Genomic DNA, 144,179 nt, shown 5'->3' on the forward strand with positions numbered 1-144,179 from the left:
AATCCCAATCACAGTTTCCCCTCCCTCCACTCCCCCTGTCTCTCCCCCTCCAGAGCTCTTCTTCCCCAGATCCACTCCCTTTCCATCTCCCCTCAGAAAAGAGCAGGTCTCCCAGGGACATCAACCAAACGTGGCATAACATGTTACAATAAGATCAGGCGCGTACCATCATATCAAGGCCAGAAGAAGCAACCCAGTAGGTGGAAAACGGTCCCACAAGTAGGCAAAGGGGTCAGTGACAGTCCCCGCAACCACTGTTAGGAATCCCACAAGAACACCAAGCTACTCAGCCATAACATATATGCAGAGGGTCTAGGTCAGACTCCTATTAGGATCCCTGACCTCTGTGAGCCTATGTGAGTCCAGGTCAATTGATTCTGTGGGCCGTGTTTCCTTGGTGTCCTTATTCTTCTGTTCCTCCCATTCTTCCTCCCCGTCTTTCATAGGACTCCCCAAGCTCTGCCTAATGTTTTGCTGTGGGATTCTGCATCTGCTCCCATCAGTTGCTGGATGAAGTCTCTCTGGTCTCTTGATGATTCTAAGCTGTGGTCCTAGAAAACTTCAGATGCAGGCTGTAGGTTTTGTGGCTGTGCTGATGTCTCAGTCCCTCCACTTGAGGCATCACCTGGTTACAGATGGCTAGTTCAGGCTCCATATCCCTCATTACTAGGAGTCTTTGCTAGGGTTAGTCTTGTAGATTGCATGAAGTTTCCATTGCACTAGGTTTTCACCTCACCCCTGAGTTGCCCACCAATTCCAGTCATTTCTCCCATTGTTTTGCCCCTCCCCACTGCACTTTATCTCTCCTGCTCCCAACCCCACTCACCCCCAGCGCACCATGAAATCTATTGTATTTCCCTGTGAACACCTGTAAAATCCAACATAACTCATATATTTATTCCAAGAGGGAAGAACCAGGGTAGAGTCTGAATCTGAACAAAGTAAAAAAAAAAAAAAATCTTAGTAGTGCTAATTAAATCTATTTAGTAGTTCAATGTCCTTCAGATGAGATTTACTCAAGGCCTTTGGGGCCACAAAGCATTTGATTATCTTTATTCCTTTTACTCTATAACCCACAGCATGCATAGTTATCACCTATGGCTATTCTTTGTTATCATCACGCAGCCTTGGCATCTCCAAAATGCTGAGGGACTCCCCCAAATTTACTGGAAAATTGTGGAAACCTTATGAAGTGAAGCAGAGAAGGAAAGTATTAGATCCTTGCTAGTATATCCATAAAAGGCTTGTTGGAGTTTCAAACCCATTCCATCTCTGGCCTCCTGGCTACAAAGGTAAATGAGTTTTCCTTCAATGGTCAATCAGGTCAACATGGCAGGATTTAGAATCACTGTGCAAACCAATCTTGGAGCATTGGTGTTAGAGATTTTCTAGAGTAGGTTAGGTTGAGGAAGGAGATCCTCAAAAGAGTAGATAGCACCAATTAATTGGTCATGGTCCCTAAAGAATGAAAGGGAGGAAAAGATGTAAATAGTAGCAAACAACATTCTCAGATTCTTTGTTGTGTGGGATCCCATGTGACCAGCTGCCTCCATCTCCTAAGGACATGGCTTTTTGCAGTGATGGAATATACTTACAAACTGTGAGCCAAGGAAACTGCACATGTGTTATTTGGTAAGGTACCATTTTTTGAAGAAGTAAACAAATGACTAAGACAGCGATATATCTTCATCACTGTCTTCTTTCTTCCAATTTTTTTGTTTTTTGTTTGTTTGTTTGTTTTTTGTTTTTCAAGACCTGGTTTCTCTGTGTAGCTTTGGAGCCTGTCCTGGAACTCAATTTGTAGACCAGGCTGGCCTCGAACTCACCGAGATCTGCCTGCCTCTGCCTGCTGAGTGCTGGGATTAAAGGCGTGCACCACCACCGCCCAGTCACTGTCTTCTTTCTTGCTACAAGTCTAAAAGCAAATCCACAACTGGCCAGGGAAAATGTTTGAAAACAAACTGTTTTGATTAGGGTTCCTATTGCTCTGATTTTTAAAAAGTGACAAAAATCAGCTTGAGGAGAAAAGAGGTTTTTTTCCCCATTATTTTTATTAAGAATTTTTTTCATTCATTTTACACACCAATCAAAGATCCCCCTCTTCCCTGCCCCCTACTCAGCTTCTTCTTCCCAACCCACCCCCTACTTCCACCCAGAAGAAGGCAAGACCTCCCATAGGGAGGCACATCCAGAGACAAGTCCAGCTCTTCCTCCTGCCTCAAAGCTGCACAAGGCGTCCCATAATAGGTAGTGGGCTCCAAAAAGCCCGCTCATGCATCAGGGTTAGATTCTGATCCTACTGCCAAGGGGCCCCACAAGCAGATCAAGCTACACAACTGTCTCACCATGCAGAGGGCCTAGTCCAGTCCCATGTTGGCTCCACAGCCATTGATCCAACTTTCCTGAGTTCCCTCTAGTTTGGTTTGGTCGTCCCTGCATGTTTCCCCATCATGATGCTGATGCAGTTGCTCATGGAATCCCTCTTCTCTCTCAGCGACTGGACTCCTGGAGCTGTGCCTGGTGACTGGCTGTGGATCTCTGCATTTGCTTCCATCAGTCATAGCAGAAAAGCTCTGTGATGTCAGTTAGGGTATTCACCAATCTGATCACTGGGGCAAGTCAGTTCAGTTCAGGCACCCTCTCCACTATTGCTAGTAGTCCAGGCTGGGATCATCCTTGGGGAATTCCTGGCAACTTCCCTAGCACTGTGTTTTTCTCTATTCCCATGATGTCTCTCTCTATTATGGTATCTCTTTAATTGCTTTCCCCCTCCCTCCCTGTTCCAGCTCAATCATCCCATTCACTTACGTTCTCATCCCATATTCCCTACCCTCCATTGCCCACCCCTCACCTCCAGTTTACTCATGGAGATCTCATCTATTTACCCTTCCCAGAGCGGTCCATGCATCCCTCTTTGGGTCTTCCCTGTTAGTTAGCTTCTCTAGAGTTGAGAGTTGTTGCCTGATTATCCTTTGCTTTATATCTAGTATCCACTTATGAGTGGGTACATACCATGTTTGTCCTTCTGGGTTTGGGTTACCTCACTCAGTATGATATTTTCTAGTTCCATTCATTTGTCTGCAAATTTCATGATGTCATTGGTTTTTCTCTGCTGAGTAGTACTCCATTGTGTCTATGTACCACATTTTCTTAATCCATTCTTCAGTTGAGGTTCTGGCTATTATGAATAATGCTGCTATGAACATAGTTGAGCATGTGTCCTTGTGGTATGATTGAGCATTCCTTGGGTATATACCCAAGAGTGGTATAGCTGGTTCTTGAGAGAAAAGAGTTTAATTCATCTTACAGCTTACAGTCCATTATCTAGGGAAGCCAGGGAAAGAACTCAAGGAAGGAACCTGGATGCTGGAAATGATTCAGAGGCCATGGGAAAAAACTGCTTATTGGCTTGCTCCTTATGACTTTCACAGTCTGATTCTTTTGCACCCAGGAACATCTGCTGATATGTGGCACAACCCACAATGAGGTAGGCACTCTCATATGAATCAATCAAGAAAATCTCCATAAGTCAGGCTTTTCCACAGGCAAACCTGTCTTTATATTTTCTCAATTGAAGTTCCCTCTTTCCAACTGAATCTACCTTCTGTCAAGTTGACACAAAACTATCCAAGAAAGCCTACTAAAATAAATGCTGTATCTATAATATGATATAAATTTGAAAATAAATAAGTCCATCCAGAAAATCAGGTCATTACACAGTCTGAATAGTCATCATGTGTTTAGATTGGTTCAAAGGGAGTAATGAAAGTTCATGAGACTCAGATACATATTTTGTTACTTACATACAGTTGACAGCATTGAGATCACTTGGTGCCTATGTAGGGCCTTCACCACTGAGTAGTGTTCATGGTACAGGAAGGTGATCTGCACACTACCAGAGGAGAAAGGAAACACCAACACCACTACAAACCCCATGATTGACAATGGCGACCCACCTTCAACATATGCTGGTTCAATAATGGCAACAAAGTTGTGGTGAAAGACCCTAGCCCTTCAGGCTTACACCCCCAAGCCTCACAAAGAGAGAAACTTCAAGCACCAGGAAATGAGAAACTAAAAATCTAGTTCCCAGGGCAACCTGACTCAGCCACTACTCAATCACCCCTGTAACAATATAACAATGTAAAAAGATTTCTGTTAAGAGATGTGCTCAACTGTGACTGGGATAGTTGCAGGTGTTCAAGGAAGGACCACCGTGACGTGTGTGTAAGCTCCACTCCCGCCCTGATACCCCACTTGAGGTTTACGTAACTGTACCCCCTCTGTGATCACCCTGTGATCAGGCCATGAAATTGTATAGGAATTGTAATCTTGTGGGTTTTGTGGGTTTTTCCTTTAAAAGCCCTTATGGGGCTGCAGTAAGATGCAGCTCTTGCTCTCAGGGGCAGAGCTTGCCCTTCTGTACAGAAGCCAATAAATTCCTTGTGCTGTTGCATCAACTGGACTGGAGTCTGGGTTCTTGGAGCACCCACTTGAGACCCTAAACTTTGGGGTCCAACAGTGGTAGTAACCAACTACTATATGATTGGATTTAAGGCTCACTCCATGATATGGAACCCATTCCTGAAACTTCCCAGGGCTAAGAACTTGACATTAGATAAACCATGGATCTAGGGGGGAAAATACTTCTGTTTTACTAAAGGAATACAGTGGTAAATGACTTCTAACAACATTTTGTTATAGTTAGTACCTTACTCATCCACCATCAGAGAAGCTTCATTCTACATTAGATGGGAACAAATACAAACACCCACTATTGGCAATGGGCAGAATGTGAGACCTTGAGACACTGATTCCTAAATTGGATGTCTCCATCAAATCCCTCCCTCCAGGACTCAGAGAACTCTATGGAAGTGGAGGCAGAAAGATTGTAAGAGACAGTGGAGATAGAAGATATCAAGGTCTTGTAGGCACAGCAGGACCAATGCCAATACAAATGCCCAGAGACTGTGATGCGATGCAGAGGGCCTGTACAAGCCTAAGTCAGATGGGGTACTGGTACTGAGAGGGGGAAAAGACACATAATCCCATCCCTAACCCAGAAGCAACCACTGATTTATAACCACTCACAAGGAAAAATTAATCCTTCTCTGACACAAATTTATTGGGTGTACAAACAACACATAAGGGATGAAGTAGATGGAGTGGGACAGCAAGGAAAGAGATGCCATGATAGAGGGAGACATCATGGGGATAGGGAGAAACTGGGTGCTAGGGAAGTTCCCAGGAATCCAGAAGGATGACCCCAGCTTAGACTACTACTACCAATAGTGGAGAGGGTGCCTGAACTGGCTTATCCCTGTAATCAGATTGGTGAATACCCTGTCATCATAGAGCCTTCATCCAGTAACTGATGGAAGCAGATGCAGAGATCTATAGCCAAGCACCAGGCCAAGCTCTAGAAATCCAGTCAAAGAGAGATAAGAGGGATTCTATGAACAAGAGGCATCAAAATCATAATGGGGAAACGCATAGATACAACTGAACCAATCTTGTGAGAACTCATGAACTTTAGACCAACAGCTGTGCAGCCTCCATGGGACTGGACTAGGCCCTCCGCATAAGGGAGACAGTTGTGTAGCTTGGTCTTTTTAAGGGGCCCTTGACAGTGTAATTAGGATCTACTCCTGGTGCATGAGCTGGCTTTTTGTAGCCCATTAGCTATGGTGGGACACCTGGCATAGCCTTGAGGCGTTGGGAGGGGCTTGGACCTGCCTCAACTGAATGTACAAGGCTTTGCCAAGCCCCCATGAGAGGCCTTACCTTTTTGGAGGAGGGGATGAGGGTGGGTTGGGGGGAAAGTTGGGGAGGGGAGCTGGAGGAGGGATTAGAGTGGGATCTGTGGTTGGTATGTAAAATGAATAAAAAATTTCTTAATAAAAAAAGAAATAACAGCCTATGAAATCAAATGCCATATTATACCTTTATATGTGAGTGTTCAGATAGTGAAGAACCATCATGCTTCAAAGCTCTTTAATTTAAAAAACACGGTAGCTGGACCAGCCTGAACTGAATCTACCAGGTTGAACTCAATCCCCAGGGGAGTCTTTGCCCTGGAGAAGATGGGAATGGGGGTGGGCTGGAGGGAAGGAGGGGGAGGGAGGGGTGAAGACAAGGAAATCCGTGGCTGATATGTAAAATTAAATTAAATTATAAAATAAAATTAAAAAAACCATGGTAGCTAGGTTTCAAGGTATTTCCTCCTAGCATATGTTTTCTTCCTAATGTGATGAAGTGAGTTCCTTTCTGGTCTTAATAATATGATGTAGCACTTAGGAGCAAAGATGATGCCTAAGAGTGATGCACTGGAAGCCAAGATGGAGAGGACTTCCATAGCCACCATGACCTTCCCCTTGGTGCTGTGGTAGACAGGGAGGAAGCTGACCCAGACACTGCAGAACACCAGCATGCTGAAAGCCAGGAACTTGGCTTCATTGAATGTGTCAGGCAGATTTCTGGACAAAAAAGCCATAAGGTAACTCCCTAGAGCCAGTGTTCCCAGGTATCCCAGGATGCAGTAGAAGGCAACAGCTGAGCCTTTGTTGCAAATGATGATGATGTGTCCATGTTCTGAAAGGACATCTTTGTCAATAAATGGAGGAGAGGTTGCCAGCCAGATTCCAGAAAGAACAACTTGCAGCAGGGTGCAGATGGGAATGATGAAATTAGGGGCCCTTGCTATCAGTAGCCACCTCCTCATTCTCCCTGGAGCAGTGATCTTGAAGGCTATAAGCACAGTGAGAGTTTTGGCCAGCACAGTGGAAAGAGTCACAGTGAATAGAAGTCCAAATGTGTTCTGCTGCAGGATACAGGTGACTCTGCTAGGATGGCCAGTGTAAAGCAAGGGACAGAGAAAACAGAGGGTCAGAGTGATGAGCAGGGTGTAACTGAGATGCCGGTTATTGGCCTTGACAATGGGAGTGTCTCTGTGCTTCAGAAACACCCCAAGAACAAGAGCTGTGAGTGAGGAGAAGCCCAGGGACATGAAAGTGAGTGTCTTCCCTAAGGGGTCATCATAGGCCAGAAATGTCACACTTTTCTGTAGGCAGTAGCTCTTCTTTGTATTTGCATAGTGAGTTTCTGGACACTTCACACACTGGTCCACATCTGGCAGAAATGCAGGTGCTCATGAGTGTATACTCAGGTTTTCCCTTTTATCCTAAGCCACTTACTTCCCTGCTCCAGAGCATTGAAATGTTATCTGAACCATCTTGCTTTGTTTCAGATACAAATACAGAAGGATTTTCTAGAGAATATTCTTAAACTCAATTTGCCTTCTGCTTCATGCTGACAGAAATTAAACAGCCCCAGGGCTTTCTCTGTTGTTACTCATATGGTATCTTCACCTTAGTGACACTGTGGTATCTGTTTTATAAGCCATTAGAGCACTGATATACATCACATGAAACTAATTTCACTCTGTCATTGCCTCTTCATCAATACATCGCCATTCTTAAGAAGGCATGAGACTTCAGTGTGATAGAGAGAATGTGCTTTGAAATCCTTATCTTACAATGATGTTCTCTTATATGTATCCCAAATGTACCTATATTTGTAAAGTCCATGATGTTCTCTATGTCCTCGTACTCTGAAGGAGCCTGAGTAATGCAATGGATTTAGTTTTTATTTCCTGTCTATCTATCTATCTATCTATCTATCTATCTATCTATCTATCTATCTATCTATCTATCATGAAATGATTGGCATTTACCTGTCTCATTGGAAATTTCATTCTCTGGGCAAGGGGTACAGTCAAAGCAACAGGCAGCTCTGCCCTCCTGGTGAGTTTTCCTGAATCCGGGATCACAGCTTTCACTGCATACAGACTGAGGAATCTGAGAATAATAAAATGAATGGTCGCAAATATTCAGGATTTTTTGGATTCTATAACGGTAGTGTGTTTTAAAAATGTAACCATTAATTTGTTTTTATTGTCTCTAAATGTAAATATTTGAATTATTTCTAATAGTAAGATGAGTCATTCAAATGCCCAACTGGTCAACACTTGGCCCCAATAACACAACTTTGTTGGAAAATTGTTGAAAGATAATGGGGCAAAATATCGAGATAAAAATTTAGGTCCTTGGTAGCATGTCTTGGTGAGACTACAAACCTACTGTCTCTTGACTTCTGGATACAAAGGCATATACATTTTTCTTTCATGTAATGGTTCATCTTGTCAACTTGATAGGTCTTAGAACCACTGTGGAAACCAATCTATGAGAACTATTGTGAAAGCTTTTCTTCATTAGGTTCCTTGTGGTGAAAAATTCTCTCTAATATGGGTGGCCCTGATTTATTGGCCCTGGTCTCTGAATGAATGAAAAAAAGAAAAAGGTGAACAGTAGAGTTCAGCTGTCTCTGCACCCTGACTGCTGATACAATCTGAATAGCTACCTCTACCCCCTAAAAACATGGCTTCCTGGAGTGACTGAATATACCCTCAAACTGTGAGCCAAGAAAAACCTTCCTATATTCTTTGTCAGGAAGTATTTTTTTGCAACAGCAAAATCAACAGCTAATACATCTACACATTCAAATCATGCTCTTCTACATTGACAGGGGTCTAAAAGCAAATGATCAACTGATCACTGACTGAAACCTTCCAAGATGGGATCAAAATAAATATGTCGAGTTCGAGGCCAGCCTGGTCTACAGAGCGAGATCCAGGAAAGGCGCAAAGCTACACAGAGAAACCCTGTCTCGAAAAATCAAAAAAAAAATATGTCAAGTGACTCATGACAATGATAGAAATAATCATGAATCAGATACTATATTTATGACATTAAATAAATGAGCAGACTGGAAAATAAATAGTTCATCCAGCAAAATTAGGTATGAGGACAATTTTTTATATTGGTTTTCATTACGTGTCTATAAATGGGCCCTGTGTGAGCAGTGAAGGGTCATAGCACACAGAAATATAGTTTTTGAAATTTAAATACAGGTCAAAATACTGAAGTAAGATGAAACCCACCTCTGTTAATCCTGTGGCCCACTGTATCATGTGAGAAGATAAGGACAATTTCTGGCCCTCTGGAGCATTTGGAGAAAATGTTCCTACTTTTGCTTTTATCCCAAGACCTTTTGGGAAATTCCAAAAATTGAGAATGTCATGTTCTGCATATAATTGCCTTTTCTGATCCAGAACCACATGGTCTCCAGCATGACCGATGAGTTGTGTTTTCCTTAGGAAAGGGTGAAGCTAAAAGAGATGCATGCTTACATAATCGTTGGGGAAGTACAACAGAGGCAGAATCAGGGAACATCTCTTATTGATTTTAGTACCTGTTGTGAAAAGCACCTTTAATATAGGTACCAATCACATCAAACAAATGAAAATCAAGGATAATGGAAACATCATTATGATTCTAAAACATTCCACTCATTTTATTAGAAAACTTAGAACCAAGCACTCCTAAACTATGAGTGTACATGGAAGAAAACTGCCCCCTTCTTTGAAAATACAGTCATACTCAATTAAGTTTTGAAAATATTTAGAATTTTACTATGTAAAATGGATGATTTTAGGAGTGATAATTTACATAACATAAGCATCTTAGAAGTTTTCATATCCATTGAGACAATTCTCTGTCTCTGACTTTTCTGTTGTGTGAAATCTCTGGGATAAATGGACTTTTTATGTTGAAAATTTTATCCTAGAAATAGTGTATGACCCTTTGATATACAACTGTATATTGATTTAAAAGAAATTCCTCCTTGCATAGTCTTTCCTGCAGATTTTTTACAAAATAATCTAAAATACATATTGTGTACTTTGACTGCATTTATAAACCTTAGAGTGACTTGTTGCTGATGTTATAATATACAATAGTAGCATTACCTGCCAAGGGAAGAATTCCATCTCTTTCCTTTTTCCATGATATTGAAATTGTACTTTATTGAGCATCATTTCATGTAGACTGTGGGCCACAGCATACACTGCATTGTACACATGGTAACTCTCTTCACTCATGGCCATGTCAAATATGTTCCCTGGCAAGAATTCCAAGGAGGCATTAGGCACACAGTTATCCAAAATTTTACAATATTTCCTCCAAAATGAACAATTGAAGAATGAGTGCCACAATACATGAAGATAAGTGTCTTGTGGGTATTTGTATGGATTGGCTGTCTGAATAAAATCTGTAAAATTAATGATCTCCTCCTTATGGTGTGAAAAAATAAGGGCCCCATGCAATGAATCTAACAGTAAATAGTTATCAAATTGGGTATGATCCCAGTGTGAGTTCAGGACCCAGACTTTCCATGTGAGTAATATCTTCTTAATATTTACTATTAAGCTCAGTAGAGAATCAGTGTCCCCATAAATAATAATCACATTTGCTGATGATTCCAGGATCTGCACCTGATTTTTCCAGGATGTGGTCAGAAATGAACCCCTGTTGGCTAGGATCATTTCCACAAATGCTATGCAGACTCCATTTTTCTCCATCTCACTTCTCAAATCTGATAGAATCTGGGCACCTTTGCGATCATCTATGATGAACAGCCCAACCCAGTTCCAGTGGAAATGAAGCATCAAAGACACAATGGCAAGTGTTAGAGATGTGTCTTTGGGGGCCACCTGGTACAGGGAAGAAAATTGTTTTTCTTCATTCAGGGTTGTATCAAAAGGTCCAAAAGTAAGCTGTAGAGAAAAATAATCAGAAGAAAGAACATTTTCTTTCATGATTGTCATGAAAATCAACTCCATTCTACAGCAATGGTTTGAAGCCTGTAGGGCAATGCTGCATTGAAGGTCAAACCTGCCTTCCTATGGGTTTTCTAGAAAAGTCCATAAAATACTCAGAGGTTCAATAGTGTGCTGTCACTATTCCACATTTTCCCTTCTCTCTATTCTAAGCTAGAGAAGTATAGATGCATCACCAACTGTCTGCATCATTTCCCTACCCATTCAGAGTGATTTAAGTTTCCTTGTTTTTCCTCACAGCCACCTAAAATATCACCAAGTAGAGCTGACATCATTTCCTATCCCAGCACCCTCTCTCACCTGTGGATATTTGTAAAGATCCAGCAGTGTCCCTATGTATTCTGATATTGCCCATGATGGTCCTGTAAGTACAGCAGCTGACATGCCCTCTCTTGCACATCTGTAGTTAGGGGTGGGATAACCAGGGCCTGAAAATGTACCAATAAGATTGGCCAGAGTGTATCTTTGACCATCAAGGACATTCTGGACAACAAATCCCAGGGATATATTAGGTAAAATATAGGGATCGCTGTTGATCTCCTCAATGGCAAACATCATGGCCAAAATACATTGGTAGTTCCTCAACTTAAACCTGCAGAGACAGTAGAACAATGTTTAGGATGAAGACTCATACCACACAACACCTGGTATGTGTGTAAGTTTAGGGCAATGGGTTTACAGTTTGAAATATTCTGTTTCCAAAAGTCCATGTTTAAGTATCTTCCCAGCATTTTCTAGAATTAGAATAGGAGTATTGTTTCTTTTTCTATTATTGAAAATAGATTTTTTATACACTATATTCTAATTACAGTTTTCCCTCTACCAACCCCTCCCAGGTCTTTCCCAAAATCACACCCTTTTTTCTCTTTCATTAGAAGAAAAGCAGGCATCTAAAAAATAATAAGTTAAAATAAAAATAAACAAGCCCCTGCCCTAGGTCCCATCCCTGGGCACCAGCCATTTCGGGGAAGACCTGCCCAACCTGGCCACAGTTTCTGGCCATTCAGCAGCCCCGTGGGAAGGTTCCCCTTTTCCAAGACCCCCGGCAGACCCTGTAATCTCCATGCCCTGCCCCCATACCCATCCGCCTGAGACCCCAGCCACTTCCTGAGACTCAGAGACCAGCCCCCAGCTCCCATCCAGCCCTGAACTCCCATCTGGACCAGAAGTGAGTGTCTGGGGTCATACCCAGGGAAGCCTGCCCCTAGGTCCCATCCCTGGGCACCAGCCATTCCAGGGAAGACCCACCCAACTTGGCCCCAGGTTCTGGCCAATGGGCGGGACCCCCCCAAGGTTCCCCTTCTCCAACCCCCACCCCCGCCCTGCAGACCCTGCAATCTCCATGCCCTGCCCCCACACCCCGCCACTTCCTGAGACTCAGAGACCAGCCCCCCAGCTCCCATCCAGCCCGGAACTCCCATCTGGACCAGAGAGAGGCTTCCTGAATCTGTCAGCTCTGTCTGGACCAAGAGCACTGATAATACCAAGAACGAAACCACAAGGAGACGGGCAGACGTCAAGGCAGAAATACATACAACAAAATAAAGAGCAATACAGCATCACCAGAACCTAGCCCTCCTCCAACAGCTAGACCTGAACATCACAAAATGGAAGAAGCAGAAGAAAGCAACTTTATGAATAACAATCATGAAGATGCTAGAGGCTTATAAAGAAGAAATCAAAAATGAAATTGAGGAAAAGACAAACAAAAAATGGGAAGAATGCTATAAAAAACTAGAGGAAAAGACATATAAAGCAAAGAAAACAATAAATCCATGAAAGAAAACAATGAAAAAGCAATGAAACAGATGAGGGAAACAGTCCAAGACCTGAAAAGGGAAATAGAAAAAAATGAAGAAGACACAAACAGAGAAAATGCTGGAAATAGAAAATTTGAGTAAACGAACAGGAACTTAAGATGCAAGTATAACAAACAGAATGCAAGAGATGGAAGAGCAGATCTCTGGCGATGAAGATACGGTAGAAGAAATAGATTCACCAGTCAAAGAAAACACTAAAGCCAACAAAGTCATGACCCAAAATGTCCAAGAAATTTGGGACACCATGAAAAGACCAAACCTATAAATAACAGGGATAGAGGAAGGAGAAGAATACTAACTCACAGGCACAGAAAATATATTCAACAAGATCATAGAAGAAAACTTTCCCAACTTAAAGAAGGAAATGCCTATGAAGATACAAGAAGCCTATAGAACACCAAACAGACTAGACCCCCCAAAAAGTCCCCTTGCCACATAATAATTAAACAACTAAATGTACAGAACAAAGATAGAATATTAAGAGCATCAAAGGAAAAAGGCCAAGTGACTTATAAAGGCAAACCCATCAGAATATCACCCGATTTCTCAATGGAGACTTTGAAAGCCAGAAGGACCTGGACAGATGTAATGCAGACACTAAGAGACCATGGATGCCAGCCTAGACTAATATACACAGCTAACTTTCAATCATCATAGACAGAGTAAACAAGACATTCCAAGACAAAGCCAGATTTAAACAATACTTATCCACAAACCCAGCACTACAGAAAGCACTAGAAGGAAAATTCCAACCTAAGGAAGTCAGATACACCCTCGAAAACACAGGCAATAGATAACACCACAGCAGTAAACCCCAAAGAAGAGAGGTACACACACACTACCACCAAAAAATAACAGGAATGAACAATCACTGGTCATTAATATCCCTTAATATCAATGGACTTAATTCACCTATAGAAAGACACAGGCTAACAGAATGGATATGAAAGTAGGACCCATCTTTCTGCTGCATACAAGAAACGCACCTTAAATTCAAAGATAGACACTACCTAAGAATAAAAGGCTGGGAAAAGACTTTCCAATCAAATAGTCTTAAGAAGCAAGCAGGTGTAGCCATCCTAATATCCACCAAAATAGATTTCAAACTAAAATCAATCAAAAGAGATCAAAAAGGGCATAACATACTCATCACAGGAAAGATCCACCAAGATGAAGTTTCAATTCTGAACATTTATGCCCCAAACACAAGGGCACCCACATATGTAAAAGAAATATTATAAAGCTTAAATCCCATATAAAACCCCACACATTAATAGTGGGAGACTTTCACCACTGGACAGATCTCCCAAAACAAAACTTAACAGAGAAATAAAGGAGTTTACTGATGTTATGACTCAAATGGACTTAATCGATATCTACAGAACATTCCATCCTAACAAAAAAGAATATACCTTCTTCTCAGCACCCCATGGAGCGTTCTCTAAAACCGACCACATACTTGGCCACCAAGCAAATCTCAACAGATACAAAAAAATTGGAATAACCTCCTGCATTCTATCAGACCACCATGTTGTAAAGTTATATTTCAATAACAACAAAAACTACAAAAAGTCTAAAATCTCATGGAAACTGAATAATGCTCAACTGAATCACCAATGGGTTAAGGAAGAAATAAAGAAAGAAATTAAAGACTTCCTAGAGATCAATGAAAATGAAGACACCACATACCCAAACTTATGGGACACTATGAAAGCAGTGCTAAGAGGGAAATTCATAGCACTAAATGCCCACATACAGAAGTTGGAGAAATCTCACACTAGTGATTTATCAGCACACCTGAAACTCTAGAACAAGAAGAAGCAAAGTCTCCCAGGAAGTATAGATGCCAGGAAATTATCAAATTGAGAGCTAAAATCAATAAAATAGAAACAAAGAGAACAATACAAAAAATTAATGAAACAAAGAGTTGGTTCTTTGAGAAAATGAACAAGATAGACAAACCCTTATCCAAACTAACCAAAAGACAGAGAGAGAGAGCATCCCAATTAACAAAATCAGCAATGAAAAGGGGGACATAACAACAGACAATGAAGATATCCAGAGAATCATCAGGTCATACTTCAAAAACCTCTACTCCATAAAACTGGAAAATCTAAAAGAAATAGATAATTTTCTGGATAGGTACCATATACTTAAGTTCAATCAAGACCAGATAAACTATTTAAATAGTCCAATAACACCTAACGAAATAGAAACAGTCATTAAAAGTCTCCCAACCAAAAAAAGCCCAGGACCAGATGGTTTCAGTGCAGAATTCTACCAGATCTTCAAAGAAGAGTTAATACCAATACTCTCTAAATTGTTCCACACAATAGAAACAGAAGGAACATTACCAAACTCCTTCTATGAGGCTACAATTACCGTGATTCCTAAACCAAACAAAGATGCAACAAAGAAAGAGAACTACAGACTGATCTCCCTCAAGAACATTGATGCAAAAGTACTCAATAAAATCCTGGCAAATAGACTCCAAGAACACATCAAAACAATTATCCACCATGATCAAGTAGGCTTCATCCCAGGGATGCAAGGGTGGTTCAAAATATGAAAGTCCGTCAATGTAATACACCATATAAACAAACTCAAAGGAAAAAAAACCACATGATCATCTCACTAGATGAAGAAGAGGCATTTGACAAAATCCAAGATCCCTTCATGATAAAGGTCTTGGAGTTCTCAGGAATATAGGGAACATACCTAAACATAATAAAGGCAATTTACAGCAAGCCAACAGCCAACATCAAATTAAATGGAGAGAAAATCAAAGCAATTCCACTAAAGTCAGGAATAAGGCAAGGTTGTCTGCTCTCCCCATACGTATTCAATATAGTACTTGAAGTTCTAGCCAGAGCAATAAGACAACATAAGGAGATTAAGGGGATATAAATTGTAAAGGAAGAAGTCAAGCTTTCCCTATTTGCAAATGACATGATGGTATACATGAGTGACCCCAAAAATTCAACCAAGGAAATAATACAGCTTATAAGCACCTTTAGCAACATAGCAGATACAAGATCAACTCAAAAAAATCAGTAGCCCTCCTATATGCAATTGACAAACAGGCTGAGAAGGAAATCAGAGATACATCACCCTTTACAATAGCCACAAATGATATAAAATACCTTGGGGTAACACTAACCAAGCAAGTGAAGGACATATATGACAATAACGTTAAGTCCCTGAAAAAAAATTGAAGAAAACGTCAGAAATGGAAAGATCTCCCATGCTCATGGATAGGCAGGATTAACATAGTAAAAATGGCAATCTTACCAAAAGCAATCTACAGATTCAATGCAATCCCCATCAAAATACCAACACAATTCTTCACAGACCTGCAAAGAATAATATTCAACTTCATTTGAAAGAACAAAAAACCCAGGATAGCCAAAAGAATCCTGTACAATAAAGCAACCTCTGGAGGCATCACGATCCCTGACCTCAAGCTCTACTATAGAGCTACAGTAATAAAAACAGGTTGATACTGGCATAAAAACTGACATGTGGACCAATGGAATCAAATTGAAGACTCTGACAGTAATCCGCACACCTATGAACAATTTTTGACAAAGAAGCCAAAAGTGTACAGTGGAAAAAAGAAAGCATCTTCAACAAATGGTGCTGGCATAACTGGAAGTCAACGTGTAGAAGGCTGCAAATAGATCCATATCTGTCATCGTGCACAAAACTTAAATCCAAGTGGATCAAAGACCTCAACATAAATCCAGTTACTCTGAACCTGATAGAAGAGAAAGCAGAATGTATTCTTGAACACATTGGCATAGGAGATCACTTCCTAAATATAACACCAGTAGCACAGACACTGAGAGAAACAATCAATCAATGGAACCTCTTAAAACTGAGAAGCTTTTGTAGAGCAAAGGACATGGTCAACAAGACAAAGCGACAGCCTACAGAATGGGAAAAGGTCTTCACCAACCCCACATCTGACAGAGGGCTGATATTCAGAATATATAAAGAATTCAAGAAATTAGACCTCAAAATGCCCAACAGTCCAATTAAGAAATGGGCTATAGAACTAAACAGAAAATTCTCAACAGAGGAAGCTCAAATGGCTGAAAGACATTTAAGGAATTGCTCAACATCCCTAATCATCAGGAAAATGCAAATCAAAACGACTCTGAGATACCACCTTACAACTGTCAGAATGGCTAAGATCAAAAACACTGAAGACACCTTATGCTGGAGAGGATGTGGAGCTAGGGGAACTCTCCTCCACTGCTGGTGGGAATACAAGCTTGTACAGCCACTTTGGAAATCAATATGGTGCTTTCTTAGAAAATTGGGAATCAATCTCCCCTAAGACCCAGCTATACCACTCTTGGGCATATAACCAAGGAATGCTCAATCATACCACAAGGGCACTTGCTCAGCTATGTTCGTATCAGCATTGTTTGTAATAGCCAGAACCTGGAAACAACCTAGATGCCCTTCAACTGAAGAATGGATAAATAAAATGTGGTACATATACACAATGGGATACTACTCAGCAGAGAAAAACAATGACATCATGAGGTTTGCAGGCAAATGGATGGATCTAGAAAAAATCATCCTGAGTGAGGTAACCCAGACTCAGAAAGACAAACATGGTATATACTCACTCATAGGAGGATACTAGATATAAAACAAAGGATGACTAGACTGCTACTCTGAACTCCAGGGAGGCTACCTAGAAAACAGGACCCCAAGAAAGACACAGGGATCGACCAATGACAGAGAAATGGATGAGATCTACATGAGCAACCTGGATGTGAGTGGGGCAATGAAGGGCAAGGGTTGAGGGAAAGAGAGCTTAGGGGAGCGGAAGATCCCAGTTGGATCAAGAACAGAGAGGGAGAACAAGGAAAAAGAGACCACGATAAATGAAGACCCCATGGAAATAGGAAGAAGCAAAGTGCTAGAGAGGTACCCAGAAATCCACAAATATACCTCCATGATAGACTACTGGCAATGGTTGTGAGTAAGCCCGAACTGACCTCTGGTAATAGGATGGCCAAACACCCTAACTGTCGTGACAGAACTCTCATCCAATAACTGATGGAAGCAGATGCAGAGATCCATGGCCAGGCCCCAGGTGGAGCTCCAGGAGTCCAATTGCCAAGAAAGAGGAGGGATTGTATGAATGAGAATTGTTGAGACCAAGATTGGAAAAAGCACAGGGACAAATAGCCAAATGAATGGAAACACATGAACTATGAAACAATAACTGAGGAGCCCCCAACTCGATCAGGCCTGTGGTGGTATTGTGTTCCCCAAAATATTGTGTACCTTAATAAACTTATCTGGGGTCAGAGAACAGAAAAGCCACAAGATACTTAGGCTAGAAAATGTTAGCACACGCCTTTAATCCTAGCATTCCAGAGACAGAAATCCCTGTGGATCTCTGTGAGTTCAAGGCTGCATTGGAAACAGCCAGGCATGGTGACTCACGCCTTTAATCCCAGAAAGCAGCCTTTAATCCCAGGGAGTGGTGGTAGAAAGCAGAAAGGTACATGAGGCGTGAGGACCAGAAACTAGCAGCATTTGGCTGGTTAAGCATTTGGCTGGTTAAGCATTTGGCTGGTTAAGCATTTGGCTAGTTAAGCATTCAGGCTTCTAACAACACAGTTCAGCTGAGAGTCATTTGGATATGAGGACACAGAAGCTTCCAGTCTGAGGAAACAAGACCAGCTGAGAAGTTGGCCAGGTGAGATAGCTGTGGCTTGTTCTGTCTCTCTGATCTACCAGCATTAACCCCAATAACTGGCCTCTGGTTTGATTTTATTAATAAGAACTCTTTAAGATTCATGCTACACAGGCCCTCTGGATAAGTAGGACAGTTGATTAGCTTGAACTGTTTTGGAGGAAACCAGGCAGTGGGACCGGGACCTGTCCTCAGTGCATGAGCTGGCTGTTTTGAACCTGGGGCTTATGCAGGGACACTTGGCTTGGCCTGGGAGGAGGAGACTGGACCTGCCTGGACTGAATCTACCAGGTTGAGCTGAATCCCCAGTGAGTCTTTGTCCTGGAGGAGATGGGAATGGGGATTGGGCTGGGGGGAAGGCTGGGGGGGGGGGAAGAGAGGGGGGAGGACATGGGAATCCGTGGCTGATATGTAAATTTAAATTAAATTATAAAATAAAAAAATAAACAAGACAATATCATACCAAACAAACAGATAGAAGAATAAGCACCAAAGAAAAAAGAACACCTAGGGAGGCAGAGGCACACACACATGTGTTAATACACAGAAACCATAGAAACAAAACGTCAGAAACTCAGGCCTTCAAATTTCCTGCTTCACTGAAAAGTCTGCCTGATACTCTAGGCCTGTAGGCTGAAGATGGATGCCCCCAATGTTGCAGAAGAACTTTGGGTGACTGTCCAGGCAATAAGAGGTCTCTGTCATTTACAGAGTTTTTGGAAGTTGTTTGCAATGCACTTTTGTTTACGTAAATAATATTATATCCTTCTGGGGTCTTGGATGGAGTTGAAGACTAGATAGTTACAGTTGCAGTTTTCCTGAGTTATGATAGAAAGTAGATTATGTATAAATCTTTGGAGTCACTAAGATGGATGGATGGTGGAGTGCTTTCTCTGAATTTGCTAAATGTACATGGACTGAATATTGTAAATGTAATTCTTACTTGATAAGTTTTTGTTGTATGTAGTTATACTGAGTTAGAGTTAAAACCTTTTTTTTATTTAGAGAAAAGGGGAAATACTGTATACTATTATTTTAAGGTATTTTATTTTGTTTATGTTGCAGTTGTTTAACTCTGTGAATCTGTGTTACTTTGCCTGTATAAAACACCTCCTGATCTAATAAAGCTATAGAAAAGTCAGAAACTATAATATGCACATGAAAGACAATAAGGTTGAAAAAATTAACCTCCAAAAAACACCATTGAGCTTTTATTTTTTCCCCATCTACTACTGAGCTTGGGGCCCGCCCTTAAGAATATTTTGTAGCCCTGAGACAGAGTCTGCCAGCACCAATTGGACTAAGAGATAAGTAAGTCTTTGTCCTCATAGCAAGCCTGTAGGCTTTGAGCCTAGGGGTACACCACTGCACCCCACATCACCACCCATTGTAGCCCCAGTTTCATGCCAGCAGGCAAGTCTCTTGCAGACAGGCTGGACTACCACCATTCCCCCATCAGATCCTGTAATCTACAAGCCCCCCTAACCCTCCAAGACTGCAGCTGTTCCCTAAGACAGAGTCCACCAGCACCAATTGGACTAAGAGGTAAGTCTTTGTTCTCATAGCTCATCACCCCAACCTCTAGGCTTTGGACCCAGGGGCACAACCCTGTGCCCCCACACCACTACCATTGCAGTCCCAGTTTCAGGCCAGTTGGCAGGTCTCCTGCAGGCAGGCTGAACTACGACCATCCCCCATCAGGCTCTGATTGGCTAGTAGCCAGACAGGAAGTATAAGCAGGGCAAGAAGACTAAAAGAACTCTGTGAAGAGGAAGGGCAGAGTCAGGAGTCACCAGCCAGACACAGAGGAAGCAAGATGTCAAGGCAGAACTGAGAAAAGGTACCAAGCCATGTGGTTAAACCTAAATAAGAATTATGGGTTAATTTAAGTGTAAGAGCTAGTCAGTAATAAGCCTAAGCTAGTAGCCAAGCAGTTATAATTAGTATAAGCCTGTATTTACTTGGTGAACATGAGTTGGAGAGATTTGTTCCAACTGCCGGAGAGGACACAGGAAAACTTCCAACTACGTCTGGCCCCTGAGTAAAGCATGAACGCCCCTGCCCCTGAAGCATGATGCAAGGTGGCCTCACGCCCAAGCGACCCATGTCCCCTGGTGCTGGCTGATGACAATGGGGCTGGGCTGAGGGTAGGCAGCAGCAGCAGCAGCCTCAGAGGCTGCAAAGTGGCCACCTGGTCCCCTGCAGCCTTTTGACTGCTCTTGCTGGGAGGCCACCAAGGAGTCAGCATGAGGAGTCAGAATGGTGGCACAGCTGGGCTGACAGCAGCATCCTAGGATCTTGGGTGTCTGAACATAAGAGCTATCTTCACCTGTTGTGTGAAGTACAGCTACCTCTCTCAGGACTTGACAACTAACCCAAAATTTTTCTTTTCAGGATCCCCTAAAGATGGCTCCTCCCAACAACAGCAGGAAGCAATTTTAAGAACATGACACCCACATTCCCAAAAGGAGGGGTAGGTGGTTTTTGGACTTTCAGTGGGTTTCAGGTTTGGGATAATTGTCATGGTTTCGGATGGTTGGTTACAAGTTGTTATGGTTAATGGTCAGGAAAAGAGTCTAAACAAAAGGAGATTATATTTAAAGTTCTTGTTTGAAAAAAATAGAGGCTGTAGATAAGATTAGGATTATAAAATCTACTCTGAAAAGAAAAAAGAGAGGATATAGATATGATATTGATGAAAAGTTAGATTATTGAATCTATCTTTTGAAAGCAACAACTAGTTTTAAGTAGTTTACATTGCCTTGGATTTTTGTGTATTGTATACAAATTATGTATATTGATACAAATTTGAGATTGATATTGTTAGAAAATGCTGTACGTATATTTCTAATCTTGTTCAGGATGTTGTACCTATACAGGTCTTTTAACAATGTAATGGAAACTGCTAATCCTTGAATGTTATTATTACCAACTGTTAGGATATAAAGAAATGAAAGTTAGATGTTAGACATTACAATCAAACTTGTAGTCATACTAGATATGTTTTCAAGGTTAAGCAGAGATATATTTCAGATAGACAGGTCATCTTCAAACCCATCAGAGATCTACAGAATATGGCATTTAAAATGTTTTAATAACATAGATTTTTTTCTTTTTTTTATAACTATGAGACATGTCGGCTCCTGGCAGGACCAATCTACTTCAGAGAAGATATGGGCATTGAAGAAACTGCAAATGGAGTTAACTTTCACTGTAGCAAAATTTAGCCACTGGGCAAGGAAGTTCCCTCACATTGACTGCTAACAGTATGCTGTCCAAATTTGACAAACAAGACACAAAACAAATGACTACCGATCCTGTATGGTTGCAGCTTTGGCAACAGGTGTCATCTGAGGCCAGGACAATACAACACCATTGCTGAAGTGGCTTTGCAATCTGGAAAAGGTACAGTATCCCTTTCTTCGAAGACAGCTGAACAGGCAATGGACCGACGGCTTCTGGTGTGCCGTGGAACAGTAGCTGAAAGAGTTACTCTTGAAGGAGTAACTAGGCTGAGGGAGTCTAACCTCTCAATGGTAGACTGGTATTTAATAAAGGAGATGAAACCATCCACATGCTGAGAAGAATGGGATGTCAAGATGAAGCCACCCACAATCTGAGAAGAATGGGCAGCCAAATTCCAAAACCACCATCAATTTCCAGAATTTAAAATCCAGAATCATGACAGGACACTGGTGGATTTCAGGTTTATCTGGTACATGGAATACTGGCACCAAATGTGAGGTCCAACTGCTGGCCTTGTGTACATCCTACAAATGAGTCTATGAGATATGCTAAGCCTGTAGGCTGAAGATGATGCCCCAATGTTGCAGAGAACCCTCTGGTGACTGTCCAGGCAGCTGGCTGTTTCTGCCAACTCACATTTTTTGGAAGTCTCTTGTTTGCACTTCCTGTTTAACTAGGTAATATTATTTCCTACTTGGGTTTCTGAGGGTGTTGAAGATTAGATAGTTATAGTTATAGTTATAGTTATAGTTATAGTTATAGTTATAGTTATAGTTATAGGGAAAGGTAAATTTTTCATGATAAAAGAGGTTGAAGGACATTATCACCACTAAACCAGTTCTGCAAAGGAAACAGGAAGGAACAGTTAGATCTGAAGAAAAGGCTAAATATATCTGAGATGGCTGGGAAAAATGAACAATTCCAGAACACTCAATAACACACATCTAATAGAACAATTAAAAACAACAACAACAACAACAACAACAACAACAACAACAACTGACAGGAAGTAATACATACCATCCAATAATAACTCTTAATATTTATGAACTCATGGACAACACAAATAGATTGAATCAGAAAACAATACCCAGGATTTTTCTGTCTCCAAGAAGCACAATTCACAACCATGATAGACCTCAATTAGAGTTAAAGGATGGAAAAAGAATCCCAAGCAAATGCAAGTAAAAACTTAGCATGCATAACTCTTAAGGTGTGACAACTAAGGCATCAAACAAATCCTACTCAGAAGAAATAGTGATGCATACTTTCTACTCATTAAAGAAAAAAATCTAACAATGGGGCATTACAGTTCTAATCATGTACACATTACACATAGGAGTCCTCAAATTCCTTAATGAAACAGTATTACATTCAAAAGCACAGATCAACCCCAAAAAGGAGATGGTGAGTGATTTCAATTCCCCATTTTCAGAAACAGACAAGTAATACAGAACAAAAAACATAAATAGTCAAAGAACATCATAAGTCAACTCCATCTTTATATTGAACACCTAGTGCATTTCTAAACCTCTAGATAGCTGATGAGTTTAGAGAAATTACTGTTTGTCCACTATGCATATAGCAGCCTTCAATAACACACCCACATGAAACAATACTTTCAAAATGCCCTCAAAATATGGGCATTCTGGCCCAGAAACTTTATTTTATACAAACCAATGGGCTATGATGCTCAAAATCTTGAGAAGACAGTTTCAACACAAAACATATTTGTTTAAAAGCTTTAAAAATTCTATAGAGCTCAGATGATGTAAATAAGGACTCCTTTATGTTTCTATGCATTATGTACACATCAATGCAAAAAGTGGGAGAATGTTTCTCTATTCCACTGTGAGCACACAGATGTGGAGTTTGGCATTTTGTTTTCATGGAATCCAAGATATAAATACACTGTGGGCAACTACATAGAATTTTATATCCTCCCCCCAAATTATTAAATATAATTTTTTATTAAAAGGTATTCACAAACTGTTTTGTTTTATTTGGTCTACTTACAAAGTATTACTTGTACTTAAGAGTATCAAGAAAGATTTTTCTAAAAGAATGCTATTGTTAAATATATAAATATTTCTTTGGGTTTTCTTAAACTTTCTATATAGTCTAAGCCTGCCTTAAAAACCTGTCTGTGCCAAACAAATGTTCAGATTATGTTCAGAGGTGTGCACCACCACAATATCCAGCAACATGCTTGGTTTGGATAGCACATGGTTCATGGTTTGCCAGAAAAGTTATAATTGTTATGATTAAAGTTGAAAGGAGGACATATTAAACTTCATAATTTAATCATTGTACATTTTTACATATGATGAATTATCATCCTCTATCCCATAAATAGATATTGATGTCATGATGATAAATATATTCAAAACTTGCTTAAATTTTTATGAGCTTGTATAATATTACTGAGAACTATGGTGTAGTGGGTAGCCATTCCAGCTTTGATCTGGAAGTTCCAACCCCCATTGAGACTTCGGCAACTGTCACGCCTACAAGGTGGGGCGAAAGGAGGCGCCTGGGGACCCGAGATCTGGATCGGCGGGCTCTCGCTCTGTTGCGGGACCCTGGACTGGAGAGGTGTACCAAGCAGAGCTCCAGAGAACACCGCTGGACTGCGATACACCTTCCCCAGACTCCGCGACCTACCTATCCCTTAATTTGTAAGTTACGCCATTAAATAAATCTCCTTTTAACTACGTGGAGTGGCCTTAATAATTTCACCAATATCTGGCGCTCACGTGGGGCAAATTCCAAAGGCCTGGGTGGCTCCCACCCTCAGCCTCCTCCCCAGCTGGTGGGTACCTAAACCCGCCTGCAAAGTTCCATATAACCAGGGAACGCCTACAGGGTTCCATTCTCTAAAGAGGGAGCAGCTACTCCGGTCTCAGTTCCCTAGCTTAGCCCCGAGACCAGTGAAAGAGGCACTCCCCGGCTTCCTGAGTGCCGGCTCCGGCTCCCGCCATCTTGACTCCAGCGAGCTGCAGTCAGCCAAGATCACCAGCAGGCCCTGCTTTGGAGCTGTACCAACGCCACCTGCTGGCTGAAAAGTGCTACTACACCCCCCAAAACCACGAAAGGTAAGCAAAGGCACCTGATAATTTTACACCTTAAAATTGACTAACAAATTTTGAGTAATTCTTGTAATATGGCTGACAACATTACCTCACAAGAATTCGAAAACCTTTTTGCTTGTATGATGAATGACATCTTCCTGGAAATATACGACCTTCCTAAGGCATATCTGGCCTGTACCATTTTGGCATTCATTGTAATAATCCACACAGTGTTCAAACACTGGTTTAATAACAAGAACAAAGATGAGTCATTATTGGGACTGATACAGGCTTTAAGCGAGAGCAATGAAGGCTTACAGAAAAAGATTCTATCTCTGGAATCTGCTTTAAGGGATAGCAATGAGACCTTAGAGAGAAAGATTGTTTCTCTGGAATCTGCTGATCAGGGTTTACAAAACAGGCTTGTACCAAAAATTGATCTTATTGATAATAAATGTGAATATTTAATGGACAGAACACTAACTCTCCAGACACTATATAAGGAAGAAAGATTATCATTAATTGATAAGATAAGGTCCATGGAATCACGTGTTTCTGAGGAACATAAAAACTTCTATGATTCCATGAGGAATCTGGAGTCCCTTGCCAGAGAGGAGGCTCACTCCATAGAACAGACCCTAGGTGCTCGTTTGCAGGCCTTAGAAGAAACTCTCAGTAAACATGACAAGGGACCTAATAAGCAGAAGGGCAAGACCATAGAGGTTGTAACATCTCCAAATGGCTCTCACACAATGGCTTATCCTGTTATCATCCATGAGAAGCCAGCGGATGACACACATCCCGAGCCATATAATACATATACATTACAACCAATTTCAACAAGGGACTTTAAAAATATAAAGGAAGCAGTAGTTACATATGGGATACACTCCACGTACGTAAAACAGATGTTAAATTCGTGGTCTACCTCACATAGAATCATCCCAGATGACTGGCATCAGTTAATTTCAGCTGTTCTAGAATATAGCCAGCAGCTACAGTGGAAAAGCTGGTTGAGAGAAGAGGCAAAAATTTTAGAACAACAAGGTAAACTCAGAGGTTTCGTGATCTCCCAAGATCAAATACTTGGTGAGGGATGTTTTGCTGACAGGAATGTACAAGCCATTTATGATGAGCATACAATATCCCTATGCCGTACAGCAGCTCTAAACGCTTGGGAAAAAATTCCAGAACCTGGAAAACCAACTGAGGTATACACAAAGATATTTCAGGGACCACACGAACCCTTCACTGATTTTTTACAAAGACTGAACACAGCTATAACAAGAGCTGTATCAGATAAAGAATTAAGAAAAGTATTAACTGAGTCCTTGGCATTCGACAATGCTAATGCAGAAGGCAGAAGAATACTTACACCATTAAAGATCAGATCAGCTCCTTTGGAAGAATGGATTCAGTATACTAATGGTGTTGAGTCTTGTAACTACAGTAATGAGGCTTGGATAGGAGAGACAAATCCCAGAGGTGAAAGAAGGCCCCGTGTTACCAAATGTTTTAAATGTGGTACACCAGGTCATATAAGTAAAAACTGTACGTGGGGTACTCCTAGGAGTAATATTCCTTTTAGGAATAGCCTAAACAGGAGACCCCAACCACCTCCCGGATTATGTAGAAGGTGTGGCAAAGGCCGACATTGGACCAGTGAGTGCAGATCAAAAATAGATATACGAGGTAACCCTTTACTGGCGGGAAACGCCTCAGGGGGCCTCTTGCAGGCCCCCAAATCCAATGTAGTATGAACATTCCCAGCCACTGTGGAAGAAATTCCTCTCCAAGACAACTGAATAAACCAATGCCTAATGTAAAAACCGATACTGCAATGGATGATAAAACAGCTCTGATGGATGGATCACAGTTTACAAAGAACACTATAAAACAAATATTTTGGCAGACCTCCATAAATGATCAAAGACCAAAGCTTAGAATTCGAATTAATGGCCTGGTTATGGAGGGACTGGTAGACACAGGTGCAGATGTGACTATAATTACACCAAAATCATGGCATCCAAATTGGCCTCTTCAAGAGGTAGATGTCCAACTTTTAGGGATTGGCACCCTATCTCAGATAAAACAGAGTTCGAGATGGGTTGAATGCATAGGGCCAGAAGGACAGAGAGGAAGGCTGAAGCCATATGTAGCAAATGTAGCAGTAAATCTTTGGGGCCGAGATCTGTTACAACAGTGGAATACCCAGATTAAAATTCCTACACTTTCAGAAAAAGAATACAGACAAATGCATGTTTCTAGGAATAATATCATCATATGCTATAAAAATCAGGCACCAACCATTCAGGCTGTTCACAAACAGAGCACAACTGCTGTTGAACCCTCAGAAGTACCAACTGCCTTACCTTTAAAATGGCTAACTAATAAACCTGTCTGGGTTGGACAATGGCCTTTGACAAAAGACAAGCTACAAGCTTTAGAACAGCTGGTTCAAGAGCAGTTAAATGCTCAACACATTGAAGAATCTACCAGCCCTTGGAATTCTCCTGTATTTGTTATTAAAAAAAAGTCTGGTAATTGGAGAATGCTGACAGATCTGAGAGCTATTAAAGTAATTCAGCCAATGGGCTCCCTACAGACTGGGATGCCCTTGCCCTCTCTGCTACCTAAAGAATGGCCTATAAAAGTTATTTACTTAAAAGACTGTTTCTTTACCATACCCTTACAAGAAAATGATAGAGAAAAATTTGCCTTCACAGTACCTAATTATAACAATTCTCAGCCAGTCAAGAGATATCAATGGAAGGTCCTCCCACAGGGAATGTTAAACAGCCCTACTTTGTGCCAATACTTTGTGCAGAAACCATTGGAGATAATTTGTGTAAAGTTTCCACAATCCATAATTTATCACTATATGGATGATATCCTATTAGCTGATCCAAAGTTAGATACATTAGAAAGCATGTTTGAAGAAGTAAAAAACGTTTTGCCTTGGCCGGGCGGTGGTGGCGCACGCCTTTAATCCCAGCACTCGGGAGGCAGAGCCAGGCGGATCTCTGTGAGTTCGAGGCCAGCCTGGGCTACCAAGTGAGTCCCAGGAAAGGCGCAAAGCTACTCAGAGAAACCCTGTCTCGAAAAACCAAAAAAAAAAAAAAAAAAAAAAAAAAAGTTTTGCCTCGCTGGGGACTGCAAATTGCTCCTGAAAAAATACAAAGAGGAGATTCTATTAACTACTTAGGATATAAGATAGAGCTACAAAAAATTAGACCCCAAAAGGTACAGCTAAGGAGAGATTGGTTGAAGACTCTTAATGATTTTCAAAAGTTATTAGGAAGCATTTCCAACTTACTGTGTATCATGGGAATACCCAAAGATGGACTACAAAATTTGGCTAATACTCTAGAAGGGGACAAAGAATTAAATAGTCCAAGAGAATTATCAGCCGAAGCTGAGAAGGAATTGGCTCTAGTAGAAAAGACAATTCGAGAAGCACATGTGGATCGTGTGGATCCAGAACTTAAATGCATTCTTGTCATATTCCCCTCCAGACATTCCCCAACAGGTATTTTGATGCAGAGGGAAGATATTATATTGGAATGGATATTCCTACCACGTAAACCAAATAAGAAATTAAAGACTTATATAGAAAAGATCTCTGATTTGATTCAAAAAGGTAAACTAAGACTTCGCCAGTTGACAGGAATGGACCCAGCAGAAATTGTAGTACCTTTAACTAATGAAGAAATTTCATCACTATGGAAAGATAATGAATACTGGCAGAGAGCCTGCGGTAACTTTTTGGGAGAGATTAACAACCACTATCCCAAAAGCAAGAGAATAGAATTCATAAAGAAGACTGAATGGGTCCTTCCTCACATTGTATGACAAAAGCCAATTTCTGGAGTCCTCACATTCTATACTGATGCAAATAAATCAGGGAAAGCAGGACATAAATCAGGAGACTTAAGTAAAGTGGTATAAAGTCCATACAGCTCTGTACAAAAGGCAGAACTGTATGCCATTCTTATGGTACTGATGGACTTCACAGAACCCCTCAATATAGTCACTGACTCTCAATATGCAGAGAGAGTTGTTTTACATATTGAAACTGCTGAATTTATTCCTGATAATACAGAATTAACTTCATTATTCATACAATTGCAGGAAATCATCAGAAAAAGGGAACATCCTATATATATAACACATATCAGATCCCATACAGGTCTGCCAGGACCTCTAGCACAAGGTAATGATGAGATTGATCAGTTACTAATAGGTAATGTGCTAGAAGCTTCAGAATTTCATAAGAAATGCCATGTAAATAGCAAAGGTTTGAAGAAGGATTTCTCCATCACTTGGCAACAGGCTAAGGATATTGTGAAAAAATGTCCTACTTGTTCCATATATAACCAACTTCCATTACCTGCAGGGAGCAATCCAAAAGGTATACAAAGAAATGAAATTTGGCAGATGGATGTGTTTCATTTTGCAGAATTTGGAAGATTAAAGTATGTACATCATACCATTGACACCTATTCAGGATTTCAGTGGGCAACTCCTATGAGTTCTGAAAAGGCTGATTCTGTGATTACACACCTATTAGAAGTTATGGCCATCATGGGAATACCTGTACAAATTAAGACAGACAATGCCCCAGCATATGTCTCCAATAAAATGAGACAATTCTTTGCTTATTACAATATAAAGCATGTTACAGGTATACCACACAATCCCACAGGCCAAGCAGTCATAGAAAGATCCAATCGAACTTTAAAAGATATGCTAAATAAACAGCAACGGGTAACAATGACTCCTAGAAATAGATTGCATAGTGCTTTATTAACCTTGAATTTTCTCAATGCTGATGAGAAAGGAACAACAGCTGCAGAGAGACATTGGATGACAGACAAAACTCCTGAGCTAAACCAACCAGTTTATTTCAAGGATGTGCTGACCTCAGAATGGAAACCTGGATATGTTCTACATTGGGGAAGGGGTTTTGCCTTTGTTTCTGCAGGAGAAGAAAAGCTATGGATACCAACAAAATTAATAAAAATTTGATTCGAACAGGAAAAACCCCTTGATGAGGAGAAGTAAAAGATCATCCACCAATGTGACATCTCTACAAGTTGTAAGAAAAATTAAACAATCAAAGGTTGGGGTAGGGTTCTGTTTTTGTCTTTCCAGGATGATGGAAATACCCATCTTACAGAAGTCATAAGGCCTTGGATATCCGGATGTTTACAGCAGAAAGAAAGAATCTATTGGTACCAATCTACACACGGTAAAATCTCACTGTCTAATATCTATCTCTCTATTAATCTAGAAAAGTTGTGGTTCCAATTCAATTATAAGCCAAGCTGACTTTGGAGATGGAATTGGCTCACTCCTTCTCTAAACCCAAGCATATTGCTAAAAGGAAGTTTGAGAGATTCTTCAGTCCCATATCTGAAGAGCCCTCTGGTGTGGGACAGAAGGAAACCAATAAAAAGGGACCATTGTCTTCTAGATTCTAACTCTCTCCATGCTTACTCTTGATTTCTCAGAATCCTTTCTTACATGCTATGTCCTCTTTAAATCCAAACCTTCCATTTTGATAACAAATAAGTTTTTCTAATAGCAATCTCAGAAGTCTCCAGAAGGAAGATGGGGCCCCAACAACAACTCTACCCAATCCAGAATGATGCCATGGTAATCATCATCATACTACACTTCTTACCAGAATTTCAGACAATCTTACCCATTACTCTAAGACTTGCTGCAGAACCTACAGTTAGTCTAACTGAGATTTAACTATCTGAGCTTTCTCACAGTACCCAACAGAGATAACATCACCCCCTAAACAGCAGGAAGTAATTCTAAGAAAACGACGCCCCTTCTCCCTTAGGTTTCATAATTCTCAGGGTTATGGATGATGGTTATAGGGTTGGGGGTGGAAGGAAATATTAAACTCAGTATTCTAAAAAAAAAAATGAAAAGAAGAAATGGAATGGATAGGTATAAGGTATTATGGTAGATTATTATGTATACTAGTAAACAAATTTAGTAAAATAGCAGCCTTAAATAATTTGCACTGTAATTTGCACTGTTATGGATTCTTATATGTTGATACAAATGTAAACTATTTTTATATTCCTGTTTAAGATAATTTGTATATTGATACAAATACAGAACTATATTTGTTATAATGTACATATATTTCTACTCTTTTTTTTTTTATAATACTACCCAGCTCATTCACAACTCTTTTTTTTTAAGATTTATTTATTTATTTTGTATACAGAAGAGGGTGCCAGATCTCGTTATAGATGGTTGTGAGCCACCATGTGGGTGCTGGGAATTGAACTCAGGACCTCTGGAAGAGCAGTCGTTGCTCTTAACCTCTGAGCCATCTCTCCAACCCCTATTTCTACTCTTATTTGAAATATTTGTATATTGATACAAATGTAAATTTATATCTGTCATACTTTATGTAGGTTCTACTTCTGTTTAGGATATTTGGTATATTGATATATATTTAAGATTATTGTCATATTGCATATCACACTACATACTCCTACCTCTGTTATAACATCTTGTGTATTGTCACAATTTTGAAGTCATCGTTCTTTACCATACACTTGCTTATAGACTGTTTACCTTGTTTATGTGAAGCCTTAGTCCTTAGGTTATTTCGGTAGATAAGACTTATAGATTTATAGTCACCTATGCTGGTCATCTCTATAGTTACGTTAGTTAGGTTATCCAGATTTACAGATACATAGGTCAGATGGACAGGTAATCTTCAAACACTTCATAGACCTAGAGAATATGGCATTTAAATAACTTAGAATTCTGTTGATGTGAGACACAATTGCTCCTGGCTGCACCAATTTGATCCCGAGAGAATGTTGGGCTTCTAAGACATTTCCATTTGGAAGTTTGTCTTCTTGGCACAAAATGGCCTACTGGGCAAAGAACTGCCCTTGCCTCGATGGATGACAGTACAAATGCAATGCTATCCTTTCTGGACAAGCGGGACACAAGGAAAGCGACCACTGTACTCTGCCAAGACAGGGTAAGATGGTCTTTCAGAATTCCTGCTTCTAAAAATGGTCTGTCAGATACTTTAGGCCTGTAGCCAATTTGAATGCACCAACAATGCTGAGAAACATTAGGTGACTGTCCAGGCTGCCAGCTGTCTTGGTCTACTCTCGCAAGATTCCCGAAAGTTGCTTGCATCCATCTACCATTCCTCAGGTACCATTATATTCCTTCTCAGGTCTTTGATGGGATTGAAGACTAGCAGTTATAGTTACAACTTAGTAGATAGAACATATTAAGTATTAGATTCAGGTTCTTTAGGATAGGACACCTTTTGGAATGATCTTTGTAACATGCCATTTACCTATGCTCTATACTTCTCTGGATTATAGTATGTGTTTCTTGCTTGATATTGTTTGCATTGGTTGTAGTTCCATCTTATCTAGGTCATTATCCCTCATTATTCCTGGACTATATTTGATAACCATTCCTTTGTATATAGTCTTGTATTAGGTTAGAACTTTCTTATTTAGACAAAAAGGGGGAGATGTAGTGGGTAACCATTCCAGCTTTGATCTGGAAGTTCCAACCCCCATTGAGATTTCGGCAACTGTCACGCCTACAAGGCAGGGCGAAAGGAGGCGCCTGGGGACCCGAGATCTGGATCGGCGGGCTCTCGCTCTGTTGCGGGACCCTGGACTGGAGAGGTGTACCAAGCAGAGCTCCAGAGAACACCGCTGGACTGCGATACACCTTCCCCAGACTCCGCGACCTACCTATCCCTTAATTTGTAAGTTACGCCATTAAATAAATCTCCTTTTAACTATGTGGAGTGGCCTTAATAATTTCACCAATACTATGGCAATTCAAAGCTTACAAAAATCAGTGCAAACAATTGAGGATTAAACAGAAAGCGTATGCTATTACTGAAAAATACAGTTTTGATAATTGATAAATATTAATATTTTATGAAGTATGACAATGGTGTCAGAATTCACAGATTGGTCAGTAGGAAAAGCAGGAAAGGATCAACATCCTGTGTGGGTTGTTAAGTGTTTCCAGCCTCACATCATTTGCACTCTATAGCAAAAGAGATTCATTAAATATTCATTCTTCTGAATAAAATGGATGAAGGTAACTCAGTGTACAACTTGATATTCACCTAATCTTTTTATTTTCAGTGAAAACACAGTCATTGAAAGTCTGAATTATTATGCAAGGGAAATGCTGTAATATAATTAACATGCTTTTCCCCCTGTTATTTTAGATTAGGGATTCATGATCAAAGATGAACAACAATAAAAGAAAAACAGACAGTGAATACCATGTCATCATAGAGCCGTCATCCAGCAGTTGATCTAAGTAGATGCCAACATCCAGAGCCAAGCACCAGGCCAAGCTCCAGGAGACCATTCAAAGAGAGAGAAAAGTGGAATTCTAGGAGCAAGGTGCATCAAGATCATGATAGGGAAATCTACAGAGACAAACAAACAAAACTAGTGGGAACTCATGAACTTCAGACCAACAGCTGTGAAGCCTCCATGGTACTGGAGTAAGCCCTCTGCATAAGTGAGACAGTTGTGTAGCTTGATCTGCTTAATAGGCCCCTTGGCAATAGGATCAGGATCCATACCTGGCACATGAGCTGGCTTTTTGGAGCATACTACCTATGGTGGGACAACTTGCACAGCCTTGATTCAAAGTGAGGGGCAAGGACATGCCTCTACTGCCTACACTAGGCTCTGCTGACTCCCTATGGGAGGCCTTACCTTGTTGGAGGAGGATTTGGGGGCTAGGGAGAGAGGTGGAAGGCTGAAAGTGCGGGTGGAGGGAAGAGAGGGGGAATCTGTGGTTGGTATGCAAAATATATTAAAAATTCCTTAATAAAAAAGATAAATAGACTTTGTCCAATGAAAAGTTCTTGTTTTTTACACCTTCAGGGTGATATATTGTAAATATTTAAAATATTTAAAATATCTACAATATTTTCAAATAATCTGTAATTAGATATTTATGTCCTTCAATTTGAAAAAGACTGAAAAATGGTGAATATCCATAGTATACTAGAAAAAAATCTTAAAATCTGACTTTTCATATTCATCTAGTACATGAATTGTTTGAAGTTATTAATACAAAAATGCACACACAACCGATACAATGCAGCTTGGATGTACTAAGTCAGCTGTATTTCTGAGTTAGTGTTCAGGAAAAGCATTCCCATACACAGTGAAAGAAACTGTCTGTCATTATTGCTTTGCAGGGAAATTAACCACCATTCAGAAAAGATTCTATAGTGTGAATCAACATGTGCTTATTTAGATTAATCTGCTTCAATCAGATGGTAGACATGTTTTGTACCGATTAGACATAATTCTGTACCCATCAAATTTTTACTTACCATCTTTCAACAAGAAAGTAAAATCCAGTTAGAAAATTAGTCCACACAAAAACTAGAGAAATAGAAAATAATGCTGGCCCCACAACTCATGATCTTTTGTAGTTATTACAATGAAGATAAATATACTTATAGTGCTACCATTCGAACATGAGGAAATTTAACTGGAGAATACCAGAACAATACGCTTTTCTAATTACATACATACTTTCCCACAGCTGTGTAAAAAGATTATCAAAAGCATGAAAACAGTTGTGATCCTTGCAATGTATATATTTGCATGTGCCTCACTCTCTATGCAAAGTATAATTTGAAAATGTGTTGTCTAATCAGACATGTTGGTTTTTATAGCTTTTATAATTGCAAATATACTTTAGTTTTATTTTATACATCATAAGATATAAAATCAAATTTACACAGCATTCTCTTCACTTACATATTAGACAACCCAGCTACAGAGAACTCACATTATTACAGTCCATTTGCAGGCATGGGGTTGCTGATGTATAAGCTGAAGAGGGACTTAAGCTGATGCACAGTGTTGTCTGAGCTGCTGAGATTGGAGAACAGAGAAGAAGATAAGGAACAGGGAGGAACAGGGACACCATCTGCGGTAAAGCAGACAAATCTCCTTCCTGCATACAAGGTCAAATGTCTGATAGACCCTACAGCTTCTTAACCTAACTTGAAGTAAGCAATGATCCCTGGAGCCAGTAGACATTTATCTTTTAAAATTTTCCCTGTGTCTTCATTGTATCAAATTAAGAATTAACCTATTACAATATTACAATAACCTTCATGTAAAATGACATTCCACGCTTGAACATTTTCTCTCTCACCGCTCTCCACCGCCACATTTCAGCAGACACAATATTGCCTTATTGACAATTATTCATCTTCAGTCCTATGTTTATTTTAGGTGATTTTCCACCCATTGCCTCCAACCTAACTCTTGAATATGTATTTCCATGTTGCCTTTGTTGAGTTCAGACTTGAGAGCAAGCTGCACTTCTCATATTCAGACACTTATTGTGTAATTACCCACAGATATGAGCATGTCAGCTTGGGCAGAACATCCTTGACTTCTTCTAAACCCTAACACACATGATTGTTTATCTTTAGCAGGACCTAAGATACTCAGTTAGACTTGTCTGACATGTGTGTTAATCTTGTATCTTTGAGAATAACTAAAAGCAGTATTCCAAGGTCTAATCACATTAAGCACCACAGGGAAACAGATTCATAATAATGAAGTATACATTGCATTTTCATGGAAATAACAGGTATGCATCTAATTTATCAGATAATACAATTATTAGAAGTCAGATAAAAGAATCTGAGATAGATGAAGGCATTTCTAAAGCAGAAAGTTGGTCCCAGTGTCTAATTCTGACATGTCTGCTCCCAAATCTTGAGCAGCAAAAACAGATAACACTTGTCACTTACACACAACAAAATCGCTGATAACTAACTTCAGTGTCATTCATTTCTTCTCACAGGAGCACAGCTAGACTTCTAGAGTCCCATCAAATACTCTATCATCCTTCTATTATCTAATCCATCTACAGTAGAGCTAATATTGAAAACATCCAAATCCTGAGGAGTTAGGGGCTTAGCTGAGAATATGGGGGATATTCCCAGTGTCTACTGTAGAAAAGAAAATGAATAAACCCCAAATTTCCATTTCCCCCTTGAAAGCACAAGATGAGTCACTAAGAAGACAGCACCACAGAAGAGATCTAGGAATGGAAGAGAGAAATAATGATGTTGGAATCCATACTTCCCCCAAGACATATGAATGCCAAATTTAGATAATGAATAAATGGAAAAAAGACATACTCAACCATAAAATCTCTGTTAAATTTAATCATCCGCCAATCAATTGTTTTGTTGAGTGGATAGACAGCATATGCAGGAAAAAACCAGTAATCATCACATTTCCTTTATCAATTAATCGATAATTCATTCTGAGTAAGCACTCACTGCTTCTGTAGGAGCACAGAAGAATAGGAATCTGTAGAAAGCAAGAGATAAAAATCCAAGAGAACAGCATATCAACAAAGTAACTGGACATTCATGAGCATGATAATGTGAACTCCAAGCATCCAGCGTGAATATACGTAGCTCATATGTGAGTGCTTGTTTGTTTAGAATTTTATTGGTGACTGGAGCTATCCCTTGAATCATCCCAAGTTTTTCCTGACAAGACTCTTCACTCCCCTGTGGAATTATCCAATAATTTCTTCCCTCAGGCTTTGCATCTCAGGCCCCACATTAACAATCACAAGACAGGTGAAAAATATTTTTTAAATCTTCTCCAGCCAAAGGCAGTATTACTTCATCCAAGATCAAAGAGAACCTGTCCCAAGGCAAGAAATTCTCTTGTTGGATTTAGTCACTAATGTGAACCAAGAAACTTCTTTTGAGACAGCCATTTATGATGATACAAACATATGAAACCAGATGAATCAATACTAGATGAAAGGGAAAAGGATCAGAATAGGCCCATGGCAGGCCTGACCAAGTCACAACACCAGGCACAATGCTCTGTAGACTAGAGCCTATCAATTGTTTTGCCTTCCAGGGTTCCATGAGTCACAGAATATTCTTTCTTCTACAAAATGTATGTCTGAATGAATATATTATGTCCATGGTTGACTCTAAATACTTCTGTCTTTTTCTGATGAAAATAGTGATTCTGTTGAATTGATTTTTTATGATTAACTTTATGTCAATGAAGAAATCAAGTTTCCTGTTTGAATCTGAACTTTGACCTTCTGCAGTATTCTTTTATCCACTATGAATCACTGAATCAACATATTGTCATGATACACTTTATTCCTTGAACATTGGGTCCACTGTGGTGATGTATTGTGTCCCCCCAATAAACTGTGTCCCCCAATAAAAATTGTCAGGAGATCACAGGAAAAAGCCAGCCACTATATAGAAGTCAGGCAGTGGTAGCACATGTCTTTAATCTTATCACTTGGGAGGAAGGGATCTGTCTGGTTCTCTGTGAGTTCAAGGACACACTGGGAAACAGAGCCTGGCATGGTGATACATGCCTTTAATTTCAGGACTGACCATAGAGGTCTGGAGGTCTGTTTAGACAGACAGGAAGTAATGTATCTGGGCTGAGAGAGCAAATGAGAGAACAGAACATAAAGGCATATAGGTGTGGGTTGACAGGAAGTTGCAGAGTTGGTGAGGTGAAGTTACCTGTGGCTTCCTATTCCTCTGATCTCTCTCAGGCTTTAACCCCAATTTCTGGCTCCAAGTTTTTATTAATAAGACCGTTTAGCAATTGGTCTGCAATTGGTGCTCCAAGGATTGTGGCAAGAATTCAATAAAAAGTTGCTGTGGCCTCACAGGCCCTCTGGCTCAGGCCTGTGCTGCACTGCTCAGGCTGGAGCTGCCCACAGCTGGATCTTCATCGCACGTGGACCAGAGCAGTCTTCTTGGCTTTCTTTTCTCCCGTTGGGTGGTCAAAGTCAATACCTTTCTAAAAGAAAAAGGGAGATAGGATATAGATATGATAGGAAAAAGAGTAGATCGTTGAACCTACTTTTGAAGAGCAACAACTTGCTTGAAATATTTTACATTGCTATGGATTTTAGTTTATTGATACAAATTTAAAGTTAATTTTGTTATCCTGTGTGTATATTTCTACTCTCATTGAAGTTATTTAAGGTATTATACTTACACAACTCATTTAAATTGTAATTGATAATTAAATACAGCTTAACAATAAGTCTTCTATAATTGTCAAACTTACAGTCATGTGTTCTAGGTATACATAGATATATTTCAGATAGATATGTAATCTTCAAACACTTCAAAGACCTACAGAATATGCCATTTAAAATATTTTTAAAATTTAGACTTTCTGGACAAGGAGACATGTCTACACCTGGCAGCACCAATTTACTTCAGAGAGGAGGATGCACACTGAATACACTCTATATGGATTTTATCTTCTTCTTGGCAAAAATAGCCATTTGGGCAAGAAACTGTTCTTGTCTGGACTGCTTGATTGACTGGACATGCAGGACCCATAGGAAGGTGACCACTGATCTTTGCTTGGCAAAATTGTCCTGCAGGTTCCTGATTCCCAGAGGAAACTGCCAGATATTCTCCAGGACACAGAGAGAAGTGACTGAGAGACTCTAAGCCTGTGGGCTGAAGACAGATGTCCCAATTATACAGAAAAATTTGGATGGCTATCCAGGCTGCCAATCTGTCTCTGTCTACTCTCATGTGACTCCCAAAGTTTACTTGCATCTTTCCTTTGTTTCTCAGCTAATATTGCATCCTTCTGAGCACTTTGATTGAGTTGAAAACTAGATAGTTATAATTTCCTTAGTTATGATGAAAGCTAAGTTAGATATGAAACCAGAGACTCAAAAATATAGGATAGATAGGATATCTTCTTTTCTTGATTGAAAACTTTTATTTTCTTTAAAAATTATTAATATTAATTTTTTTATGCCGAATGCCATTTATTAAAGGAGGGAGAAATTCTTAAATATAGGCTTACAGCACAATGGGAGAACTCCGGAGAGCAAAAGTTTGCTACTGATGCTTTACAATCTTGAATCTAAGGTGTTAATACCCATTATGCAGGATACACAGACAAGGACCTTCCCTTAAGCAATCAGGACTGGGGAACCTGGCAGGGAAGTAGCATAGGTAGGATATCAAGGTCAAGGTCAGCAAGACAGGAAACATTAACCCAAAATGGGGGCCAGGGCCCTACAGGTCCCCCTTTTACTAAAAAATGAGCTTCTGATTTAGGTTGCATGGGACATCAGCAGGTCACCTTACCCATCATGGAGACGCCTGCCCAGGTCACACAGGCACTCTGTCTTAGGTTGGTGAGTGCCCCCCAGGAATTACCCGTCTCTGAATACTCATTATCATACAGGCTCAATCTTGTGTGAGCTGCAGAGTTAACTGCTGCCAAAGATCTTAAAGTGGCACTGGGCATGCCATCTGTGTGTTTGACACAGAAAAGACCAACAGAAGCCCTAACCCACCCATAGCCAGTTGGCTAAATGCAACTGAGCCATTCCCTTCCTTAATGAGCCTTACTGCAAATTGGAGTCCTTGTAAGATGGCATCCCAAAAGAAAATGGAACTTGAGTTTATAAATTTATAATTTTCAAAGCCAATTGAAATGTATAGAACTATTGAATTAAATTTATCATGTCCAATAGAATGAAAGATTAACTAACTGTGGAACCTACTTTTGCTGCCAGGGTCTCCACTGTGCTAGGTGTAGTAACCAATTATGAAATGGTAATCCCAGAAACAGTAGCAGTGGTGGCCACCAGTGCTATTACAGCAACAATGGCAGCAGTAATGCTAAATTCTCTTCTGGAGTGTTTGGGCATCCACTGGCATGGACACAACTCCAGGAACACGAACCACCAAGGCCCATTTTTTTTATCCCAGCAAGACTTAAGCTGGCAGGTCTGCAAAAGAACAACTAAGAACCATAAAGAAAGGACAGGCAGCTCACAAGAAGCAATAACTAATGGTCTCATAATGGCTACATTCAGGCTCATAAATTTTAAGGTATCTTCAAAGGGGGCTAAATGAATTTCTGGAGGCCAACAAATATTGCACAGAGCCACTCCTGAAAAGTAGGCACTACACCAGCTTGAAGAGTATTGAGAAAATGAAAAAGCTTAGCTGGCATGCTACTGTTAAGAAATGAAGGTCAGTGACCTATAGGGTTATCCTTAATCTCCAAGGTGTCTGGGTGACACGTTCTCAAACATACTTGAAAAAGCAGTTACCATACATTACCTTCTGGAGAATCCAACCACATGGCTACAGGTCCTAGGCTTTCATTAATGTTTGTCAAAGCTGGCCATATTGGTCTTTCAATTCCCATTGGCATTAGAAGGGGAGAGTTTTTCAGAAGGCCCAATAGGTCTCTGCCATGTTGGGCTTCAGCAGCAGCCACAGGGTGCAAAAAGTGCTCAGGAATCCAAAGAGGAACCTCATTGTCCTGAGGAAAGACATAAACAGGTTGGGGATTTAGGTCAGTGGTAGAGCACTTGCCTAGCAAGTGCAAGGCCCTGGTTTCGATCCTCAGGTCCAAAAAAAAGATATCCTATTTAATTTTGCAAAATACAAATAGACTAGTTATTATAACTGTTATTCTTGCTTGATAACTGTTTTGTAATATGTAATTTTACTATGTTAATATTAAAACCTTGCTTTTTGAAAAAAGAAAAGGGAAAGTGCTGAAGATGTCTTTCTGTTGGCTGCAAATGTGTTGCTCTTTTTGATCGATAAATAAAATGCTGATTTTTTTCAGTAACCAGGCAGGAAGTATAGTATAGGCGGGATAGAAAGAGAGGAGAATGCTGGGAAGTGAAAGATTGAGTGAGGGGACACTGCTAGCCGCCACAGCCATGAGTGGCAATTTGTAAAAGACCAGTAAGCCACAAGCCATGTGCCAACTTACAGATTAATAGAAATGGGTTAATTTAAGATAAAAGAACTAGATAAAAAGAAGCTTGCCACAGCCATGCAGTTTATAGTAATATATGTCACTGTGTGTTTACTGGGGTCTGAGAAACTGAGGCCCCGAGTGGGACTGGAAAGAACTCCAGCTACAAGGCTCTGTCTAGATTCCCATCTTGGACTGCCACCACACTAATTAGCTACCTTGAAATTCCCCCAGAGTTCTACTGTTCTTTGCAGCCGACAGACTTTGTAAGTCAATGAAGATATCTTAAAGGGAAAAAATAGTTAAAAGAGAATTTTTTATTCCATTTTAAAAATGGGAAACATAGCCGGGCGGTGGTGGCGCACGCCTTTAATCCCAGCACTCGGGAGGCAGAGCCAGGCGGATCTCTGTGAGTTCGAGGCCAGCCTGGGCTACCAAGTGAGTTCCAGGAAAGGCGCAAAGCTACACAGAGAAACCCTGTCTCGAAAAACCAAAAAAAAAAAAAAAAATGGGAAACATTTATACAATGGTAGGAATTTAGTCTCTGTTTGATAACACATTAGACAGTCTGAAAATGAAACAATTAAATGAGAGAATAATTAATGTTGATGGGATATATGTAACAACAATTATGAATATTATTTGTTTGCCCATTTGTATTCTAACATTAAAAATGCTGGTCAATTATACTGATAAGATAAAAACTTTAGAAAAACCACTTAAAATGAATTATATTGAAATTCAGACCCAGACAGAAGAATCTAAAGGTGAACCTATCTTATGATTGAATTATATGGTTACAAAGAAACAGCCTGTTTTCAAACAACCAAACTTACTCTCTCCAGAAACCTTACAGAAACTTCCTAATGTTCAAGGGTGTGTATGAGCTAACTGGACTCCAGTGGAAATGTTTGATTTAAGGAGATTTAAAGAAGCTATAGTATCATATGACATGCATTGTCCATTTGTAAAGCAGATGTTAAATTAATTAAGTGTTCAAACGTTTATTGAAAACCTTAAAATGTGACAATAATTTAAATAGCCCAAGAGTCTTCATGATGCTGTTCTTAAGGTTGCTTTCTTCTGCTTCTTCCATCTTGTGTTGTTCAGGTCTTGCTGTTGTAGGAGGGCTAGGTTCCGGTGATGCTGTACTGCTCTTTATGTTGTTGTATGTACTTCTGCCTTGATGTCTGGACATCTCCTCATCTAATAGGTATAAGGGGTGCCTGTGTCTGAGAGAGTTACTGTTGGTCCACTCTGTGTTTATTGTGTCTGTGTCTCAAGGGGTCCTTTTGGGTCTAATCTTAGCTCTTGGTCTGATTGGAGCAGGCAGCTTCTTTGTCTCAGCGATTTGCTCTTGGGTCAACCCAGGCTAGTTGATTCTGTGACTCCCAGATTCGTTTTTGGTCTTATCAGGGCTCTTGTTCCAATCAGAGATGACAGATTCAGTGTTTCAGGAAGCCTCTGTTGGTCCACTGAGAGGTGGCAGATTCTACTTCTCAGAAAGCCACTCTTGGTCTAATCAGGGCTGGCAGATTCCCTGTCTCCTGAGTTTGCTCTTGATCCAATGATGGCTCTTTGTCCAGTGAGAGCTCTCTCTTCCTCTGGGATGGATGGGAGGTCTCTGTGCTGGACGGGAGCTCTATGGGCCAGGTGGGAGCTGTTTGGGCTGGATAGAAGCTCTCTGGGCCTGATGAGAGCTCTCTCTGGGCTTGATGGGAGCTCTATGGGCCAGATGGGAGCTCTCAGCAAGATGGCAGCTGGGGGCTGGTCTCATAGGCTCAGGGAGTGGTGGTGATCTCAGGTAGATGGGTGTTGGGCAGGGCGTGTAGATCACAGGGTGCACTGGGGGGTCTTGGAGAAGGGCAACCTTCTTGCAGGAGCCCTGCATGTGGCCGGCAACTGGGGCCGAGTTGGGTGGGTCTTGCTCAGGAATGGATGGGGCCCAGGGATGGGACCTAAGGGCAGGCCTCCATGACTATGAATCCAGTCTCTCACCTCTGGTCCAGATGGGAGCTCTGGGCTGGATGGGCTAAAAAAGAAAAACACATTTCTGTACAAATAGAATATCACCACACCTGGGAGTTTGGAATGTCTTCCAGGACTAGGAAGCTTGTGAGATGGGGCAGTTCGGGAAGGGGTTCAGGAAATAGGCAGAAGGTCTCATACTTTTCACTTTTCAGCTTGTGTTGAATTCAGATTACACAGCTCAGAAAGCAGTAACAAATACTGAATGATTGGGAAAACAGATAATCTCTCTCCAATTGTTAAATCATAGATTTTTTAATTCTATAGGTTTATCTTACTGATGTTTTGTTACTATGGTTACCATGCTTTCTAAACTAAATACCGGAACACTAGATGAAAAGAGACAGAGACATAAATTGAGAAGAGGAAGGCCCTGAAGCTTTGTTCAGATCACCACTACTCATAACACATCAACTGCAAACTGTGTGCCAAATCTTATCCTTGACATGTTGTTATTTAATATTCTGAACAATCTGCCTTTTAGGTTGACTTTTAGATATTCTGTATTTTGTATCTGTATCCTTATGCATGTGTTGGAAACTCTGTCTGTTCTATGGATTGCCTGTTCACTCTTCATGTCATTACAAACTTTCTCTTTTTATTAACAAAAAAAAAATTAATTAATTAAAAAAATAGTCCAAGGGAATTATCAGTTTGTAGTCAGAACTTTTCCTGTTTCCTGCCCTGTCTCACAGCTACTCAGGCCCAAATAAACATACACAGGCTTATAATTTTTACACAGTGTATGGCCATGGCTCAGGCTTATTACTGACTATCTCTTACACTTAAATTAACCCATAATTCTACATATGTTTAGCCATGTGCCTTGTACCTTTTCTCAGTTCTGCCTTGTCATCTTGCTTCCTCTGTGTCTGACTGGCAAATCCTGACTCAACCATCCTTTCCCAGAATTTTCCTCATCTGCTTATCCCAGCTATACTTCCTGACTGGATACTGGCCAATCAGCATTTCATTTATGAACCAATCAGAACAACAAATATTCACAGTATACAGAATTACATTCCATAGCACTTCCCCTTTTCTGTCTAATCAAAGGAAGGTTTTAACTTTAACATAGTAAAATTACATATAGTAGAACAGTTATCAAGCAACAATTGTAGTAACAATATCTAGTCTATTAATATTTTGCAATATTAAAAAATTCTATCATCTATCTTATATTTGTGAGTCTAAAGTTTCATATCTAATTTATCTTTTATCATAACAGGAAAATTATAACTATCCAGTCTTCATCTACATCAAAGATCCCAGAAGGATAGAACATTACCTTAGTAAACAGGAAATGCATTGTAAGCAACTTCCAATATTCTGGAAATGACAGAGACAGCTGCCTGCTTGGACAGTCATCCAAAGTTCCTCTGTAATCCTGAGGCATCCATCTTTAGTCCATAGACTTAGAGTCTCTCAGTCACTTCTCTCTGTGTTCTGTAGAATGTCTGGCTGTTTCTTTTTTGAAGTATGAACCTGAAGGACCATCGTGCATTGCTAATTTAATGATCACATTCCAATGTGTCCGGTATGTAGCTAGAGTTTTCCTGCCTGGCCCACAGTCAGGACAAATCTCTCTCTCTCACCCACCAGTCCCACAGCCACTCAGACCCAACCAAGTAAACACAGAGACTTATATTGCTTACAAACTGTATGGCAGTGGCAGGCTTCTTGGTAACTGTTCTTATATCCTTTTTTTTTTTTTTTTGGTTTTTCGAGACAGGGTTTCTCTGTGTAGCTTTGCGCCTTTCCTGGAACTCACTTGGTAGTCCAGGCTGGCCTCGAACTCACAGAGATCCGCCTGGCTCTGCCTCCCGAGTGCTGGGATTAAAGGCGTGAGCCACCACCGCCCGGCCTGTTCTTATATCTTAAACTGATCCATTTCTATAAATCTATACCTTGCCACATGACTCGTGGCTTACAGGAATCTTCACATGCTGCTTCTCCTGGTGGCACATGGCAGTGACTCCTTCTGCCTTCCTGTTCTTTCTTTTCTCCTCTCTGTTAGTCCCGCCTCTACTTCCTGCCTAGCCACTGGGCAATCAGTGTTTTATTTATTGACCAATCAGGCAACACATTTGCCATATAGAACATCCCACATCACTCCCCCCCCTTTTTTTTTTTTCCAAAAAGTAAGGTTTTAACTTTTTTTTTTTTTTTTTTTTTTTTTTTTTTTTTTTTTTTTTTTTGGTTTTTCGAGACAGGGTTTCTCTGTGTAGCTTTGCGCCTTTCCTGGAACTCACTTGGTAGTCCAGGCTGGCCTCGAACTCACAGAGATCCGCCTGGCTCTGCCTAAGGTTTTAACTTTAACAAAGTAAAATTACATATAATTTGGGAATTTGGGTGTAGCTTCTCTTACTACTTCCTGCTGGAGTGGGGTGCTGTATCTTATGGGGACACAAAGAAAATTTTAGGATTATGGAATAGTCCATGAGGCTGTATTGTCTGAGCCCATTGCTTTCAAATCATTCTGGATGTTGGCTCATCTGGACCATGGTGTCATCGGAGACCTTTCAGGGGGTCTTGGCTGGTCAAATAAGATGTATCTTAATTTGGAACAAATCCATAGCCTCTTGTTTTCTGTGGAAACAAAAGCAGAGCCTCCTTTCTAAAGCAACACATCCTTACATCCAAATTTTGAAGTCAAGGTATCTTTAAAATATACATATTGGTTTAACTCAACATCTTTTATGATCAAATGTTTTTCTGCAGTTACAAATTCCAAAGACATCACAATCCAGATTCTCTGTGTAATATTCATCTTTACTTGGCTTATTTTTTATATTAATTTTACTATCTCTTTAAAAAGTTTATTTTTCAAAACTATGTATTTGTTTACATAACTGTATATATCAACTTTTTTGTCTCTTTCAAGCCTATGTATATTTTACACACATTGTAAACTATTATATCTGAATCTGTCTTATTGTGAATCTATTGCTTTAAACTGCAGAGTGGTTAGAACAGAAGCAGCAGCCTTGGCTGTTGGCTTGGCCCACCTCAGCTTTTCAACATGGTGGTGATATGTTTCTGTCCAGATATTAGCCAATCAGTTTCTTTTTTAGACCAGTTACAATGAAATATATTCACACAGCATAAAGGAATATTCCACAGCAGTTTCGGGTAGTGGCAGGTTACAATGATTATATAAAAAGTCAAAAACCTTCCTCTATATCAATGAATAACACACTGAGTCAAAAAAAAGGAGAAATCTCATATCCCATAGGTTCCAAAATAACTTTTGAATGAAGTTCCTCAAATATTTGCAATTATCTACAATGAAGCTCTATAACACTGACATAATAAATTGAAGACATTAGAAGATGGAAGTACCTCCAATCCTCATTGGTGCAAAACATTAATATTGTGAACATGAACATGCTTTCTAAAGGGAACCATGGATCCTGTAGCTCAATAAAAACTGCAGTGCTATTTTGTAATAAAAAAAAAGCTGTCTTGAAATTCATTTGGAAACACAAAAGTCTCCCAATAGCCTAAGTCATCTTGATCAAAAAGAATCAATATGGATGAATGAATATTCATGCTCACAAGTTACACTGCAGAACCCTAATAAACAAATGATCATAGTGGACAAAGTAGATATAATAAATAAAGAAGTGGACATATATGAAAGTTAGACTCCTGATTTTTGACAAAGAGGAAAAAGACACTCATTTGAGAAAAGAGTATCTTTAACAAGTAGTGTCATGAGATAGACAAAGGTAAAGTAACAAACTAGACCCCTATCTCTTACTGGGCAGAGAAATCAAATCCAGCTGGGTAAAGTACTTCAACTGAAGACACCTGAATCTTGTATTTCAAATAATATATACATAAGGATTTTCTGACTAGGATTCTAGCCATATAGGGAATAAGTAAAAAAAAAAAAAGAAAGATATGAAACAATGCAAAATTTAAACAGCTCTCTGTAGAAAGGACAGTTGTGGATGGAGTCCAGTGTTTGTTGCTGCTGATGAACTTCAATGGCACCCTGAAGGGTTTGAGAAAAGCTTTGCCAGCTGTACATCTGTCAGAATGTTAATATCAGGACTCTACAAAGGACAAAAGGAGCTACATGACAAGAACATAAGCCATTGGGTATGGAACTGAACAAAAAAATTCTCAAAGGACAAGTACAGAGGTAAATAAATACTTTAAAAAGTGTACAACACTCTTACACAGGAAAGAAATGAAAAATAAATCTATGAAACTCCATCTCACTCCTGTCAGAATGTCTACCCATGAGGAAACAATAACAACAAAGGATATTAAGAGTGTGGGGAAGGGAACTTTTATTCACTGTTGGTTTAGTGCTAACAGCATTGGGATTCAGTTTTTAGTTTGTCCAAAAGATAAAGATAAAACTTCCACATGATTGAGAGAAATGACATCTTCACATGTACGGCATGGACTCTGTATAATTCCACAGAGAGACTTACACATCCTCATCATTCTTCTCTATTCCCAATAGCTAGGAATTAAAATCAGCCTAGATCTTCATCAGAATGAGAATGGACAATGAAAACATGAAACACATGCACAGTGGAAAGTCATTCAATTATAAAGAAAAATGAACTTTTCACGTCTACAGGAAATTAGATGGATTTGAAAAAAATTGCACTGAATAAATAAAACCAGAAACAGAGAAAAAAGTGTCTTGCGTTCTCTCTCTTTTGTGGGTACAATCTGTGAACGTTGACAAGTGTGTTTATCCAGGAGTACACACAGAGAGTAGGAAGGTAGAGGGTAATGAAGTCACATTAGTTTTGAAAGGGACTTTGGAACACATCTGAATCCTATCTGGATCACATCAACCTGGTGAGTGGTGGCTGCAACATTTTCAATTCTCCATGTATCCAAATTGAGGGGTCTTATGTGGGTGAATATTAAGTTCTATGTACTGATACCACCCTACTCACCTTCCCCAGGGCCATGATCCTTCTAGCCAGTAACAGGTGTGACTGCTCTGATAAGTTGCACCTTCCAAGTGGAAGATCTGGTGTGCAGAACATCTGGTGACCAGATGGTGCCAGCTGAGGACTGCCAGCCCTGGACTTTCTGCAGAATCCTCACTGTCTGGGTTCATATGTGTGGCAACTTCTATGATAAGGAAGCTTAACTAGCGGCCATGACCCTCATGCAGACAGTTTAGAACATCTATAAAGTACTATTTGAAGGGACCAGGTAGCTGAGTTTCGAAGATATAATGTCAGATTCCCCATTAATGATGGGAGTGCATCATGGGAAGAGTCCTGGGCCTTTAGAGACAGGTAAGGCAATAATAGCATACACTTTTGGAGACCCTGTATGAGCTATTCCTTGCCTTTATGGCTTCTAATTTAAACTTCTTGAACTAGTCTTCCTGACTGGTCTCACTTTCTCAGACATGATGCCAACACCTTGGTTCACATACACCCAATACACAGACAGGCACTGGGGCACAGGATCTTCTGCTGATTTCATCTGAAGTCCTAGGTACAGAGAAGTCTCTACTTTTGTGGCTGATAATGCCCTTCTGGATTGAAAGCCTTTCCAAGTCCATGGTGTGAGTTGAAGGAATATGCACCAATTTAATAAAAGGTGATGATCAGTGGAGAATTGAGGAGATAAAGGCTCCTTAAATATTTAGAGTCAAACAAGAAATGAAAACAAAGTGAGAGTAGTTATAGCTGCACATTTTATATACATCGCCATAATTCAAAGAGGGCCTCCACACATTGAATGCAAATTGGCTGTTCTGGTTGATGTTTGAGTTGGGTTATAAAATGAGGTCCTAAGTTAGTATGTAGTAATCTGGTATAGTAGAATCATGAAGTTTACATAGCATGTAAAGTATTTGGATTTCTTTGGAACATAATCATATACCATAAGAGAGCATGATAAATTCCTGATGTGTCTTAATGGCTTCAGAAACAAAACATTATATTGACACAAATTTGCTGTATTGAATGTCAAATCAAAACGTTGAAGAATATTTACATACATGGCTTGAATATGTTTGTGAGCACCCACAGTTGATAGAGTTAATACTTTTGGAATCCTGTTGTCAAATTAATAAAATACGTGAATGATCCAAGTGGAAGAATTCGCAAATTTAGATTTCATCACCAAATGAAACCAAAACACAAAAGCAATTGTGAATGCAAGAGGAGGACTCAACATGCTGCTTGTATTTCAATGTGACAAAAAGATGGATACAGAATTAATGTAGTCTAATATGATCACCTAAAGAAATAACAGCTTATGGGATCAAAAACCAAATTACAACTTCATATGTGAGTATTCAGATAGTGAAGAACAATCATGCTTCAAAATTCTTTAATTTAAAAAACACTGTAACTAGGTTTCAAGGTATTTCCTCCTAGCATATGTTTTCTTCCTAATGTGGTGAAGTGAGTTCCTTTCTGGTCTTAATAATATGATGTAGCACTTGGGGGCAAAGATGATGCCTAAGAGTGATGCATTGGAAGCCAAGATAGAAAGGACTTCCATAGCCACCATGACCTTCCCCTTGATGCTGTGGTAGACAGGGAGGAAGCTGACCCAGACACTGCAGAACACCAGCATGCTGAAAGCCAGGAACTTGGCTTCATTGAATGTGTCAGGCAGATTCCTGGACAAAAAAGCCATAAGGTAACTCCCTAGAGCCAGTGTTCCCAGGTATCCCAGGATGCAGTAGAAGGCAATAGCTGAGCCTTTGTTGCAAGTGATGATGATGTGCCCATGTTCTGAATGAACATCTTTGTCAATAAATGGAGGAGAGGTTGCCAGCCAGATTCCAGAGAGAACAACTTGCAGTAGGGTGCAGATGGGAATGATGAAATTAGGGGCCCTTGCTATCAGCAGCCACCTCCTCATTCTCCCTGGAGCAGTTATCTTGAAGGCTATAAGTACAGTGACAGTTTTGGCCAGCACAGTGGAAAGAGTCACAGTGAACAGAAGTCCAAATATGTTCTGCTGCAGGATACAGGTGACTCTGCTAGGATGGCCAATATAAAGCAAGGGACAGAGAAAACAGAGGGTGAGAGTGATGAGCAGGATGTAACTGAGATCTTGGTTATTGGCCTTGACAATGGGAGTGTCTCTGTGCTTCAGAAACACCCCAAGAACAACAACTGTGAGTGAGGAGAAGCCCAGGGACATGAAGGTGAGTGTCTTTCCCAACGGGTCATCAAAGGCCAGAAATGTCACACTTTTCTGTAGGCAGTAGCTCTTCTTTGTATTTGCATAGTGAGTTTCTGGACACTTCACACACTGGTCCACATCTGGCAGAAATGCAGGTGATCATGAGTGCATACTCAGGTTTTCCCTTTAATCCTAAGCCACTTTCTTCTCTGCTCCAGAGCATTTAAATGTTATCAGATACAAATATAAAAGGATTAAACTCAATTTGCCTTCTGCTTCATGCTGACAGAAATTAAACAGCCCCAGTGCTTTCTCTGTTGTTACTCATATGGTATCCTCACCTTAGTGACAGTGTGGTATCTGTTTTATAAGTCATTAGAGCATTGATATACATTGCATGAACCTAATTTGACTCTGAGATTGCCTCTTCATCAATTCATCTCCATTCTTAAGAGGACATGGGAATTCAGTGTGATAGAGAGAATGTGCTTTGATATCCTATTCTTACAGCGAAATTCTTTTATATGTATCCCAAAAGTACCTATATTCATAAAGTCCACAGTGTTCTCTATTTCCTCATTCTTTGAAGGATCCTGAGTGAATTAGCATTTTTAAATTATTAGGGCCTTGAAGCACTTCACAAGCGAGACTGTTCTCATAATTCTGTACAACACTGTCTATGTAATGAATAAATAAGAACTGCTCATATATTCTAAAGTATCCATGGAACAGTATTTGAACACTTGGTTCCTAATATCTTATCAATTTTCTTAGATTATTGCATGCTATGGACTTTTCTCTCATATTTCAATAAATGTTTCTACATACCATTTTGTTTTTAATATATATTTAACTTTATATGTTAAATGTGATATTTATATCATCACATTTCCATTCATACTCGCTATATAATACATTCTAACCTTGATTTTCTCTTTGTCTATTTCTCCCAGATCCTCCTGACCTCCATGAACACACAAGTACACAGTTTCTTTCTCTTTAAAGTGAAACAAAACCCAAGAAAACCAAGCCAAACAATTAAGATCTCTCTCTGTCTCTTTTTCTGTCTCTTCCTCTCTGTCTTTCTGTCTCTCTCTGTCTCTCTGTCTCTGTCTGTCTGTCTGTCTCTGTCTCTGTCTGTCTGTCTCTCTCTCCCTTTCACACACACACACACACACACACACACACACACACACACACACACACACTCAAACTGAAAAACATGGTGTTGCAAAATATACTATAAAGGAAAAGTCCAACAAAAAGAAACAAACAAAGCTGAGGCCAAAGAAAGCAAATGAGACAAAGATACATCTGAGGTCATTTTGTGCTGGCCATCTACCCCTGGGCAACAGTCCTATCCTTAAGGGTTATTACTATACCTAGTGATAGCTCATTGGGAAAACTTAGTATTCCTTTACAAGTGGGCATCAACTGCAGAAATGGTCTTGGTAAGGAGTAGGAGCTCATGTCCACTTCTTCATCTGTATGCTTTGATCCCACCTGGATTTACCCTGGGAAGGCCCTGTACATGAAACCAGAGTCCCTGTGGGTTCTTATGTGTCTCAGTCCTGTTGTGTAGACTATATTTTTACTTTTGTTGATATTGTTAATGAATTAAAGAATTAATTCAATTTTAGAAGCATTAAATCTCTTTGAAAATACACTTGTTTTTCTTCCATTTCTTCTTAAATAGCTATGCTCATTTCATTTATTTGAAAATAAATAAATCTATTTTTAATTCATGTGTGTTTGTCTTCTACAGGTCTAGAAACCATGAGCATCCTGGCCCTGAAGCGAACTGTATAGGGCATAACTGGAGTTACAGACGACTGTGAGCCACCATGTGTGTCCTGGAACCTGAACCTGGATCCCTGGAAGAGCAGCCAGTGCTCTGAACATTGGAGCCATCTCTCAAGCCCACATCATTAGCTTCTTTAGTTATACTTTTACACTGTACTTTCATGTCTCTCTCCTCCACTGTTACTTTTTCTCTTCTGTTTTTGGAGTATTTATTTTGCTCTTAATGCCCTAGGTCATAATAAAATCTTAATATGCAGAACTCCATCTCTTTTTAAAGAAAAGCATGTAATATGCAAGCTATGTAAATTACTTCATAAGTATTAAACATGGTCCTTTATGGAATAGATTTAGATAACCCTACAGTTTTTGAGTGAGTGGCATATGGAATTTTCACCTATCTGATATTTGTATGTTATTCTCACCCTTGGCCTTCATTATCTTTTCAAGTCCAGTTATTAACATGTAGCCCTATGGAATTCGCCTATTGTGGGTGAAGTGCTCTTCCTTTGTGCAAATGGAACAAGTGTATGAACCTTGTACGTGTCCAGTGTGTATAAGTCATACACATTAAAGGTAATGATGAGGTGTTCCATCATGTCAACCTCAACATATTTGCTAAAAGAACTAGATCTATGTACATATATAGTGTGAAAGGATTCCAATTATAAAAAAAAAAATTTAAAGAGTCCCTATTATAGAGGTAAATAATGTCAGTCCACAAGTATTTTTAAAATAGTGTTTATTCAATTAAAATATTCCAGGAATAAAAAAACCATAATTATTCATAAAATGTAAGCAAGATAAATCTGTGTATGATTTATCTTCTTATTCCACATAATGACACAATTATACTCACATGCAATGGATTTAGATTTTTTCCTATCTATTTATCTATCTATCTATCTATCTATCTATCTATCTATCTATCTATCTATGAAATGATTGGCATTTACCTGTCTCATTGGAAATTTCATTCTCTGGGCAAGGGGTACAGTCAAAGCAACAGGCAGGGTTGCCCTCCTGGTGAGTTTTTCTGAATCCGGGATCACAGCTTTCACTGCATACAGACTGAGGAATCTAAGAAAAATAAAAAGAATGGTAGCAAATATTCAGGTTTTTATGGAATATGTAATAGGCAGAGTGTTTTCAAATATGGAATCGTTAATTTGTTTCTATTGTCTCTAAATGCAGATACTTGAATTGTTTCTACTAGTAGAATGAGCCTTTCAAAGGTCCATGTGGTTAGTACTTGGCCTTAATAACACAACTTTGCTGGAAAATTGTTGAAAGATAATGAGGCAAACTATAGAGGTAAAAATTCAGGTCCTTGGTAGCATGTCTTGATAAGACTAAAAATCTACTGTCTCTTGACTCCTGGATACAAAGGCATATACATTAGTCTTCCATAGTAATGGTTCATCTTGTGAACTTCATGGGTCTTAGAACCACTATGGAAACAAATAAATGAGGATTATTAAAAAAGGTTTTCCAGATTATGTTACTTGTGGTCAAAAATCCTCTCTAAAGTAGGTGGCCCCGAGTTATTGGCCCTGGTCCCTGAATGAATGTAAAGGAAGACAGGACAATAAGAGTATCATTCAGCTATCTCTGCCTCCTGACTGTTGATGCAATGTGAATAGCTACCTCTACGCCCTAAAAACATGGCTTCCTGAAGTGACTGAAATACCCTCAAACTGTGAGCCAAGAAAAATGATCCTATATTTTTCATTAGGTAGTTTTTTTTGCAACAGCAAAATCAACAACTAATACATCTACACATTCAAATCATGTTTTTCTATATTGACTGAAACCTTCCAAGATGGGATCAAAATAAATCTGTCAAGCAACTCATGACAATGAGAGAAATAACCATGAAACAGATACTTTATGACATTAAATAAATGAGCAGACTGGAAAATAAATAGTTCATCCAGCAAAATTAGGTATGAAGACAATTCTTTATATTGGTGGTCATTATGTGTCAATAAATGGGCCCTGTGTGAGCAGTTAAGGGTCATGACACACAGAAATAGAGTTTTTGAAATTTACATACAGGTCAAAATACTGAAGGAAAGGGAAACCCACCTCTGTTAACCCTGTGGCCCACTGTATCATGTGAGAAGATAAGGACAATTTCTGGCCCTCTGGAGCATTTGGAGAAAATGTTCCTACTTTTGTTTTTATCCCAAGACCTTTTGGGAAATTCCAAAAATTGAGAATGTCATATTGTACAAGTGATTGCCTTTTCTGATCCAGAACCACAAGGTCTCCAGCATGATTGATGAGCTGTGTTTTCCTTAGGAAAGGGTGAAGCTAAAAGAGATGGATGCTGTTATCTTACATAATCTCCAGAGAAGTACAACAGAGGAAGAATCAGGAAACATCTCTTATTGATTTTAATCCCTATTGTGAAAAGTACCTTTAATATAGGTACCAATCACATCAAACAAATGATACCCTAGGATAATGGAAGCATTATTGTGCTTCTAAAACATTCGAATCAGTTCCACTAGAAAACTTAGAACCAAGCACTCAGGGTATGCATAGAGAAAACTTCCCCTTTGTTGAAAATAAAGTCATACCCAACTATGTTTTGAAAATGTTTAGAGTTTCACAATGTAAAATGAATGATTTTATGAGTGATAATTTACATAAAATAAGCATCTTAGAAGTTTTCATATCCATTAAGACCATCTTTGTCTCTGACTTTTCTGTTGTGTGAAATCTCTGGGATAAATGGACTTTTTATGTTGAAAATTTTCCCTGGAAACATTGTATGACCCTTTGCAATACAACTACATAAGGACTTAAGACAGTCTCCTCCTTGCACAGTCTCTCTTGTAGATTTTTCACAAAATAATTTAAAATACATATTGTCTAGTTTGATTACATTTATAACTCTAGGTGTTTGATATTGCTGATGTTATAATATACAACAGCAGCATTACCTGCCAGGGGAAGAATTTCATCTCTTTCTCTTTTCCATGAGACTGAAATTGTATTTGATTGAGCATCATTTCATGTAGACTGTGGGCCACAGCATACACTGCATTGTACACATTGTAACTCTCTTCGCTCATGGCCATGTCAAATATGTTCCCTGGCAAGAATCCCAAGGAGGCATTAGGCAGACAGTTATCCACAATTTTACAATCTTTCCTCAAAAATGAGCAATTGAAGAATGAGTGCCACAATACATGAAGATAAGTGTCTTGTGGGTATTTGAAAGGACTGGCTGTCTGAATAAAATCTGTAAAATTAATCATCTCCTCCTTATGGTGTGAAAAAATAAGGGCACCATGCAATGAATCTAACAGCAAATAGTTATCAAATTGAGTATGATCCCAGTGTGAGTTCAGGACCCAGACTTTCCATGTGAGTAATATCTTCTTAATATTTACTATTAAGCTTAATAGAGAATCAGTGTCCCCATAAATAATAATCACATTTGCAGATGATTCCAGGATCTGCACCTGATTTTTCCAGGATGTGGTCATAAATGAACCCCTGTTGGCTAGGATCATTTCCACAAATGCTGTGCAGACTCCATTTTTCTCCATCTCACTTCTCAAATCTGACAGAATCTGGGCACCTTTGTCATCATCTATGATGAACAGCCCAACCCAGTTCCAGTGGAAATGAAGCATCAGTGACACAATGCCAAGTTTCAGAGATGTGTCCTTTGGGGCCACTTGGTACAGGGAAGAAAACTTTCTTTGTTCACTGAGGGTACTATCAAAAGGCCCAAAAGTAAGCTGTAGAAAGAAGAACATGGTTCATGAAAATCAACTCCATTCTACAGCAATGGTTTGAAGCCTGTAGGACAATACTGCATTGAAAGTCAAACCTGCCTTCCTATTGGTTTTCCAAAATGTTCAGAAAATATTCAGAGGTTCAATAGTGTGCTGTCACTACTCCATTCTTTCCCTTCTCTCCATTCTAAGCTAGAAAAATGTAGATGCATCACCATCTGTCTGCATCATTTCCCTATGCATTCAGAGTGATTTAAGTTTCCTTGTTTTTCCCCACAGCCACCTAAAATGTCACCAAGTAGAGCTGACATCCTGTCCTATCCAATCACCCTCTCTCACCTGTGGATATTTGTAAAGATCCAGCAGTGTCCCTATGTATTCTGATATTGCCCATGATGGTCCTGTAAGTACAGCAGCTGACATGCCCTCTCTTGCACATCTGTAGTTAGTGATGGCATAACCAGGGCCTGAAAATGTACCAATAAGATTGGTCAGAGTGTATCTTTGACCCATAGGGACATTCTGGATAATGAATCCCAGTGACATGTTTGGTAAAAAATAGGGATTGCTGTTGATCTCCTCAATGGCAAACATCATGGCCAAAATACATTGGTAGTTCCTCAACTTAAACCTGCAGAGACAGTAGAACAATGTTTAGGATGAAGACTCATACACCACACAACAACTGGTATGTGTGTAAGTTTAGTGCAATGGGTTTACAGTTTGAAATATTCTGTTTCCAAAAGTCCATGTTTAAGTATCTTCCCAGCATTTGCTAGAATTTGAATGGGAGTGTTGTTTCTTTTTCTAGTATTGAAAATAGTTTTTTTCATGCAATATATTCTAATTACAGTCCCCCCACTCGAATAACTCCTCCCAGGTTTCCCCATATCCTCTCCTACAGAAATCCACACCTTTTCTCTCTCATTAGGAACCAAGCAGGCATCTAAAAATAATAATAAGTTAAAATAAAAATAAACAAGCCAGTATCATACAAAACAAACAAAGAATAAGCACTAAAGAAAAAAGAACACATAGGGAGGCAGAGGCACACACATGTTTTAATACACCAAAACGATAAAAACAAAATGTCAGAAACTTGGTCCTTCAAATTTTCTGCTTCACTGAAAAGTCTGCCTGTCTCTAGGCCTGGAGGCTGAAGATGGATGCTCCAGTGTTGCAGAAGAACTTTGGGTGACTGTCCAGGCAGTAAGATGTCTCTGTCATGTCTAGGCTGTTTGGATGTTTGCAATGCACTTTGGTTTACTTAAATAATATTATGTCTTTCAGGTGTCTTTGACGGAGTTGAAGACTAGATAGTTATAGTTGCAGTTTTCCTTAGCTATGATAGAAAGTAGATTATGTGTAAATCTTTGGAGTCACTAAGATGGATGGATGGTCGAGTGCTTTCTCTGAATTTGCTAAATGTAAATGGACTGAATATTTTAAAGATAATTCTTATTTGATAACTTTTTGTTTTATTTAGTTATACTATGTTAAAGCTAAAACCTTTCTTTTTATTTAGAGGAAAATGGGGAAATGTTGTAGAATAATATATTAAGGTATTTTACTTTTGTTTATGTTGCAGTTGTTTAACTCTGTGAATCTGTGTTACTTTGCCTTTCTAAAACATCTCATGGTCTAGTAAAGCTGAATAACTATAAGAATGTCAGAAACTATAATATGCACACAAAAGACATATAAGGTTGAGAAAAATTAACCTCCAAAAAACTCCATTGAGCTTTTATTTTTCCCCATCTACTACTGAGCTTGGGGCCTGCCCTTAAGAATACTTTGTAGCCCTGAGACAGAGTCTGCCAGCACCAATTGGACTAAGAGATAAGTCTTTGTCCTCATAGCCCAGCCTGTAGGCTTTGAGCCTAGGGGCACAATACTGCACCTCCACACCACCACCCATTGCAGCCCCAGGAACAGGCCTGCAGGCAAGTCTCTTGCAGACAGGCTGGATTACCACCATCCCCTACCAGATCCTGTAAGCTACAAGACCTCCTAACCCTCCATAGACAGAATAAACAAAATATTCCATGATAAAAACAGATTTAAACAACACCTATTCACAAATCCATCTTTACAAAAAGCACTAGAAGGAAAAATCCAACCTAAAGAAGTTAGATACACACATGAAAACATAGGTAATAGATAATCACACACTAACAAATACCAAAAAAAAGGGAAACACACAGTACCACCACCAAAAAATAACAGGAATTAACAATCACTGGTCATTAATATTCTTTAATATCAATGGACTCAATTCAGCTATAAAAAGACACAGGCTAGCAGAATGGATACAAAAACAGGATCCATCTCTCTGCATACAAGAAACACATCTCAACTTCAATGACAGACATTAACTCAGAGTAAAAGCCTGGTAAAAGACTGTCCAATCAAATGGACTTAAGAAGCAAGCTGGTGTACTTTTCCTAATATCTAACAAAATAGACTTTAAACTAAAATCAGTCAAAAGAGATCAGTAAGGATATTACTTATAAATATTACATATTTATCACAAGAAAAATCCACCAAGATGAAGTTTCATTTATGCCCCAAATTTATTTATTTATTATGAAAGTTCATCTGAACATGTATGCCCCAAGTACAAGAGCACCCACATTTGTAAAAGGAACATCAATAAAGTTTAAATCACACATCAAATCCCACACACTAGTAGTGAGAGACTTCGACACCCTATTCTCACCAATGGACAGGTCTGCCAGACAGAAACTTGACAGAGAAATGAGTGAACTAAGAGATGTTATGACTCAAATGGACTTAATAGATATCTAAAGAACATGACACCCTAAGAAAAAAGAATATGCCTTCTTCTCAGCACCCCATGGAAACGTCTCTAAAATTGACCACATGCTTGGACAAAAAGAAAATCTCAACAGATAAAAAAAATGGAATAACCTCCTGTATTTTATCTGACCACCATGCCTTAAAGTTAGATTTCGATCTTTCCCCGGACTTCCCTTCTGGAGGAGAGAGAGAGAGAGAGAGAGAGAGAGAGAGAGAGAGAGAGAGAGAGAAGAGAGAGAGAGAAGCTCCCATCCTGCTCCGGTCTTCCAATTTGGAGAAGAGAGCTCCAATCTGGACAAGAGAGAGAGACTTCCTGAATCTGTCAGCTCTGTCTGAACCAAGTGTGCAGATAAGACCAAGAACGAACCACAAGGAGATTGGCAGACGTCAAGGCAGAAACATATACAACAAAATAAATAGCAATACAGCATCACCAGGACCTAGCCCTCCTCCAACACCTAGACCTGAACATCAGAAATTGGAAGAAGCAGAAGAAAACAGCCTTATGAATGACATCATGAAGAAGCTAGAGGCTTGTGTAGAGGAAAAGACAAAAAATGTGAAGAATGCTGTAAACAACTAGAGGAAAGGGCAAACAAATTAGAAGAAATCAATAAAGTCTTGGAAGAAACAATAAAGTACTGAAAGAAAATCAAGAAAAATCAATGAAACAAATGAAGGAAACAGTCCAAGACCTGAAAAGGGAAATAGAAAAAATGAAGAAGACACAAACAGAGGGAATGCTGGAAATAGAAAATCTGAGTAAATGATTGGGAACTTCAGATGCAAGTATAATCAACAGAATGCAAGAGATGGAAGAGAGGATCTCTAGCGTTGAAGATACAATAGAAGAAATAGATTCATCAGTCAAAGAAAACACTAAAGCCAACAAAGTCATGAACCAAAATGTCCAAGAAATTTGGGACACCATGAAAAGACCAAACCTAAGAATAATAGGGGTCGAAGAAGGAGAAGAATACCAACTCAAGGGCACAGAAAGTATATTCAACAAGATCATAGAAGAAAACTTTCCCAACTTAAAGAAGGAAATGCCTATGAAGATACAAAAAGCTTATAGAACACCAAACAGACTAGACCCCCAAAAAAAGGCCCCTCGCCACATAATAATTAAACAACTAAATGTACAGAATAAAGAAAGAATATTAAGAGCAGCAAAGGAAAAAGGCCAAGTGACATATAAAGACAAACCCATCAGAATAACACCCGATTTCTCAATGGAGACTTTGAAAGCCAGAAGAACCTGGACAGATGTAATGCAGACACTAAGAGACCATGGATGTCAGCCTAGACTAATATACCCAGCAAAACTTTCAATCACCATAGATGGAGTGAACAAGACATTCCATGACAAAGCCAGATTTAAACAATACTTATCCACAAACCCAGCCCTACAGAAAGCACTAGAAGGAAAATTCCAACCTAAGGAATCAGATACACCCTCGAAAACACAGGTAACAGATAAAGCCACAGCAGTAAACCCCAAAGAAGAGAAGTACACACACATCACCACCAAAAAATAACAGGAATGAACAATCACTGGTCATTAATTTCCCTCAATATCAATGAACTTAATTCACCTATAAAAAGACATAGGCTTACAGAATGGATACGAAAGCAGGACCCATCTTTCTGCTGCATACAAGAAACACATCTCAAATTCAAAGATAGACACTACCTAAAAATAAAAGGCTGGGAAAAGACTTTCCAATCAAACGGTCTTAAGAAACAAGCAGGTGTAGCCATCCTGATATCCAGCAAAATAGACTTCAAACTAAAATCAATCAAAAGAGATCAAGAAGGGCATTACATACTCATCACAGGAAAGATCCACCAAGATGAAGTCTCAATTCTGAACATTTATGCCCCAAACACAAGGGTACCCACATATGTAAAAGAAACATTACTAAAGCTTAAATCACATATAAAACCCCACACATTAATAGTGGGAGACCTCAACATCCCACTTTCACCACTGGACAGATCTCCCAAATTGAAACTTAACAGAGAAATAAAGGACTTAACTGATGTCATGACTCAAATGGACTTAATCGATATCTACAGAACACTCCATCCTAAAAAAAAAGAATATACCTTCTTCTCAGCACCCCATGGAACCTTCTCTAAAATTGACCACATACTTGGCCACAAAACAAATCTAAACAGATACAAAACAATTGGAATAACCTCCTGTGTTCTATCAGACCACCATGGTCTAAAGTTGGATTTCAACAACAACAAAAACTACAGAAAACCTACAATTTCAGGGAAATTGAATAATACCCAACTGAATCACCAATGGGATAACGAAGAAATAAAGAAAGAAATTAAAGACTTCCTAGAGATCAATGAAAATGAAGACACCACATATCCAAACCTATGGGACACTATGAAAGCAGTACTAAGAGGGAAATTCATAGCACTAAATGCCCACATTAAGAAGTTTGAGAAATCTCACACTAGTGACTTAACAGCACACCTGAAAGCTCTAGAACAAGAAGAAGCAAAGTCTCCCAGGAAAAATAGACGCCAGGAAATTATCAAAGTGAGAGCTGAAATCAATAAAATAGAAACAAAGAGAACAATACAAAAAATTAATGAAACAAAGAGGTGGTTCTTTGAGAAAATGAACAAGATAGACAAGCCCTTATCCAAACTAACCAAAAGACAGAGAGAGAGTATCCAAATCAACAAAATCAGAAACGAAAAGGGGGACATAACAACAGACTTTGAGGAAATCCAGAGAATCATCAGGTCATACTTCAAAAACCTCTATTCAACAAAACTGGAAAACCTAAAAGAAATGGATAACATTCTGGATAGGTACCTTATAACTAAGTTCAATCAAGACCAGATAAACTATTTAAATAGTCCAATAACCCCTAATGAAATAGAAACAGTCATTAAAAGTCTCCCAACCAAAAAAAGCCCAGGACCAGATGGTTTCAGTGCAGAATTCTACCAGATCTTCAAAGAAGAGTTAATACCAATACTCTCTAAATTGTTCCACACAATAGAAACAGAAGGAACATTACCAAACTCCTTCTACGAGGCTACAATTACCCTGATTCCTAAACCAAACAAGGATACAACAAAGAAAGAGAACAACAGACCGATCTGCCTCATGAACATCAATGCAAAAATACTCAATAAAATACTGGCAAATAGACTCCAAGAACACATCAAAACAATTATCCACCATGATCAAGTAGGATTCATTCCAGGGATGCAAGGGTGGTTCAACATACAAAAGTCTGTCAATGTAATACACCATATAAACAAACTCAAAGAAAAAAACATGATCATGTCACTGGATGCAGAAAAGGCATTTGACAAAATCCAACACCCCTTCATGATAAAGGTCTTGGAGTGATCAGGAATACAGGGAACATACCTAAACATAATAAAGGCAATTTACAGCAAGCCAACAGCCAACATCAAATTAAATGGAGACAAACTCAAAGCAATTCCACTAAAATCAGGAACGAGGCAAGGCTGTCTGCTCTCCCCATACTTATTCAATATAGTACTTGAAGTTCTAGCCAGAGCAATAAGATAACATAAGGAGATTAAGGGGATACAAATTGGAAAGGAAGAAATCAAGCTTTCCCTATTTGCAGATGACATGATAGTATACTTGAGCGACGCCAAAGATTCCACCAAGGAACTGATACAGCTTATAAACACCTTCAGCAACATAGCAGGATACAAGATCAACTCAAAAAAATCAGTAGCCCTCCTATATACAATGGACAAAGAAGCGGAGAAGGAAATCAGAGATACAGTACCCTTTACTATAGCCACAAATGACATAAAATGTCTTGGGGTAACACTAACCAAGCAAGTGAAGGACCTATATGACAAGAACTTTAAGTCCCTGAAAAAAGAAATTGAAGAAGATGTCAGAAAATGGAAAGATCTCCCATGCTCATGGATAGGCAGGACTAACATAGTAAAAATGGCAATCTTACCAAAAGCAATCGATAGATTCAATGCAATCCCCATCAAAATACCAACACAATTCTTCACAGACCTGGAAAGAATAATACTCAACTTCATATGGAAAAACAAAAAACCCAGGATAGCCAAAGGAATCCTGCACAATAACACAACCTCTGGAGGCATCACGATCCCTGACTTCAAGCTCTACTATAGAGCTACAGTAATAAAAACAGCTTGGTACTGGCATAAAAACCAACATATGGACCAATGGAATCGAATTGAAGACCCTGACATTAATCCACACATCTATGAACATATAATTTTTGACAAAGAAGCCAACAGTGCACAATGGAAAAAAGAAAGCATCTTCAACAAATGGTGCTGGCAAAACTGGATATCAACATGGAGAAGGCTGCAAATAGATCCATATCTATCACTGTGCACAAAACTTAAGTCCAAGTGGATCAAGGACCTCAACATAAATCCAGCTACTCTGAACCTGATAGAAGAGAAAGTAGGAAGTAGTCTTGAATGCATTGGCATAGGAGACCACTTCCTAAATAGAACACCAGTAGCACAGACTCTGAGACAAACAATCAATCAATGGAAACCTTGAAACTGGGACCTCTTGAAACTGAGAAGCTTTTGTAGAGCAAAGGATACGGTCAACAAAGCAAAGCGACAGCCTACAGAATGGGAAAAGATCTTCTCCAACCCCACATCTGACAGAGGAATGATATCCAGAATACATAGGGAACTCAAGAAATTAGACATCAAAATGCCCAACAGTCCAATTAAGAAATGGGCTATAGAACTAAACAGAGAATTCTCAACAGAGGAAACTCAAATGGCTGAAAGACATTTAAGGAATTGCTCAACATCCCTAATCATCAGGGAAATGCAAATCAAAACAACTCTGAGATACCACCTTACGCCTGTCAGAATGGCTAAGATCAAAAACACTGAAGACACCTTATGCTGGAGATGATGTGGAGCTAGGGGAACTCTCCTCCACTGCTGGTGGGAATGCAAGCTTGTACAACCACTTTGGAAATCAATATGGCGCTTTCTTAGAAAATTGGGAATCCATCTCCCCCAAGATCCAGCTATACCACTCTTGGGCATATACCCAAGGAATGCTCAACCATACCATAAGAGCACTTGTTCAGCTATGTTCATATCAGCATTGTTTGTAATAGCCAGAACATGGAAACAACCAAGACGCCCTTCAACTGAAGAATGGATAAACAAAATGTGGTACATATACACAATGGAATACTACTCAGCAGAAAAAAACAATGGCATCATGAGGTTTGCAGACAAATAGATGGATCTAGAAAAAATCATCCTGAGTGAGGTAACCCAGACTCAGAAAGACAAACATGGTATGTACTCACTCATAGCAGGATACTAGACATGAAACAAGGATGAATTATCTGCTACTCACATCACCAGGGAGGCTACCCGGAAAACAGGACCCCAAGAAAGACACAGGGATCGCCCAATGACAGAGAAATGGAATGAGATCTACATGAACAGCCTGGACATGAGTGGGGGTAATGAAAGGCGAGGGTCGAGGGAAAGAGAGCTTGGGGGAGCGGGAGATCCCAGCTGGATCAACAACAGAGAGGGAGAACAAGGAATAGGAGACCATGGTAAATGAAGACCACATGAGAACAGGAAGAAGCAAAGTGCTAGAGAGGCCCACAGAAATCCACAAAGATACCCACACAACAGACTGCCGGCAATGGTCGAGAGACAGCCCGAACTGACCTAGTCTGGTAATGGGATGGCCAAACACCCTAATTGTTGTGCTAGAAACCTCATCCAACTACTGAGGGATCTGGATGCAGAGATCCATGACTAGGCCCTGGGTGGATCTCTGGGAGTCCAATCAACGAGAATGAGGAGGGTTTATATGAGCGAGAATTGTTGAGACCAAGGTTGGATAAAGCACAGGGACAAATAGCCAAATGAATGGAAACACATGAACTATGAACCAATGGCTGAGGGGTCCACATTGGATCAGGCCCTCCGAATGGGTGAGACAGTTGATTGGCTTGATCTGTTTGGGAGGCATCCAGGCAGTGGGACCAGATCTTGTGCTCATTGCATGAGTTGGCTGTTTGAAACCTGGGGCCTATGCAGGATTGTTTGGCTTGGCCTGGGAGGAGGGGACTAGACCTACCTGGACTGAGTCTACCAGGTTGACCTCAGTCTGTGGGGAAGGCTTTGCCCTGGAGGAGATGGGAATGGGGGGGGGGCTTTGGGGGGAAGGTGAGGGGGATGGGAGGGGGGAGAACAAGGGAATCCGTGACCAATATGTAGAACTGAATTGTATTGCAAAATAAATTAAAATAAATTAAAAAAAAAATTGACTAACAAAAAAAAAAGAAAAAATTGGTTCTTTGAGAAAATCAAGACAGACTAGCCCTTATCCAAACCTTTTGACACAGAGAAAGAGAAAGAACACCCAAATTAACAAAATCACAAATGAAAAGGGAGACATAACAACAGACAACAAAGAAATCCAGAGAATCATCAGGTCACGTCAAAAACCTGTACTCCACAAAATTGGAAAATATAAAAGAAATGGACAATTTTCTGGATAGGTACCCCATACCAAAGTTAAATCAAGACCTGATAAACAATTTAAATAGACTAATAACCCCTAAGGAAATAGAAATGGTCATTAAAAGTCGTTCAATCAAAAAGAGGCCAGGACCAGATAGATTCAGTGCTGAATTCTACCAGAATTTTAAAGAAGAGCTAATGCCAATATTCTTCAAATTTTTCCACACAATAGAAACAGAAGGAATGCTATCAAACTCTTTTAGTGAGACTACAGTTACCCTGATACCCAAAACAAATAAAGACGCAACAAAGCAAGAGAATTACACACCAATCTCCCTCATGATCATTGATGCAAAAATATGCATTTTTTAAAATATTGGCAAACTCAATTCAAGAATATATTAAAAAAATAATCCACCATGAACATGTAGGCTTCATTCCAGGGATGCAAGGATGGTTCAACCTACGAAAATCTGTCAATGAAATACACGATATAAACAAACTGAAAGAAAAAAATACACATGATCATCTCATTAGATACTGAAAAACTCTTTGACAAAATCCAACACCCCTTCATCATAAAGGTCCTGGGGAGATCAAGAATACAAAAAACATACCTAAACATAATGAAGGCAATTCTCAGCAAACCGACGGCCAACATCAAATTAAATGGAGAGAAACTCAAAGCGATTCTACTAAAATTAGGAACAAGGCAAGGCTGTCCACTCTCCTCATATTTATTTAATATAGTACTTGAAGTTCTAGCTAGAGCAATAAGACAACAAAAGGAGATCAAGGGGATACAAATTGGAAAGGAAGGAGTCAAACTTTCACTATTTGCAGATGATATGATAGTATACATAAGTGACCAAAAAAAATCTTACCAGGGAACTCCTACCTCTCATAAACACCTTCAGGATACAAGATTGACTCAAAAATCAGTAGCCCTCCTATATACAAATGATAAATGGGCTGAGAAAGAAATCAGAGAAACATCACCCTTTATAATAGCCACAAGTAATAAAAAAAAACCTTGGGTAACACTTACTGAGCAAGTGAAGGACCTGTAAGACAAGGACTGTATGTCTCTGAAGAAAGAAATTAAAGAAGATGTCAATAAATGGAAAGATCTCCCATGCTCATGGATATGTTGGAATAACATAGTAAAAATGGCAATCTTACCAAAAGCAATCTACAGATTCAGTGCAGTCCTCATTCAAAATCCCAACCCAATTCTTCACAGACATGGAAAGAACAATACTCAACTTCATATGGAAAAACAAAAAACCCAGGATAGCTTAAAGAATCCTGTACAATAAAGCAACCTCTGGAGGCATCACCATCCCTGACCTCAAGCTCTACTGTAGGGCTATAGTAACAAAAACATCTTGGTATTGGCATAAAATCTGTCATGTGGACCAATGGAGTGGAATTGAAGACCCTGACATTAATCTGGACACCTATGAACACCTGATTTTTGACAAAAAGCCAAAACCGTACAATGGAAATAAGAAAGCACCTTCAACAAATGATGCCATTATAACTGGATGTCAACATGTAGAAGATTGCAAATAGATCCATATCTACTGCCATGCACAAAACTCAAGTCCAAGTGGAAGAAATACCTCAACATAAATCCAGCTATACTGAACTTGATGATAGAAGAGAAAGTAGAAAGTAATCTTGAATGCAGTGGCACGCTAGACCACTTCCTAAATGTAACATCAGTAGCACAGACACTGAGAGCAACAATTAGTAAATGGGACCTTTTGAAACCAAGAAGCTTCCATAGGGCAAAGGACATGGTCAATAAGACAAATATGATATCCTACAGAATGGGAAAAGATCTTCACCAATCCCACATCTGACAGAGGGCTGAACTCCAAAATATATAAAGAATTCCAGAAACTACACATCAAAATACTGAACAATCCAATTAAAAATGGGCTACAGAACTAAACAGAGAATTCTCAACAGAAGAATCACAAATGGCTGACAGATATTTAAGGAACTGTTCAGCATCCTTAGTCATCAGGGAAATGCAAATCAAAACAACTCTGAGATATCATTGTACACCTTTCAGATTTTTTTAGAGCAACCAATAGCCTTGGCAGTAGCTGGGGTGTTTGGGCATTTCCATAGGGCACATTTGGCCAACAATTCAATTAACCTATTCCCAGATCTATAAATTTCATTTTGTGTTAAGAAATGTCAAGTTGTGACTGTGACTCCCCTTTTATTTGTAATTATGTGTGTTTTAAGAAGCTTCTACTGTATTGTTTCCATATGACTAAAATGGCCCTTTGTTTCATTTCTTTAGGATGTTGTAGAACCACAGGCTCTCAATAACTTGAGCTCCAAGAGGGACTAATGTAGTTGCTTTGTTCCTGTGATAAATTCTGACCAAAAATTAGGATGAGATCTTCAAATATCCTGGTATTCAACTTGCAATCTGCTCAACTACAAGAAATAAATGTTTCTTTGTCAAGCCACCAGTTACTAAGACACTGCTTAATTCAAGAACATCAGGTTATTCAACATGTCTGAACAACAGTTGACATTTCTGTAACAGTTCATTTTTATATGAGTGTTTGTGTAATATGTGTACTTATTACTCTGTGTGGTGTGTGTACACAAATGGATGCTAGACTGAAAACAACTTAATATGGGCATCATCATCATACACCTTATTTAATACTATATCATTTTGTAGCTCATGGGATGACAGCAATTCTCCTGCCTCTGTCGCTCATTTCACCAAAAGAGCAACAGGTTTATACAAATTCACTGTAATTCCCTCCTCCCCATTTGCAATCTGCAGATGTAAACTCAGTCTTCACAGTTGGAATGCCAGAGTGTTAACTTCTGATCTATTTACTCATTCTCTTAATATTAGTCACTAGGAAAGAAAAATAACTTGCACTCTGTAATGACCAAATGTCCACACAAATGGGGGAATATTAAGGCATTTCACGTGAAAAATATGAGTCATAAAGTTTTGCTTCATTGGGGTTGTGTTTTGTAAATCATTCTTTGATTTGTGTGCCAAAGTTCATTCCCATACTTTTGGCATACATTTAGTGATTCATGAATATGCAATGCTATTTTCTTCATGTTGGTATGCTCTGTAGAAAAGGAGATGAATAACTTCTTAAACTCATGAGACAACAGAGCAGGCCTGGCATCTGTGTGTACAGAATGATTCAGAGGAACTCTGGCTGTTTAGTAACAATTTAAACCCATAAAAACTAGCTACTGAGATAGTTTATGATATGAATCAATGCATAATTATGAAAAGGCAGCGATATTTGGAAGAAATACTAGAACAGGATAAATAAAATTATAAATGCAAGTCAGTTAGGAATATAAAATAGTAAATGTGTATCACACTTTTTGCCTAACAGTATGAACACAGGGCTTGGGAGAGAGCTCACTAGGGAAAGGGCTTGCCATTCCAGCATGAGGACCTGAGTTTGATCCCTCATGCTTCACTCAGGGCACAGTAGTGAATACTTTCAGTTCCAGTTTTGGAGTTATGGGTAGGGTGGATCCCTAAATCTTGCTCTCATATTTGTTTAGCCATTTCAGTAAACTCTCTGACAGTGTGAGACCGTGTCCCCAGAATGTGGCTGGGTCCACAAGGAATACAACTTAGGTTGACTGCTGTCACCCACATTCTGGCACACACTTGTGTATGTACACTGGTGCAAACGTGCATCTACACCAATGCCACCTTCTAACAAAATATCCACCCCACCACCAATGAAAGGCAATCTTACAGCAAAAACATGGAAATGGTAATCCAAGCAGAAAGGGCAAGAAACCAGAAGGATAATATACTCAAATGATATTATCCATACATCAGTAGGACAAATTAAAGCATAAAGTGCCACCCACATACATAGAATATTGTGCTTTATCATGGCAGTGCAAGAGTTGCCTGGGAGGCAGTGGCACATGCCATTAATCCCAGCACTAGGGAGAAGAGCCAGGCAGATCTCTGTGAGTTCTAGGCCAGTCTGTTCTACAGAGTGAGATCCAGGACAGGCAACAAAACTACAGAGAGAAACCCTGTCAAAAAAAATGAAGAAGGAGGAGGAGGAGGAGGAGGAGGAGGAGGAAAGAAGAAGAAGAAAAAGAAGAAAAAGAAGAAGAAGAAGAAGAAGAAGAAGAAGAAGAAGAAGAAGAAGAAGAAGAAGAAGAAGAAGAAGAAGAGCAAGAAATGTCAACTATGACAACTGGACCAAGTACTTTCTTCCCACAATATGATAAAATGATTGTGGGGCAACTAGACCATAACAGATGAAGTTGAAGTTTATCCCTAGTTTCTCATCCCATGGTAAAAATCAACTCAAAACATGTCAAAAACATGAACATAAAAGTGGGAAACACATCTAGACATCTTTTGTTCACTTTTGTAGAAGTAAAAGTCACAGGAAACAAAACAGGACTTGACAGTGGTTTTCCAGTAATCTCAAAAAGTCTTTGGAGTTGATATGAAGGCACCTAGACAAGTGAACACCTGCAGAAAAGGAAGTGCTTTGCAAATGCTTCCTCAATCAAAGAATCATATCAGAGTCCAATAACACAGTTATAACACCCAGTAACAAGAATCCCTAAATAGTTTAATTGAGGAGATGTTATGTGAAGGAAGAGTTACCAAAGTAGAAACTCAATTGTTGCACCAGTTTTCCATCCCACCAGCAGTGAATAAGTTTCCCTTTTCCCCAAATCTGTGGTCCTGTGTCCTCCTTTGTTTTTAGGAGTGTGCATAGCAACTTTTAGCATTATGAAAGCTAGCCAGCAAGGTTACAGCTTCCTGTTCCTCTCCAGTTTGATTTTTCTATATTCATTGACTCAAATATGTTTTCTTCAGAAATGGGGCCTTACCATTAAGTTCTTGATGGTAAACAAGAGCAATAGTAATACTCTGTAATAGTTGGGTCTTATGTTGAGGTCACTGATACATGAAATTTGAGTTTGCATAGGTGGAAATACAGAAATAAATTTTCCTTGTTCTACTCAGTAGTGATTCAGTATGGCTGGCACTTGTTTAAAAAATTTCCATATTTTGACCAATAGTATTATTCTCTCTTTGACAAAAATCAGGTGACTGTATGAGTGTGGATTTATATGTATTTATATGTTTCTATGTATTCTCAATTCCATTCCATTGTTCAATAAGTCAGTTTTTATGCCATGCCCACTCTGTTTTTATAGGTGTAGCTCTAATAATAACATGAAATCTGGGGTTATGACTCCTTCTGCAGTGCTGTTGTTGGTCAGGATTGTTTTTGTCTATATTTAGTCATTTGTGTTTCCACAGGAAAATTAAAATTATTCTTCAATTTCTGTGATAACTGACACTGGAAATTTTGATGAGGGTTTCCTTGAATCTGGAGATTGGTTTTGGTAGGATGGGTATTTCACAATAGTTAATGTTACCAATCTACGAGTTTAATAGGTCTTTCAATATCTGGTATTGTAACAGGGCTCCAGACCTAAAAACAACTGACTCCATGATGGAAGTGCCTTTCAGACTGTACATCTCAGCATGTAGACAGCACCACCTACCAAAACTAAAACAAAGACATAATATGTCAAACCCACATAGTTCTGAGAAAGTCTCAAAACATCCTCATCTTGCTTTTTTGCTCCTGTAGTTCTGCTTCTGACTAACTGTTCTTGTTAACTGAAGTGCGTCAATGGAAAACATGGTTTTTGTGCTTAACAGCTCACCAGGAGAAGACTTCGGGCTACACTGTGATCCCAAACACCTGGTGCAGTCCTGTCCAGCTAATAAAGACTTCATTTGGCTTAAACCTGCATCTGAGAAGCCTTTTCTAGTACATACCACACAACAGTATCTATTTTAAATCTTTCATTGTCTTAAAGCTTTTATTGCATCTGTCTTTCACCCCCTTGGTTACTCTTATCCACTGATACTTTATTTGGTGAGTTATTTCTAGAGGGATTGGTTTCTTGATTTCTTTCTCAGGATGTTTAGCATTTGTCCATCACATCTTCTGTGAGGCTTTTGTATCCTGCTGTGCTACCGAATGTCTGTATCAAATGTATAGATTTCTGAGACAGTCTTCAGGATCTTTTCTTGTATTTCAATACATCATCTGCAAGTAAAGATGCTTTGATTCTTTTCCTGATTCTATCATTTCCCTTATTTCTCTTGGTAGGAATACAAGTTCTATGTTAAACAGAAGTGGTGAGGATGGACATCCTTGTCTTTTTCAGAAGTTTATTGAAACATATTCACTTATTTTTTATATCTGTTGATGATGGCTGTGGGTTTATTATATGTTGCTTTTATACTACTAAGGTACATTCTCTGTATCCCTCTTTTCTCCTGGACATTTATCATGAAATGGTGCTGGATTTTATCAGAGGCCTTTAATCCATTTAATCAGCTCATCAATTTTTCCTGTGCTTTAGTCTGTTCATATGGTGTCTTACATTAATTTAGGGATGTTCAAACAGCCTAACATGTTTGGATGAGACAACAATATTATGCCATATAACCATTTTGGTGTGTTCTCAAACTTAGTTTTCAAGCATTTGATTTGTGTCTATGTCTTCAGACATTAGCCTATTAATTTTCCATATTTTGGTAGGGTCTTTATATGTTTTTGAAATCAGAGTAATACTGCCTTCATAAAGTGTATGTTCCTTCTCCTTTTTTGATATATTAGTGTAAGATCTTCTTTGAAAGCTTTGTACAATTTTACACTGACTCCATCTGATCTTGAGGTTTTTTTTAACTTAGATTTTTAATTAATGTTTTGATCACACTGGATGTTATGGGTCTATTTAACTTAATAATATCATCTTGATTTAATGTTGTTAGAAAATATGTGTATCTGGAAATTTACCCATTTCTTAAATCTTACCCAATTCAGAGGAACATATATGCTTTTAAATGTCTCTTTACAATTCTCCAAATATCCTCAGTGTCTGTTATAATGTCTTCCTTCCATGTCTAATTGTATTAATTGTGGTTATTATGATAGTATTATAATTATTATAAAATATAAAATAATACAGTTATTATAAAGCTTATTAATTTTGATTGCTTATGTTTTTGTTAATTGGCTCAAGTTTTGTCAGCCTTTTATCTCTAGTTTCATTCATTCTTTGCATTGATTTTTCCATTTGTAGGTCATTAATTTCTGAGCTGATTTTGATGATTTCTTCCCACTTGCCTTTATGAACTGTTATTTGTTCTTATATTTTCAAGACTTTCAGGTGTCTCATCAAGTTATTAATTTGTGATTTCTCAAAATTTCTGATATGGGTTCACAGTGCCCAAAACTTTCCTCTCATGACCATTTTCAGTTTTCCCACAGGTTTTGGTGTCTTGTGATTCAATTTTCACTCAACTCTTAGAATTTTACAAGTTCCTTTTTTATTTCTTCTTTCAATTGAGATTGATTCAGTTTTACATAACTTAACTTCCATAAATTTATTTTTTCACTCTTTTCTTTTGTTGCTTCTATCCTGATCTAGTCCATGGAGGACTGATAGAGTGCAGGATGTGATTTTAATTTTTTTGTATTTCAGAGATTGCTTTTATTGTAATATGTGGTCTATTTTGCAGAAAGTCCTATGAACTGCAAGGAAGAATGTGTATTCTTTAGCTTTTGGTTGCAATGTTCAATAGGCATATGTTGCATCTATTTGATTTTGCAGAACTCCAATTGTAGAGGACCACAATAAAGCTTTACAATGTAATAAAATAGTAGTGACAGTTAGTATATAGAGCCACAGAAGGATGCAGAAAGCTGCAAATGAAAAAGGTGAAATCACAATTAAAGGGAGACCCATCAGAATAGCATCAGATTCTTTCAGTAGAGGCTAGAAAGCCAGAAGGGATGGATGTTCTACAAGTCATGAAATCAGCACCAATGCTCCAGCAGACTAATATAAAAAGCAAAACTGTCACTCATAGCAAGAGGGAAATGTAAATTTTTCATGATAAAAGAGGTTGAAGGAAATTATCACCACTAAACCAGTTCTGCAAAGGAAACAGGAAGGAATAGTTAGATCTGAAGAAAAGGCTAAATATATCCGAGATGGCTGGGAACAATGAAAAATTCCAGAACACTGAATAATACACATCTAATAGAACAATTAAAAATAACAACAACAACAACAAATGAAAGGAATTAATACATATCATCCAATAATAACTCTTAATATTTGTGATCTCATGGACAACACAAATTGATTGAATCAGAAAACAATATCCAGGATTTTTCTGTCTCCAAGAAACACAATTCACAACCATGATAGACCTCAATTAGAGTTAAAGGATGGAAAAAGAATCCCAAGCAAATGCAAGTAAAAACTTAGCATGCATTACTCTTAAGGTGTGACAACTAAGGCACCAAACAAATCCTACTCAGAAGAAATAGTGACACATAATTTTTACTCATTAAAGAAAAAAAATCTAGCAACGGGGCATTACAGTTCTAATCATGTACACATTAAACATAGGAGTCCCCAAATACCTTAATGAAACAGTATTAGATTCAAAAGCACAGATCAACCCCAAAACAGAGATGGTGAGTGACTTCAATTCCCCATTTTTAGCAACAGACAAGTAATACAGAAAAAAAAAACATAGTTAAAGAACATCATAAGTCAACTCCATCTTTATATTGAACACCTAGTGCATTTCTAAACCTCTAGATAGCTGATGAGTTTAGAGAAATTACTGTTTGTCCACTGTGCATATAGCAGCCTTCAATAACACACCCACATGAAACAATACTTTCAAAATGCCCTCAAAATATGGGCATTCTGGCCCAGAAACTTTATTTTATACAAACCAATGGGCTATGATGCTCAAAATCTTGAGAAGACAGTTTCAACACAAAACATATTTGTTTAAAAGCTTTAAAAATTCTATAGAGCTCAGATGATGTAAATGAGGACTCCTTTATGTTTCAATGCATTATGTACACATCAATGCAAAAAAATGGGAGAATGTTTCTCTGTTCCACTGTGAGCACACAGATGTGGAGTTTGGCATTTTGTTCTCATGGAATCCAAGATATAAATGCATTGTGGGCAACTACATAGGATTTTATATCCTCTCCCAAAATTATTAAATATAATTTTTATTAAAAGGTATTCACAAACTGTGTTGTTTTATTTGGTCTACTTACAAAGTATTACTTGTACTTGAGAGTATCAAGAAAGATTTTTCTAAAAGAATGCTATTGTTAAATATATAAATATTTCTTTGGGTTTTCTTAAACTTTTATATAGTCCAAGCCTGCCTTGAAAACCTGTCTGTGCCAAACAAATGCTCAGATTATAGGTGTGCACCACCACAATATCCAGCAACATACTTGGTTTGGAGAGCACATGATTCATGGTTTGCCAGAAAACATATAATTATTATGACTAAAGTTGAAAGGATGACATATTAGACTTCATAATTTAATCATTGTACATTTTTACACATGATGAATTATCATCCTCTACCCCATAAATAGATATTGATGTCATGATGATAAATATATTCAAAACTTGCTTAAATTTTTATGAGCTTGTATAATATTACTGAGAACTATGGCAATTCAAAGCTTACCGAAATCAGTGCAAATAATTGAGGATTAAACAGAAAGGGTATGTCATTACTGAAAAAATATAGTTTTGATAATTGAAAAATATTAATATTTTAAGAAGTATGAGAATGGTGTGAGAATTCACAGATTGGTCAGTAGGAAAAGCAGGAAAGGATCAACATCCTGTGTGGGTTGCTAAGTGTTTCCAGCCTCACATCACTTGCACTCTATAGCAAAAGAGATTCAATAAATATTCATTCTTCTGGATGAAGGTAACTCAGTGTACAACTTGATATTCACCTAATCTTTTTATTTTCAGAGAAAACCCAATCATTGAAAGTCTGAATTATTATAGAAGGAAAATGCTGTAATATAGTTAACATGCTTTTCCCCCTGTTATTTTAGATTAGGGATTCATGATCAAAGATGAACAAAAATAAAAGATAAACAGACAGTGAATACCCTAACTGTCATCATAGAGCCTTCATCCAGTAGCTGATGTAAGTAGAAGCTGATATCCAGAGCCAAGCACCAGGCCAAGCTCCAGGAGACCATTCAAAGAGAGAGAAAAGTGGAATTCTATGAGCAAGGTGCATCAAGATCATGATAGGGAAACCTACAGAGACAAACAAACAAAACTGGTGGGAACTCATGAACTTCAGACCAATAGCTGTGAAGCCTCCATGGTACTGGAGTAAGCCCTCTGCATAAGTGAGACAGTTGTGTAGCTTGATCTGCTTAACAGGCCCCTTGGCAATAGGATCAGGATCCATCCCTGGCACATGAGCTGCCTTTTTGGAGCATACTACCTAAGGTGGGACAACCTGCACAGCCTTGATTCAAAGGGAGGGGCAAGGACATGCCTCTACTGCCTACACCAGGCTCTGCTGACTCCCTATGGGAGGCCTTACCTCATTGGAGGAGGATTTGGGGGGTATGAAGAGAGGTGGAAGGCTGAAAGTGCGGTTGGAGGGAAGAGGGGGAATCTGTGGTTGGTATGCAAAATATATTAAAAATTCCTTAATAAAAAAGATAAATAGACTTTGTACAATGAAAAGTTCTTGTTTTTTACACCTTCAGGATGACATATTGTAAATATTTAAAATAAACCTTACATTCTAAAATATTTTCAAATAATCTGTAATTAGATATTTATGTCCCTCAATTTGAAAAACACTGAAAAATGGTGAATATCCATAGTATACTAGAAAAAAATCTTAAAATCTGACTTTTCATATTCATCTAGTACATGAATTGTTTCAAGTTATTAATACAAAAATGCACACACAACTGTAACTATGCAGCTTGGATATACTAAGTCAGCCGTATTTCTGAGTTAGCGTTAAGGAAAAGCATTCCCATACACAGTGAAAGAAACTGTCTGCCATTATTGCTTTGCAGGGAAATTAACCACCATGAAGAAAAGATTCTATAGTGTGCATCAACATGTACTTATGTAGATTAATCTGCTTCAATCAAATGGTAGACATGTTTTTTTACCGATTAGACATTATTCTGTACCTATCAAATTTTTACTCACCATCTTTCAACAAGAAAGTAAAATCCAGTTAGAAAATTAGTCCACACAAAATCTAGAGAAATAGAAAATAATGCTGGCCCCACAACTCATGATCTTTTGTAGTTATGACAATGAAGATAAATATATTTATAGTGCTACCATTAGAACATGAGGAAATTTAACTTGAGAAGGACAGAACAATACACTTTTCTAATTACATAAACACTTTCCCACACCTGTGTAAAAGATTATCAAAAGTATGAAAACAGTTGTGATCCTTGCAATGTATATATTTGCATGTGCCTCACTCTCTATGCAAAGCATAATTTGAAAATGTGTTGTCTAAATCAAACATGTTGGTTTTTATAGCTTTTATAATTGCAAATTTATTTTAGTTTCATATAAAATCAAACTTACACAACATTCTCATTTACATATTAGACAACCCAGCCACAGGGAACTCACATTATTACAGTCCCTTTGCAGGCATGGGGTTGCTGATGTATAAACTGAAGAGGGACTTAAGCTGATGCACAGTGGTGCCTGAGCTGCTGAGACTGGAGAACAGAGAAGAAGATGAGGAACAGGGAGGAACAGGGACACCATCTGCTGTAAAGCAGACAAATCTCCTTCCTGCATACAACGTCAAATATCTGGTAGATCCTACAGCTTCTTAACCTAACTTGAAGTAAGCAATGATCTCTGGAGCCAGTAGACTCTTGCACAGAATATTTTATCTTTTAAAATTTTCCCTGGGTCTTCATTGTATCAAATTAAGAATTAACCTATTACAATATTACAATAACCTTCATGTAAAATGACATTCCACGCTTGAACATTTTCTCTCTCACTGCTTTCCACAGCCACATTTCAGCAGACACAGTATTGCCTTACTGACAATTATCCATCCTCAGTCTTATGTTTATTTTAGGTGATTTTCCACCCATTGCCTCCAACCTAACTCTTGAATATGTATTTCCATGTTGCCTTTGTTGAATTTGGACTTGAGCGCAAGCTGCACTTTTCATTTTCAGACACTTATTGTGTGATTACCCATAGCTATGAGCATGTCAGCTTGGGTAGAACATCCTTAACTTGTTCTAAACCCTAACACACATGATTGTTTATCTTTAGCAGGACCTAAGATACTCAGTTAGACTTGTCTGACACTGTGTGTTAATCTTGTATCTTTGAGAAAAACTAAAAGCAGTAATCCCAGGTCTCATCACAATCAAGGGGCACACAAAAACACATTCATAACAATGAACAAATACACACTGCATTTTCATGGCGCAAACAGGTAAGTATCCAAGTTATCAGATAATACAAATATTAGAGGTCACATAAAAGAATCTGAGACAGATGAAGGCATTTCTAAAGCAGAAAGTTGGTCCAAATGTCTATTTCTGACATTCCTGCTTCCAAATCTTGAGCAGCAAAAACAGATAACTCTTGTCCTTCACACACAACAAAATCACTGATCACTAACTTCAGTGCCATTCATTTCTTCTCACAGGAGCACAGCTAGACTTCTAGAGTCCCATCAAATACTCTATCATCCTTCTATTATCTAATCCATCTACAGTAGAGCTAATATTGAAAACATCCAAATCCTGAGGAGTTAGGGGCTTAGCTGAGAATATGGGGGATATTCCCAGTGTCTACTGTAGAAAAGAAAATGAATAAACCCCAAATTCCCATTTCCCCCTTGAAAACCCAAGATGAGTCACTAAGAAGACAGCACCACAGAAGAGATCTAGGAATGGAAGAGAGAAATAATGATGTTGGAATCCATACTTTCCCCAAGATATATGAATGCCAAATTTAGATAATGAATAAATGGAAAAAAGACATACTCAACCATAAAATCTCTGTTAAATTTAATCATCCGCCAATCAATTGTTTTGTTGAGTGGATAGACAGCATATGCAGGAAAAAAACCAGTAATCATCACATTTCCTTTATCAATTAATCGGTAATTCATTCTGACTAAGCACTCACTGCTTCTGTAGGAGCACAGAAGAATAGGAATCTGTAGAAAGCAAGAGATAAAAACCCAAGAGAACAGCATATCAACAAAGTAACTGGACATTCATGAGTATGATAATGTGAACTCCAAGCATCCAAGGTGAATGTACATAGCTCATAAGTGTGTGCATGTTTGTTTAGTATTTTCTTGGTGACTGGAGAGCTATCCCTTGAATCATCCCAAGTTCTTCCTGACAAGACTCTTCACTCCCCTGTGGAATTATCCAATAATTTCTTCCCTCAGGCTTTGCATCTCAGGCCCCACATTAACAATCACAAGACAGGTGAAAAATATTTTTTAAATCTTCTCTAGCCAAAGGCAGTATGACTTCATCCAAGATCAAAGAGAAACTGTCCCAAGGCATGAAATTCTCTTGTTGGATTTAGTCACTAATATGAACCAAGAAACTTCTTTTGAGACAGCCATTTATGATGATACAAACATGTGAAGCCAGAAGAACCAATAGTAGATGAAAGGGAAAGGGATCAGAATAGGCCCATGGCAAGCCTGTGGGCTGGAGACAGATGTATCAATTTTACAGAGGTACTTTGGATGGCTATCCAGGCCGCCATCTGTCTCTGTTTACTCTCATGAGACTCAGAAGTTTCCTTGCATCCTTCCTTTGTTTCTCAGCTAATATTGTATCCTTCTGAGCACTTTGATGTAGTTGAAGACTAAATAGTTATAATTTCCTTAGTAATGATGAAAGCTCAGTTAGATACAAAACCTTAGTCTCACAAATATAAGAGAGATAGGATATCTTCTATTTTATTGAAAACTTTTATTTTCTTTAAAAATTATTAATATTATTTTTTATGCCGAATGCCATTTATTGAAAGAGGGAGGAGGTCTTCAATATAGGCTTACAGCACAATGGGAGAACTCTGGAGGGCAGAAATTTGCTACTGATGTGTTACAATCTTGTATCTAAGCTGTTAATGCCCATTATGCAGGATACACAGACAAGGAACTTCCCTTAAGCATTCAGGACTGTGGAACCCGGCAGGGAATTAGCATAGGGAGGATACCAAGGTCAAAGTCAGCAAGCAAGGCACAGTTATCCAAAATGGGGCCCAGGGCCCTACAGGTCCCCCTTTTACTAAAAAATGAGATTCTGACTTAGTTTGTGTGGGACATCAGCAGGTCAACTTACTTGTCATGGAGATGCCTGCCCAGGTCACACAGGCACTTTGTCTTAGGTTGGTGAGTGCCCCCCAGGTATTACCCATCTCTGAACACTCATTATCATACAGGCTCAACCATGTGTGAGCTGCAGAGTTAACTCCTGCCAAAGATCTTAAAGTGGCACTGGGCTTGCAATCTGTATGTTTGACACAGAAAAGACCAACAGAAGCCCTAACCCACACATAGCCAGTAGGCTAAAGGCAACTGAGCCATTCCCTTCCTTAATGAGCCTTACTGCAAATTGGAGTCCTTGTAAGATGGCATCCCAAAAGCAAATGGAACTTGAGTTTATAAATTTATAATTTTCAAAGCCAATTGAAATGTATATAACTATTGAATTAAATTTATCATGTCCAATAGAATGACAGAATAACTAACTGTGGTAGCTACTTTTGCTGCCAGGATTTCCACTCTGCTAGATGTATTAACCAATTATGAAATGGTAATCCCAGAAACAGAGGCAGTGGTGGCCACCACTGCTATTACAGCAATAATGGCAGCAGTAATGTTAAATTCTCTTCTGGAGTGTGTGGGCATACACTGGCATGGATACAGCTCCAGGAACACGAACCACCAAGGCCCATTTTTCTTGATCCCAGCACGACTTAAGCTGGAAGCTCTGCAAAAGAACAACTAAGAACCATAAAGAAAAACCGGCAGCTCACAAGGAGCAATAACTAATGGTCTCATAATGGCTACACTCAGGCTCATAAATTTTAAGGTATCTTCAAAGGGGACTAAGTGAATTTCAGGAGGCCAATAAATGTTGCACAGAGCCACTCCTGAAAAGCAGGTACTACACCAGCTTGAAGAGTATTGTGAAAATGAAAAAGCTCAGCTGGCATGCTACTGTTAAGAAATGGAGGTCAGTGACCTTCAGGGTTATCCTTAATCTCCAAGATGTCTGGGTGACACGTTCTCAAACATACTTGAAAAAGTAGTTACCATATATTACCTTCTGGAGAATCCAACTTCATGGCTAAAGTTCTTAGGCTTTTGTTCATGTTTTTCAAAGCTGGCCATATTGGGTTCTCAATCCCCATTCGATTTGAAGGGGAGAGTTTTTCACGTAGGCCCAATAGGTCTCTGCCATGTTGGGCTTCACCAGCAGCTACAGGGTGCACACAGCACTCAGGAATCCAAAGAGGAAGCTCATTGTCCTGAGGAAAGACATAAACAGGTTGGGGATTTAGGTCAGTTGTAGAGCACTTGCCTAGCAAGTGCAAGGCCCTGGGTTTGATCCTCAGCTCCAAAAAAAGATATCCTCTTTAATTTTGCCAAATACAAATAGACTAGATATTATAACTTTAATTCTTGCTTGATAACTGTTTTGTAATATGTAATTTTACTATGTTAATATTAAAACCTTGCTTTTTGAAAAAAAAGGGGGGAAGTGCTGAAGATGTGTTTCTGTTGGCTGTGAACATGTTGCTCTTATTGATCAATAAATAAAATGCTGATTTTTTTCATTAACCAGGGAGGAAGTATAGTACAGGCAGGATAGACAGAGAGGAGAATGCTGGGAAGTGAAAGCCTGAGTGAGGGGACTCTGCTAGCCGCTGAAGCCATGAGTGAAAATGTGTAAAAGACTGGTAAGCCACAAGCCATGTGCCAACTTACAGATTAATAGAAATGGGTTAATTTAAGATATAAGAACTAGATAAAAAGAAGCTTGCTACGGCCATGCAGATTATAAGTACTATAAGTCTCTGTGTGTTTACTGGGGTCTGAGCAGCTGAGGCCCCAAGTGGGATTGGAAAGAACTCCAGCTACAAGGCTCTGTCTAGATTCCCATCTTGATTTGCCACCACACTAAATAGCTACCTTGAAATTCCCTCAGAGTTCTATTGTTCTTTGCAGCCGACAGTCTTAGTAAGTCAATGAAGATATCTTAAAGGGAAAAATAGTTAAAAGAGAATTTTTCTTCCACTTTAAAAATGGGAAACATTTGTACAATGGTAGAAATTTAGTCTCTGTTTGATAACACATTAGATAGTCTGAAAATGGAACAGTTAAATGAGAGAATAATTAATGTTGATGGGATATATGTAACAACAATTATGAATATTATTTGTTTGTTCATTTGTATTCTAACCTTAAAAAGGTTGGTCAATTAGATTGACAAGATAAAAGCTTTAGAAAAACCTCTTAAAATGAATTATATTGAAATTCAGACCCAGACCGAAGATTTAAGGAGATTTAAAGAAGTTATAGTATCATATGGCATGCATTCTCCATTTGTAAAGCAGATGTTAAATTAATCAAGTGTTCAAATGTTTATTGAAAACATTAAAATGTGACAATAATTTAAGTAGCCCAAGAGTCTTCATGATGCTATTCTTAAGGTTGCTTTCTTCTGCTTCTTCCATCTTGTGATGTTCAGGTCTTGCTGTTGGAAGAGGGCTAGGTTCTGGTGATGCTGTATTGCTCTTTATGTTGTTGTATGTACTTCTGCCTTGACGTCTGGCCATCTCCTCATCTAATAGGTGTAAGAGGTGCCTGTTTCTGAGAGAGTTACTGTTGGTCCACAAGTAAACACACAGAAGCTTATATTAATTATAACTGCTTGGTCATCAACTCAGGCTGTTTACTGACTAGCTCTTACATTATTTTAACCCATAATTCTTATATATGTTTACCCATGTGGCTTGATACCTTTTCTCAGTTCTGCTTTGTCACTTTTCTTCCTCTGTGTCTGGCTGGCAACTCCTGACTCAGCTTTCCTCTTGCTAGAATTCTCCTTATATGCTTATCCTGCCTATACTTCCTGCCTGGCTATTGGCCATTCAGCATTTTATTTATCAACCAATCAGAGAAACACACATTCCCAACATCAACTAAAGCTAAGAGTGAATTGGCCTTGGTGGAAAGGAAAGGACAAGAAGGACATGTGGATTATGTGGATTCAAAGCTTGGTAGCATTTTGGTTAATCTACACTCTAAGCATTCTCCTACAGGAATTTCAATGCAGAGGGAAGATGTTATATTGGAATAGATATTTCTACCAAATAAACAGAGTAAAAAATTAAAAACTTACATGGAAAATATCTCTGACTTGATTTAAGAGGAAAACAGGGACTTCGTCAATTTAGCAGAAATAGACGCAGCAGAAATTGTAGTACCTTTAACTGAGGATGACATTGACAAATTATGGGAAGAAAGTGAACCTTGGCAAAGTGCTTGCAATAACTTTTTAATATAGATTAACATCAAATATCCCAAAAGTGATAGAATTCAACTTATAAAGAGAGATGATTGGATTCTGCCTCGCATTGTTCAGTAAACACCCATATCTGGAAACCATGCATTTTATACAGATGCCAACAAACAAGAAAAGCAGGTTACAAGTCAGAATATTAAAATAAAGTGGTTCAAAGTTTTTATAATTTGGTTGAAACATCAGAATTGCATGCTATTCTGATGGCATTAATAGATATTTTGGAACCTCTCAACATATTATTCACTCTCAGTATGCGGAAAGAGTGTTCTTACATATTGAGACTGCAGACTTTATCCCTGATGAGTCAGAATTAACATTGCTATTTATTCAGTTACAAGTTAATATAATTAGGAATAGGAAGCAACCTTTTTATATAACTCCTTTCTGATCCCATATTGGTCTGCCAGGCCCTCTATTATAAAATAATGTCAAGATTGATAAACCATTGATAGAAAATGTTTTGGAGGCCTCACAATTTCATAAAAAACATCATGTCAATTGTAATTGTTTTAAAAACAAATTTTTCATACCCTGGCAACAAACCAAGGAAATCATAAGGTAATGTTCTACTTGTTCTTTTTACAATCAGACTCCACTACTATCAGGATGTAACACAAAGTGTACTCAGAGTAATGAAATCGAGCATATGGATGGGTTTCACTTTGCAGAATTCAGAAAATTAAAATATGTGTGCTACACTATTGATACTTATTCAGGATTTCATTGGGCAACTGCTCAGAGTTCTGAAAAAGCTGATTCTCTAATTATACATTTGCTGGAACTTATGGCTGTCATGGGTATACCTGCACAAATTAAAACTGACTATGCTCCAGCATATGTCTCAGGTAAAATTAAACAGATTTTTGCTCCTTACAATATAAAGAACATTACAGGTATACCACATAATCCTATAGACCAAGAATCATAGAAAGCTCAAATTGAACTCTAAACGATATGCTAAATAAACAGAAAGGGGTAATAAAAAACCCCAGAGATGGATTACATAATGCTCTATTAACTTTGAATTTTCTAAATGCTAATGAGAAAGGAATAACAGCTGCGGAGAGACATTGGATAACAGGAAAACTACGAAATTAAATCAGCATATATTCTTTAAAGATGTGCTGACCTCAGAATGAAAACCAGGATATGTACTATGCTGGAACCAAGGTTTTCCTTTTGTTTCTACAGGAGAACAAAAGCTATGGATACCATCAAAATTGATGAAGGTTGGATTTGAACAAGAGAGAACTCTTGATTAGAAGAGGTGATAGTTCATCAATCAGCATGACAATCAAATTTAAATTAACTTATACCACTAACAAATGCTTTTCATTTAATCAGATATACCTTGTCAAAAGGGAACCTCCCTACAGTTATGTTTGGAGAAGGGATTTGGTTTTTGTCTTTCAGAAGAATGAAGGCTAAGGAATCTGAAGAACACTGGACAAATGAGACATTTGAAGAAGGACAAATCATTCAGAATAAATGTCCCAAAAATGAGTAAACTGGCCTATTGGTATATCACATATCAAACAGAATAAAATTTCATGTCTTCCTATATGTTTGTTTCTGCTCTTCTCTACAGTCACATAACACAAATGGTCTTTATGTAATCCCAGCTCAATTAAAAATTAAAGCTGGCTTTGGAGTTGGAGAATGGCTCTCTCTTTCTCTAAACTCAAGCATGCTTGTTAAAAGGAAAATACAAAATCTCTTTGTTATGTCTGAAGATCCATCTGACATGAGACAGAAGAAAACCAAAATTAAGGAACTATTCTATTGCCACTAATCTCATACTTCTTTGATTTTATTTTGCTTCTTTAAAACTTTTCCTAAGGTGTGAATTTTATATCAAAATTCATAACATTTATATGTATATATATGTATTTTTAACTTTCATCATGATGATTAACTTAATGGTTCTACAGAATATGAACTAATTTTAGAAAAAAGGTTTTATTTAGCTGCCTATACATGTTTTTGTGTTGGAGTCACGATCAGTTTTCTGCAGGGAATCATGACCACACATAACTGCAAATTTGAAGTCTCCAGAAAGATGATGGCGCCCCACAACAATGATTCCACATGGACAATAATAATACCACTAAGCTGAAAAACATCACCCAAAGATCAGCTTTAGACTACAAACTGCTCAGGACAATTTCAGGATGGCTAGCTGTGATGATCCAGCCTCACAGATTACTCGAGCAAGGACCTGAGAAAAGCCCTACACTTTTGTATTATGTAGAGACGGGATAATAAATGATATAGCTACTTCTCCCAGGACTTGACCATTAATCCAAAATTTTTCTTTTCAGGATCCACTAGAGATTCCTAAACCCCCAAACAGCACAAAGTAATTTAAGAACACGACACCCACATTTCCAAGAGGTGCGGTGGGTGGTTTTTGGTCTTTCAATGGGCTTTGGATAATTGTCATTGTTTAGGATGGTTGATTACAAGTTGTTATTATTAATGATCAGGACAAATTCTAAACAAAGGAGATCAGATTTAAGGTTCTTGTTTGAAAAAAAGAAAAAGGAGGATATAGATAAGAGTTATATTATTCAATCTACTCTGAAAAAAAGATATAGAAATGATAGACTAAAGGATAGATTGTTGAATCTACTCTCAAAAGAAAAAAGAGGATACAGATATGCTATAGATAAAATGGTAGATTATTAAATCTTCTTTTGAAAGGCAACAATTAGTTTTAAATATTTTCCATTGGATTGGATTTTTCCATATTATATATAAATTATGTATGTTGCTACAAATTTGAGATTGACTTATATAGATATGATAAAATACAAAGGAAGATTATTGAATCTAATTTCAGTAAGCAACTCATAGTTTTAAATATTTACATTGCATTGGACTTTTGTGTATTATATACAAATTAAGTATATTGATACAAATTTGAGATTGATTTTGTTAGAAATCACTGTTATGTATATTTTTAATCTTGTTCAAGGTATTGTACCATGGAAGCAGATGTAGAAAAATTCTTGATTCAAAAAAACTGAGATAGTTCTCCTTAAAATACCCCCAGTCTGTAAAAATCCAAAGTTTTGTTTTGATTGCAGATGCATATGAAGGTAACCCTTTGTTTAAAATACATATTTGTTAATATGCTTGTCTCTGCTAAAATATGGGATAGTTGGTCATAGTGAGATTCAATGCAATGGTTTTGCTTATCTACAGTGTCCCTCCTCTTGACTTCAGAGTAGCAGACCTGGCCATTGCTTCACAGAAAACTCACAAAGCTGTAGCTCTTTATATATTGCCTTTATCTATATGTGAGACTTCCTTACTCTTCTCTCATATATTACATATGACTACAATTTTCAATCCCTTTACTCCATCTGTCTCTTCCCTCCATTGCCCCTCTTCCACACATCTGCTTCCCATCTGTCTCCTCTCAGAAAAGAGCAAGTTTCCCAGGAACATTAATCAAACATGGCATAACATGTTACAATAAGATCAGGCATATAGCATCACATCAGGTCCAGATGAGGCAATCCAGTAGGAGAAAAATGGTCCCACATGTGGGCAAAAGAATCAGTGACAATCCCTGAAACCACTGTTAGGAATCCCACAAGAACACCAAGCTACTCTACCATAACATATATGTAGTGATCTAGGTTAGACTCATACAGGTTCCCTGATCTCTGTGAGGCTCTGTGCATTTAGGTCAATTGATTCTGTGGGCCATGTTTTCCTGCTGTCCCTGATTCCTTGATTTCTCCTATCCTTCCTCCCATTCTTCCACAGGACTCCTCAAGTTCCTCCAAATTTTCTGCTTTGGGATTCTGCATATGCTCCCATCACTTGCTGAATGAAGTCTCTCTTGTCTCTTGATGATGATTCTGCTAGGCCCTGGTCTCAGAAAATTCTGGATACAGATCCAACTGTATATTGAAGGTTTTGCACCTGTGTTCATGTCTCAATCTCTCCACTTGAGGCCTTTATCTAGATGCAAAAACAGAAAGATACACCGTGAAAAGAAAATTGTGGATTTATTTTCCTGGTGAACATAGGCAAATAATACAGTAAAACACCTTTTAACATATTTCAATAACACATCAAAAATGTAACTCATCCTTGTCAAGTCAATTTTAATCTGAACATGCAGGAATGCCTCAACATAAATCAATCAATAAATGTAATTCACAACACAATGATCTCACAACTAGAAATTTCATGATTGTGTCAATAGGTATGGAAATCCAGCATCCATTTATATTGAAAGCCCTGGAGGGATTATGGATTAAGATTGGAACATATCTCAATATAATAAAGGCTATGTATGGCAGATCTATAGTCAAACATGATGTTAAAGGAGAAAAGTATTCCTAAAGAGATCACAACCAAGACAATGGTAATCAGAAAACCTTTCTCTATGCCAAGTAACCAAGGGTTGGAATTTCTGGTAGACAAACAAGGCAAGTGAAGGACAAATACAAGTAAATAAGAGAAAGTCAGAAGATTCATCTTTGCAGGTGATCTGATTAAATACTTAAGATATTCAGAAGATTTCATGGAACAATTCCTAGAGCTGATAAACAGTTTCACGTAGGCAGAGTTTTCCTGTCCCAACAGCCTGGTTGCAAATAACCACTTGGAGGCTTGTTACTAGCTCTTACATTTAAATTAACCCATTTCTATTAATCTATGTTTTATCACATGGCTTGTGCTTGTGGCTTTACCTGTCCTCTAGTATCTCTTGCTCCCACTGTGTCTGGCTGGTTTCTCCACAGACATCACCATTCTTCCCTGTCCTTGTTTGGTTTTTCCAAACAAAGTTGGTTTTGCCACACCAACTCCAGTGTCGTCCATGTGACATGAACAATTATGTCAATAATAGTGGACGGGAGATACGTGTCCCACGGGACTAAGCTCCCTGGAGGTCCCTGGCAGAGTGCCCATGTTATGCCTCCTTCTTGAAGGAGACATGCTTCATGGATCATGAGCTCCCTGGGCTATGAGTTCTGTATAACTGCTTTTCTGATGATGTTCTAATTAATCTATGAAACACAGCCAAAATTATTGAATGCTTGGGTTGTGAACTATGGAGGAAAGGGGAAGCTGGACATGAATCTTAATTAAATACAGCAGAATGAGCTCTTTTTTAAGACCCCAAGCCGCTAGATAAAGAAAGTATAAAGGTACAGGCACTTCTATGGAATGAACATTCACCCACTAGGAATCCTTTAGGAATCCCAACTAAAGTGATTTATGGTAGAAAACATTATCTCATAGGAGGCAGATGGTGGGCCCCTCTGTTGAGGAAGCTCAACATGAGAAACTTAAGGACTACAGCAGAACCCCTTCCCCTTACAGACATAAAAGTACAAGAGTCCATATTCCAGCAGGTAAAAAGGTTTTATATTAAAAGAGATATGTGATAAAAGAACTGAAAAAAGACTTAGAGAGGGTCTGCAGCATCCAAATTGGCTAAGTGGGTCATGAGAACCAGAAAAGTAAAAGTGCATAATAAACTAGATAAGATGAAGGACACAGCTACAACCACAAAAAGTCTACACAAATCTAGGGACTGTACTAAGTTTAAAAAACACAGACTGTTCTTTGGGTCCTAAAGTTCTTGTGGGTGAAGGGATAAGTCTAGCACCAATTAATAATTATGTGCTTGCTCTTTTTTAAAGATGATGTAACTGAATTATTGCCAAGCTCTTGTTGTTCCTTGTATGACTTGATAGTTTTCTTTTCTGTATATAAACTACTGATTTGCAGAAGTAAAATTGCAGCAGATTCAAACCACTTCTGAGTGCATTGTCTGTCTGTCATTCACCGAATCCTTGCCTTCCTGACAACCCAATCCCTGGTTTTCCTACCATCGTGATACCCCCGGTGGGCCAATCCGAGGCAATTATTCTGTCCAGATATTAGCCAATCATTTTCTTTATTAGGCCAGTTACAAGGACATATGTTCACACAGCATAAAAGAATATTCCACAGCAGTTTCAGGTAGTGGCAGGTTACAATGATTATATAAAAAGTCAAAAACCTTCCCCTATAACAGTGAATAACACTGAGTCAGAAACAAAGGGAGAAATCTCATATCCCATAAGTTCCAAAACTACTTTTGAATAAAGTTCCTCAAAGGCATTACAATTATCTACAATGAAGCTCTATAACACTGACATAATAAATTGAAGACATTAGAAGATGGAAGTAACTCCAATCCTCATTGGTGCAAAATATTAATATTGTGAACATGAACATGTTTTCTAAAGGGAACCATGGATCCTGTAGATCAATAAAAACTGCAGTGCTATTTTTTAATAAAAAAATCTGTCTTGTACTTCATTTGGAAACACAAAAGTCTCCCAATAGCCTAAGTCATCTTGATCAAAAAGAATCAATATGGATGAATGAATATCCATGCTCACAATTTATACTGCAGAACCCTAATAAACAAATGATCATAGCAGACAAAGTAGATATAATAAATAAAGAAGTGGACATAGATGAAAGTTGGACTCCTGATTTTTGACAAAGAGGAAAAATACACTCATTTGAGAAAAGACAATATCTGTCACAAGTAGTGCCACGGGACAGACAAATGTAAAAGTAACAAACTAGACCCCTATCTCTTACTGTGCCCAAAAATCAAATCAAACTGGGTAAAGTGCTTCAACTGAAGACACCTGACACGTGTATTTCAAATAATATACACATAAGGATATTCTGACTAGGATTCTAGCCATATAGGGAATAAGTTAAAAAAAAGAAAGATATGAAACAATGCAAAATTAAAACAGCTCTGTGTAGAAAGGACAGTTGTGGATGGAGTAGAGTGTTTGTTGCTGCTGATCTTCAGTGGCATCCTGAAGTTTTTGAGAAAAGCTTTGCCAGCTGTACATCTGTCAGAATGTTAATATCAGGACTCTACAAAGGACACAAGAAGCTACGTGACAAGAACATAAGCCATTGGGTATGGAACTGAACAAAAAATTTTCAAAGGACAAGTACAGAGGTAAATAAATACTTTAAAAAGTGTACAACACTCTTACACAGGAAAGAACTGAAAAATAAATCTATGAAACTCCATCTCACTCCTGTCAGAGTGTCTACCCTTGAGGAAACAATAACAACAAAGGATATTGAGTGTGGGGGAAGGGAACTTTTATTCACTGTTGGTTTAGTGCTAACAGCATTGGGATTCAGTTTTTAGTTTGTCCAAAAGATAAAGATAAAACTTCCACATAATTGAGTGAAATGACATCTTCACATGTACGTCATGGACTCTGTATAATTCCACAGAGAGACTTACACATCCTCATCATTCTTCTCTATTCCCAATAGCTAGGAATTAAAATCAGCCTAGATCTTCATCACAATGAGAATGGACAATGAAAACATGAAACACATGCACAGTGGAAAGTCATTCAATTATAAAAAAAATGAACTTTTCACGTCTACAGGAAATTAGATGGATTTGAAAAAAATTGCACTGAATAAATAAAACCAGAAACAGAGAAACAAGTGTCTTGTGTTCTCTCTCATCTGCTGGTCCAAGCTGTTAATGTTTACAAGTGTGTTTATCCAAGAGTACACACAGAGACTAGGAAGGTAGAGGGTAATGAAGTCACATGAGTTTTGAAAGGGGCTTTGGAACACATCTGAATCCTATCTGGATCACTTCAACCTGGTGAGTGGTGGCTGCAACATTTTCAATTCTCCATTTGAGAATATATCCAATTGAGGGGGGTCTTATGTGGGTGAATATAAAGGTCTATGTACTGATACCACCCTACTCACCTTCCCCAGGGCCATGATCCTTCTAGCCAGTAACAGGTGTGACTGCTCTGATGAGTTGCACCTTCTAAGTGGAAGATCTGGAGTGCAGAACATCTGGTGACCAGATGGTGCCAGCTGAGGACTGCCAGCCCTGGACTTTCTGCAGAATCCTCACTGTCTGGGTTCATATGTGTGGCAACTTCTATGATAAGGAAGCTTAACTAGTGGCCATGACCGTCATGCAGACAGTTTAGAACATCTATAAAGTACTATTTGAAGGGACCAGGTAGCTGAGTTTTGAAGATAAAAAATCAGATTTCCCATTAATGATGGGAGTGCATCATGGGAAGAGTCCTGGGCCTTTAGAGAGAGGTAAGACAATAATAGCATACACTTTTGGAGACCCTGTATGAGCTATTCCTTGCCTTTATGGCTTCTAATTTAAACTTCTTGAACTAGTCTTCCTGACTGGTCTGACTTTCTCAGACATGATGCGAACACCCTGGTTCACATACACCCAATACACAGACAGGCACTGGGGCACAGGATCTTCTGCTGATTTCATCTGAAGTCCTAGGTACAGAGAAGCCTTCATTTTTGTGGCTGATAATGCCCTTCTGGATTGAAAGCCTTTCCAATTCCATGGTGTAAAGTTGAAGGAATATGCACCAATTTAATAAAAGGTGATGATCAGTGGAGAATCGAGGAGATAAAGGCTGCTTAAATATTTAGAGTCAAAACAAGAAATGAAAACAAAGTGGGAGTATGTAGATGTAACCAACCTTCTTATTAAGTAAGAAACACAGAACCAATGCAAAGAAGAAAGCCAAGAGGTCAGAGCTAAGAGCTAAAACCTTACCCTTCCTCCTGCAGTGGTCCTAGCTCTCCGAACCAGAGCTACCCCTGTGTTAAAGTCTTTATATAGAGTTCCTGTTCTGCCTTCTTATTGGTTGTAAACCCAACCACATGACTGCCTCATCACGGCCTGTCTGTATAGACCTCCAGGTTTTCTATGATTGGTATTGAGATTAAAAGCATGTGTATCCAATGCTGGCTGTATCACTGAACACACAGAGACTTATCTAGCTCTGCCTACCAAGTACTGGGATTACAAGTGTACGCCACCACTGCCCTGCTTTCCTATGGCTTGCTAATAGCTCTGACCCCCGGGCAACTTTATTTATTAACATACAAATAACATTTTAATACAAATAAAATATCACCATATTTCCCCTTTTCTATTTTAATAAAAAGAAAAAAAGAAAAAGCTTATAACTAACATAAGAAAAACTATATATAAAAGTACAATAACTATATACAATATATACAAGTAATAAATACCTAAACAATGTCTAGTTCATTTGTATTTGACAAATTCAGAGAAAATAATTCCATTATCTATCCTATTGTATCTAATTCACTGTCTATCCTAATTAATCTTCAGCTATATCTAACTAATCTTCAACTCCCTCAGAGACCCAAGAAGGAAATAATATTAGCTTACAAAAAAAAATAAAAACAGGAAGCATATGCAAGCAACTTCCAAAAAATTGTGAGTTGACACAAACAGCCAGCTGCCTGGACAATCATCTGAGGTTTCTCCGCAGTGTTGGGGCAACATTTTCAGCCTATAGGCTTAGCATATCTGACAGACTCATTTGTGAAGTAGGATGTACACAAGGTCAACAGTTCAAACTCACATTGGGTGAGAGCAGTCTATATACCAGAAACACCTGAATTCCACTAGTGTCATGTCATGATTCAGGATTTTTAATTCTGGAAATTGTTGATGTTTTTGAATTCAGCTGTCCATTCTTCTTGGCTATGTGTTTATGTGGCTTCATCTCAGCATCCTATTCTTCTCCACATCCCTCTATTAAATGCCATTCTACTACTGAGAGGCGTGACCTTAATTACTCTTCAAGAATAACTGTTTCAGCTGCTGTCCCATTGCACATCAGAAGCCATCAGTCCACTGCCTGTTAAGCTGCCTTCAAAGAAAAGGGCACTGTATCTTTCTCAGATTGCGAAGGCCACTTCAGGGATGGTGCCATATTGTCCTGGCCTCAGAAGATGCCTTTTGATAAAGCCATAACCACACTTGTTTTGGCAAGAATCAGTAATCCTTTGTTTCGTGTCCTGTCTGTCCTGTTTGTCAGCAGTTGATTCGAGGATACCTTGTTATCCAGTGGCTAACTTTTGCCACAACGAAAGTTAACTCCAATTGCAGTTTTTTCAATGCCCATATTTTCTCTGAAGTAGATTGGTACTGCCAGGAGCCGACATGTCTCATAGTCATGACAAAAAAGAAAAATTTTCTAAGTTATTAAAACATTTTAAATGCCATATTCTGTAGATCTCTGAAGGGTTTGAAGATAACCTGTCTTTCTAAAATATATCTGCTCAATCTTGAAAACCTACCTAATATGACTACAAGTTCTACTATAATGTCTAACTACTAACTTTCATTTCTTTATTTCCTAATAGTTGGTAATAACAACATTCAAGGATCAGAAAAATTGCATTACATTGTTAACTGAACGGTATAAGTACAATTAGAAATATACATATAGCATTTTCTAACAATATCAGTTTCAATATATATAATTTGTATAAAATATAAAATGATCCAATCCAACGTAAAGTATTTACATTTTTCTTTTCTTTTCTTTCTTTCTTTTTTTAAATAAGAACCTTAAATCTAATCTCCTTTGCTTAGCCCTTTTCCTAACCCTTGACAACAACTTGTAACCAACCCCCCCTAATCAATGCAAATTATCCCAGACCCAAAACCCAATAAAAGACCAAAAAAAACCACCCACCCCACACCACCTCTTTGGGAATGTGGGCATCGTATTCTTGAAATTGCTTCCTGCTGGGTATGGGCGAAGGTGTCTTTATCCTGAAAAGAAAAATTTTAGGTTAATTGTCAAATTCTAGGAAAGGTAACTATATCCTTTGTTATCCAGTCTGTATATAATGCCAAAGTTCAGGGTTTATCTCAAATCCTTATTCAAGTAGTCTTTGAGACTGGATCATCTCAGCTAGCTCTCTCAAAATTGCTCTGAGCACTTTGTAGTTCAAAGCTGATCTGTAGATGATGTTTGTCAGCTTAGTGATGTTATTATTGTCCACGTGGAATTGTTGTTGTTGTGGGGCCCCATCTTCTTCCTGGAGACTTCAGGTGATGTTAGGCCTGGCCGTGATTTCCTGCAAAAAACTGATAAGAGACTCAAACACAAAGACTATATATGCGGCTTTTTAGAATTAGTTAGTACTCTATATGACCATTTATATCTTAACAATGTTTGAAATGTATATATATATATATATGTATATATTAATCTTGTAAATTTTGATATAAAATTCATACTTTAAGAAAAGTTTAAAGAATCAGAATAGAATCAAAGAGTTGAGATTAGCAGAAGAAGGCTCTTTTCTTCTGGCATGATACAGGGAGTTTGCATTTTCCTTTTAACAACATGCTTGAGTTTAAAGAAGGATAGAGCCATTCTCCAACTCCAAAGTCAGCTTTAAATTTTAATTGAACTGGGACTATTAGAAGACAAATAGTGTTAAATCTTTAAAGAAAAGCAGAAACAAACATTTAGGAAGACATAAAATTTTTTAGATAACATACCCATACGTCATTTCACTCTGTTTCTTAGGATAGACGATTTGTCCCTTTTTTTTCAGTTGTCTCATTTGTCCAGTGTTCTTCAAATTCCTTAACCTTCATTCTCCTAAAAGACAAAAACAAAAACTTTTCCCCAAGGTTTTTTGGTGGTGTTCCTTTTTGGCAAGTTATTATCTGATTAAATGAAAAGGCATGTGTTACTGGTATAAGTTAGTTTAAATTGGATGTTCATGATAGTTGATGAAATATCACTTCCTCTAATTAAGAGGTCTCTCTTGTTCAAATCAAACTTTTATCAATTTTGATGGTACCCACAGCTTATCTTCTCCTGTAGAAATAAAAGCAAGACCTCATCCCCAATGTAACACATATTCTGTTTTCCATTCTGAGGTCAGCACATCCTTAAAGTATATAGGTTGATTGAATTCTGTAGTTTTTTTCTATTATCCAATGTCTCTCTGCAGCTGTTGTTCCTTTCTCATTGTCATTGAGAAAATTCAAAGTTAATAGAGCATTATGTAGTCTATTTCTGGGGGTTTTTGTTACTCCTTTCTGTTTATTTAGCATATTCTTTAGAGTTCTGTTTGATCTTTCTATAACTGCTTGACCTGTAGGATTATGTGGTATGCCTGCAATATGCTTTATATTGTAATAAGCAAAAAACTGTTTCATTTTAACAGAGACATATGATGGAGCATTGTCACTTTTGATTTGTGCAGGTATACCCATGATGACCATAACTTCTAGCAAATGAGTGATTATAGAATCAGCTTTTTCAGAACTCAAAGCAGTTGCCCATTGAAATCCTAAATAAGTATCGATAGTGTGGTGTACATATTTCAGTTTTCCAAATTCTGCAAAGTGAAATATGTGCATCTGCCAGATTTTATTGCTCTGAGTACCCTTTGGGTTACATCCTGCAGGTAATGGTGTCTGATTGTAGAAGGAACAAGTAGGACATTTCTTTGCTATTTCTTTGGCTTGTTTCCAGGTTACAGAAAAATCTTTTTTTAAACTTTTACCATTGACATGATGTTGTTTTATGAAATTCTGAGGCTTCCAGAAGATTCCCTATCAATAATTTATCAATCTCATCATTACCGTGTTCTAGAGAGTGTAGCAGACCAGATTGGGATCGGATGTGAGTTATATATAAAGGATGACTCCTTTTCCTGATTGTATCTTGTAATTGAATAAATAGTGAAGTTAATTCTGAAACATCATGGATAAATTCTGTAGTCTCAGTATATAATACTACTCTTTCAGCATACTGAGAGTCATTTACTTCATTGAGAGGTTCTGAAAAATCCATTAATATCAACAGAATAGCATACAATTCTGATTTTTGAACTGAATTATAAGGACTTTGAACCACTTTACTTAAATTTTCTGATTTGTAACCTGCCTTTCCTTGATTGTTGGTATCTGTATAAAATGTACAAACTCCAGATATGGGTTTTTTCCTCAAAATTCGAGGCAGGATCCAATCAGCTCTCTTTATAAGATCAATTCTATTGCTTTTGGGATATTTGCTGTTAATTTCTCCCAAAAAAATTACTACAATCCTTTTGCCAAGCTTCATTTTCTATCCATAATTTTTCAATGTCTTCCTTAGTTAAAGGTACGACAATTTCTGCTGGGTCTATTCCTGCTAATTGACGAAGTCTCAATTTTCCTTTCCAAATCAAGTCAGAGATTTTTTCCACATAAGTTTTTAATTTTTTATTTGGATTATTTGGTAAAAATATCCATTCCAATATAATATCTTCCCTCTGCATTAATATTCCTGTTGGGGAATGCCTAGAAGGTAAAATAACCAAAATGCAATCCAGCTTTGGATCAATACGATCCACGTGCCCTTCATGTACTTTCTTTTCTACCAAGGCCAATTCTTTCTCAGCTTCAGGTGATAATTCTCTTGAACTATTTAAGTCCTTGTCACCTTCTAATGTTTTAAACAAATTATTTAGTTCATCATTTTTTACCACAACAATAGTTCTTAGATGAGAAATGTCTCCAAATAATCTTTGAAAGTCATTAAGAGTCTGTAGTCGATCTCTCCTAATTTGCACCTTTTGGGGTTTAATTTTTTGTAGCTCTATTTTATATACTAAATAATTAATAGAATCTCCTCTTTGTATCTGTTCAGGAGCAATTTGTAATTCCCAGCAAGGCAAAATTTTCTTTACTTCTTCAAACATTCTTTCTAAAGTATCTGCATTTGAGTCAGCTAATAAAATATCATTGATTTAGGAAATTTTTTATGTACCACTTCTAATGGCTGTTGTAAAAAATATTGGCACAGAGTTGGGCTATTCAACATTCCCTGTGGAAGAACCCTCCATTGAAATCTTTTAACTGGTTGAGAATTATTATAAGTAGGCACTGTGAAAGCAAATCTTTCTCTGTCTTTTTCTTGTAAGGGTATTGAAAAGAAACAGTCTTTTAAATCAATAACTATGAGAGGCCATTCTTTTGGTAACAGAGTAGGCAAAGGAATTCCAGATTGTAGAGAGACCATTGGCTGAATTACTTTGTTAATTGCTCTAAGGTCTGTTACCATTCTCCGTTTACCAGATTTCTTTTTAATAACAAATACAGGAGAATTCCAAGGGCTGGTTGATTCTTCAATATGATGAGCATTTAACTGTTCTTTTACCAGCTCTTCTAAAGCCTGGAGTTTCTCTGTTGTTAAAGGCCAGTGCTGAATCCATACAGGCTTGCCTGTTGACCATTTTAAAGGTAGAGCTGTCGGTATTTTTGGAAGATTATCAGTTGTTGTGCCCTGTTCTTGTGTGACATGGATGGCTGGTGAGCACTCATTAGAATAATATCTTTTAATATTTCTCTCAGAAACATGTACTAGTTTATGATTTGTTTCTGAGATTGGAGGGATATTAATCTGAGTATTCCATTGTTGCAACAAGTCTCAACCCCACAGGTTCATAGCTATGTCAGCCATGTATGGTTTTAATTTTCCTTTCTGTCCTTCTGGACCTATACATTCAAGCCATCTTGCACTTTGTTTCACTCGAGATAATGTTCCAATTCCTAACAGTTGAACATTTACCTCCTGAAGAGGCCAAGTTGGATGCCAAAATTCTGGTGCAATTATGGTAATGTCTGCACATGTGTCTACCAGACCAGAAAACAAAACATTTATTTATTGTTATTGTTACTTTTATTGTTAGTTTTGGTCTTTGTTCATTAATAGAAGTTTGCCAAAAAATTTTCTTTATGTTTTTTCCTGAATTTCCTATTCTCTCTGTTTCATCATCTTAACCAACACGATTTATTCCAATAGGCATTTGTTTATTTAGATGCTTTGAGTAGGGGTTTCCTCTACAACTGCAGGAAAGGTTTGAACTGGATTTACTGTGGGGGCCTGCCTGAGGTCCCTCTGGGAGTTTCCTGAAGACTGAGCCAAAGGATTACCATGTCTGTCCCTTGTTGATCTCCATTCGTTGGTCCAGTGATTTCCCTTACCACACCTTCTGCATACTCCAGAAGGAAGGGGCATTCTGTTGCCATTGTTCCTTAAAGAAACATTATTTCTAGGAATGACCTGTTTACAATCCCTTTTCAAATGTCCTTGCTTTCCACATCCAAAACATCTAACATTTCTCAAACCTTTTGAAATTGCTTCTCCTACCCACATATCATCATGGTCATAAGCCTCAACATTCACCATGTCTCTAATCCAATCTCCCAAAGGTGCAGATCTTGCCTTTAACGGCCTGATTATTCTTTTGCATGCTGCATTTGCATTCTCAAAGATCAAAGATTCAATTATTATCTGACTAGTCTCTGAAATTGGGACCATTTTCTGTACTGCTGTAGTCAATCTTTGTAAGAAATCTGTGAAAGATTCTTTTGAGCCCTGTATAACCTTTGTAAATGACTCAGTTTTTTTTCCTGGTTCTTCATCTCTGTCCCATGCATTCAAGGCTGCCGTTCAACATAGAACTAGGGTTTGGACATCATATAAACATTGTGTTTGTACTGAAGCATATTGGCCTTCTCCAATAAGCTGATCCTGGCAGACTTGTATTCCATTTTCTCTCCATTTTTTTTTCAATATTTTTAGTCTCATTATTGAACCACATTTTCCACTGGAGATTTTGTCCAGGTTCAAGAACAGCCTGTGCCAAATCCCACCAGTCCTTTGGTAGAAACCTATTACAAGTTGACCAGGTGTTTAACATTTGCCTTACATATGGGGAGTGCATAGCATCAGATGCTATTGCCTCCTTAAATCTTCATAAGTCTAACATTTTAACTGGAATCCAAGTATTTTGTTCATTCTCTTCATCAGGTAGCTGCTAGTATGGCTACCGGATAAATTAAGGGTGATTATGTGAAAACTGGCTTTCTTTCTGTAACCTTATGATCCAATTTTGAAACATCACTGTTAATTTCTTCTGTCTGAATTTGAATTTCTCTATAATTCATCTTTACAGGTTTAACAAGTTTTTCTAAGACTGTTATCCTGGCACTTAAATTGACTATCATTTAAATAGTAAAATGAGGATAAGAAAAGTAATAAACTGAATAATTCGATCAATATTAATCTTCTCATATAGTTGTTCCATTGTCAGAGTGCCTAAAATTTCAAACAAAGCCCAATTTTCTTCCAATGTACACATAAAGCCCATTTTTTTAATATAGAAAAAAATTCTCTCTTAAATAGATATGTTAATTGACTTACCAAGTCTGCGTAGAACAGTAGAATCTGAGGGAATTTCAAAACAGCCACCTGGTGTTCGAGGTGTGAATCCAGAGAGAGAGAGAGAGAGAGAGAGAAAGAGAGAGAGAGAGAGAGAGAGAGAGAGAGAGAGAGCAAGAAAGCTTAGCTGCTTGAGCCAAGTCAAGCCTTGGCTTTACAGGCAGGGGCCCTGTTTGGCAGGGCAGGCCTGAGTTGTTTGTAGCAGTTGCAAGTAGCTCCAGCTGTGGGTCAGTCAGACCTGGGCCTGAGCTAGGGAGCCAGGCCACCCAGGCTAGAAACTGGACTTGCCGCCAAGCCGAGCCAAGCGGTTTTAATGGATTCTTGTTACGTTGGGCGCCAAATGTAGATGTAACCAACTTTCTTATTAAATAAGAAACACAGAACCAATGCAAAGAAGAAATCCAAGAGGTCAGAGTTAAGAGCTAAAACCTTACCCTTCCTCCTGCAGTGGTCCTAGCTCTCCGAACCAGAGCTACCCCTGTGTTAAAGTCTTTATATAGAGCTCCTGTTCTGCCTTCTCATTGGTTGTAAACCCAACCACATGACCACCTCATCACGGCCTGTCTGTATAGACCTCCAGGTTTTCTATGATTGGTATTGAGATTAAAGGCATGTGTATCCAGTACTCGCTGTATCCCTGAACACACAGAGACTTATCTAGCTCTGCCAACCAAGTGCTGGGATTACAAGCATACGCCACCACTGCCCTGCTTTTCTATGGCTTGCTAATAGCTCTGACCCCCGGGCACTTTATTTATTAACATACAAATAACATTTTAATACAAATAAAACATCACCATAGGAGTAGTTATAGCTGCATATTTAGTATACATCACCATAATTCAAAGAGTGCCTCTACACATTGCCTGCAAATTGGCTGTTCTGGTTGATGTTTGTAGTTGGGTTATAAAATGAGGTCCTAAGTTAGTATGTAGTAATCTGGTATAGCAGAATCATGAAGTTTACATAGCATGTAAACAATTTGGATTTCTTCGGAATATAATCATATACCATAAGAAAGCATGAGAAATTGGTGAAATGTCTTAATGGCTTCAGAAAAAAAACATTATATTGACATCAATTTGCTGTATTGAATGTCAAAACAAAATGTTGAAGAATATTTACATACATGACTTGAATATGTTTGTGAGCAATCACAGCTGATAGAGTAAATATTTTTTGGAATCCTGTTGTCAAATTAATAAAATACGTGACTGATCCAAGTGGAAGAATTCACAAATTTTGATTTCATCAGCAAATGAAAGCAAAACACAAAAGCAATAGTGAATGCAAGAGGAGGACTCAACATGCCGCTTGTATTTCAATGTGGCAAAAAGATGGATACAGAATTAATGTAGTCTAATATGATCACCTAAAGAAATAACAGCCTACAGGATCAAATACCAAATTATAACTTCATATGTGAGTGTTCAGATAGTGAAGAACAATCATGCTTCAAAACTCTTTAATTTAAAAACACTGTAACTAGGTTTCAAGGTATTTCCTCCTAGCATATGTTTTCTTCCTAATGTGGTGAAGTGAGTTCCTTTTTGGTCTTAATAATATGATGTAGCACTTGGGGGCAAAGATGATGCCTAAGAGTGATGCATTGGAAGCCAAGATAGAAAGGACTTCCATAGCCACCAAGACCTTCCCCTTGGTGCTGTGGTAGACAGGGAGGAAGCTGACTCAGACACTGCAAAACACCAGCATGCTGAAAGCCAGGAACTTGGCTTCATTGAATGTGTCAGGCAGATTTCTGGACAAAAAAGCCATAAGGTAACTCCCTAGAGCCAGTGTTCCCAGGTATCCCAGGATGCAGTAGAAAGCAATAGCTGAGCCTTTGTTGCAAGTGATGATGATGTGCCCATGTTCTGAATGAACATCTTTGTCAATAAATAGAGGAGAGGTTGCCAGCCAGATTCCAGAAAGAATAACTTGCAGCAGGGTGCAGATGGGAATGATGAAATTAGGGGCCCTTGCTATCAGTAGCCACCTCCTCATTCTCCCTGGATCAGTGATCTTGAAGGCTATAAGTACAGTGAGAGTTTTGGCCAGCACAGTGGAAAGAGTCACAGTGAACAGAAGTCCAAATGTGTTCTGCTGCAGGATACAGGTGACTGTGCTAGGATGGCCAATGTAAAGCAAGGGACAGAGAAAACAGAGGGTCAGAGTGATGAGCAGGGTGTAACTGAGATCCTGGTTATTGGCCTTGACAATGGGAGTGTCTCTGTGTTTCAGAAACACCCCAAGAACAACAACTGTGAGTGAGGAGAAGCCCAGGGACATGAAGGTGAGTGTCTTCCCTAAGGAGTCATCATAGGCCAGAAATGTCACCCCTTTCTGCAGGCAGTAGCTCTTCTTTGTATTTGCATAGTGAGTTTCTGGACACTTTACACACTGATCCACATCTGGCAGAAATGCAGGTGCTCATGAGTGCATACTCAGGTTTTCCCTTTTATCCTAAGCCACTTACTTCCCTGCTCCAGAGCATTGAAATGTTATCTGAACCATCTTGCTTTGTTTCAGATACAAATACAGAATGATTTTCTAGAGAATATTCTTAAACTCAATTTGCCTTCTGCTTCATGCTGACAGAAATTAAACAGCCCCAGTGCTTTCTCTGTTGTTACGCATATGGTATTCTCACCTTAGTGACACTATTGTATCTGTTTTATAAGTCATTAGAGCACTGATATACATCACATGCACCTAATTTCACTCTGTCATTGTCTCTTCATCAATACATCGCCATTCTTAAGAGGGCATGAGACTTCAGTGTGATAGAGAGAATGTGCTTTGAAATCCTCATCTTACAATGATGTTCTCTTATATGTATCCCAAATATACCTATATTTGTAAAGTCCATGATGCTCTCTATGTCCTCATACTCTGAAGGAGCCTGAGTAATGCAATGGATTTAGTTTTTATTTCCTGTCTAGCTCTCCATCTATCTATCTATCTATCTATCTATCTATCTATCTATCTATCTATCTACCATGAAATGATTGGCATTTACCTGTCTCATTGGAAATTTCATTCTCTGGGCAAGGGGTACAGTCAAAGCAACAGGCAGCTCTGCCCTCCTGGTGAGTTTTCCTGAATCCGGGATCACAGCTTTCACTGCATACAGACTGAGGAATCTGAGAATAATAAAATGAATGGTTGCAAATATTCAGGATTTTTTGGATTCTATAACAGGTAGAGTGTTTTAAAACATGTAACATTAATTTGTTTTTATTGTCTCTAAATGTAAATATTTGAATTGTTTCTACTAGTAAGATGAGTCATTCAAAGGCCCAACTGGAAAACACTTGGCCCCAATAACACAACTTTGTTGGAAAATTGTTGAAAAATAATGGGGCAAAAAGAACGAGATAAAAATTTAGGTCCTTGGTAGCATGTCTTGGTGAGACTACAAACCTACTGTCTCTTGACTTCTGGATACAAAGGCATATACATTTTTCTTTCATGTAATGGTTCATCTTGTCAACTTGATAGGTCTTAGAACCACTGTGGAAACCAATCTATGAGAACTATTGTGAAAGCTTTTCTTCATTAGGTTCCTTGTGTTGAAAAATGGCCCTGATTTATTGGCCCTGGTCTCTGAATGAATGAAAAAAGAAAAAGGTGAACAGTAGAGCTCAGCTGTCTCTGCACCCTGACTGTTGATACAATCTGAATAGCTACCTCTACCCCCTAAAAACATGGCTTCCTGGAGTGACTGAATATACCCTCAAACTGTGAGCCAAGAAAAACTTTCCTATATTCTTTGTCAGGAAGTATTTTTTTTGCAACAGCAAAATCAACAACTAATACATCTACACATTCAAATCATGCTCTTCTACATTGACAGGGGTCTAAAAGCAAATGACCAACTGATCACTGACTGAAACCTTCCAAGATGGCATCAAAATAAATATGTCAAGTGACTCATGACAATGAGAGAAATAATCATGAATCAGATACTATATTTATGACATTAAATAAATGAGCAGATTGAAAAAATAAATATTTCATCCAGCGAAATTAGGTATGAGGACAATTTTTTTATATTGGTTTTCATTATGTGTCTATAAATGGGCCCTGTGTGAGCAATGAAGGGTCATAGCACACAGAAATATAGTTTTTGAAATTTACATACAGGTCAAAATACTGAAGGAAGATGAAACCCACCTCTGTTAATCCTGTGGCCCACTGTATCATTTGAGAAGATAAGGACAATTTCTGGCCCTCTGGAGCATTTGGAGAAAATGTTCCTACTTTTGCTTTTATCCCAAGACCTTTTGGGAAATTCCAAAAATTGAGAATGTCATATTCTACATGTGATTGCCTTTTCTGATCCAGAATCACGTGTTCTCCAGCATGACCATGTGTTTTCCTTAGGAATGGGTGAAGCTAAAAGAGATGCATGCTTACATAATCTCCAAGGAAGTACAATAGAGGCAGAATCAGGGAACATCTCTTATTGATTTTAATACCTGTTGTGAAAAGCACCTTTAATATAGGTACCACTCACATCAAACAAATGAAAACCAAGGATAATGGAAACATCATTATGACTCTAAAACATTCCACTCATTTTATTAGAAAACTTAGAACCAAGCACTCCTAAATTATGAGTGTACATGGAAGAAAACTGTCCCCTTCTTTGAAACTACAGTCATACTCAATTAAGATTTGAAAATATTTAGAGTTTTACTATGTAAAATGGATGATCTAATGAGTGATAATTACATAACATAAGCATCTTAGAAGTTCTCATATACGTTGAGACAATTCTCTGTCTCTGACTTTTCTGTTGTGTGAAATCTCTGGGATAAATGGACTTTTTATGTTGAAAATTTTATCCTAGAAATAGTGTATGACCCTTTGTTATACAACTGTATATTGATTTAAAAGAGGTTCCTCCTTGCACAGTCTGTCTTGTAGATTTTTCACAAAATAATCTAAAATACATATTGTCTAGTTTATATGTATTATAACTCTTAGTGTCTGGTGTTGCTGATGTTATAACACACAACAGCACCATTACCTGCCATGAGAAGAATACCATCTCTTTTCCTTTTCCACAAGTTTGAAATTGTACTTGATTGAGAGTCATCTCATGTAGACTGTGGGCCACAGCATACACTGCATTGTACACATTGTAACTCTCTTCACTCATAGCCATGTCAAATATGTTTCCTGGCAAGAATCCCAAGGATGCATTAGGCAGACAGTTATCCACAATTTTACAATATTTCCTCAAAAATGAGCAATTGAAGAATGAGTGCCACAATACATGAAGATAAGTGTCTTATGGATATTTGTAAGGATTGGCTGTCTGAATAAAATCTGTAAAATTAATGATCTCCTCCTTATGGTGTGAAAAAATAAGGGCCCCATGCAATGAATCTAACAGTAAATAGTTATCAAATTGGGTATAATCCCAGTGTGAGTTCAGGACCCAGACTTTCCATGTGAGTAATATCTTCTTAATATTTACTATTAAGCTCAGTAGAGAATCAGTGTCCCCTTAAATAATAATCACATTTGCTGATGATTCCAGGATCTGCACCTGATTTTTCCAGGATGTGGTCAGAAATGAACCCCTGTTGGCTGTGATCATTTCCACAAATGCTGTGCAGACTCCATTTTTCTCCATCTCACTTCTCAAATCTGACAGAATCTGGGCACCTTTGTCATCATCTATGATGAACAGCCCAACCCAGTTCCAGTGGAAATGAAGCATCAAAGACACAATGGCAAGTGTTAGAGATGTGTCTTTGGGGGCCACCTGGTACAGGGAAGAAAATTGTTTTTCTTCATTCAGGGTTGTATCAAAAGGTCCAAAAGTAAGCTGTAGAGAAAAATAATCAGAAGAAAGAACATTTTCTTTCATGATTGTCATGAAAATCAACTCCATTCTACAGCAATGGTTTGAAGCCTGTAGGGCAATGCTGCCTTGAAGGTCAAACCTGCCTTCCTATGGGTTTTCTAGAAAAGTCCATAAAATACTCAGAGGTTCAATAGTGTGCTGTCACTACTCCACACTTTCCCTTCTCTCTATTCTAAGCTAGAGAAGTATAGATGCATCACCAACTGTCTGCATCATTTCCCTACCCATTCAGAGTGATTTAAGTTTCCTTGTTTTTCCTCACAGCCACCTAAAGTATCACCAAGTAGAGCTGACATCATTTCCTATCCCAGCACCCTCTCTCACCTGTGGATATTTGTAAAGATCCAGCAGTGTCCCTATGTATTCTGATATTGCCCATGATGGTCCTGTAAGTACAGCAGCTGACATGCCCTCTCTTGCACATCTGTAGTTAGGGGTGGGATAACCAGGGCCTGAAAATGTACCAATAAGATTGGCCAGAGTGTATCTTTGACCATCAAGGACATTCTGGACAACAAATCCCAGGGATATATTAGGTAAAATATAGGGATCGCTGTTGATCTCCTCAATGGCAAACATCATGGCCAAAATACATTGGTAGTTCCTCAACTTAAACCTGCAGAGACAGTAGAACAATATTTAGGATGAAGACTCACACCACACAACAAGGGGTATGTGTGTAAGTTTAGGGCAATGGGTTTACAGTTTGAAATATTCTGTTTCCAAAAGTCCATGTTTAAGTATCTTCCCAGCAATTTCTAGAATTAGAATAGGGGTATTGTTTCTTTTTCTATTATTGAAAATAGATTTTTTATACAGTATATTCTAATTACAGTTTTCCCTCTACCAACCCCTCCCAGGTCTTTCCCAAAATCACACCCCTTTTTCTCTTTCGTTAGAAGAAAAGCAGGCATCTAAAAAATAATAAGTTAAAATAAAAATAAACAACCCCCTGCCCTAGGTCCCATCCCTGGGCACCAGCCATTTTGGGGAAGACCTGCCCAACCTGGCCACAGTTTCTGGCCATTCAGCAGCCCCATGGGAAGGTTCCCCTTTTCCAAGACCCCCGGCAGACCCTGTAATCTCCATGCCCTACCCCCATACCCATCCGCCTGAGACCCCAGCCACTTCCTGAGACTCAGAGACCAGCCTCCAGCTCCCATCCAGCCCTGAACTCCCATCTGGACCAGAAGTGAGTGTCTGGGGTCATACCCAGGGAAGCCTGCCCCTAGGTCCCATCCCTGGGCACCAGCCATTCCAGGGAAGACCCACCCAACTTGGCCCCAGGTTCTGGCCAATGGGCGGGACCCCCACAAGGTTCCCCTTCTCCAACCCCCACCCCCGCCCTGCAGACTCTGCAATCTCCATGCCCTGCCCCCACACCCCACCACTTCCTGAGACTCAGAGACCAGCCCCCCAGCTCCCATCCAGCCCGGAACTCCCATCTGGACCAGAGAGAGGCTTCCTGAATCTGTCAGCTCTGTCTGGACCAAGAGCACTGATAATACCAAGAACGAAACCACAAGGAGACGGGCAGACGTCAAGGCAGAAATACATACAACAAAATAAAGAGCAATACAGCATCACCAGAACCTAGCCCTCCTCCAACAGCTAGACCTGAACATCACAAAGTGGAAGAAGCAGAAGAAAGCAACTTTATGAATAACAACCATGAAGATGCTAGAGGCTTATAAAGAAGAAATCAAAAATGAAATTGAGGAAAAGACAAACAAAAAATGGGAAGAATGCTATAAAAAACTAGAGGAAAAGACATATAAAGCAAAGAAAACAATAAATCCATGAAAGAAAACAATGAAAAAGCAATGAAACAGATGAGGGAAACAGTCCAAGACCTGAAAAGGGAAATAGAAAAAAATGAAGAAGACACAAACAGAGAAAATGCTGGAAATAGAAAATTTGAGTAAACGAACAGGAACTTAAGATGCAAGTATAACAAACAGAATGCAAGAGATGGAAGAGCAGATCTCTGGCGATGAAGATACGGTAGAAGAAATAGATTCACCAGTCAAAGAAAACACTAAAGCCAACAAAGTCATGACCCAAAATGTCCAAGAAATTTGGGCCACCATGAAAAGACCAAACCTATAAATAACAGGGATAGAGGAAGGAGAAGAATACTAACTCACAGGCACAGAAAATATATTCAACAAGATCATAGAAGAAAACTTTCCCAACTTAAAGAAGGAAATGCCTATGAAGATACAAGAAGCCTATAGAACACCAAACAGACTAGACCCCCCAAAAAGTCCCCTTGCCACATAATAATTAAACAACTAAATGTACAGAACAAAGATAGAATATTAAGAGCATCAAAGGAAAAAGGCCAAGTGACTTATAAAGGCAAACCCATCAGAATAACACCCGATTTCTCAATGGAGACTTTGAAAGCCAGAAGGACCTGGACAGATGTAATGCAGACACTAAGAGACCATGGATGCCAGCCTAGACTAATATACACAGCTAACTTTCAATCATCATAGACAGAGTAAACAAGACATTCCAAGACAAAGCCAGATTTAAACAATACTTATCCACAAACCCAGCACTACAGAAAGCACTAGAAGGAAAATTCCAACCTAAGGAAGTCAGATACACCCTCGAAAACACAGGCAATAGATAACACCACAGCAGTAAACCCCAAAGAAGAGAGGTACACACACACTACCACCAAAAAATAACAGGAATGAACAATCACTGGTCATTAATATCCCTTAATATCAATGGACTTAATTCACCTATAGAAAGACACAGGCTAACAGAATGGATATGAAAGTAGGACCCATCTTTCTGCTGCATACAAGAAACGCACCTTAAATTCAAAGATAGACACTACCTAAGAATAAAAGGCTGGGAAAAGACTTTCCAATCAAATAGTCTTAAGAAGCAAGCAGGTGTAGCCATCCTAATATCCACCAAAATAGATTTCAAACTAAAATCAATCAAAAGAGATCAAAAAGGGCATAACATACTCATCACAGGAAAGATCCACCAAGATGAAGTTTCAATTCTGAACATTTATGCCCCAAACACAAGGGCACCCACATATGTAAAAGAAATATTATAAAGCTTAAATCCCATATAAAACCCCACACATTAATAGTGGGAGACTTTCACCACTGGACAGATCTCCCAAAACAAAACTTAACAGAGAAATAAAGGAGTTTACTGATGTTATGACTCAAATGGACTTAATCGATATCTACAGAACATTCCATCCTAACAAAAAAGAATATACCTTCTTCTCAGCACCCCATGGAATGTTCTCTAAAACCGACCACATACTTGGCCACCAAGCAAATCTCAACAGATACAAAAAAATTGGAATAACCTCCTGCATTCTATCAGACCACCATGTTGTAAAGTTATATTTCAATAACAACAAAAACTACAAAAAGTCTAAAATCTCATGGAAACTGAATAATGCTCAACTGAATCACCAATGGGTTAAGGAAGAAATAAAGAAAGAAATTAAAGACTTCCTAGAGATCAATGAAAATGAAGACACCACATACCCAAACTTATGGGACACTATGAAAGCAGTGCTAAGAGGGAAATTCATAGCACTAAATGCCCACATACAGAAGTTGGAGAAATCTCACACTAGTGATTTATCAGCACACCTGAAAGCTTTAGAACAAGAAGAAGCAAAGTCTCCCAGGAAGAATAGATGCCAGGAAATTATCAAATTGAGAGCTAAAATCAATAAAATAGAAACAAAGAGAACAATACAAAAAATTAATGAAACAATGAGTTGGTTCTTTGAGAAAATGAACAAGATAGACAAACCCTTATCCAAACTAACCAAAAGACAGAGAGAGAGAGCATCCCAATTAACAAAATCAGCAATGAAAAGGGGGACATAACAACAGACAATGAAGATATCCAGAGAATCATCAGGTCATACTTCAAAAACCTCTACTCCATAAAAATGGAAAATCTAAAAGAAATAGATAATTTTCTGGATAGGTACCATATACCTAAGTTCAATCAAGACCAGATAAACTATTTAAATAGTCCAATAACCCCTAAGGAAATAGAAACAGTCATTAAAAGTCTCCCAAGCAAAAAAAGCCCAGGACCAGATGGTTTCAGCACAGAATTCTACCAGATCTTCAAAGAAGAGTTAATACCAATACTCTCTAAATTGTTCCACACAATAGAAACAGAAGGAACATTACCAAACTCCTTCTATGAGGCTACAATTACCGTGATTCCTAAACCAAACAAAGATGCAACAAAGAAAGTGAACTACAGACTGATCTCCCTCAAGAACATTGATGCAAAAGTACTCAATAAAATCCTGGCAGACTCCAAGAACACATCAAAACAATTATCCACCATGATCAAGTAGGCTTCATCCCAGGGATGCAAGGGTGGTTCAAAATATGAAAGTCTGTCAATGTAATACACCATATAAACAAACTCAAAGGAAAAAAAAAACACATGATCATCTCACTAGATGAAGAAGAGGCATTTGACAAAATCCAAGATCCCTTCATGATAAAGGTCTTGGAGTGCTCAGGAATATAGGGAACATACCTAAACATAATAAAGGCAATTTACAGCAAGCCAGCAGCCAACATCAAATTAAATGGAGAGAAAATCAAAGCAATTCCACTAAAGTCAGGAACAAGGCAAGGTTGTCTGCTCTCCCCATACTTATTCAATATAGTACTTGAAGTTCTAGCCAGAGCAATAAGACAACATAAAGAGATTAAGGGGATATAAATTGTAAAGGAAGAAGTAAAGCTTTCCCTATTTGCAAATGACATGATGGTATACATGAGTGACCCCAAAAATTCAACCAAGGAAATAATACAGCTTATAAGCACCTTTAGCAACATAGCAGATACAAGATCAACTCAAAAAAATCAGTAGCCCTCCTATATACAATTGACAAACAGGCTGAGAAGGAAATCAGAGATACATCACCCTTTACAATAGCCACAAATGATATAAAATACCTTGGGGTAACACTAACCAAGCAAGTGAAGGACATATATGACAATAACGTTAAGTCCCTGAAAAAAAAATTGAAGAAAACGTCAGAAATGGAAAGATCTCCCATGCTCATGGATAGGCAAGGAATAACATAGTAAAAATGGCAATCTTACCAAAAGCAATCTACAGATTCAATGCAATCCCCATCAAAATACCAACACAATTCTTCACAGACCTGCAAAGAATAATATTCAACTTCATTTGAAAAAACAAAAAACTCAGGATAGCCAAAAGAATCCTGTACAATAAAGCAACCTCTGGAGGCATCACGATCCCTGACCTCAAGCTCTACTATAGAGCTACAGTAATAAAAACAGGTTGATACTGGCATAAAAACTGACATGTGGACCAATGGAATCAAATTGAAGACTCTGACAGTAATCCACACACCTATGAACATACAATTTTTGACAAAGAAGCCAAAAGTGTACAATGGAAAAAAGAAAGCATCTTCAACAAATGGTGCTGGCATAACTGGAAGTCAATGTGTAGAAGGCTGCAAATAGATCCATATCTGTCACCGTGCACAAAACTTAAGTTCAAATGGATCAAAGACCTCAATATGAATCCAGTTACTCTGAACCTGATAGAAGAGAAAGCAGAATGTAGTCTTGAACACATTGGCATAGGAGATCACTTCCTAAATATAACACCAGTAGCACAGACACTGAGAGAAACAATCAATCAATGGAACCTCTTGAAACTGAGAAGCTTTTGTAGAGCAAAGGACATGGTCAACAAGACAAAGCGACAGCCTACAGAATGGGAAAAGGTCTTCACCAACCCCACATCTGACAGAGGGCTGATATTCAGAATATATAAAGAATTCAAGAAATTAGACCTCAAAATGCCCAACAGTCCAATTAAGAAATGGGCTATAGAACTAAACAGAAAATTCTCAACAGAGGAAGCTCAAATGGCTGAAAGACATTTAAGGAATTGCTCAACATCCCTAATCATCAGGGAAATGCAAATCAAAACGACTCTGAGATACCACCTTACAACTGTCAGAATGGCTAAGATCAAAAACACTGAAGACACCTTATGCTGGAGAGGATGTGGAGCTAGGGGAACTCTCCTCCACTGCTGGTGGGAATACAAGCTTGTACAGCCACTTTGGAAATCAATATGGTGCTTTCTTAGAAAATTGGGAATCAATCTCCCCTAAGACCCAGCTATACCACTCTTGGGCATATAACCAAGGAATGCTCAATCATACCACAAGGGCACTTGCTCAGCTATGTTCGTATCAGCATTGTTTGTAATAGCCAGAACCTGGAAACAACCTAGATGCCCTTCAACTGAAGAATGGATAAATAAAATGTGGTACATATACACAATGGGATACTACTCAGCAGAGAAAAACAATGACATCATGAGGTTTGCAGGCAAATGGATGGATCTAGAAAAAATCATCCTGAGTGAGGTAACCCAGACTCAGAAAGACAAACATGGTATATACTCACTCATAGGAGGATACTAGATATAAAACAAAGGATGACTAGACTGCTACTCACAACTCCAGGAAGGCTACCTAGAAAACAGGACCCTAAGAAAGACACAGGGATCGACCAATGACAGAGAAATGGATGAGATCTACATGAGCAACCTGGATGTGAGTGGGGCAATGAAGGGCAAGGGTTGAGGGAAAGAGAGCTTAGGGGAGCGGAAGATCCCAGTTGGATCAAGAACAGAGAGGGAGAACAAGGAAAAAGAGACCACGATAAATGAAGATCCCATGGAAATAGGAAGAAGCAAAGTGCTAGAGAGGTACCCAGAAATCCACAAATATACCTCCATGATAGACTACTGGCAATGGTTGTGAGTAAGCCCAAACTGACCTACTCTGGTGATAGGATGGCCAAACACCCTAACTGTCGTGACAGAACTCTCATCCAATAACTGATGGAAGCAGATGCAGAGATCCATGGCCAGGCCCCAGGTGGAGCTCCAGGAGTCCAATTGCCAAGAAAGAGGAGGGATTGTATGAATGAGAATTGTTGAGACTAAGATTGGAAAAAGCACAGGGACAAATAGCCAAATAAATGGAAACACATGAACTATGAAACAATAACTGAGGAGCCCCCAACTCGATCAGGCCTGTGGTGGTATTGTGTTCCCCAAAATATTGTGTACCTTAATAAACTTATCTGGGGTCAGAGAACAGAAAAGCCACATGATACTTAGGCTAGAAAATGTTAGCACACGCCTTTAATCCTAGCATTCCAGAGACAGAAATCCCTGTGGATCTCTGTGAGTTCAAGGCTGCATTGGAAACAGCCAGGCATGGTGACTCACGCCTTTAATCCCAGAAAGCAGCCTTTAATCCCAGGGAGTGGTGGTAGAAAGCAGAAAGGTATATGAGGCGTGAGGACCAGAAACTAGCAGCATTTGGCTGGTTAAGCATTTGGCTGGTTAAGCATTTGGCTAGTTAAGCATTCAGGCTTCTAACAACACAGTTCAGCTGAGAGTCATTTGGATATGAGGACACAGAAGCTTCCAGTCTGAGGAAACAAGACCAGCTGAGAAGTTGGCCAGGTGAGATAGCTGTGGCTTGTTCTGTCTCTCTGATCTACCAGCATTAACCCCAATAATTGGCCTCTGGTTTGATTTTATTAATAAGAACTCTTTAAGCTTCATGCAACACAGGCCCTCTGGATAAGTAGGACAGTTGATTAGCTTGAACTGTTTTGGAGGAAACCAGGCAGTGGGACCGGGACCTGTCCTCAGTGCATGAGCTGGCTGTTTGGAACCTGGGGCTTATACAGGGACACTTGGCTCGGCCTGGGAGGAGGAGACTGGACCTGCCTGGACTGAATCTACCAGGTTGAGCTGAATCCCCAGCGAGTCTTTGTCCTGGAGGAGATGGGAATGGGGATTGGGCTGGGGGGAAGGCGGGGGGGGGGGGGAGAGGGGGGAGGACATGGGAATCCGTGGCTGATATGTAAATTTAAATTAAATTATAAAATAAAAAAATAAACAAGACAATATCATACCAAACAAACAGATAGAAGAATAAGCGCCAAAGAAAAAAGAACACCTAGGGAGGCAGAGGCACACACACATGTGTTAATACACAGAAACCATAGAAACAAAACGTCAGAAACTCAGGCCTTCAAATTTCCTGCTTCACTGAAAAGTCTGCCTGATACTCTAGGCCTGTAGGCTGAAGATGGATGCCCCCAATGTTGCAGAAGAACTTTGGGTGACTGTCCAGGCAATAAGAGGTCTCTGTCATTTCCAGAGTTTTTGGAAGTTGTTTGCAATGCACTTTTGTTTACGTAAATAATATTATATCCTTCTGGGGTCTTGGATGGAGTTGAAGACTAGATAGTTACAGTTGCAGTTTTCCTGAGTTATGATAGAAAGTAGATTATGTATAAATCTTTGGAGTCACTAAGATGGATGGATGGTGGAGTGCTTTCTCTGAATTTGCTAAATGTACATGGACTGAATATTGTAAATGTAATTCTTACTTGATAAGTTTTTGTTGTATGTAGTTATACTGAGTTAGAGTTAAAACCTTTCTTTTTATTTAGAGAAAAGGGGAACTACTGTATACTATTATTTTAAGGTATTTTATTTTGTTTATGTTGCAGTTGTTTAACTCTGTGAATCTGTGTTACTTTGCCTGTATAAAACACCTCCTGATCTAATAAAGCTGAATGACTATAGAAAAGTCAGAAACTATAATACGCACATGAAAGACAATAAGGTTGAAAAAATTAACCTCCAAAAAACACCATTGAGCTTTTATTTTTTCCCCATCTACTACTGAGCTTGGGGCCCGCCCTTAAGAATATTTTGTAGCCCTGAGACAGAGTCTGCCAGCACCAATTGGACTAAGAGATAAGTAAGTCTTTGTCCTCATAGCAAGCCTGTAGGCTTTGAGCCTAGGGTTACACCACTGCACCCCACATCACCACCCACTGTAGCCCCAGTTTCAGGCCAGCAGGCAAGTCTCTTGCAGACAGGCTGGACTACCACCATTCCCCCATCAGATCCTGTAATCTACAAGCCCCCCTAACCCTCCAAGACTGCAGCTGTTCCCTAAGACAGAGTCCACCAGCACCAATTGGACTAAGAGGTAAGTCTTTGTTCTCATAGCCCATCACCCCAACCTCTAGGCTTTGGACCCAGGGGCACAACCCTGTGCCCCCACACCACTACCATTGCAGTCCCAGTTTCAGGCCAGTTGGCAGGTCTCCTGCAGGCAGGCTGAACTATGACCATCCCCCATCAGGCTCTGATTGGCTAGTAGCCAGACAGGAAGTATAAGCAGGGCAAGAAGACTAAAAGAACTCTGTGAAGAGGAAGGACAGAGTCAGGAGTCACCAGCCAGACACAGAGGAAGCAAGATGTCAAGGCAGAACTGAGAAAAGGTACCAAGCCATGTGGTTAAACCTAAATAAGAATTATGGGTTAATTTAAGTGTAAGAGCTAGTCAGTAATAAGCCTAAGCTAGTAGCCAAGCAGTTATAATTAGTATAAGCCTGTATTTACTTGGTGAACATGAGTTGGAGAGATTTGTTCCAACTGCCGGAGAGGACACAGGAAAACTTCCAACTACGTCTGGCCCCTGAGCAAAGCATGAACGCCCCTGCTCCTGAAGCACGATGCAAGGTGGCCTCACGCCCAAGCGACCCATGTCCCCTGGTGCTGGCTGATGACAATGGGGCTGGGCTGAGGGTAGGCAGCAGCAGCAGCAGCCTCAGAGGCTGCAAAGTGGCCACCTGGTCCCCTGCAGCCTTTTGACTGCTCTGGATGGGAGGCCACCAAGGAGTCAGCATGAGGAGTCAGAATGGTGGCACAGCTGGGCTGACAGCAGCATCCTAGGATCTTGGCTGTCTGTACATAAGAGCGTTCTTCACCTGTTGTGTGAAGCACAGCTACCTCTCTCAGGACTTAACAACTAACCCAAAATTTTTCTTTTCAGGATCCCCTAAAGATGGCTCCTCCCACCAACAGCAGGAAGCAATTTTAAGAACATGACACCCACATTCCCAAAAGGAGGGGTAGGTGGTTTTTGGACTTTCAGTGGGTTTCAGGTTTGGGATAATTGTCATGGTTTCGGATGGTTGGTTACAAGTTATTATGGTTAATGGTCAGGAAAAGAGTCTAATCAAAAGGAGATTATATTTAAAGTTTTTGTTTGAAAAAAATAGAGGCTGTAGATAAGATTAGGATTATAAAATCTACTCTGAAAAGAAAAAAGAGAGGATATAGATATGATATTGATGAAAAGTTAGATTATTGAATCTATCTTTTGAAAGCAACAACTAGTTTTAAGTAGTTTACATTGCCTTGGATTTTTGTATATTGTATACAAATTATGTATATTGATACAAATTTGAGAATGATATTGTTAGAAAATGCTGTACATATATTTCTAATCTTGTTCAGGATGTTGTACCTATACAGGTCTTTTAACAATGTAATGGAAACTGCTAATCCTTGAATGTTATTATTACCAACTGTTAGGATATAAAGAAATGAAAGTTAGACATTAGACATTACAATCAAACTTGTAGTCATACTAGATATGTTTTCAAGGTTAAGCAGAGATATATTTCAGATAGACAGGTCATCTTCAAACCCATCAGAGATCTACAGAATATGGCATTTAAAATGTTTTAATAACATAGATTTTTTTCTTTTTTTTATGACTATGAGACATGTCGGCTCCTGGCAGGACCAATCTACTTCAGAGAAGATATGGGCATTGAAGAAACTGCAAATGGAGTTAACTTTCACTGTAGCAAAATTTAGCCACTGGGCAAGGAAGTTCCCTCACATTGACTGCTAACAGTATGCTGTCCAAATTTGACAAACAAGACATAAAACAAATGACTACCGATCCTGTATGGTTGCAGCTTTGGCAACAGGTGTCATCTGAGGCCAGGACAATACAACACCATTGCTGAAGTGGCTTTGCAATCTGGAAAAGGTACAGTATCCCTTTCTTCGAAGGCAGTTGAACAGGCAATGGACCGACGGCTTCTGGTGTGCCGTGGAACAGTAGCTGAAAGAGTTACTCTTGCAGGAGTAACTAGGCTGAGGGAGTCTAACCTCTCAATGGTAGACTGGTATTTAATAAAGGAGATGAAACCATCCACAAGCTGAGAAGAATGGGATGTCAAGATGAAGCCACCCACAATCTGAGAAGAATGGGCAGCCAAATTCCAAAACCACCATCAATTTCCAGAATTTAAAATCCGGAATCATGACAGGACACTGGTGGATTTCAGGTTTATCTGGTACATGGAATACTGGCACCAAATGTGAGGTCCAGCTGCTGGCCTTGTGTACATCCTACAAATGAGTCTGTGAGATATGCTAAGCCTGTAGGCTGAAGATGATGCCCCAATGTTGCAGAGAACCCTCTGGTGACTGTCCAGGCAGCTGGCTGTTTCTGCCAACTCACATTTTTTGGAAGTCTCTTGTTCCCACTTCCTGTTTAACTAGGTAATATTATTTCCTACTTGGGTTTCTGAGGGTGTTGAAGATTAGATAGTTATAGTTATAGTTATAGTTATAGTTATAGTTATAGTTATAGTTATAGTTATAGTTTTATAGTTATAGTTATAGGGAAAGGTAAATTTTTCATGATAAAAGAGGTTGAAGGACATTATCACCACTAAACCAGTTCGGCAAAGGAAACAGGAAGGAACAGTTAGATCTGAAGAAAAGGCTAAATATATCCGAGATGGCTGGGAACAATGAACAATTCCAGAACACTCAATAACACACATCTAATAGAACAATTAAAAACAACAAAACAACAACAACAACAACTGACAGGAAGTAATACATACCATCCAATAATAACTCTTAATATTTATGAACTCATGGACAACACAAATAGATTGAATCAGAAAACAATACCCAGGATTTTTCTGTCTCCAAGAAGCACAATTCACAACCATGATAGTCCTCAATTAGAGTTAAAGGATGGAAAAAGAATCCCAAGCAAATGCAAGTAAAAACTTAGCATGCATAACTCTTAAGGTGTGACAACTAAGGCATCAAACAAATCCTACTCAGAAGAAATAGTGATGCATACTTTCTACTCATTAAAGAAAAAAAATCTAACAACAGGGCATTACGGTTCTAATCATGTACACATTACACATAGGAGTCCTCAAATTCCTTAATGAAACAGTATTACATTCAAAAGCACAGATCAACCCCAAAAAGGAGATGGTGAGTGATTTCAATTCCCCATTTTCAGAAACAGACAAGTAATACAGAACAAAAACATAAATAGTCAAAGAACATCATAAGTCAACTCCATCTTTATATTGAACACCTAGTGCATTTCTAAACCTCTAGATAGCTGATGAGTTTAGAGAAATTACTGTTTGTCCACTATGCATATAGCAGCCTTCAATAACACACCCACATGAAACAATACTTTCAAAATGCCCTCAAAATATGGGCATTCTGGCCCAGAAACTTTATTTTATACAAACCAATGGGCTATGATGCTCAAAATCTTGAGAAGACAGTTTCAATACAAAACATATTTGTTTAAAAGCTTTAAAAATTCTATAGAGCTCAGATGATGTAAATAAGGACTCCTTTATGTTTCTATGCATTATGTACACATCAATGCAAAAAGTGGGAGAATGTTTCTCTATTCCACTGTGAGCACACAGATGTGGAGCTTGGCATTTTGTTCTCATGGAATCCAAGATATAAATACACTGTGGGCAACTACATAGAATTTTATATCCTCACCCAAAATTATTAAATATAATTTTTTATTAAAAGGTATTCACAAACTGTTTTGTTTTATTTGGTCTACTTACAAAGTATTACTTGTACTTAAGAGTATCAAGAAAGATTTTTCTAAAAGAATGCTATTGTTAAGTATATAAATATTTCTTTGGGTTTTCTTAAACTTTCTATATAGTCTAAGCCTGCCTTAAAAACCTGTCTGTGCTGCCGGGCGGTGGTGGCGCACGCCTTTAATCCCAGCGCTCGGGAGGCAGAGCCAGGCGGATCTCTGTGAGTTCGAGGCCAGCCTCGTCTACCAAGTGAGTTCCAGGAAAAGGCGCAAAGCTACACAGAGAAACCCTGTCTCGAAAAACCAAAAAAAAACAAAACAAAACAAAAAACAAAAAAAAACCTGTCTGTGCCAAACAAATGTTCAGATTATGTTCAGAGGTGTGCACCACCACAATATCCAGCAACATACTTGGTTTGGAGAGCACATGATTCATGGTTTGCCAGAAAATGTATAATTATTATGATTAAAGTTGAAAGGAGGACATATTAAACTTCATAATTTAATCATTGTACATTTTTACATATGATGAATTATCATCCTCTATCCCATAAATAGATATTGATGTCATGATGATAAATATATTCAAAACTTGCTTAAATTTTTATGAGCTTTTATAATATTACTGAGAACTATGGCAATTCAAAGCTTACAAAAATCAGTGCAAACAATTGAGGATTAAACAGAAAGGGTATGCAATACTGAAAAATATAGTTTTGATAATTGATAAATATTAATATTTTAAGAAGTATGAGAATGGTGTGAGAATTCATAGACTGGTCAGTAAGAAAAGCAGGAAAGGATCAACATCCTGTGTGGGTTGCTAAGTGTTTCCAGCCTCACATCACTTGCACTCTATAGCAAAACAGATTCAATAAATATTTACTATTCTGAATAAAATTGGTGAAGGTAACTCAGTGTACAACTTGATATTCACCTAATCTTTTTATTTTCAGTGAAAATACAATCATTGAAAGTCTGAATTATTATGCAAGGGAAATGCTGTAATATAATTAACATGCTTTTCCCCCTGTTATTTTAGATTAGGGATTCATGATCAAAGATGAACAAAAATAAAAGAAAAACAGACAGTGAATACCATGTCATCATAGAGCAATCATCCAGCAGTTGATCTAAGTAGATGCCAACATCCAGAGCCAAGCACCAGGCCAAGCTCCAGGAGACCATTCAAAGAGAGAGAAAAGTGGAATTCTAGGAGCAAGGTGCCTCAAGATCATGATAGGGAAACCTACAGAGACAAACAAACAAAACTAGTGGGAACTCATGAACTTCAGACCAACAGCTGTGAAGCCTCCATGGGACTGGAGTAAGCCCTCTGCATAAGTGAGACAGTTGTGTAGCTTGATCTGCTTAACAGGCCCCTTGGCAATAGGATCAGGATCCATCCCTGGCACATGAGCTGCCTTTTTGGAGCATACTACCTATGGTGGGACAACTTTCACAGCCTTGATTCAAAGTGAGGGGCAAGGACATGCCTCTACTGCCTACACCAGGCTCTGCTGACTCCCTATGGGAGGCCTTACCTTGTTGGAGGAGGATTTGGGGGCTAGGGAGAGAGGTGGAAGGCTGAAAGTGCGGGTGGAGGGAAGAGAGGGGGAATCTGTGGTTGGTATGCAAAATATATTAAAAATTCCTTAATAAAAAAGATAAATAGACTTTGTCCAATGAAAAGTTCTTGTTTTTTACACCTTCAGGATGATATATTGTAAATATTTAAAATATTTAAAATATCTACAATATTTTCAAATAATCTGTAATTAGATCTTTATGTCCCTCAATTTGAAAAAGACTGAAAAATGGTGAATATCCATAGTATACTAGAAAAAAATCTTAAAATCTGACTTTTCATATTCATCTAGTACATGAATTGTTTCACGTTATTAATACAAAAATGCACACACAACGGATACAATGCAGCTTGGACGTACTAAGTCAGCTGTATTTCTGAGTTAGTGTTCAGGAAAAGCATTCCCATACACAGTGAAAGAAACTGTCTGTCATTATTGCTTTGCAGGGAAATTAACCACCATTCAGAAAAGATTCTATAGTGTGAATCAACATGTGCTTATTTAGATTAATCTGCTTCAATCAGATGGTAGACATGTTTTGTACCGATTAGACATAATTCTGTACCCATCAAATTTTTACTTACTATCTTTCAACAAGAAAGTAAAATCCAGTTAGAAAATTAGTCCACACAAAAACTAGAGAAATAGAAAATAATGCTGGCCCCACAACTCATGATCTTTTGTAGTTATTACAATGAAGATAAATATACTTATAGTGCTACCATTCGAACATGAGGAAATTTAACTGGAGAATACCAGAACAATACGCTTTTCTAATTACATACATACTTTCCCACACCTGTGTAAAAAGATTATCAAAAGCATGAAAACAGTTGTGATCCTTGCAATGTATATATTTGCATGTGCCTCACTCTCTATGCAAAGTATAATTTGAAAATGTGTTGTCTAATCAGACATGTTGGTTTTTATAGCTTTTATAATTGCAAATATACTTTAGTTTTATTTTTATACATCATAAGATATAAAATCAAATTTACACAGCATTCTCTTCACTTACATAATAGACAACCCAGCCACAGAGAACTCACATTATTACAGTCCCTTTGCAGGCATGGGGTTGCTGATGTATAAGCTGAAGAGGGACTTAAACTGATGCACAGTGTTGTCTGAGCTGCTGAGATTGGAGAACAGAGAAGAAGATGAGGAACAGGGAGGAACAGGGACACCATCTGCTGTAAAGCAGACAAATCTCCTTCCTGCATACAAGGTCAAATGTCTGGTAGACCCTACAGCTTCTTAACCTAACTTGAAGTAATGATCCCTGGAGCCAGTAGACTCTTCCACAGAATATTTTATCTTTTAATATTTTCCCTGTGTCTTCATTGTATCAAATTAAGAATTAACCTATTACAATATTACAATAACCTTCATGTAAAATGACATTCCATGCTTGAACATTTTCTCTCTCACCGCTCTCCACCGCCACATTTCAGCAGACACAGTATTGCCTTACTGACAATTATTCACCTTCAGTCCTATGTTTATTTTAGGTGATTTTCCACCCATTGCCTCCAATCTAACTCTTGAATATGTATTTCCATGTTGCCTTTGTTGAGTTCAGCCTTGAGAGCAAGCTGCACTTCTTATTTTCAGACACTTATTGTGTAATTACCCACAGATATGAGCATGTCAGCTTGGGTAGAACATCCTTGACTTCTTCTAAACCCTAACACACATGATTGTTTATCTTTAGCAGGACCTAAGATACTCAGTTAGACTTGTCTGACACTGTGTGTTAATCTTGTATCTTTGAGAATAACTAAAAGCAGTATTCCAAGGTCTAATCACATTAAGCACCACAGGGAAACAGATTCATAATAATGAAGAAGTATACATTGCATTTTCATGGAAATAACAGGTAAGCATCTAATTTATCAGATAATACAATTATTAGAAGTCAGATAAAAGAATCTGAGATAGATGAAGGCATTTCTAAAGCAGAAAGTTGGTCCCAGTGTCTAATTCTGACATGTCTGCTCCCAAATCTTGAGCAGCAAAAACAGATAACACTTGTCACTTACACACAACAAAATTGCTGATCACTAACTTCAGTGGCATTCATTTCTTCTCACAGGAGCACAGCTAGACTTCTAGAGTCCTATCAAATACTCTATCATCCTTCTATTATCTAATCCATCTACAGTAGAGCTCATATTGAAAACATCCAAATCCTGAGGAGTTAGGGGCTTAGCTGAGAATATGGGGGATATTCCCAGTGTCTACTGTAGAAAAGAAAATGAATAAACCCCAAATTTCCATTTCCCCCTTGAAAGCACAAGATGAGTCACTAAGAAGACAGCACCACAGAAGAGATCTAGGAATGGAAGAGAGAAATAATGATGTTGGAATCCATACTTCCCCCAAGACATATGAATGCCAAATTTAGATAATGAATAAATAGAAAAAAGACATACTCAACCATAAAATCTCTGTTAAATTTAATCATCCGCCAATCAATTGTTTTGTTGAGTGGATAGACAGCATATGTAGGAAAAAAACCAGTAATCATCACATTTCCTTTATCAATTAATCGGTAATTCATTCTGACTAAGCACTCACTGCTTCTGTAGGAGCACAGAAGAATAGGAATCTGTAGAAAGCAAGAGATAAAAATCCAAGAGAACAGCATATCAACAAAGTAACTGGACATTCATGAGCATGATAATGTGAACTCCAAGCATCCAGCGTGAATATACGTAGCTCATATGTGAGTGCTTGTTTGTTTAGAATTTTATTGGTGACTCGAGCTATCCCTTGAATCATCCCAAGTTTTTCCTCACAAGACTCTTCACTCCCCTGTGGAATTATCCAATAATTTCTTCCCTCAGGCTTTGCATCTCAGGCCCCACATTAACAATCACAAGACAGGTGAAAAATATTTTTTAAATCTTCTCCAGCCAAAGGCAGTATGACTTCATCCAAGATCAAAGAGAACCTGTCCCAAGGCAAGAAATTCTCTTGTTGGATTTAGTCACTAATGTGAACCAAGAAACTTCTTTTGAGACAGCCATTTATGATGATACAAACATATGAAACCAGATGAAGCAATACTAGATGAAAGGGAAAAGGATCAGAATAGGCCCATGGCAGGCCTGACCAAGTCACAACACCAGGCACAATGCTCTGTAGACTAGAGCCTATCAATTGTTTTGCCTTCCAGGGTTCCATGAGTCACAGAATATTCTTTCTTCTACAAAATGTATGTCTGAATGAATATATTATGTCCATGGTTGACTCTAAATACTTCTGTCTTTTTCTGATGAAAATAGTGATTCTGTTGAATTGATTTTTTATGATTAACTTTATGTCAATGAAGAAATCAAGTTTCCTGTTTGAATCTGAACTTTGACCTTCTGCAATATTCTTTTATCCACTATGAATCACTGAATCAACATATTGTCATGATACACTTTATTCCTTGAACATTGGGTCCACTGTGGTGATCTATTGTGTCCCCCCAATAAACTGTGTCCCCCAATAAAACTTGTCAGGAACTCACAGGAAAAAGCCAGCCACTATATAGAAGTCAGGCAGTGGTAGCACATGTCTTTAATCTTATCACTTGGGAGGAAGGGATCTGTCTGGTTCTCTGTGAGTTCAAGGACACACTGGGAAACATAGCCTGGCATGGTGATACATGCCTTTAATTTCAGGACTGACCATAGAGGTCTGGAGGTCTGTTTAGACAGACAGGAAGTAATGTATCTGGGCTGAGAGAGCAAATGAGAGAACAGAACATAAAGACATATAGGTGTGGGTAGACAGGAAGTTGCAGAGTTGGTGAGGTGAGGTTACCTGTGGTTTTCCCTATTCCTCTGATCTCTCTCAGGCTTTAACCCCAATTTCTGGCTCCAAATTTTTATTAATAAGACCGTTTAGCAATTGGTCTGCAATTGGTGCTCCAAGGATTGTGGCAAGAATTCAATAAAAAGTTGCTGTGACCTCACAGGCCCTCTGGCTCAGGCCTGTGCTGCACTGCTCAGGCTGGAGCTGCCCACAGCTGGATCTTCATTGCACGTGGACCAGAGCAGTCTTCTTGGCTTTCTTTTCTCCCGTTGGGTGGTCAAAGTCAATACCTTTCTAAAAGAAAAAGGGAGATAGGATATAGATATGATAGGAAAAAGAGTAGATCGTTGAACCTACTTTTGAAGAGCAACAACTTGCTTGAAATATTTTACATTGCTATGGATTTTAGTTTATTGATACAAATTTAAAGTTAATTTTGTTATCCTGTGTGTATATTTCTACTCTCATTGAAGTTATTTAAGGTATTATACTTACACAACTCATTTAAATTGTAATGGATAATTAAATACAGCTTAACAATAAGTCTTCTATAATTGTCAAACTTACAGTCATGTGTTCTAGGTATACATAGATATATTTCAGATAGATATGTAATCTTCAAACACTTCAAAGACCTACAGAATATGCCATTTAAAATATTTTTAAAATTTAGACTTTCTGGACAAGGAGACATGTCTACACCTGGCAGCACCAATTTACTTCAGAGAGGAGGATGCACACTGAATACACTCTATATGGATTTTATCTTCTTCTTGGCAAAAATAGCCATTTGGGCAAGAAACTGTTCTTGTCTGGACTGCTTGATTGACTGGACATGCAGGACCCATAGGAAGGTGACCACTGATCTTTGCTTGGCAAAATTGTCCTGCAGGTTCCTGATTCCCAGAGGAAACTGCCAGATATTCTCCAGGACACAGAGAGAAGTGACTGAGAGACTCTAAGCCTGTGGGCTGAAGACAGATGTCCCAATTATACAGAAAAATTTGGATGGCTATCCAGGCTGCCAATCTGTCTCTGTCTACTCTCATGTGACTCCCAAAGTTTACTTGCATCTTTCCTTTGTTTCTCAGCTAATATTGCATCCTTCTGAGCACTTTGATTGAGTTGAAAACTAGATAGTTATAATTTCCTTAGTTATGATGAAAGCTAAGTTAGATATGAAACCAGAGACTCAAAAATATAGGATAGATAGGATATCTTCTTTTCTTGATTGAAAACTTTTATTTTCTTTAAAAATTATTAATATTAATTTTTTTATGCCGAATGCCATTTATTAAAGGAGGGAGAAATTCTTAAATATAGGCTTACAGCACAATGGGAGAACTCCGGAGAGCAAAAGTTTGCTACTGATGCTTTACAATCTTGAATCTAAGGTGTTAATACCCATTATGCAGGATACACAGACAAGGACCTTCCCTTAAGCAATCAGGACTGGGGAACCTGGCAGGGAAGTAGCATAGGTAGGATATCAAGGTCAAGGTCAGCAAGACAGGAAACATTAACCCAAAATGGGGGCCAGGGCCCTACAGGTCCCCCTTTTACTAAAAAATGAGCTTCTGATTTAGGTTGCATGGGACATCAGCAGGTCACCTTACCCATCATGGAGACGCCTGCCCAGGTCACACAGGCACTCTGTCTTAGGTTGGTGAGTGCCCCCCAGGAATTACCCGTCTCTGAATACTCATTATCATACAGGCTCAATCTTGTGTGAGCTGCAGAGTTAACTGCTGCCAAAGATCTTAAAGTGGCACTGGGCATGCCATCTGTGTGTTTGACACAGAAAAGACCAACAGAAGCCCTAACCCACCCATAGCCAGTTGGCTAAATGCAACTGAGCCATTCCCTTCCTTAATGAGCCTTACTGCAAATTGGAGTCCTTGTAAGATGGCATCCCAAAAGAAAATGGAACTTGAGTTTATAAATTTATAATTTTCAAAGCCAATTGAAATGTATAGAACTATTGAATTAAATTTATCATGTCCAATAGAATGAAAGATTAACTAACTGTGGAACCTACTTTTGCTGCCAGGGTCTCCACTGTGCTAGGTGTAGTAACCAATTATGAAATGGTAATCCCAGAAACAGTAGCAGTGGTGGCCACCAGTGCTATTACAGCAACAATGGCAGCAGTAATGCTAAATTCTCTTCTGGAGTGTTTGGGCATCCACTGGCATGGACACAACTCCAGGAACACGAACCACCAAGGCCCATTTTTTTTATCCCAGCAAGACTTAAGCTGGCAGGTCTGCAAAAGAACAACTAAGAACCATAAAGAAAGGACAGGCAGCTCACAAGAAGCAATAACTAATGGTCTCATAATGGCTACATTCAGGCTCATAAATTTTAAGGTATCTTCAAAGGGGGCTAAATGAATTTCTGGAGGCCAACAAATATTGCACAGAGCCACTCCTGAAAAGTAGGCACTACACCAGCTTGAAGAGTATTGAGAAAATGAAAAAGCTTAGCTGGCATGCTACTGTTAAGAAATGAAGGTCAGTGACCTATAGGGTTATCCTTAATCTCCAAGGTGTCTGGGTGACACGTTCTCAAACATACTTGAAAAAGCAGTTACCATACATTACCTTCTGGAGAATCCAACCACATGGCTACAGGTCCTAGGCTTTCATTAATGTTTGTCAAAGCTGGCCATATTGGTCTTTCAATTCCCATTGGCATTAGAAGGGGAGAGTTTTTCAGAAGGCCCAATAGGTCTCTGCCATGTTGGGCTTCAGCAGCAGCCACAGGGTGCAAAAAGTGCTCAGGAATCCAAAGAGGAACCTCATTGTCCTGAGGAAAGACATAAACAGGTTGGGGATTTAGGTCAGTGGTAGAGCACTTGCCTAGCAAGTGCAAGGCCCTGGTTTCGATCCTCAGGTCCAAAAAAAAAGATATCCTATTTAATTTTGCAAAATACAAATAGACTAGTTATTATAACTGTTATTCTTGCTTGATAACTGTTTTGTAATATGTAATTTTACTATGTTAATATTAAAACCTTGCTTTTTGAAAAAAGAAAAGGGAAAGTGCTGAAGATGTCTTTCTGTTGGCTGCAAATGTGTTGCTCTTTTTGATCGATAAATAAAATGCTGATTTTTTTCAGTAACCAGGCAGGAAGTATAGTATAGGCGGGATAGAAAGAGAGGAGAATGCTGGGAAGTGAAAGATTGAGTGAGGGGACACTGCTAGCCGCCACAGCCATGAGTGGCAATTTGTAAAAGACCAGTAAGCCACAAGCCATGTGCCAACTTACAGATTAATAGAAATGGGTTAATTTAAGATAAAAGAACTAGATAAAAAGAAGCTTGCCACAGCCATGCAGTTTATAGTAATATATGTCACTGTGTGTTTACTGGGGTCTGAGAAACTGAGGCCCCGAGTGGGCTGGAAAAAACTCCAGCTACAAGGCTCTGTCTAGATTCCCATCTTGGACTGCCACCACACTAATTAGCTACCTTGAAATTCCCCCAGAGTTCTACTGTTCTTTGCAGCCGACAGACTTTGTAAGTCAATGAAGATATCTTAAAGAGAAAAAATAGTTAAAAGAGAATTTTTTCTTCCACTTTCGAAAAACCAAAAAAAAAAAAAAAAATGGGAAACATTTATACAATGGTAGGAATTTAGTCTCTGTTTGATAACACATTAGACAGTCTGAAAATGGAACAATTAAATGAGAGAATAATTAATGTTGATGGGATATATGTAACAACAATTATGAATATTATTTGTTTGCCCATTTGTATTCTAACATTAAAAATGTTGGTCAATTATACTGATAAGATAAAAACTTTAGAAAAACCACTTAAAATGAATTATATTGAAATTCAGACCCAGACAGAAGAATCTAAAGGTGAACCTATCTTATGATTGAATTATATGGTTACAAAGAAACAGCCTGTTTTCAAACAACCAAACTTACTCTCTCCAGAAACCTTACAGAAACTTCCTAATGTTCAAGGGTGTGTATGAGCTAACTGGACTCCAGTGGAAATGTTTGATTTAAGGAGATTTAAAGAAGCTATAGTATCATATGACATGCATTGTCCATTTGTAAAGCAGATGTTAAATTAATTAAGTGTTCAAACGTTTATTGAAAACCTTAAAATGTGACAATAATTTAAATAGCCCAAGAGTCTTCATGATGCTGTTCTTAAGGTTGCTTTCTTCTGCTTCTTCCATCTTGTGATGTTCAGGTCTTGCTGTTGTAGGAGGGCTAGGTTCCGGTGATGCTGTACTGCTCTTTATGTTGTTGTATGTACTTCTGCCTTGATGTCTGGACATCTCCTCATCTAATAGGTATAAGGGGTGCCTGTGTCTGAGCGAGTTACTGTTGGTCCACTCTGTGTTTATTGTGTCTGTGTCTCAAGGGGTCCTTTTGGGTCTAATCTTAGCTCTTGGTCTGATTGGAGCAGGCAGCTTCTTTGTCTCAGCGATTTGCTCTTGGGTCAACCCAGGCTAGTTGATTCTGTGACTCCCAGATTCGTTTTTGGTCTTATCAGGGCTCTTGTTCCAATCAGAGATGACAGATTCAGTGTTTCAGGAAGCCTCTGTTGGTCCACTGAGAGGTGGCAGATTCTACTTCTCAGAAAGCCACTCTTGGTCTAATCAGGGCTGGCAGATTCCCTGTCTCCTGAGTTTGCTCTTGATCCAATGATGGCTCTTTGTCCAGTGAGAGCTCTCTCTTCCTCTGGGATGGATGGGAGGTCTCTGTGCTGGACGGGAGCTCTATGGGCCAGGTGGGAGCTGTTTGGGCTGGATAGAAGCTCTCTGGGCCTGATGGGAGCTCTCTCTGGGCTTGATGGGAGCTCTATGGGCCAGATGGGAGCTCTCAGCAAGATGGCAGCTGGGGGCTGGTCTCATAGGCTCAGGGAGTGGTGGTGATCTCAGGTAGATGGGTGTTGGGCAGGGCGTGTAGATCACAGGGTCCACTGGGGGGTCTTGGAGAAGGGCAACCTTCTTGCAGGAGCCCTGCATGTGGCCGGCAACTGGGGCCGAGTTGGGTGGGTCTTGCTCAGGAATGGATGGGACCCAGGGATGGGACCTAAGGGCAGGCCTCCATGAGTATGAATCCAGTCTCTCACCTCTGGTCCCGATGGGAGCTCTGGGCTGGATGGGCTAAAAAAGAAAAACACATTTCTGTACAAATAGAATATCACCACACCTGGCAGTTTGGAATGTCTTCCAGGACTAGGAAGCTTGTGAGATGGGGCAGTTTGGGAAGGGGTTCAGGAAATAGGCAGAAGGCCTCATACTTTTCACTTTTCAGCTTGTGTTGAATTCAGATTACACAGCTCAGAAAGCAGTAACAAATACTGAGTGATTGGGAAAACAGATAATCTCTCTCCAATTGTTAAATCATAGATTTTTTAATTCTATAGGTTTACCTTACTGATGTTTTGTTACTATGGTTACCATGCTTTCTAAACTAAATACTGGAACACTAGATGAAAAGAGACAGAGACATAAATTGAGAAGAGGAAGGCCCTGAAGCTTTGTTCAGATCACCACTACTCATAACACATCAACTGCAAACTGTGTGCCAAATCTTATCCTTGACATGTTGTTATTTAATATTCTGAACAATCTGCCTTTTAGGTTGACTTTTAGATATTCTGTATTTTGTATCTGTATCCTTATGCATGTGTTGGAAACTCTGTCTGTTCTATGGATTGCCTGTTCACTCTTCATGTCATTACAAACTTTCTCTTTTTATTAGCAAAAAAAATTAATTAATTAAGAAAATAGTCCAAGGGAATTATCAGTTTGTAGTCAGAACTTTTCCTGTTTCCTGCCCTGTCTCACAGCCACTCAGGCCCAAATAAACATACACAGGCTTATATTTTTTACACAGTGTATGGCCATGGCTCAGGCTTATTACTGACTATCTCTTACACTTAAATTAACCCATAATTCTACATATGTTTAGCCATGTGCCTTGTACCTTTTCTCAGTTCTGCCTTGTCATCTTGCTTCCTCTGTGTCTGACTGGCAAATCCTGACTCAACCATCCTTTCCCAGAATTTTCCTCATCTGCTTATCCCAGCTATACTTCCTGATTGGATACTGGCCAATCAGCATTTCATTTATGAACCAATCAGAACAACAAATATTCACAGTATACAGAATTACATTCCATAGCACTTGCCCTTTTCTGTCTAATCAAAGGAAGGTTTTAACTTTAACATAGTAAAATTACATATAGTAGAACAGTTATCAAGCAACAATTGCAGTAACAATATCTAGTCTATTAATATTTTGCAATATTAAAAAATTCTATCATCTATCTTATATTTGTGAGTCTAAAGTTTCATATCTAATTTATCTTTTATCGTAACAGGAAAATTATAACTATCCAGTCTTCATCTACATCAAAGATCCCAGAAGGATAGAACATTACCTAAGTAAACAGGAAATGCATTGTAAGCAACTTCCAAAATTCTGGAAATGACAGAGACAGCTGCCTGCTTGGACAGTCATCCAAAGTTCCTCTGTAATCCTGAGGCATCCATCTTTAGTCCATAGACTTAGAGTCTCTCAGTCACTTCTCTCTGTGTTCTGTAGAATGTCTGGCTGTTTCTTTTTTGAAGTAGGAACCTGAAGGACCATCGTGCATTGCTAATTTAATGATCACATTCCAATGTGTCCTGTATGTAGCTAGAGTTTTCCTGCCTGGCCCACAGTCAGGACAAATCTCTCTCTCTCACCCACCAGTCCCACAGCCACTCAGACCCAACCAAGTAAACACAGAGACTTATATTGCTTACAAACTGTATGGCAGTGGCAGGCTTCTTGGTAACTGTTCTTATATCTTTTTTTTTTTTTTTTGGTTTTTCAAGACAGGGTTTCTCTGTGTAGCTTTGCGCCTTTCCTGGAACTCACTTGGTAGTCCAGGCTGGCCTCGAACTCACAGAGATCCGCCTGGCTCTGCCTCCCGAGTGCTGGGATTAAAGGCGTGAGCCACCACCGCCCGGCCTGTTCTTATATCTTAAACTGATCCATTTCTATAAATCTATAGCTTGCCACATGACTCGTGGCTTACAGGAATCTTCACATGCTGCTTCTCCTGGTGGCACATGGCAGTGACTCCTTCTGCCTTCCTGTTCTTTCTTTTCTCCTCTCTGTTAGTCCCGCCTCTACTTCCTGCCTAGCCAATGGGCAATCAGTGTTTTATTTAATGACCAATCAGGCAACACATTTGCCATATAGAACATCCCACATCACTCCCCCCCCTTTTTTTTTTCAAAAAGTAAGGTTTTAACTTTAACAAAGTAAAATTACATATAATTTGGGAATTTGGGTGTAGCTTCTCTTACTACTTCCTGCTGGAGTGGGGTGCTGTATCTTATGGGGACACAAAGAAAATTTTAGGATTATGGAATAGTCCATGAGGCTGTATTGTCTGAGCCCATTGCTTTCAAATCATTCTGGATGTTGGCTCATCTGGACCATGGTGTCATCGGAGACCTTTCAGGGGGTCTTGGCTGGTCAAATAAGATGTATCTTAATTTGGAACAAATCCATAGCCTCTTGTTTTCTGTGGAAACAAAAGCAGAGCCTCCTTTCTAAAGCAACACATCCTTACATCCAAATTTTGAAGTCAAGGTATCTTTAAAATATACATATTGGTTTAACTCAACATCTTTTATGATCAAATGTTTTTCTGCAGTTACAAATTCCAAAGACATCACAATCCAGATTCTCTGTGTAATATTCATCTTTACTTGGCTTATTTTTTATATTAATTTTACTATCTCTTTAAAAAGTTTATTTTTTAAAACTATGTATTTGTTTACATAACTGTATATATCAACTTTTTTGTCTCTTTCAAGCCTATGTATATTTTACACACATTGTAAACTATTATATCTGAATCTGTCTTATTGTGAATCTATTGCTTTAAACTGCAGAGTGGTTAGAACAGAAGCAGCAGCCTTGGCTGTTGGCTTGGCCCACCTCAGCTTTTCAACATGGTGGTGATATGTTTCTGTCCAGATATTACCCAATCAGTTTCTTTTTTAGACCAGTTACAATGAAATATATTCACACAGCATAAAGGAATATTCCACAGCAGTTTCGGGTAGTGGCAGGTTACAATGATTATATAAAAAGTCAAAAACCTTCCTCTATATCAATGAATAACACACTGAGTCAAAAAAAAGGAGAAATCTCATATCCCATAGGTTCCAAAATAACTTTTGAATGAAGTTCCTCAAATATTTGCAATTATCTACAATGAAGCTCTATAACACTGACATAATAAATTGAAGACATTAGAAGATGGAAGTACCTCCAATCCTCATTGGTACAAAACATTAATATTGTGAACATGCACATGCTTTCTAAAGGGAACCATGGATCCTGTAGCTCAATAAAAACTGCAGTGCTATTTTGTAATAAAAAAAAGCTGTCTTGAAATTCATTTGGAAACACAAAAGTCTCCCAATAGCCTAAGTCATCTTGATCAAAAAGAATCAATATGGATGAATGAATATACATGCTCACAAGTTACACTGCAGAACCCTAATAAACAAATGATCATAGTGGACAAAGTAGATATAATAAATAAAGAAGTGGACATATATGAAAGTTAGACTCCTGATTTTTGACAAAGAGGAAAAAGACACTCATTTGAGAAAAGAGTATCTTTAACAAGTAGTGTCATGAGACAGACAAAGGTAAAGTAACAAACTAGACCCCTATCTCTTACTGGGCAGAGAAATCAAATCCAGCTGGGAAAATTACTTCAACTGAAGACACCTGAATCTTGTATTTCAAATAATATATACATAAGGATTTTCTGACTAGGATTCTAGCCATATAGGGAATAAGTAAAAAAAAAAAAAAAGAAAGATATGAAACAATGCAAAATTTAAACAGCTCTCTGTAGAAAGGACAGTTGTGGATGGAGTCCAGTGTTTGTTGCTGCTGATGAACTTCAATGGCACCCTGAAGGGTTTGAGAAAAGCTTTGCCAGCTGTACATCTGTCAGAATGTTAATATCAGGACTCTACAAAGGACAAAAGGAGCTACATGACAAGAACATAAGCCATTGGGTATGGAACTGAACAAAAAATTCTCAAAGGACAAGTACAGAGGTAAATAAATACTTTAAAAAGTGTACAACACTCTTACACAGGAAAGAAATGAAAAATAAATCTATGAAACTCCATCTCACTCCTGTCAGAATGTCTACCCATGAGGAAACAATAACAACAAAGGATATTAAGAGTGTGGGGAAGGGAACTTTTATTCACTGTTGGTTTAGTGCTAACAGCATTGGGATTCAGTTTTTAGTTTGTCCAAAAGATAAAGATAAAACTTCCACATGATTGAGAGAAATGACATCTTCACATGTACGGCATGGACTCTGTATAATTCCACAGAGAGACTTACACATCCTCATCATTCTTCTCTATTCCCAATAGCTAGAAATTAAAATCAGCCTAGATCTTCATCAGAATGAGAATGGACAATGAAAACATGCCACACATGCACAGTGGAAAGTCATTCAATTATAAAGAAAAATGAACTTTTCACGTCTACAGGAAATTAGATGGATTTGAAAAAAATTGCACTGAATAAATAAAACCAGAAACAGAGAAAAAAGTGTCTTGCGTTCTCTCTCTTTTGTGGGTACAATCTGTGAACGTTGACAAGTGTGTTTATCCAGGAGTACACACAGAGAGTAGGAAGGTAGAGGGTAATGAAGTCACATTAGTTTTGAAAGGGACTTTGGAACACATCTGAATCCTATCTGGATCACATCAACCTGGTGAGTGGTGGCTGCAACATTTTCAATTCTCCATGTATCCAAATTGAGGGGGTCTTATGTGGGTGAATATTAAGTTCTATGTACTGATACCACCCTACTCACCTTCCCCAGGGCCATGATCCTTCTAGCCAGTAACAGGTGTGACTGCTCTGATAAGTTGCACCTTCCAAGTGGAAGATCTGGTGTGCAGAACATCTGGTGACCAGATGGTGCCAGCTGAGGACTGCCAGCCCTGGACTTTCTGCAGAATCCTCACTGTCTGGGTTCATATGTGTGGCAACTTCTATGATAAGGAAGCTTAACTAGCGGCCATGACCCTCATGCAGACAGTTTAGAACATCTATAAAGTACTATTTGAAGGGACCAGGTAGCTGAGTTTCGAAGATATAATGTCAGATTCCCCATTAATGATGGGAGTGCATCATGGGAAGAGTCCTGGGCCTTTAGAGACAGGTAAGGCAATAATAGCATACACTTTTGGAGACCGTGTATGAGCTATTCCTTGCCTTTATGGCTTCTAATTTAAACTTCTTGAACTAGTCTTCCTGACTGGTCTCACTTTCTCAGACATGATGCCAACACCTTGGTTCACATACACCCAATACACAGACAGGCACTGGGGCACAGGATCTTCTGCTGATTTCATCTGAAGTCCTAGGTACAGAGAAGTCTCTACTTTTGTGGCTGATAATGCCCTTCTGGATTGAAAGCCTTTCCAAGTCCATGGTGTGAGTTGAAGGAATAGGCACCAATTTAATAAAAGGTGATGATCAGTGGAGAATTGAGGAGATAAAGGCTCCTTAAATATTTAGAGTCAAACAAGAAATGAAAACAAAGTGAGAGTAGTTATAGCTGCACATTTTATATACATCGCCATAATTCAAAGAGGGCCTCCACACATTGAATGCAAATTGGCTGTTCTGGTTGATGTTTGAGTTGGGTTATAAAATGAGGTCCTAAGTTAGTAAGTAGTAATCTGGTATAGTAGAATCATGAAGTTTACATAGCATGTAAAGTATTTGGATTTCTTTGGAACATAATCATATACCATAAGAGAGCATGATAAATTCCTGATGTGTCTTAATGGCTTCAGAAACAAAACATTATATTGACACAAATTTGCTGTATTGAATGTCAAAACAAAACGTTGAAGAATATTTACATACATGGCTTGAATATGTTTGTGAGCACCCACAGTTGATAGAGTTAATACTTTTGGAATCCTGTTGTCAAATTAATAAAATACGTGACTGATCCAAGTGGAAGAATTCGCAAATTTTGATTTCATCAGCAAATGAAAGCAAAACACAAAAGCAATAGTGAATGCAAGAGGAGGACTCAACATGCCGCTTGTATTTCAATGTGGCAAAAAGATGGATACAGAATTAATGTAGCCTAATATGATCACCTAAAGAAATAACAGCCTACGGGATCAAATACCAAATTATAACTTCATATGTGAGTGTTCAGATAGTGAAGAATAATCATGCTTCAAAACTCTTTAATTTCAAAAACACGGTAGCTAGGTTTCAAGGTATTTCCTCCTAGCATATGTTTTCTTCCTAATGTGGTGAAGTGAGTTCCTTTCTGGTCTTAATAATATGATGTAGCACTTGGGGGCAAAGATGATGCCTAAGAGTGATGCATTGGAAGCCAAGATAGAAAGGACTTCCATAGCCACCATGACCTTCCTCTTGGTGCTGTGGTAGACAGGGAGGAAGCTGACTCAGACACTGCAGAACACCAGCATGCTGAAAGCCAGGAACTTGGCTTCATTGAATGTGTCAGGCAGATTTCTGGACAAAAAAGCCATAAGGTAACTCCCTAGAGCCAGTGTTCCCAGGTATCCCAGGATGCAGTAGAAGGCAATAGCTGAGCCTTTGTTGCAAGTGATGATGATGTGCCCATGTTATGAATGAACATCTTTGTCAATAAATAGAGGAGAGGTTGCCAGCCAGATTCCAGAAAGAACAACTTGCAGCAGGGTGCAGATGGGAATGATGAAATTAGGGGCCCTTGCTATCAGTAGCCACCTCCTCATTCTCCCTGGATCAGTGATCTTGAAGGCTATAAGTACAGTGAGAATTTTGGCCAGCACAGTGGAAAGAGTCACAGTGAACAGAAGTCCAAATGTGTTTTGCTGCAGGATACAGGTGACTCTGCTAGGATGGCCAATGTAAAGCAAGGGACAGAGAAAACAGAGGGTCAGAGTGATGAGCAGGGTGTAACTGAGATCCTGGTTATTGGCCTTGACAATGGGAGTGTCTCTGTGCTTCAGAAACACCCCAAGAACAACAACTGTGAGTGAGGAGAAGCCCAGGGACATGAAGGTGAGTGTCTTCCCTAAGGGATCATCATAGGCCAGAAATGTCACCCTTTTCTGCAGGCAGTAGCTCTTCTTTGTATTTGCATAGTGAGTTTCTGGACACTTTACACACTGATCCACATCTGGCAGAAATGCAGGTGCTCATGAGTGCATACTCAGGTTTTCCCTTTTATCCTAAGCCACTTACTTCCCTGCTCCAGAGCATTGAAATGTTATCTGAACCATCTTGCTTTGTTTCAGATACAAATACAGAATGATTTTCTAGAGAATATTCTTAAACTCAATTTGCCTTCTGCTTCATGCTGACAGAAATTAAACAGCCCCAGTGCTTTCTCTGTTGTTACGCATATGGTATTCTCACCTTAGTGACACTATTTTATCTGTTTTATAAGTCATTAGAGCACTGATATACATCACATGCACCTAATTTCACTCTGTCATTGTCTCTTCATCAATACATCGCCATTCTTAAGAGGGCATGAGACTTCAGTGTGATAGAGAGAATGTGCTTTGAAATCCTCATCTTACAATGATGTTCTCTTATATGTATCCCAAATATACCTATATTTGTAAAGTCCATGATGCTCTCTATGTCCTCATACTCTGAAGGAGCCTGAGTAATGCAATGGATTTAGTTTTTATTTCCTGTCTAGCTCTCCATCTATCTATCTATCTATCTATCTATCTATCTATCTATCTATCTATCTACCATGAAATGATTGGCATTTACCTGTCTCATTGGAAATTTCATTCTCTGGGCAAGGGGTACAGTCAAAGCAACAGGCAGCTCTGCCCTCCTGGTGAGTTTTCCTGAATCCGGGATCACAGCTTTCACTGCATACAGACTGAGGAATCTGAGAATAATAAAATGAATGGTTGCAAATATTCAGGATTTTTTGGATTCTATAACAGGTAGAGTGTTTTAAAACATGTAACATTAATTTGTTTTTATTGTCTCTAAATGTAAATATTTGAATTGTTTCTACTAGTAAGATGAGTCATTCAAAGGCCCAACTGGAAAACACTTGGCCCCAATAACACAACTTTGTTGGAAAATTGTTGAAAAATAATGGGGCAAAAATAACGAGATAAAAATTTATGTCCTTGGTAGCATGTCTTGGTGAGACTACAAACCTACTGTCTCTTGACTTCTGGATACAAAGGCATATACATTTTTCTTTCATGTAATGGTTCATCTTGTCAACTTGATAGGTCTTAGAACCACTGTGGAAACCAATCTATGAGAACTATTGTGAAAGCTTTTCTTCATTAGGTTCCTTGTGTTGAAAAATCCTCTCTAATATGGGTGGCCCTGATTTATTGGCCCTGGTCTCTGAATGAATGAAAAAAGAAAAAGGTGAACAGTAGAGCTCAGCTGTCTCTGCACCCTGACTGTTGATACAATCTGAATAGCTACCTCTACCCCCTAAAAACATGGCTTCCTGAAGTGACTGAATATAACCTCAAACTGTGAGCCAAGAAAAACCTTCCTATATTCTTTGTCAGGAAGTATTTTTTTTGCAACAGCAAAATCAACAACTAATACATCTACACATTCAAATCATGCTCTTCTACATTGACAGGGGTCTAAAAGCAAATGACCAACTGATCACTGACTGAAACCTTCCAAGATGGCATCAAAATAAATATGTCAAGTGACTCATGACAATGAGAGAAATAATCATGAATCAGATACTATATTTATGACATTAAATAAATGAGCAGATTGAAAAAATAAATAGTTCATCCAGCGAAATTAGGTATGAGGACAATTTTTTATATTGGTTTTCATTATGTGTCTATAAATGGGCCCTGTGTGAGCAATGAAGGGTCATAGCACACAGAAATATAGTTTTTGAAATTTACATACAGGTCAAAATACTGAAGGAAGATGAAACCCACCTCTGTTAATCCTGTGGCCCACTGTATCATTTGAGAAGATAAGGACAATTTCTGGCCCTCTGGAGCATTTGGAGAAAATGTTCCTACTTTTGCTTTTATCCCAAGACCTTTTGGGAAATTCCAAAAATTGAAAATGTCATATTCTACATGTGATTGCCTTTTCTGATCCAGAACCACGTGTTCTCCAGAATGACCATGTGTTTTCCTTAGGAATGGGTGAAGCTAAAAGAGATGCATGCTTACATAATCTCCAAGGAAGTACAATAGAGGCAGAATCAGGGAACATCTCTTATTGATTTTAATACCTGTTGTGAAAAGCACCTTTAATATAGGTACCACTCACATCAAACAAATGAAAACCAAGGATAATGGAAACATCATTATGATTCTAAAACATTCCACTCATTTTATTAGAAAACTTAGAACCAAGCACTCCTAAATTATGAGTGTACATGGAAGAAAACTGTCCCCTTCTTTGAAACTACAGTCATACTCAATTAAGATTTGAAAATATTTAGAGTTTTACTATGTAAAATGGATGATCTAATGAGTGATAATTACATAACATAAGCATCTTAGAAGTTCTCATATACGTTGAGACAATTCTCTGTCTCTGACTTTTCTGTTGTGTGAAATTTCTGGGATAAATGGACTTTTTATGTTGAAAATTTTATCCTAGAAATAGTGTATGACCCTTTGTTATACAACTGTATATTGATTTAAAAGAGGTTCCTCCTTGCACAGTCTGTCTTGTAGATTTTTCACAAAATAATCTAAAATACATATTGTCTAGTTTATATGTATTATAACTCTTAGTGTCTGGTGTTGCTGATGTTATAACACACAACAGCACCATTACCTGCCATGAGAAGAATACCATCTCTTTTCCTTTTCCACAAGTTTGAAATTGTACTTGATTGAGAGTCATCTCATGTAGACTGTGGGCCACAGCATACACTGCATTGTACACATTGTAACTCTCTTCACTCATAGCCATGTCAAATATGTTTCCTGGCAAGAATCCCAAGGATGCATTAGGCAGACAGTTATCCACAATTTTACAATATTTCCTCAAAAATGAGCAATTGAAGAATGAGTGCCACAATACATGAAGAATAATGTCTTATGGATATTTGTAAGGATTGGCTGTCTGAATAAAATCTGTAAAATTAATCATCTCCTCCTTATGGTGTGAAAAAATAAGGGCCCCATGCAATGAATCTAACAGTAAATAGTTATCAAATTGGGTATAATCCCAGTGTGAGTTCAGGACCCAGACTTTCCATGTGAGTAATATCTTCTTAATATTTACTATTAAGCTCAGTAGAGAATCAGTGTCCCCTTAAATAATAATCACATTTGCTGATGATTCCAGGATCTGCACCTGATTTTTCCAGGATGTGGTCAGAAATGATCCCCTGTTGGCTGTGATCATTTCCACAAATGCTGTGCAGACTCCATTTTTCTCCATCTCACTTCTCAAATCTGACAGAATCTGGGCACCTTTGTCATCATCTATGATGAACAGCCCAACCCAGTTCCAGTGGAAATGAAGCATCAAAGACACAATGGCAAGTGTTAGAGATGTGTCTTTGGGGGTCACCTGGTACAGGGAAGAAAATTGTTTTTCTTCATTCAGGGTTGTATCAAAAGGTCCAAAAGTAAGCTGTAGAGAAAAATAATCAGAAGAAAGAACATTTTCTTTCATGATTGTCATGAAAATCAACTCCATTCTACAGCAATGGTTTGAAGCCTGTAGGGCAATGCTGCCTTGAAGGTCAAACCTGCCTTCCTATGGGTTTTCTAGAAAAGTCCATAAAATACTCAGAGGTTCAATAGTGTGCTGTCACTACTCCACACTTTCCCTTCTCTCTATTCTAAGCTAGAGAATTATAGATGCATCACCAACTGTCTGCATCATTTCCCTACCCATTCAGAGTGATTTAAGTTTCCTTGTTTTTCCTCACAGCCACCTAAAGTATCACCAAGTAGAGCTGACATCATTTCCTATCCCAGCACCCTCTCTCACCTGTGGATATTTGTAAAGATCCAGCAGTGTCCCTATGTATTCTGATATTGCCCATGATGGTCCTGTAAGTACAGCAGCTGACATGCCCTCTCTTGCACATCTGTAGTTAGGGGTGGGATAACCAGGGCCTGAAAATGTACCAATAAGATTGGCCAGAGTGTATCTTTGACCATCAAGGACATTCTGGACAACAAATCCCAGGGATATATTAGGTAAAATATAGGGATCGCTGTTGATCTCCTCAATGGCAAACATCATGGCCAAAATACATTGGTAGTTCCTCAACTTAAACCTGCAGAGACAGTAGAACAATATTTAGGATGAAGACTCACACCACACAACAAGGGGTATGTGTGTAAGTTTAGGGCAATGGGTTTACAGTTTGAAATATTCTGTTTCCAAAAGTCCATGTTTAAGTATCTTCCCAGCAATTTCTAGAATTAGAATAGGGGTATTGTTTCTTTTTCTATTATTGAAAATAGATTTTTTATACAGTATATTCTAATTACAGTTTTCCCTCTACCAACCCCTCCCAGGTCTTTCCCAAAATCACACCCCTTTTTCTCTTTCGTTAGAAGAAAAGCAGGCATCTAAAAAATAATAAGTTAAAATAAAAATAAACAACCCCCTGCCCTAGGTCCCATCCCTGGGCACCAGCCATTTTGGGGAAGACCTGCCCAACCTGGCCACAGTTTCTGGCCATTCAGCAGCCCCATGGGAAGGTTCCCCTTTTCCAAGACCCCCGGCAGACCCTGTAATCTCCATGCCCTACCCCCATACCCATCCGCCTGAGACCCCAGCCACTTCCTGAGACTCAGAGACCAGCCTCCAGCTCCCATCCAGCCCTGAACTCCCATCTGGACCAGAAGTGAGTGTCTGGGGTCATACCCAGGGAAGCCTGCCCCTAGGTCCCATCCCTGGGCACCAGCCATTCCAGGGAAGACCCACCCAACTTGGCCCCAGGTTCTGGCCAATGGGCGGGACCCCCACAAGGTTCCCCTTCTCCAACCCCCACCCCCGCCCTGCAGACTCTGCAATCTCCATGCCCTGCCCCCACACCCCACCACTTCCTGAGACTCAGAGACCAGCCCCCCAGCTCCCATCCAGCCCGGAACTCCCATCTGGACCAGAGAGAGGCTTCCTGAATCTGTCAGCTCTGTCTGGACCAAGAGCACTGATAATACCAAGAACGAAACCACAAGGAGACGGGCAGACGTCAAGGCAGAAATACATACAACAAAATAAAGAGCAATACAGCATCACCAGAACCTAGCCCTCCTCCAACAGCTAGACCTGAACATCACAAAGTGGAAGAAGCAGAAGAAAGCAACTTTATGAATAACAACCATGAAGATGCTAGAGGCTTATAAAGAAGAAATCAAAAATGAAATTGAGGAAAAGACAAACAAAAAATGGGAAGAATGCTATAAAAAACTAGAGGAAAAGACATATAAAGCAAAGAAAACAATAAATCCATGAAAGAAAACAATGAAAAAGCAATGAAACAGATGAGGGAAACAGTCCAAGACCTGAAAAGGGAAATAGAAAAAAATGAAGAAGACACAAACAGAGAAAATGCTGGAAATAGAAAATTTGAGTAAACGAACAGGAACTTAAGATGCAAGTATAACAAACAGAATGCAAGAGATGGAAGAGCAGATCTCTGGCGATGAAGATACGGTAGAAGAAATAGATTCACCAGTCAAAGAAAACACTAAAGCCAACAAAGTCATGACCCAAAATGTCCAAGAAATTTGGGCCACCATGAAAAGACCAAACCTATAAATAACAGGGATAGAGGAAGGAGAAGAATACTAACTCACAGGCACAGAAAATATATTCAACAAGATCATAGAAGAAAACTTTCCCAACTTAAAGAAGGAAATGCCTATGAAGATACAAGAAGCCTATAGAACACCAAACAGACTAGACCCCCCAAAAAGTCCCCTTGCCACATAATAATTAAACAACTAAATGTACAGAACAAAGATAGAATATTAAGAGCATCAAAGGAAAAAGGCCAAGTGACTTATAAAGGCAAACCCATCAGAATAACACCCGATTTCTCAATGGAGACTTTGAAAGCCAGAAGGACCTGGACAGATGTAATGCAGACACTAAGAGACCATGGATGCCAGCCTAGACTAATATACACAGCTAACTTTCAATCATCATAGACAGAGTAAACAAGACATTCCAAGACAAAGCCAGATTTAAACAATACTTATCCACAAACCCAGCACTACAGAAAGCACTAGAAGGAAGTCAGATACACCCTCGAAAACACAGGCAATAGATAACACCACAGCAGTAAACCCCAAAGAAGAGAGGTACACACACACTACCACCAAAAAATAACAGGAATGAACAATCACTGGTCATTAATATCCCTTAATATCAATGGACTTAATTCACCTATAGAAAGACACAGGCTAACAGAATGGATATGAAAGTAGGACCCATCTTTCTGCTGCATACAAGAAACGCACCTTAAATTCAAAGATAGACACTACCTAAGAATAAAAGGCTGGGAAAAGACTTTCCAATCAAATAGTCTTAAGAAGCAAGCAGGTGTAGCCATCCTAATATCCACCAAAATAGATTTCAAACTAAAATCAATCAAAAGAGATCAAAAAGGGCATAACATACTCATCACAGGAAAGATCCACCAAGATGAAGTTTCAATTCTGAACATTTATGCCCCAAACACAAGGGCACCCACATATGTAAAAGAAATATTATAAAGCTTAAATCCCATATAAAACCCCACACATTAATAGTGGGAGACTTTCACCACTGGACAGATCTCCCAAAACAAAACTTAACAGAGAAATAAAGGAGTTTACTGATGTTATGACTCAAATGGACTTAATTGATATCTAAAGAACATTCCATCCTAACAAAAAAGAATATACCTTCTTCTCAGCATCCCATGGAACGTTCTCTAAAACTGACCACATACTTGGCCACCAAGCAAATCTCAACAGATACAAAAAAATTGGAATAACCTCCTGCATTCTATCAGACCACCATGTTGTAAAGTTATATTTCAATAACAACAAAAACTACAAAAAGTCTAAAATCTCATGGAAACTGAATAATGCTCAACTGAATCACCAATGGGTTAAGGAAGAAATAAAGAAAGAAATTAAAGACTTCCTAGAGATCAATGAAAATGAAGACACCACATACCCAAACTTATGGGACACTATGAAAGCAGTGCTAAGAGGGAAATTCATAGCACTAAATGCCCACATACAGAAGTTGGAGAAATCTCACACTAGTGATTTATCAGCACACCTGAAACTCTAGAACAAGAAGAAGCAAAGTCTCCCAGGAAGAATAGATGCCAGGAAATTATCAAATTGAGAGCTAAAATCAATAAAATAGAAACAAAGAGAACAATACAAAAAATTAATGAAACAAAGAGTTGGTTCTTTGAGAAAATGAACAAGATAGACAAACCCTTATCCAAACTAACCAAAAGACAGAGAGAGAGAGCATCCAAATTAACAAAATCAGCAATGAAAAGGGGGACATAACAACAGACAATGAAGATATCCAGAGAATCATCAGGTCATACTTCAAAAACCTCTACTCCATAAAACTGGAAAATCTAAAAGAAATAGATAATTTTCTGGATAGGTACCATATACCTAAGTTCAATCAAGACCAGATAAACTATTTAAATAGTCCAATAACCCCTAACGAAAAGAAACAGTCATTAAAAGTCTCCCAAGCAAAAAAAGCCCAGGACCAGATGGTTTCAGCGCAGAATTCTACCAGATCTTCAAAGAAGAGTTAATACCAATACTCTCTAAATTGTTCCACACAATAGAAACAGAAGGAACATTACCAAACTCCTTCTATGAGGCTACAATTACCGTGATTCCTAAACCAAACAAAGATGCAACAAAGAAAGAGAACTACAGACTGATCTCCCTCAAGAACATTGATGCAAAAGTACTCAATAAAATCCTGGCAAATAGACTCCAAGAACACATCAAAACAATTATCCACCATGATCTAGGCTTCATTCCAGGGATGCAAGGGTGGTTCAAAATATGAAAGTCCGTCAATGTAATACACCATATAAACAAACTCAAAGGAAAAAAAACCACATGATCATCTCACTAGATGAAGAAGAGGCATTTGACAAAATCCAAGATCCCTTCATGATAAAGGTCTTGGAGTTCTCAGGAATATAGGGAACATACCTAAACATAATAAAGGCAATTTACAGCAAGCCAACAGCCAACATCAAATTAAATGGAGAGAAAATCAAAGCAATTCCACTAAAGTCAGGAATAAGGCAAGGTTGTCTGCTCTCCCCATACGTATTCAATATAGTACTTGAAGTTCTAGCCAGAGCAATAAGACAACATAAGGAGATTAAGGGGATATAAATTGTAAAGGAAGAAGTCAAGCTTTCCCTATTTGCAAATGACATGATGGTATACATGAGTGACCCCAAAAATTCAACCAAGGAAATAATACAGCTTATAAGCACCTTTAGCAACATAGCAGATACAAGATCAACTCAAAAAAATCAGTAGCCCTCCTATATACAATTGACAAACAGGCTGAGAAGGAAATCAGAGATACATCACCCTTTACAATAGCCACAAATGATATAAAATACCTTGGGGTAACACTAACCAAGCAAGTGAAGGACATATATGACAATAACGTTAAGTCCCTGAAAAAAAAATTGAAGAAAACGTCAGAAATGGAAAGATCTCCCATGCTCATGGATAGGCAGGATTAACATAGTAAAAATGGCAATCTTACCAAAAGCAATCTACAGATTCAATGCAATCCCCATCAAAATACCAACACAATTCTTCACAGACCTGGAAAAAATAATACTCAACTTCATATGGAAAAACAAAAAACCCAGGATAGCCAAAGGAATCCTGTACAATAACACAACTTCTGGAGGCATCACGATCCCTGACTTCAAGCTCTACTATAGAGCTACAGTAATAAAAACAGCTTGGTACTGGCATAAAAACCGACATGTGGACCAATGGAATCGAATTGAAGACCCTGACGTTAATCCGCACACCTATGAACATATAAATTTGACAAAGAAGCCAAAAGTGCACAATGGAAAAAAGAAAGCATCTTCAACAAATGGTGCTGGCAAAACTGGATATCAGCATGTAGAAGGCTGCAAATAGATCCATATCTATCACCGTGCACAAAACTTAAGTCCAAGTGGATCAAGGACCTCAACATAAATCCAGCTACTCTGAACCTGCTAGAAGAGAAAGTAGGAAGTAGTCTTGAACGCATTGGCATAGGAGACTACTTCCTAAATAGAACACCAGTATCACAGACTCTGAGACAAACAATCAATCAATGGGACCTCTTGAAACTGAGAAGCTTTTGTAGAGCAAAGGATACGGTCAACAAGGCAAAGTGACAGCCTACAGAATGGGAAAAGATCTTCACCAACCCCACATCTGACAGTGGACTGATATCCAGAATATATAAGGAATTCAAGAAATTAGGCATCAAAATGCCCAACAGTCCAATTAAGAAATGGGCTATAGAACTAAACAGAGAATTCTCAACAGAGGAAACTCAAATGGCCGAAAGACATTTAAGGAACTGCTCAACATCCCTAATCATCAGGGAAATGCAAATCAAAACAACTCTGAGATACCACCTTACGCCTGTCAGAATGGCTAAGATCAAAAACACTGAAGACACCTTATGCTGGAGAGGATGTGGAGCTAGGGGAACTCTCCTCCACTGCTGGTGGGAATGCAAGCTTGTACAACCACTTTGGAAATCAATATGGCGCTTTCTTAGAAAATTGGGAATCCATCTCCCCCAATATCCAGCTATACCAC

The 144,179-nt window shown here is 38.7% G+C and overlaps 1 protein-coding gene and 3 pseudogenes across 1 annotated transcript; all 4 read right to left on the minus strand.

Annotated features, from left to right (window-relative positions):
* Nucleotides 1-6,202: 6,202 nt before the first annotated feature.
* On the minus strand, nt 6,203-36,032 carry LOC128125663 (vomeronasal type-2 receptor 116-like; annotated as a pseudogene).
* Nucleotides 36,033-48,818: 12,786 nt separating this feature from the next.
* Nucleotides 48,819-77,690, minus strand: LOC128094253 (vomeronasal type-2 receptor 116-like). The gene is made up of 6 exons (XM_052712482.1): nt 77,476-77,690; nt 55,499-55,790; nt 54,356-55,162; nt 53,493-53,720; nt 52,361-52,484; nt 48,819-49,744 (listed from the first exon to the last, which is right to left on the minus strand). Exons 1-6 carry the CDS (start codon nt 77,688-77,690, stop codon nt 48,819-48,821), a joined length of 2,592 nt encoding a protein of 863 aa, XP_052568442.1.
* Nucleotides 77,691-99,668: 21,978 nt separating this feature from the next.
* LOC128095167 (vomeronasal type-2 receptor 116-like) lies at nt 99,669-121,114 on the minus strand (annotated as a pseudogene).
* Nucleotides 121,115-133,583: 12,469 nt separating this feature from the next.
* Nucleotides 133,584-139,083, minus strand: LOC128124214 (vomeronasal type-2 receptor 116-like; annotated as a pseudogene).
* Between the last annotated feature and the right edge of the window lie 5,096 nt (nt 139,084-144,179).

Source organism: Peromyscus californicus, unplaced genomic scaffold (assembly GCF_007827085.1).
Source record: "Peromyscus californicus insignis strain IS unplaced genomic scaffold, ASM782708v3 Scaffold_4__1_contigs__length_199733344, whole genome shotgun sequence".
Classification (NCBI taxonomy): domain Eukaryota; kingdom Metazoa; phylum Chordata; class Mammalia; order Rodentia; family Cricetidae; genus Peromyscus; species Peromyscus californicus.

Excerpts from the sequence above, each read along its gene's own strand:
- LOC128094253 (XM_052712482.1), bottom strand. The coding sequence starts at position 77,690 with ATGCTGTTCTCTTGGGTTTTTATCTCTTGCTTTCTACAGATTCCTATT. Across the intron at positions 55,791-77,475 it reads AACAGAGATTTTATGGTTGA|GTTTAAGTTGAGGAACTACC; the intron begins GTATGTCTTTTT and ends CTGTCTCTGCAG. Across the intron at positions 49,745-52,360 it reads TGAAATTTCCAATGAGACAG|ATGTGGACCAGTGTGTGAAG; the intron begins GTAAATGCCAAT and ends CATTTCTGCCAG.